This window comes from Uloborus diversus, chromosome 1 (genome assembly GCF_026930045.1).
Source record: "Uloborus diversus isolate 005 chromosome 1, Udiv.v.3.1, whole genome shotgun sequence".
Taxonomy (NCBI): domain Eukaryota; kingdom Metazoa; phylum Arthropoda; class Arachnida; order Araneae; family Uloboridae; genus Uloborus; species Uloborus diversus.
In genome coordinates this window covers 24,754,849-24,899,027 of record NC_072731.1, presented here as the reverse complement: position 1 = coordinate 24,899,027, position 144,179 = coordinate 24,754,849, and the positions used below count along the sequence as shown (strand labels likewise).

At 35.2% G+C, this 144,179-nt stretch overlaps 1 protein-coding gene across 1 annotated transcript; it reads right to left on the bottom strand.

Annotated features, from left to right (window-relative positions):
- Positions 1-28,197: 28,197 nt before the first annotated feature.
- On the bottom strand, positions 28,198-128,599 carry LOC129228435 (transmembrane protein 132E-like). The gene is made up of 11 exons (XM_054863119.1): positions 128,470-128,599; positions 83,569-84,043; positions 82,464-82,862; positions 55,063-55,221; positions 41,872-42,073; positions 40,299-40,442; positions 37,781-37,983; positions 36,582-36,675; positions 33,273-33,503; positions 32,815-33,006; positions 28,198-30,837 (listed from the first exon to the last, which is right to left on the bottom strand). Exons 1-11 carry the CDS (start codon positions 128,516-128,518, stop codon positions 29,590-29,592), a joined length of 3,396 nt encoding a protein of 1,131 aa, XP_054719094.1. The 5' UTR covers positions 128,519-128,599; the 3' UTR covers positions 28,198-29,589.
- Positions 128,600-144,179: the final 15,580 nt, after the last annotated feature.

Below are 144,179 nucleotides of genomic sequence, written 5' to 3'. Positions count from 1 at the left end.
TTTTAGGCTAATCAGTGAATCTCTTCGTCCCCAAAACCTATCAATGAGACTGATAACTGCTTTTAGTTGCAATAATTCAATTCTATTTATGATTTACTGTACATAAGAAAACTAGGGAAAGATCATCTCCCCATTTTGTGTGATTTTATTCTTAGTATTGTGTATTCAAGATTAGAGGTGAATCATAAACGCACTTAATCGCATTGATAATTTGGTTCTCTCTAAAAGTTAAAGGAGATGTGTAACTTTTTCGATAAATAAAAAGCTACATTGCAAAAATTATTTTAAAATTACACATACATACATCTTTGTTTAACCAGATACATAATTATAGAAGTTTATGATGTTTTCCAGTTTTTTCTGCTGTTTTGTGCCCATTCATTTCCCTGCAAGTGATTCGTGTAATTCTATGAAAAGAAATTTTCATTGCAAATTTGGACCTAAAAGCCATTAACCCAGTACTAAACCTATCAATCCTCATATATATAATAGCGAATAATTAAGTAATGCTCATCAACAATGAAACTTGCACCACGGCATGATAATTTGATTTTTAGAAATGTTAATGTTTGTCATGCAGGGAAATGCTTTATTTTGACAAGGCTGAACTGGATTCGGTCACTTAACTGCTTTACTGGTTAGACTCATTTTAGGAGAGTGAAGAAACAAAAAAGCAGTCTTTTATTAAGGCTATCCTCTAGATTTTAGGGTTCCTCCACTGGAGTTGGGGTTAAAATTTCAACTATCAAAATATCACCAAACAGGCAATTGCTTCATTAAAATGTAGAAGAGTAGAAGCAATTTTCACCCGTCATACCTTGATGGGCGACTTTCTGGTATGAAAATAATCACTCATCCGTAATACAGTAGAACCTTGATTTAACGATTGTCAAGGGACTGGAAAATGTTATCATTAAAACAAGGACATCATTAAATCAAGGAGCATAGACATTCAACAAATTGAAGAAACTTTGTATCGTTAACTCGAAGTTATACTGTAAGTTGAACATTTATACACATAAATGTTTATATTTTATTATAGTACCCTTTGCTGTGCTTTCTTTCTGTGTACTAGAAGAGGGAGTGGAATCATGTTTCAATGTTTATGATATATGTATATTGCCAACTTTCTAATGTTTAATGTTGCTGCAATTATGTACCAAAATGTGCCTGCTTTGTTACATGTTACCAAATTATTATAATTAAAGTTTAAATCATTAGCATCTTGTAGTAAGTTACAGCCCTAAGCCAGGGCTGAGGCAGAAATACTTAGAATACACCACCAGCTCAGTTAGTCCATCTGAGGACTGCAATTTCGTGCTTTTTAACACTCATCAGCCCAGAATAGGAATCACATGAACTGGAGGCGAAAAACCTCTTAGGGAGCCAAGAGAGCCAAACAAACTGTGTGCTAATTGTACATTAGCTACCAGTTTGTTTGGTTCTCATGTGATTCCTATTCCGGGCTGATGAGTGCTAAAAAGCACGAAACTGCAGTCCTCGGATGCAATAACTGAGCTGGTGGTGTATTTTAAGCATTAGCATCTTGTTCACCATTGTAGTTAGTCATTTGGTTTTGTTACGAAATGTGAGACACTAGCAAAATATCAGTTGCCTGTGGTGAACAGAGAAGTTTTTTGTTAAAGTAGTTATTTTGCAAATATGCAAAGAGTATTTATATGCACTGTTCCTTTTTTGAATTATTTATATTTTGTATTTGTACATAAAAATGAATAATAAAATTGTTGGAACCACATAAAGGCTATCTAACTTAGTTATGTTGAAATGTGCTGTGAACAGGTAATATTTGTTAAATTTTGCCACTATTGCTAATTTGTATTACTTTTGTAGATTTATATCAATTTTTGATGAATGTTTAATTGCGTTAGGCAAATCAGCAATTTTTATTTCATTTAACACATTTCTGCTTCTTAACACTGTGACTGCCCTGGCTATTACATGTGATAGCGAGTCATGTTTCTGTTGGGGCACTGCCTATCAGATATGATAACCAGTCATGTTTGATAGCGTGTCAGCCCCAAACGTAACACCATGGAGCGTTATTTCTTTGTTGACCAGTGTGACTTGAGTGATGCAATGCGGCTGCTTCACATTTTAGTTGTCGGTAACAACACAAATTAATATTTCAATCTGAGTCACAAACCTATTTTAAATATATCAAAAATTAAAAGAAAAAAAATAATAATAATGAACCAAGCTGTTTTGTGGTTGTTTATAAATTTAAAAAAGGCTAATGCTATTAAACATTTTTATTGGAAGTACACCTAAACTAGATATTACTAAACAAACACACAAAATTAAATAAAAATCCTTATATTTTTTTCTATCTCTAAAGGAATCTATAAAAATAAAACAAAGAATATGTGTGTACATATAACTTAACTGATACACTGCCATGTGTCTAAATGTGTGTATGTCCTTATACAAATCCACAGTTTGTGTCGGATCTCGACCAAATTTTGCAGGGAGGTACTTTGCACCCAAGAAGGAACATAGGGGTGTTTTCAAAAGCTAAAAAAGTACCAAACGGTTCAAATTTTAATTTTAGGTCCTCAAAATGGCATTAAATTGATCTTTCTACCAGAAATAGTTATTCAATCAGTTTGAATTTAGCGCCATTCAAAAGCCCGCGAAAAATACCCATAGAGTTCATTCACTTCCTTTGAGTTTAAAAAAAAATCTAAAATAACCAGGAAAAAATTTTAAAACATTTTTAAGTCTAATGGAACAGAAATTTTGTGTTGGGAATTTCATCGTATGCGCGCTCTCATTTTAAATTAGCGTGAAAACAATTCAGAAGGTTGCCATGTTTTTTTTCTCGACGGGAAATTTTGCAGTTTTTTTTTCTCTAATTAAAGCCTGATTGTTGAACACGTGTCACTTGACATAACTTTTATTTTTGAGGTAGACCGTGCAAAGCCGGGCTACGCAGCTAGTACATTACAAAAAAACGGGATTGGATTGAATTCTGTTGAAAACTTTTCCAAAGAATTTCTTCTATAAAATCATCTGTAGAATACTATAGAAAAATTTTTTGAAGAACTTTCTCATAGAAAATGTATACATTTTTATACTGCCGTGGCTAGGTAAAGCAGAAACTTGTTTTGAGTTCCATACTAACAATAGGAAAATTGCTAGAATTTGACGTTTTTTTCCTGCTTGATTTTAGCGGAAACCAAATAAGCAAACTTGTACAATAAGGCTAAAGTACAATAGATGACAAAAATGAAAAAAAAAAGACAATTTGCAGATATTGCTCTTTGCCTTCCCACGGCAGTATAGAACTCTATAATAATGCTATAATTGAACTAAATATTCATCTTTTGATAATGGCAATGGTCAGGGCCTGATTACTGAATAGGCCAACTAGGCCTTGGCCTAGAACCGCCCAATTTTTAGGGGCCCCCAAATGGCTTTTTTTTTAACCAATAGCTAAAACTTTTCTCCAATGGCTAAAATTGTAAGGGTTGACTACACAGGGTCCCCGAAAAAGCATATAGCCTAGGGCCCCCTGATATCTTAATCAGGCCCTGATAATGGTGTCACCTTTGTTTCACTCCTATTTTTAGAATGCAACAATCGTTTGTAGACGGAAAATAAACTTAAATATACTTTGCTTTCAATTGGGACAATATTTCAATCAAATGGAATATTTTCTACTACAGATCAGCATTAACATACTACCATGCCTAACAGAGAAACAATGCTGAAAATTTTCGGACAGCTTTTAAGGGCGTTTTGTAGTTGAAAATAAAATGATCACCTGCCAGCTGCAGAAAAACTATTAAATCATGAAAAAAAGAAACTCAACTTAGTGTGCGATAATATGTTAGAGCAACATTAGCAAATTTAATATTTTGGTGTTCACATTTTCATGAAACAGAAGGACATCTGATTTAACCTAGTGTTGCCCTAAACTAAGATGAATTTTAGAACTTCAGCAACACAAAGTTATGCTTTGCACATAAAAGGTTTCAATACATAATATTTTTTCGAACACTCCACTAAATAAAGGCACATTTGGTAATATTAACAAGACCAAAAACTCACTTTTGTTTTTTTGAAGATGTCTTACTCTTGCCCTGAGGCGACGATATATATCGATTTTTTTTTCCCGAGACATTCATATATATATATATTTTTTTCCCACTTTAGACTGTTTGTCTCATGAAAAATAAAAGTTAGGGGAGAAAATTATGTTCACTAAAGGTTGCTGCGAAACTCATAAGAAATCTGGGGTTGAGGGGTGTGTAGATAGGTCGTTGTTTTGTTCTTAAATTCCCTCAAGTTTATATCAAATATCTTAGTTGTAACCAGTACAGTGGCGAATCCAGGAGGCTGCTATGAGGCTGCAGCCGCCCCCAGACCAGAACTAAATTCTTTCTTAATGTAAAATAATATTAATAAAAAAGATATAATTTCCTATATTTATCATTTTATTCGTTTTCACTCAGGTTGATATACGAATTTGCTATAGTAACGAGATGTTAATTTTCCGAAATTTTCCTTTAGAACTTCGGAAATTTTGCCCTACCTGCGCCAAAAATTTATTTATTTCATCTCTAAGAGAAGAAAGAGAGTAAACAAATTGCAGGCCTCAATGCTACTTGTTTTTTCCTCTCCCCCTCTCTCTCTTTAATTGTTTCTCACTTTTTTTAACTTATTAGTTAACAATTTTTCAGGTTTTCTTTCTTATATTTAGTTTATACTACCTGTGCATCTTCGAAGAGCTTTTTTTTTTTTTTGTTTTGCATAATTAACGAAAATTAAAGTTTGTGCCTTCAAATTGCTTAGCAATGGTCTCTAAAATGCATGATATTTTTCTTTTTTTTTCTTTTAATATACACTGACATTTAAACCAATGAATGCTAAATTTTAGATACTTACAAGTGTGACTCAGAGCACCTCACTTATTAACACCTTTTGATAAACAAAAATTACAACAAAAAAGTGTAAAGAAATGCCTTCGTTTGCATCAATGAACTTTGGTGATGTCAAAGATACATAAATTTTTAATGATATCAGCCGCCCCCAGAACAAAATCCTGGATTCCTCCCTGAATCAGTAACACTGTAAAATCAATTTCAAGTCATCCCTTTTGTCTGTTGATTGTCATTCCTAGTCGTTTTAGCTGCAGTAAAAATTATTCAAAAGTAGGTTGATTTTTTACTTTTCTCTCGATTACATTGTCAAAACGAAAATCCCCAAATATTGCGGATCAAGTTGAGTTGCCGAAGAATGAAGATGTATGAAGGTGTAAAAACAATTTCTATTATTTTTTTAATAATTAACTTTTATTTAATCTGATACTCGTGTTAATTAGAAATTGGGTTTCATACATGAAAATTAGCTTTAATTTTAATGTTTCAGGATAAAATAGGATTGTTTCTATATATCGAAATTTCTATATATCGAATTTTTTTCCGGCAGTTTGCTACTTCGATATATGGAGGTCCGACTGTTTTCTTTTATTTTAATTTTATTGAAGTTAAAAAAAAAAAAATATTCAGAAATCACCAAAGATAATCTGAAATCAAGATTTTGGAATGTCAGTTTCAAAAGTTTTCCTGGAGACGGCACCCAAACCATTCCTCCTGCTAACATTTCCAACTTTGAACTAAACCTCCCCTTCCTCTATCATCGCCAAAGACTGTCTGAAATTGAGTTTTTAAAACTACAGTTTCGACAAAATAACGGAGGCATGTTTCTCTGAAACACACACACCTTCCCTTTCGATATGAAAATGGCCGATACAATCGCGTTTCAAGGTTTCAATTTCAAAACATAACCGAATTCTATCGAAATTGTAGAACCCCTCCCCGCCCCGCAGCCTTTACCAGAGGCTTGTTTCTACTGACAGCTCAAGGTTTAATGTTCAAAAAGAGGGGGGGGGGTAGCTCCCCCGACATTTTTTTCAAATTGAAGCGTTAGAAATACAATTTTATGCCATCTAAATATTTTTCGCGAGAACTCGCCCCAGAAAGTTTTACGTATGTAATTGTAGGGATGAGTTCAGGAACTCTCCCTCCTCGCCCCGTAGAAATTAGTTTTTTAAACGAAATTTTCGACGATGCTACTAATGATGCTGGGGAACGCTGAGAGTCGGGAGAGCTGTCCTGAAATTGAGGTCCTAAAGCACAACTTTTATCGATTTTTTTTTTAAATGCAGGGCAATTGATGACTCTAGCGAGGAAACATTTCGAAACTGAAAACCAAAAAAACGTAGGACATCTTTTATGACGTCCGAATATAGATGGGGTTTAACCGTTCTTCCCCAGAAAGGTTTCGAAATTGAAAACTTAAATACGCAATTGGAAACCATCTCTGATGACATTACGAAAAGAAAAAGGGTTCGGTTACTCTCTTCCGTAGTTGTTTCGATATTAAAGTCGTACACTCTCAGAAATGGACTTTCAAATTTGACGAAATTTTCTTCGTTTTTGACGAAACCACTTCCAGGGATATGCTCCGAGCGAACATTTCGTCAAACTGAAGAAACTGCTTTTGTTAGTGGTTTGAGGATGCGAATTTCGTCAAATGTAACGAAATATTTCTTTATTCTAGTTTCGTCAAATTAACAATCATTTTCGTAGTTTTGAGAGCATTAGTTTCGTCAAATTAATTTCGTCATATATGAGGACGTTAATTTCGTAAATTTTTAAGAAAATTTATTTCCTTTTTTTTTTTCCTTTGAGCACATTAGTTTTTTTTTTTTTTTTTTTTTTTTGAGAATACAGTCGAACCTCGTTAATTCGAACACGCTTAAAACAAATAACTGCTGAAATGAACTTTTTTGCAATCCTTGTCTTATTGTTGATTGTTTTTTGGATAAAGCGAACCATGTTTTATAATAATCGATTTTAATAGTCCCTTTAAGTTCGTTATAACGAGGTTCGACTGTATTTTATCAGATTTGTGTGCGTGTGATCAAATCCTAACTTCAGAATCTTACCACCGTAGTTTCCCACTTTATTGCGTATAGTCACTTTCACAGGCCCGTCATTTACGGGGTCAGGGGGTCAATTGACCCCCCCCCCTCCCGTCTTGATTTTTGAACATTCATGTTTGTACACATGACTGGCCGTTGTTTTAGTTGGTTTTCTGTAATATTTTTATTGAGTACAGACTCTTTGTCATATTTGGAAAAAAATTGAAACAACGGGCCTGCAGCCCCCCCCCCCCCAATCAAAAAAAAAAAAAAAAAAGACAAGTAATTGTTAAAAGAAGAGGCACAAAAAATATGTCAAGCAAATTTTTATTTATGTAAAAATGCAAACAAACAACTTCTTAAAAAAAGGTAAAACAAATCATTGCAGATTAAACCCCCATGGTATCTAATTAAACCCCCCATAATGGGGGTTTTCCTTCAAAAAATCTAATTTTTGTCGGATATTTTCCAAATTTGGCACAGAGGTTCGTTATTGGAGGCTCGGGAATTCACACAAGGTCGTTTATGTCCCTCTATGTGGGGGGCAGGGGGGGCAGACAACCCCGCGTGGGAGGTTCTCCGTATTAAAAAAAAAAGTTTTTGTCCGATCTTTTTAAAATTTGCCACAGAGGTTCTTAGATGCTCAAGAATCACGCAGGGTAGTTTTCACTACTTTATAAGGGGGGGGGGGAGGGGGGTTCCTTGAAAAAATCCAATTTTGTCGGATCTTTCCAAAATTTGGCAAACAGGTTCTTTGATACACGGGGATTCACGCAGGGTAGTTTTCGACCCTCTATGGGGGGGGGGGGCGCAGCCCCTATGGTAGCTTTCCTACAAAAAATCCAGTTTTTGTTGGATCTTTCCGAATTTGGCACAGAGTTTCGTTATTTGATGCTCAGGAATTCTCATAGAGTGGTTTTCTTTCCGCTATGGGGGGCAACCCCCATACGGGGGGGTCTTATAAAAAACCAGTTTTTATCATATCTTTTCCAAATTTGGAACAGAGGTCCTCTGGTGCTCGGGAATTCACACATGGTAGTTTTCAACCCTCCATGATGGGGGGGGGAGCAACCCCGCATTGGGGTTCTCCTTATATAAAAAAAGTTTTTGTCTGATCTTTTCTAAATTTGCCATAGAGGTTCTTTGATGCTCAGTAATTCACGGAGGTTAGCTTTCGTCACTGTATGGGTGGGTAGGGGCAACCCCGAGAGGGGTTTTCCTTGAAAAAAAAAATCTTTTTTGTCGGATCTTTCCAAAATTTGGCATAGAGTTTCGTTCATTGATGCTCAGGAATTCTCATAGGGAAGTTTTCGCCCCGCTATGGGGGACAACCACCAAATGAGGGGTTTTCTTATAAAAAAACCAGTTTTATCATGTCTTTTCCAAAATTGTCACAGATGTCCTTTGACGCTCGGGAATTTCCGTTTTCGTCCCGCTATGGAGTGGGAAACCACGTGTGTGTGCGGGGGGGGGGGGGGTCTTATAAGAACCCAGTTTTTGTCTGATCTGTTCTAAATTTGGAACATTTGTCTTTTGATGCTTGGGAATTCTCATAGTGTAGTTTTCGTCCCGCTATGTGTGGCAAACCCCATATAGGAGTTTTCCTTATAAAAATCCAGTTTTCGTCGGATCTTTTCCAGATCCGGCCCAGATGTCCTTTGATGCTGGAAATCCACATAGGATAGTTTTCCACGGGGTAGTATTCATATGGGGTACTACCCCATGTGATTAAAGAACCTATGTGCCAAATTAGAAAAAGATCTGACAAAAGCCTAGATTTTTGTAGGGAAAACTCCCCTAATCTGGGAGGGGTGCCCCTAAAGCAGAAAGAATATTTCAAACTGTTTGAACTACATCGCTACATTGCGATGTAAGGATGGCGATGCATAACGATGTAGAAATTTCTACATAGCCCTGTAATACTGGGATTATAAAAGTGCTACTTCCTCAGCAGACATTGGGTTCTGGAAAAATAAATCATGTGTCACTTTTATGCACAGTTAGATCGATATACGCTCGGGAGAAAATTGCTGAGAAGTTTTTTCTTCATTGCATCGCATGAAAAAATTCCAGAAAAAAAAAAAAAAAGATTTTTATCCAACTTATACCACAAATTTCAAAGAAAAAGTACAATAAAATGGACAACTTTAAGTCAGTATATATTTGTTCTAAAATTAGATACAGAAAATAAAATTAGATAATCTTAAGAAAAAGCTTACCTTTTTCTTTTTCCAATCAATTATTTGTTTTATTAATTTTGCTTGTATGTAGAATGTTTATTTGTCCAAATTTATGTTTAATACAGGAACTTTATTATTGCATGCATTTCATACTTTGAAAACAATTCTCTGCCAAAATTGCAAAAGGTACTTGAAAATATAAATCCTTGAAAAATGCAGATGTGCAATAAATCTTTTGGTAAAATTAATTTAGTGTAATGGTTGTTAAATAATTATAAAATATACCTTTGCTTTTTACCCCTAAGTTTTTATTTTTATTTCCGAACATGTGTAACGTGAAATCAATGTATAATACATGAACATTTAGAATATTGTTATAATTATGAAAAAGTCTTCGTCTGTCCTTGTTCTGATTATCTCCGTGATGTTGGATCCATCCTAAAAAAGTTTTAAAAAGAGAATATATACATAATAAGTAAGTTCATGGGTGTATGCCCTCATGCACATGGATCTTTTTTCTATTTCGAGGAAAGTTTTACGATTAAATTCAGCAGTTTATTTCTGAAATAAAACATGTTTTCACGATTTCTTTCAAAATCTGAGTTTTTTTTTCTTAAGTTAAAAAGCTACGATTCGCTTGTGACTTTGAAAAGCATCTGATTTAATTTTCATATTTTTCAAAATATATGATTATTTCGATGCTGACAGCTTTTTTTCAAGCAGATTGCAAGAATGAGTTATTTTTACAGCGTATGAAAAAAAAAAATTTTTAGGCAGCCAGACTCTCAGTTAGTTTCTGAAATTAATTTCTGAATAATATTCTAGAATTAGAGTTTCTTCAATTTATCGAGAATCAGCATTATTTAGCCATTAAACGAGTTAATTCTTTTGCACATCAAGTCGTGAATTTTCATTTTTTTGAGCTATAAAAAAATCAAGGGTGCGAAAATTGTTGATCTGTGATTTTTTTAAATTTATTTTTTATTTTAACCGACAGCCAAAATACACCTTTTTTTTTCGATTTTCGTGTTACGTTTTCTTTACGAATGTTTTCCGAAGTACTCCCCCCCCCTACCCAAATTAATTCCAATAAAGTACTTATGAATTAAGTAGTACTGAAACTGGTGATTATGATCTTATTTGCACTTTTTTCAGAGATTTTATACGTTATCAATAAACAACATTTACTTACCGAGCTTTACCTCCTTAAACCACTATCAAATTAGAGTCAAAAACCCAGGGCTCCAACACTCGAAGCCACGCTCCATTTCATAAGTTAACTAGTAATTACATAAAGCTATCTTCTAGCTGATGGATAGGGATTTAGTAGAAAAAAAAAAAGATTTTTCTGCTATACTGGGGGTAGAGTACTTACAAAATGGGGCGTAGCTTAAGGGCGTGTGTACTTCGGATTTTTTTAACTCAGCTGGTAATGATTTTAAGAGGGAATGCTTGCCAAGTAAAGTTGTTAATTGATAGTATAGTGCCTTAAAATCTTTAAAAAATATTCGAACAAAACCATAAAATCGTCAGAATCAATCACTAGTACAAAAATATTCAAACGTAGCTCTACTAGTTTGGGACGGAGACGAAGGGAGTATCACCTTTTAACTAAGCATATTTGATTTTTAAAATATGCAAATTTCACGCAGTAAATAAAAAAAACGCCAAGGGAGAAGAGTTGCCAAAGATAGGGGAAACCCAATAACAAAGTGCATTTTCTTGTTTGTTTGTGTCTTGAGAACTAATTGACCGATATCAATAGATTTTTTTTTCAAAGGTATATAATGAAAATAGGGACTAGTGTGGTGAGCAAAGTTTGCTACATATATAAAGCTTATCATATATTTTCATTATCCTTTCAATTTTTCAATTGAAGTTCGGTTAAATTTTCAGACATTTTACTTTATATCCAGCAAAATCACAACTCCAACTAAAAGATTTGGATTTATTGGAAGTTTATCAATAAAATGCTTCTTAGTCGGATTTAATGTAGACCGGGATTTCTCACTTTTTGTTGACAATATCTTGAGGCGGCAAATATGGCAATAAAATTAATGCTGCATTTATTTTAGCTGTAGAAAATATGTGTAATGGAAAAATTCATAATTATGACAAATCATGTAACACAAATTGACATAGAAAAACTAATAAATTTAGTAAATGAAGTTGGAAAATAAACAACAAAATATGCTTATTATTGTTATTACAATTTTCAAACATGCTATACTATCTTTTCTTTTTAAATCGAGGTTAAACATTAAAACTCTACCTTCAATAATTTATTTTAATTTGCGGAAATATTGAAAAAATATTGAAAATATTCTGCTGAAATATCAAGCACAAAGATAGAGTTCTTTATGGAAATTAATATTTTCTCTATCTTAAAATGATTTTCTCAAATTGATATTGACTTTACTTCATGTTTTATGCAAGTAAAAAAAAATGGCTGCACAAATAATGAACATAAAGCACTAAATGCTAGAAACATCTGCCGCAGGGAAAGAGATTATATACAGTGGCTCCCAAAAGTGTTCGTACACTTTGAAATTTTTTAGTAAAACCAAAATAACTGAAAACTGAATTCGAATATAAAGTCCAACATTTTTTCACATCATTCCTATGTAGTTCTAAATATAACAGATTGGTTTTTTACAAAATATTGACGGATCTTCTTTTTGAAATGGGTCAGAAAACGAAGAGACAGAGAAATAACACGCCACAAAAGTCATCGTACACTTAAATATTTTCGAATAAATTCATGATTAAAATTATCATATGCCGTTTTATTAATATTTTTGCATTGTGTTGACCCTTATAAGTCATTTGGCTTTAATTTTTGGTTTATTTATTCCATAATATATTGCTTATTACTGTAAAATGGCTGGTATTCGTAAAAAACCGCAAACGCGATTCAAAATTTGAATTTTTTTTTCCCACAGTAGTGGTAAATTGGTTTCAAATGTCCCTAAATTAGTTAATTTATTTGTTTGTATAGTAAAGTGCTTGATAAAATGCTTTAAAGAAAGGAATCGGACCGAAAACAAGGTAAGAAAAGGTCAACCGGCAAAGTTGACAAAACGTGATCGTAGATTTAAAGTTAAAAAATTTATGAAAAATACACATTTCAGTTATGTAAAAGTTTCTGCAGAGTTAAATGAAACATTTTACATTTAATTTTCACCTAAAATTGTTCGCCAAGTTCTTTGATTAGCTGGATTAAATGGGACCTCTTCCCGCAGAAATTTTCTTGGTCGTGCGAAAAACAGAAAGCTTACGATTTTCGTCCCAAAATCAATGATAAATAAGCTAAAAACAGTCTAGAATCAAGTCTTACTTAGAGATAAAAATTAATTTAACATTTTTGGTTACATTGTTGTGTAAATGTAAGTAGAAGAAAAAATTAGGAACTTAATCTTAAGAACTTAGTTGGATCAGTTAATCAGGACGGTAAAGGTGTTTTAGTGTGAGGGTGCATATCAGCATCAGGACTTGGTAGTTTGTAATTTTTTGATGAAATAATGTATCATGCTCTTCCTTTAAATATTTTAAAAACCAATTTTGAACTCTTAGCCAAAAATTTGGTTATTGGAAACAACTTTGTTTTTTATCAAAATAACGATAAGAAGCACACGGATTTCAACGTTTGCGTCTAGTGCCTCGAAAATCGTCCTAAAATTTAGAAAATACCCCTTCAATCTCCAGATTGTAACTTGATGTAACGTATTTAGAGATATCTGGAGGCTAGATTACGAAAATAGGGCTTTAAAACGAAAATAGAGCTAGAAATAGTAATACTCGAAGTGTGATATAACACTTACTCAGAAATTACGCTAAAAAAAGAAAGAAAAAGAATGAAATCTATTCCCAGATGTTTAAAAGGTGTTATGAATACTGTATGATATTCTACTAATTAATAACTTAATCAAAAGTTAGATTAGTCAATAATATATAGACATTTTATAAAGTGTACGAAGACTTTTGTGAGATAAAATTTCCGGCACTTTTCGGTTTTTGATTTTTAAAAAATTAAGTTTTAACATTTTTTAAAAACTTTTCATGCAGTTTTGTTAAAAATTGATCATAGATCTTATAATTAAATACCTGTTCCGAAATATTAATTCTAACCAATGATTTGGGGCCTATTTCGTTGAAAGTCGTAGGTGTACGAAGACTTTTGGGAGCCACTGTAAACAACATGGGGCAAGCTGGTAAGCATATTGGGGGATTGGTATATAGTATTTGTTTAAGAAAATAAAAATGCAGAATGAAACAAGTTTGAACTATTAAACTAAAAAATACACTTCGTTTAGAATTATTTTTGTAAAATTCATGGAGAAGAATGAAAACACATAACCATGTAATATATTCAACGTTGAAATTAAAAGCTTCAAAGTTCTATGCCTTTTATAAAAGCGCTGTATTTATCATCTGTGTTAGTTAAGCTACGGTGGAGGGGGGGTTTTTTTTTTGTAAGTTTAAATTCGTACAAACACGTTCGTACACGTTCGCTTTTGTAAACAAATGTCAACGAACCAACATTTTCTTTTACAAAAAAAAAAAAAAAAAAAACGCTAGCTAAGCCTAACGTGGAGGTGACTCAAATTAACACACACAGAATTCTAAACCTAATCGAACCGTTCGTTTTCAATTTTAATGTGTTTTAAATACAACTATAAACACAACACTGAACAAAAATGTAACAATACATAAAAGAAGGCACATTGCACATACAAATTTCAATAAATACTAACCTTTTTTTATGAATCCTTTAGAATAATTGAGGTAAGATAATTTAACGAGCAAGTACAAGATTGAAACGAAAACTCCCAGAATGCACTGCAATGTGACGAAATCGGGACGAAATAATTTCGTGAAAAATTTAAGATTTCTGGTTTTGTCAAATATCACGTGATTCGGTGATGAAAGGATCGTCGAAAATAACGAAATAGTGCTCGAGGATTGCCGAATCGTCAAAATTGAGCGTTTCATTTTTGACAGTGTAAAAACAAAATTTTGGACAATGTTAATAATGTTGGAGAAGAGCTGAAATCGGGGGCGCTCTCAAGAAAAAATTTCAAAATTGAGGTCCTAAAAACAAAATTTTAAACGATTTTCAGTAAGGCAGGAGGAAGCCTGAAATTAGGATCACTCTCTAGGTAAGTTTCCGAATTTAAGTTCCCAAAAACAAAGTTTTAGACTATCTAATACGATGTGAAGGTGGGGCATTATATAGAGATCTTTCCCCTTATAAAAAAATTCGAAATGAAAACTCTATGCATTTGTAGGACCTCTAATACTGGGTGACTGGATGGGGTTTAGAAATCTCCTCCGGAAATGGTTTGAAATTTTTTGACCATCTTCAAAATGGAACAAGCGGGGGGAGGGGGTTCGAGGGCACTCTTGTACAAATGTTTAGAGTTGAGGTCCAATAAACGAATTTGTTTGCTCTCTTCGGTGGTATTTGGGAGAGACTTAGTGTTTAGGACCCTCCCCAGAAATTTTCGATATTTAGGTCCTAAATGCGCAGTTGAAGATCATCTATGATATGACGTGGGAAGGGATGTGGTTCGTTGAGTCTCACTCGGAAACTTTTTGAAATTGATGTTTCATAAAAAAAGTCTAGATAATCTTTGACGATGATAGTGGAAGCGAGTTCATGGAATCTCTGAAATTTTTCTATTCAAGTTATAAAAATGCAATTTTAAGCTACCTTTGGTGACGTAAAAAGATGAGGATAGACTTAGAAAACTTCTCCCTCCCCCTATTTTGCTTTGTCCATAATATTTTTTTCATTTTTAAAAATATGTTGTAAAACATTCTGACCCACTTTTTCTTTTCCAAAAATATTTAACTGTTTTAGTTTTTCCATAATGGAATTCTCAAATTAACCTTTCAAATTTTTGTCTGTTTGAAAAACAAACGCTTTTAGCCCCGCAAAAAAAAAAAAAAAAAAAAAAAAAACTTTGGACGCTTTGGCTTGAAGAGATATTCAGCAGTGATATCTTATACAGTTCTTTCCTTTTTATTTAAATTTAAGTATCCGTGCTCTTGAATTTCTTAATGCACTTTTGTTTTCCATTCATTTTTTTTTCTTTTGATAAATTTAGAACTGCTAGAGGTTCTCTGCCTTACAATGTTCTGAATCACTCTTTCTCTGTATATTTTAATTTTTCTTCCATTTAAAACAAACTTCGGGGCATCCCATGCATTTTTATCCACTTCGTTTTGATCTTCGTGGTGAAATATTGAATAAAAATATTCATAAAATTAATTTGTTGGAAGCAAACCCCGACGTAAAAATACATAAAATTGTGTAGAATAAATTATTTATTACCAACTTGCATGCAATGCATGTGTGTGTAGAGAAATAAAGCAGTCTATTGTGAATATTTTGTGCGAAATAGGATGTCTAATTTTTCTTTTCGTTAGATATTGGTATGTATGCGTGCTCGTGTTTTGTCATTCGGTGAGAGTTGAAGTTTTGTTCGGTAAATTGATAATTTCCCCTCTCGAAAAATTTTTAACTTTGAGCGCCCCTGATGATTGGCAGTTATAAACAAGTATGAATTAATGAATTATTAATTGCGAAACACATACTTAGTGACGTAATTTAAAGACATCAAGAGAAAAATACTTTCAGTAACAAGTTTTATAACTGAACCTTTTCTAGGTCATGGTTTTTATTAGTTTTCCTGTGCGTGATGACTTTCTTCCAGTATTTTTTTTTTTTTTTTTTTTCAATTTTGCAAAAGCTAGGGGTACTCAACGTCCCTCGAACCTATGCGCTTTCGTTTTTTTTAACCCCACTGCGCGTGCGCGACGCAAAGGAGGGTAATGTGTTCATCAGTCTATTTATGTATGTCCGTTTCTATGTGGCGATCTACAGGCTAAACGCCTTGGCCAATTTTGGTAATTCTTACGTCAATCGATTTGTCTTAACCTTGGGAGTGTCACTAAACACATGACAGTAAAAGTACCATTTCAAAAACCAGTTGCCATTTTGTCAGTTTGAGATCGGCGCACGCTGGGTGTCGCACGCTACCTGCGTGCGACAAATGCAGGTAGTTTTCACTGCTTGAATTTTTTGTGTACTAAGTCTACTAATTGGGGTCTTAGTAGCCGAGTGGTCTAAGCGATTGCTTCTCCCACTTGAGGCGGTGGGTCAAGACGCCTTTGCTCCGGATGTACTTTCCCCTCTTTCTGATGTCAATTCTTTCATGTGTTCTCTATATGTAATCTGTACTGTAATAAAAAATATATTGTGCGTAACGAAGGCAAGACACTCAGATTGTAGTCCTCATCAAAATAAACCCTTGCAATAAGCACCAAAAAAAAAAAAAAGAAAGTCTACCAATTCGATTTTCATCTAACATATGTTACATTTGTTTTTGTCTTGATTCAATGGACTTATACTGTTAAAACTACAGGTTACGTTTGGCACCTTTCAGGGGTGAAACGCTTGTTCACCAGCGGCACCCGATAGAGAGCCGGAATTGCACCCTTAGCAAGGGTGAAAAACTGGCTCCCTTCACCCAACGTGCACCGTAGGTGAAAGATGGTACCCTAGGTGAGAAAAATGGCACCTTTATTGCTTCCTATAGAGATCCCCCCCCCCATGTTGTGTGCGTTTTTGAATAAAATTGTGTTTTATTTATTTTGATTTTTATATACGAAAGCATTTGATCACATTTCAACTTTCGAACATAGTTTAGAAGTGTTCATGACTTTAATTTGTCTGTTCATGCACTAACTTTCTTATATTCACACTTGGATTGCTCAGTAATTGATATGTTGTTGACAGCTTTAACTGCATGATCCGTACTGAAAATAAACAGGAAAAGTATTTATCAGTCATTTGCCAGAACAACCAGAAATATTAGGTAACATTAGATTAGAATCATGGGGAAATAAAAGCGTTTCATAAACCTTTAAAATTTTAATCGAGCGTAACATATCAATACTTATTATAAGATTCGATATTTGAGTATCCTTATGCGTACAAGATAAATACTAATTTAAAAGCCCTTCTTTCCAATGTCACGTTTTCCGTCACATTAAAAATAAAAACGAGTATATAACTACATTCCCTTCATGCAATAACAGCCTAAGAAAGATACGTTAACCAAAACACGATGTGAAACTCATGAGTCAAACACTGAGTGAGAGAGATTTCTTTTCAGGAAGTTTTTTTTTTTTTTTTTTTGCCCCGCCTTTGCTGCTTTCTTCGTCACCACTAACCACTACGTAGATATTTCATTGAGAAGAAAAAGACATTGGTATATGGATTGCTCACGTCGATGCATTTTTATTCCGGAATTAGCTATTCAATTATCAGCTGTTTTAAACGTTTTTATTTTTAATGTTGTTGTTGTTCAAGATAGTACCGATAGATAGTTTTAGGTAACAGTTTTGCAGGATATAAATAGCAAGATATTAAATATTTCTATTCTATTCAAGAGTCACAACTGACTTCAACTGTATTTATGTCGAGGACTGCATACTAAGTGCCTTGCCTCCATTATTTTATATACCGATAGATGGCAGCACCATCACCGGATCGAACAGTTAGTGAGAATTTTGAACTAGTCCAGGAGCTAATAGCTACCTAGTACTAGCACCCCCAGAGGTATCGTTTCACTTGGAGGACATTGAGAGCACGAGCATATTTAACGTCGCCCAGTCCCCATTAATGACGACGGTGGGTCTTCGACCAGCGAGGATCGAAACCGAGGCCCTCCGGTCCCGAGTCCAATGCCTTACCGATCAGGCTACCACGGCCCATATTAAATATTTAATAAGGTAAACGGAACAATAAGCAGTTGCCAACATACTTTAAACACTTTAAATATGTTCGAAAGCTCTAAGAGCTGCAATATGATCAAATGCCTTTACTTACGCGAGATTTCGAAGATTTATACACGAAATTTTCAGTTTTGTACTTCATTCAATGTGAAAGTAAATTTCGTTGCAACTTCCTTCGTTCGCCATTCAAACTGAAGTTGTCGTTGGACGATAAGTCAGAGCGCATGCGCAATGAGTCGCTTTCCTATTGAATGGTCTTTTAGCACTCTTGTTAACGTCGTTCACTCACTGAGGATTCAAAAGCACCTTGACGACACTTCCTAGCCTATGTTGCACCCTGAGGCACTGTTTTTTCACCCTAGGGTGAAATTCTTTACCCCTGTGGCACTCCTGGTTTTAACAGTGTAGTTTCGCGACGTGTAGTGTCTTGAGAGGCTTTTTACTTTCTTCTATATCTAATATATAGAAGAAAGTATTGGATTCGTGCAAATTTTCGAATTTCGAATTTTGACGGATTCGAACATTTTGAGGTGTGCTGAGTCCATTTCGACTATTTTTGGAAAATGTCTGTATGTGTGTATGTGAGTGTGTATGTATGTGTGTGTGTATGTGTGTCACGTCTGTGTGTGACCAGTTTTTTGTGGCCGCTCTACAGCAAAAACTACCGCATGAAATCGAACGAAATTTGATACACATATTGCCCCTATGTGAACTTGTGCCCATTGGTTTTTGGCGCGAATTCCTCCAAGGGGGGTGGAGCAATGGGACGTTTTTTGAGTTTTGCGTGACTGCTATTCCCCAGGAAATAATTGGCGGAATCAGACAAAATTTGGTCCATATGTTGTCCCTAACAGGTACAGATCCTGATTCAATTTTGGTGTCAATAGCTCAAACGGGGGTTGAGCTATAGAACGTTTTTTGCCGTCAATTGTGACTGCTGTATCTCAATAAATAATGAACGTAATCAAACAAAAATTTATCGAAAAGTAGCCCTTAGAGGGTATAAGAAATGATTCTATTTTGGTGTCAACAGCTAAAAAGGGGGTGGCGCAATCGAACGTTCTTTTTTTCCATTGTGAGTGCCATATCTCAAGAAGTAATGCTACGTTCTGGATGAAATTTGGAATAAATATGAATCCATATGTAAACAGGCGTTGGTTTAATTTTGGCGCCAATCGCTCCATGGGGGGGGCTGATTTTTTTTTATTTGTGTGAATAAAAATAGCTTTTTAATTGCAACAATAAGAAAGATAAATCGTAACAGACTGTCGTCTGCGTTCAGCTCGTGCTTTTAATTGCATGGAAATGATCCGAAATATTATCTCAATGATTTAAAATTTTTAACTGTTGCCATCTTGTGTCTGTTAACAGATAAATGTTTGTAATTATTTTAAGCAAGGCTTTTAAAATAATTTTCAATTTTCATTCTTTGCTTTGCTTTTGAGATAAATCAGGAATTGGGATGGTCATCAAGTTTTTGCATGTGTAATTTTGTTTTCGTTGGGAATATTGCTTCCTCGTTAAGCATGGGGAGGGATCAGAATTATAAGAAAGATATAGAAGAAAGTTTCGTGATGGCCACAACATACTAGTTATTTTTGCGAGAAAGATTTGATTGACGACTTTCCGATAACGTGTCATCATTAGTTATATAGGCTGTTTATAAAGCTGTGCTGTGGTTGATTTAAGTTCGCGCATTTTTGCCGAAGGCCAAGCACATGTTGCTTTAAGCCGAGTTAGGTCCCTAGAGGGACTAATTATCAGTAGTTTAGACCACCGCAAATTACTTAATAAACCTCACGATACAAACAAACTCTCTCAATAATGACAAGGTTGCGAAATGTACCGTCTTATAATCATAATAAAATGAAAATTAACTAAAAAGGGTGATCAATGAAAATTAACTAAAAAGGGTAAAATAAAAAAATATTAAATAAAAACAAAAATCCCGACTGCGCAAAAACCAAAAAAACTAAAAAGAAAAATGTATAAGCCCAGTAGTTTAGAATGTTATTAAGTACTACTGAATAACCACACCGTTGAAATAGTTTTATATATATAACCGTATATATATATATATATATATACACAGATAAGATAAATCATAAATTCAAAAGTAGAATAGAAGGATCAACAGTCGGGACCCATTTAAATTTTATGGGGTTCCTTGATTGAATCAGAAAGGAATGGGCCCCGACTGTTGATCCTTCTATTCTGCTTTTGAATTTATGATTTGTCTTATCTGTGTACGGTTATAAAACTATTTCAACGGTGTGTTTGCGTCTTCGAACCTGTGCGCCCTTCGGGAACAGTTTGACGCCCTCTTGGAGGAACCAGTCCGCTCCTGGGCAAAGCTATATTTTTGACATTTATTGTGCAAATCAAAGATATTAAAAATTATCTGCTTTAACCAGAAAATGAACTCGACTCAATCATTACGCCCCTTCCCTTCCTCCAATCGCTTTTTTTTTTTCTGCCTAACGGGCTGATTGCAATCTGTTCTAGTTGAACATTTCTTCTTCATATATACTAGCACGCCACATTGTTTTTTTTTTTCCTCCAAACTAGCTGTTTAATTTATTTTTTCACTGTAATGTGCGCCCTTTTCGGCTTGCGCCTCTAGGCCAGGGCCTAGGGTGGCCTATTGGGTAATAAGGGCTTAGCGAAGAGTGCCTGAATCTCTCTAACTTCTTAACATCACATATGCTTTTATAGAGCTACAATGCCCACTTAAATGTGGGATGGTCAGTTTTTATACCCTGCAGTTCCGTAAAAAAAAAACATCGCAAAAGCCTGTTGGTTGATTTTTGATAGTGTTGAATTTATTAATTTTTTCTAATTCCACCGGGTATGCCAATCAACATTTATTTACGTTCCTGGTTTTCATGTACCAATCATGTCTTACTATATCGTTGATTCTCTGCGGTGGTGGCAAATAAAAGTCCCCTGTTGACTGTCCGCTTCATTCAAATTTTGCCTTTAATTTTTATATCGCTTGACATTGAAAGACAATCATAGTATTTCTGCTGACGTTCTCCTTGCAATCTATCGTCAAAGAGATCTTTTTAAGTGTTTGCCATAAAGCAATGGGATTTAAATGTATAAAAAATGTATAAACTAAGGTTAGTTTCTAAGGTATGTCGCCGTCTATTAGACAGAGTTCTTTATATGCTGCTTGATAGGTTGGCAGGATGTTCTATCGACTTTGTAAATATGTAGGACCACGAAAATGTTCCAAATGAATTCTTATGTGACCGAATTCAGATTAGCTATTAAAATGAATATTGCAAATTCTACTAAGAGGTGATTCGTTCTCAATCGCAGGATGCTTTTTAACGTGTTGTACTCGTTTTCCTCGGGAAACTTGCTTGTTTAAAAAGGCTCCTTTTTTTTTTGCAATTTCTTTCTGATGGGATATTTGTGTTTAATATTGATTTGTGTAGGGTATATATTTGTTTATTATATAATTTTAAAATGCTTAAATACGGTCATCATGGGGCATAGTTCCGCAAATAATTTTTATTTATTTTTTCCTCTTCTTTCTTATTCTCTGTTATTTGTTCGTTGCAGTTTTAACTTTTAACTTTGAAAGTACGGTAATTGTGTGCAATTACTACTAAATGTACTTAATTGAATGCATGCAAAAATACAATTTTCAAAAACACGGATTATCATAGTCTATCTACGCTACTTGAATTCAAATAATAATTTTCCCGAAGCGATACGCAGTTATATTTCATTTAATTAAATTGTGCTCAACTCGGGAATCGAACCCAGGTCCACGTCGTGGATGGGAACTAGTAATCTGGAAATGTAGCATTTAGATGAAGTTTTGTTGTTTAAGTTCCACTATGTAGTTTTTTTTTTTTTTTTTGCCTGAAAAAACGTAATTTTACACAAAAACTTTAAATGTGAAGTCGGTCCTTAAAGAAATATGAATAAATTCAAATCACAAACAATTTGCAACTATATAAGAACGAAAATTTTGTTGTCTTAATAAATATTAAAAACGGCCGTCGCCATGGAGATCTATCTAAACTAGTATGTTGTGGCCATCACGAAACTTTCTTCTATATCTTTCGTATAATTATGATCCCTCCCCAGGCTTGACGAGGTAGCAACATTCCCAGCAAAAACGAAATTACACACGCCAAAACTTAACGACCATCCCAATTCCCGATTTATCTCAAAAGCAAAGGAAAGAATAAAAATTGATAATTATTTTAAAAGCCTTGCTTTTAAAATTGCTTAAAAACTTTCCCAGGACAAACAGTGGCATCAGCCTTCCCCCCTCCCCCCGTTAATATTATGAAAGCGACTGTAAATGCCAACCTCACCGGATTTTAGATTACTTCAAATTAATCTGTTTATTAGTTTTTTGATTCGTTAAGTGCTGCTGTTATAGTAATATGATGTACAAAATGAAATTATGTGCTCTAATATTAAATTCTGTGCACAAAGTTAATCACATCAGTGTTCAGAGGAAGTGCATAGCCTGAAAATTGGCACCCCCTGGTCTAATCAGTGGTACACTTGGTCCTAGCCGTACGTCCATGAAGTTTTCTAACGTGAGCGATAGTGCGGTTTTTGAGATTTTTTGGACTTAGTTTCTTCTAAAAAATGCAACAAGAAAATATATTATCAACTAAAGGCCAGTCATTTGGTTGGTAAGCATTCCGCCGGCCCGGACCAAATCCATTCACGGGACGATTGTGACCCGCAGGGAGTAGGTTAGATACCACTATTACGTTCTATGCTAGCGTGTGTTACTTCAATCTTTAGAAATAACTAAAATAATTTAGCATATGTCACTTCCTCCCAGATAAAAATTTGTACGCTGATTGTTAATATACTTCTCTAACTGATAAATAAAGTCAGCTGGCAGTAAGTAACGGGAAAACTTGTCAGCTGGTGCATTCTAGTAGGCGATAGATGCTCCCGCTTAACTCCTGCGTCATAACTGAATCGATTATTTCAGAAAGGGCGTAAGTCCTACGGAAATCCATTGGACTTACGCACTTTCTGAAGTAATCGATTCAACTTTCAATGTACCAGCTGACCATTTTTCCACCGGGGGTACAGCCAGCTGACTTATGTATTTATTCATAGTTGCATATAAACTGTCATCAGGCAAATTCTTAGCTGAGAGAAAATAATTGAATTTTTTAATTTTTTTTACATGTTCGACCTACCAGCTGACTCATAACCCACCGCGTTACGTCAGCTGACTTTGTATTTTCCTTCGAGATAATCTTAACTATAATTTACAAAGTTTCAGCCGGGAGGAAATGATTGACTTTTTAATTTTTTTTACATGATTGGGAGGCCACTGCCGCCCATCCCATCCCAGACACTCAGCTGACTTTCACGAGGCGTTTTGATACCATTCCCTTAATCCTCTCACCAATCATCGTTCGAGAGGAAATGATTGACCAAATTTATACGTGGCTCCCGGACTATTACGTCGCAAAGGTACTGCAGAGAAGTTATACTGGATCATGTTCGCTTTTTATGAGGGCTGTAGGCTAGACTTTCTCTTTATGGACGAAAATGTACGGCCAAACAGGAACATTGAAGTATCAGACGCACTGCAAAATGAAAACATTCTCCGCATGCAGCTTACTCTCCCGATTTAATTCCAATGGAACATGGTTGAAATGCTTTTGGCAGACGCCTTGCGCAAAGAACCGTCCCTCCTAGAACAGTACACGAACTCAAATCCGCCTTGAGAGAGGAGTGGGAAAATATCCCTCAAGCAGACCTCGATAGTTTAGTGGGGAGTATGGAAAACAGATCCAAAATGTGCATTAGTGTCCGTGGTAATCACACATCATACTAAGGTACTCATGTCTCCAGCATTCTGACCTAGATCAATTTTTGGGAGTTGTTTGAAAATCATCTAAGCAGGATTTTTTTTTTTTAATTTTTAAGTTTTTACTTAATCGATGCAGTAACATCTGTACTATTTTGCACTTATAATAAAGGCATATCCTCCCTACTAACTATGCACTTAGTTTTGTTTCTTTAATCATTGTCTATTCTTAACTATTCCAAAAAAAAGTAATTGTTCCTTAGCAATTGTCAAGCTGTGTGCATTGCGCAGTTTAGCATCATAGACATCAGACATGTCACTGGAGAAGAAAACGTCGTGGCCGATAAGTTATCGCGAATCCAAGATATCAGTGCAAACCCTCTCCAGTTCGAAGCCTTGTCCCAGGCTCAAGAAACAGACGTAGAGCTGCGAAGCCTGTTACATAAAACCGACCTATAACTGAAATTGAAAACGGTATCAATCTCACCTACGCTGAACCTGTGGTGCGATGCCTTTAGAAAAGCAGTCTTCAACGCTCTCCATAACCTATCCCATCCAGGTATCCGTGCCACGAAACGACTGGTCCTGGATCATTATGTGTGGCCTTCTGCGGTCACAAGATGTGGTTGCTTGGTCACGTTCTTGCGTGGATTGCCAAAAATCCAAAAGTAAACAAACATACACACAGCTCCATGCAGCTGTTCACTACACCTGCACGCAGGTTTGATCATGTCCATGTCGACTTGGTTGGACCATTACCCCCTCGGAAATTTTCTCTTACCTTTTGACTTGTGTGGACTGGTACACCAGATGGCCCGAGGCCATCCCTGTAGCAGACATGTTAGCGGAGACAGTGGCACAAGCCTTTGTGTACCACTGGATTTTCTGTTTCAGAATGCCGTCCACCATCACCACAGATCAAGGCAGACAGTTTGAGTCAGCGCTCATTGCTGACTGAAGTATGTGAGTTTCACTCACGAAATTGCTTGGATTCAAGCAAATCAGGACGACCCCTACCATCCGCCTAGCAATGGAATGGTCGAAAGATTTCACCGCTCGCTGAAACAGAGTCTACGATTCTTCAACTACCCGCAGAGTACCTTGATCTATCCACGGTGTCTACGGAGGGGCTATCAGATTTTCCAACGTCTCCGTACTACCATGCAGTCCATCTCACCAACCGCAGCATCTGCCCACAGTGAGTCTAAACCTTTAGTGCACCCCGACCTGTCTCACTGCACCCATGTTTTTGTTCAGTATGGTGGTGTCAAGAAGCCCCTCCAAGCCCCCTATGATGGACCTTTCCACATAATCAGTTATACTCCAAAGCACTTTACGATGTTAGTTCATAACAACAAACCGAGCACAATTAGTGTAGACCGCTTAAAAGCATGCTACTCTGCTGTCTCAGACAGAGACCATTCCATCAGTACTCCACAGACTTCAACTGCTCCTGCTGGCACTACAGAAGATCAGGGAACAGTCACCAACCAACTCCCGGACACTGAGAACAGAACCAGATCTTCCCCCACATTCACTCACTCCGGCAGAAGGGTACGATTTAATATCCGATACCTGTGACCTTTGGCGGGGGGGGGGGGAGATATACTGTGGAGGTTCCCGAAAAATCACCCAGAATAATGACTTTCACTTCCACTTCGTCTCATAGCTCGAGTCACAACTATATATGTTGGCGTGACGAAACGTGCTCATGTAAATCGATCGTTTTGTATAATCATGAAACTATGCATGTAACTTCTTTAATCAACATTAAATCTTCTTGTTTTATTTGTTCCAATTGAATGGCTTCAATTTCAAAGAAATAAGACACATGCAACCATTGAATACTTTGTACAATTTTAATGATTATAATTACAAATACTTTGGAGACAATCTTTGGACACTTTACCGAATATTTTTAAAATATTGGCAACATGAAATGAAAAATTTGGTTACGTTCATCACTTTTTTTGACAAGTCATAAGGCGAGGGGAATATATTATCTAACATAATCTAGCACACTTTCATCAGTGTTGCTTGTCTACACAACAACTTCGGAGATTATGTTACACATTGCATGCAGACAATAACACCTTTATGAAAATTAAAATAAACATTCTTCCAAAGGAATTCAGAATCCTTTCTACAAAAATACTTAACTGATAGAATTTTATATCGCGTAACATTTTGAAAGTGCATTAATAAACTATACTAATAATCTTAACAGTAAGTAGGGCTAAAATCTGTCATTTGTTGTATGATCAAGTTTAATATCAGCTATAAGCCTTGATGAGTTTTTATAAATACAAACTAACTCATTGCCACCAGTTTTGTATCAAAGCGAACAAACTGCGAAGAATTAAGTATTTCCTTATAAAAAGAAATTTGTAAGTTCAAAAAAAAAAAAAAAATCTTACATTTCTCCCTGCATTAACCGCAGCGATTTAAAAATTTTAGACCACTTCGCGTACGTGTTATAAAAAGTCGAAATATTTGTGTCAGGAATCTAGAAATTGCATAAAATAATGAAGATAAGGGAAAAAGAAATGAAATAAGTAAAATTTTTGATATCTATAACTCTAATTTTAACTAATTTTAATGAAATATGTTGATGTTATTTTTTTCGATTTTATAACATTTTAGACATTTTTAATTTTTAAACTACTGTTACTAGTATCTAGTGTCGTTTTCATTTAAGTAACTGGTTATAAAAAAAAATACAGTGAAATTTCGTTACAATGAATGTCCATAAAACGAAACATCCGTTCCAACGAAAATTCTTAATCCTTTTTCAATTTCTATTACATTACTTGAATTCTATTACAACGAAATCCTCGTTACAACGAACAAAATTTGAGGTCTTTGGAAATTCGTTGCAATGGGATTCCACTGTAATTCTTTCTTTTCTTTCTTTTTTTTTCAATGTTTCAAGTTTTGGCTATTTACAGCCTACTTAGTTCTACATCGACGATGTCTAATAGTTAAGATATTAACAGAAAATACGGTTAAACTTTGGGAAATATTCTAAAAAGATATTTATCCTATCATATTGGGAGTGAAAAAGGTGAACGAGGCAGTTCGTATTTACAAAAGCATATATTTCAGCGGGGTTCTCCAACACCCCGAAGAAAGGCAAAATTTTCATCTGCTAAAAAACAAAAAATAATCTGAAGCATATTCTTCTCCAATTCATCATACTTAATTTTGCAATATTTTCTCCAATTCTATATTTTTTATCGACAGCAATATCGAAAGATCAAGAAAAACAAAAATTAAATATTTTTAGATATCAATTAGAAATATAAATAAATAGCTTTTTTTTTATGACTTTAATTTTAGGTCAATGGATTTTATTCAAACATAATTACTTAAATGTTAGAAAAGGCTGAATTTTACAGTGCACATTTTTACTTTCTTCTATATCTAATATATAGAAGAAAGTATTGGATTCGTGCAAATTTTCGAATTTCGAAGGATTCGAACGTTTTGAGGTGTGCTGAGTCCATTTCGACCATTTTTGGAAAATGTCTGTCTGTCTGTATGTGTGTGTGTATGTGTGTGTGTGTGTGTGTATGTGTGTCACGTCTGTGTGTGACCAGTTTTTTGTGGCCGCTCTACAACAAAAACTACTATGTGAACTTGTGCCCATTAGTTTTTGGCGCGAATTCCTCCAAGGGGGGTGGAGCAATAGGACGTTTTTCGAGTTACGCGTGCTTGCTATTCCTCAGGAAGTAACTGGCGGAATCAAACAAAATTTGGTCCATATGTTGGTATTAACAGGAACAGGTGCTGATTCAATTTTGGTGTCAATAACTCAAACGGGGGTTGAGCTATAGAACGTTTTTTGTCGTCAATTGTGACTGCTGTATCTCAAGAAATAACGAATGGAATCAAACAAAAATTTTTTGACAAGTAGCCCTTAGTGGGTATAAGGGCTGATTTTATTTTGGTGTCAACAGCTAAAAAGGGGGTAGCGCAATCACCCGTTCTTTTTTTCCATTTTGAGTGCCCTATCTCAAGAAGTAATGCTACGTTCTGGTTGAAATTTGGAATATATGTGAATCCATATGTAAACAGGCTTTGGTTCAATTTTGACGCCGATCGCTCCAAGAGGTGATGATTTTTTTTTTTTTTTTTGCGAATAAAAATATTTTTATTAATGCAACAATAAGAAAGATGAATCGTAATAGATTGTCGTCTGCGTATTTCTCGTGATTTTAATTGTATGGAAATGATAGGAAATAATATCTCAATGATTTAAAATTTTTAACTGTTGCCATCTTATGTTTGTTAACAAATAAAATATTTGTAATTAATTCAAGCAAGGCTTTTAAAATAACTTTCAATTTTCGCTCTTTGCTTTGCTTTTGCAATAATTCAGACATTGGGATGGTCGTCAAGTTTTTGCATGTGTAATTTTGTTTTTGTTGGGAATATTGCTTCCTCGTCAAGCATGGGGAGGGATCAGGAAAAAAAGAAAAATATAGAAGAAAGTTTCGTGATGGCCACAACATACTAGTTATTAATGTCAAGAATTTAACAATACGTTTTAAAGATTTGCTTTAATCAGAAAATACGTTTAGAATTTGCTCTGGTTTTATTTAAGTGTTAAATACATAAATATTTTTGATTTATATTTCGTTTCCTGGATATCAAAATTAAACGCTTTTTCTGTAAAAATAGGGAATTGGAGATGCTTAAAACTAGAACTTAGAACCAAAATGTTTCGTTATATTTACCAGAATAATAAAAATATATCGTAAATCCGCAGTCGTACCTACATTATCACTTTTCTTCACATTTCAAAGATTGAAAATTAAACAATTTTAGAATAGTCAATGGTAACAATTAGCAATGCGTTTAAAGGCAATCCGTGAATTCAGTTTTTAAAATCTCGTTTATTTTTTAACATTACAGGTATTTTTTTGAAAACCAAATTAATTTACAAAACATGTTTAAAAACAAATGATGCGTATTTGTAAGAAGTACAAAAGCTGAAATTTCTATAGATATCTACAGAAATGTGTACACTGTAAAAAATATAATATATTTGAATACAATACAGTTCAAAAATGGAAATGATATATTTACAAGAAAGAAATCACTATTATGATTGATTTTGAAGTAATTAAATTAAAAAAATAATAAATAAAACTGAAGAAGAGAGCTAACCTAGTTTTAGAAAAAGTGAAAACCATAAGGTCAAATAAAACAGAACTATTGCTAGGTAACAACAGATGAACAGGCTCCAGAAATGCAAGCAATTTCAAGAGGATTAAAAACAGTTCCACACGAGAATTTTTTGCTTTTGATTTGTCCGTTACTTCAGTAATTTATCACTAAACTTCACTTTGAAAAGCTATAGTTACACAGAGTGCTTGTCAGTAACAAATCTTAAGTTGAAAGACATGTATGCAAAACAAACACGGTATAAACTGCGACCAAAACCGAACACATTTACGAGAGCAGCTCTATAATTGATTAGGAAAGTGTTAATTTAATAGGAAATAAGACAGTAGGTGAAAAAGAATCTTCCTGGAGCCATGGGATTGTGTAACTAAGCGTATGTTGGCGGATTATTAATGGACTAGATACTACAGACATATCTCAATCTTTAGTTTTTAAGTAAAATAAAACCACCCGAGAGGTATGTGCAACGACTCAACAGCAGGTTTTGCACATCTCTGAAGCATGAACATATACGTATGGCTCATGTAGACTAGAATTGTGGCAAGACTGAACTCTGCTGCAATTACTCCACCACGGATCGTGCTGCTGCACGAAACGAAATGCTGCCAGCATCGAGGGGAGAAGGTACAATACATGCTCTAAGGCAGAGCCTTTCATGCATTCGATTCTTTCAAATTTTCAAAGTATTCGATCAGTTGATCGTAGTTCATTCCTTGAGCCACCGTTTCCCATTCCGCGTCTCGAAATCTTCCCATCAGGTGCCTCTGGTGAGGTGGTATAGGAGGTGGGAAATTTCGGTGGGGTGGCACAGGTGGGGGCGGATGTGCCGGAAAGAGTTTCAAGGGGTTGCCCTGTGGTATGATGGGGGGAGGAACCGGGTTCGTGACGATTCTAACCCTCTTTTCTCTCGAGACGGTGGCACTTCCAGCGTTGTTAGGAGTAGTGGATGTAGCCTTCTCCAGCATGGCCAACTCTTCTTCCTTCATTTCTTGTGGATTGCTGGTGATCCTGATGCTGATTTCTGAGCCGGGGAAGGACAAGTTGCTGCCTCTGCAACCGCTGCCAATTTGCCTAGTGCCGTTATTCTTCTCTCGCCTTTGGACCTTGGTGATCGTGTCCAGTCCCTCCGACTGGTGGTTCCCGTTGAAGTCCGCCATCGGTACAAGAGTTTGGGAGCAACGAGTATTGACGGAATTCCTTTCTAGTGTTGCTCTTCCCAACCACACCCAGTCATGCGCGTGAGCCACCGAATCCCCCGTAGTAGTGACAGGCGGCACCTGCTTACGGCGGTACCGCACTGCGAACACGGAACAAGACACCAAGAACACCAATATCGCTAAGCAGAAGACACCGAGCAACGCGTACATTCCAATCTCCAAAGGCGTGAGATCTGAAGTGTGGACAAGGTTTTGCCTAGCTTGAACAGCTGGCTCATGATAATGGGATTTCCCGCGATGTGATATGGAATCCTGGTATAGAATGGAACTTACGTCGTTGGAGGTGATGAATGGTTCTCCGACGTCTGAAGAGGAGAAGGAATCTACATGGTCCGTTCTTTTTCTGACACCGTCCAGTAGGTTTTTGGAGTTCTTGACACGCACATCGTTCATAAGTGATTTTTCATTTGTAAAATCTACATCTATGAAAGCATACGCCATAGCAAGAGGTTGACTCCTTCGTTTCTGGCATCTTTCTGCCAGTTCTAGTGTCACATGCAATAAATCACCCTTTCCTTTAGCAATGGCAATCACCCTCGGATAATGAAGCCCTGCCATAGGTGCAAAAGCTACAACTTCACTGTCGAAAGTGTCCACGGACAAGTGATAATCCATGTCTGCTATGTCTGCCAAAGGGGAAGAAGTACCATCGGAAAAGTGGATTTTAATATTCAACAGTCCTTCCTGAAATGTACAATTGAAACATTTTACTTTTGTGAAAGAATTTAACAACCGGTATCTTTTAAAACAACTTAAAAATTTCATAACTGGATGTAAATGCATGTTATCAATGTCATAACTCAATATAAATGCTCTAAAAGTAGAAGTTTTAAAATATCGCACAAAAAGTTTAGTTCTTATATTTTCGGTCTGTTAAATTCTAGAGTGAATAATTTGTGTGCACACAATTGCAGGTTTTCGTTAACAATACCCTTAACCCTTTTAAGTGAGTAAAATTAACTTATATATGCACAAGTTTATGGTAACGTTCAATCAGTAGCAGGTAGTGGTGTACACTATATGTTTTGCATATATTTTCAGCAAAACGGTTCTAGCATCCACATTGCTTTGTGTAACAAAAAGTAAACCTTTGTCGTCTTATTGAGCTCACAAGAATCAGCTAATGTTCTTTTGTTTTCAATTTTTTGCTTATTATTTTTACATATTACACGCAGTCAGACAATTAATCTTTAATAATGGTGACCAACCTTTTTTTTTCCGAGGACCGCCTATCATATTGAGATTTTTCTCGCGGGCCAGAACGCATATAAAATTTCAAAATATTTAAAAAAAAATCTCTAAATAATGTGGGACACATAGAAAAGGAACAAAAATTACAAACCAAGAATCGTTGTTATGATTACTTGATGCTTATTTTATTAATGCGAAGTTTTGTATTTGTTTTTCAGAAACGAATTTCTGAGCATTTGGTTTCAAATTTGCACGCGACTAATCTTAGTTTTCGATTGACGAAATTGAAAGAAACAACGGAGCAGGCCAATAAGCTTCACGGATCGTATTTGGCCTACATGCTGTAGGTTGAACGCCACTTATCTATGAGAATAATTTCTGAAGGCTGTTCAACTCAATTGCACAATGCAGCACTATAGTTTGAAGATAAAGAGCAGTAACTGCATATTTTTCATTTTTCTTGCACTTTTGTCATTTACTGTACTTAAGCTTTGTTGTACAAGCTTGCTTATTTGGTTCCCGCCGAAAATAAAGCACAAAAAAAAAAAAAAAAAAAAGCGTCAAATTCTAATATTTCCCTATCGTTAGTATGGAATCCAAAACGAGTATTTTCAAATATCTTAAAAACATATTTCTGCAGATGATGCACTATATGTTCTCACGACAGAGCACTACTGCTTTAACAAATAAAACCGTGTACTAAGTAATGAAATTTTAGAAAATTGCTGAATATGGAACAACTATTGCAACAAGTCTACCGAAGTCTTTAGTACGTCTGTCTGTACAGACATTTCTTCAGAGCATAAGTCTATTCAGTACTGGATTAGTACCATCGATTTTGCCATATTGAGAGAAAACCATTACAGCTAATCTAATCTGTGTAGAATTTTAATTAATGGGGGACAACTTTAAATCTAATTTATTAAAATGTGTTCGCTTCTTTTATTCGGGGCTGACGTTTCCTCATTTTGACTGAAGAGGATCCTTAAGCAGTGTCACAATCATGTATATGTATTCCCATCTCACAATAAGCTTTCCCAGTCGGGCCTTTCTCGTGTTAGTTACTTTTTATTACAGTGATACCAAGAGTCTAAAGTTAAACATGATGCCTTTTTCACACACATGCGCTACGACTTGGACAAGGAAAAGAAACGGCTACAAGACAGAGAAAATATTCTTGTGGTTTTTTCAAATAACCAAGAAACGGGTTTTTCATAATGAAACATACTTTTAAAAAAAAATACACAAATTCACAAGAGGGCATAAATGTGTATAAAATTTCGTTCAATTTCATGCAGTAATTTTTGCTCTAGAGTGTCCAAAAAAAAAAAAAAAAAAAAAAAAAAAAAAAAAAAAAAAAAAACGGTCTCACACATACAGAATGCCTTCACCAATTCTAGTCAATTTGGCAAATTTTCAATATAGAAGGCAATAGGTTGCAATAGAAATATAAAATGAATAGTAATTAACCTGGTATTGCGAGGTGAGCTTATGGTTGATGGTGGTTTGTGCCACGAATCCACCGGGAAGGGTTTCGTCAGGGCTCACTGTCAATTGCAACCCAGCCACTACAGTAACTTCTAGATGGGTGATGGTCTCCTTGTCTGTCCCCACACGAACCTCTTTGGCACCACTTACCCTTCCAGTAATTGGTGACAACACCTAAAAGAGTAAACGCAATGAGAATATACTTACAGGCTTAATAGCAGAAGCAATTGATACAATCTCTGATTGGTATTTCCGTATTTAACACACAAAATAAATTTCTTTGAATGACCTCTAGACCATATTTTTAAAAAAACACCAAGTTATTTACAATAATTTTGAATGCCAATTGGACTCTGCACAAAAGTAAAAGCACTTTTTAACACAGAAGCAATCTTCTGCAATAACTATTTTCTTTATTTTGCTACGCTGCTACGCCTCACCTGTACTTCTGTGCGTCCACTCTGCATGCCCCTGACGATCGTCCCCCGGAGCGCTGCAATGCGCATGTCCGCCACCCGAAGAAACGGGGCTACCAGCTCCGTAACACGCAGTTCAGCTTTGCGACTCAAGAGGTAGGATTCCCGACCAGAATTGTGATCGACGCTGAAGAACCTGGTGTAGACTTCGATATGACCCTGCTGATACCGGAGCCGACAGACGATATCAAAGTCCTGGAAGAGAAATTAAGACCAGAAACTTAGTCTTTCTGTATGTGGTTCCGTTCTAACAGGAATCAGACTCGGCCAAAGCTGTTTGCAAGTAGCTTTGTATCGTATATTTGTTTGATAGCAGTCGGAACCATCGGAGGCAAAAACTTGCCTCCGATACTTGAAGATGCCGCCCTTTATCAACTACCTTCAAGTTTTTATACCGAGTGTTTCAACGAAAAAAACCCCGACGAAATAGGATGAATTTACCACGCCCAGAAGTTACTGCCCGGGGCACGAGACCCGCCTCGTCCATAAAACGACTATTTCTCGTCGAAACTCATATAAAACTCATCCATACTCATCTACATCTAAAGGTGATATCTATTCTACGACTAATAAACGTTATTTCTAGATGTTCTATTAAACGTCTATAATTGGACATCTATTAGTTATCCTTTACAGACATAAATTAGATCATCCACAAGGGTCGTCTACTAAACGTCGAATAGAAGTGTCCAGTAGAATCAACACAAACAGTGATGAGTGAGAGCGGATTGCGGTGGTGCTAATTGCTGCGAAAAGTAAATTAAAAATAGTTCATTAGTTCATAGAACAACGGTTAAAGGGCTAGAACTTCATTTTAAAAAAAAATAATGACAATGATGATATTTATAAATTAATTGACATGTTGAGCAGCACCGCTTTTTACTTCTGATATTTTAGCGTATGTTTTATAGCGCCATGATTTCGGTAAGCCTATTCATCTTCTTGATTTCTGTTTCAAAATGATGTATGGAAATAAGAATGTTGGATAAGCTTGCACACATGAAAAATTGAAAATAAGGTTTTAAGTTAAATAGTGTAATTGCAATAAGTACTAAAAAATTGGACTGGCAAATTAGACGAAAATGTATGAAAATGTTAAGGAAAATGTAATGTGTCGTATAAACATTACAATTAAGAGTCCAAAAAAAAAAAAAAAAAGGTGTGCTGCCTAGATCCGGCACTGATAAGTAGACCCTTGAATTACACCTATTCTACTGATGTCAAATAAAAGAATTTAAGATTCCTGAGTATGAAATATATCTTACAGAAGATCAATCAGCGTATATTTGTCCACTTTTGAAGAGGAACCCACACAACACAAACTTGTGGAGTAGACGTTGAAAAGTTGTCGAATCTAGTCCAAACACTCGTCTATAACTGATCTAAAAACCGTCCCTAACTCGTCGAAATGTCCCCTCAGAATAGTCGAAAGTCGTCTTATACACGTCGAAAAGACGACTACAATGGATGAAAAATGGTGGAATTAGATCAATGATAGACGATATCCATAGCGCTAGGTAACGTTACCTTCCTTTTATAAAAGGAAGTAAAAAAGGAAGTATTGTATTCGCGAAAAAATTTTCACCCAAAAATCGGCATTAATTTCCATTTTGCTCACCCCCAAATGAATGTTGAGTTTTTTTTTTCAACCCGACCACAAGTGGATATGTGCGTAGGAACGTACATACACCCGAAATATCCATTTTGACGATCCCCGAGTTAATTACAACGTGTTTTCTCGTGACGTCTGTATGTACGTATGTGTGTATGTATGTCGCATAACTCAAGAACGGAGTGTCCTAGAAAGTTGAAATTTGGTACGTAGACTCCTAGTGGGGTCTAGTTGTGCATTTTCCTTTTTGGTTGCATTCGGATGCTCCAAAGAGGGTCTTTTGCCCCTTTTTGGGGGGAAATCATTGTTAATTTCGATGTAAACTCAAGTTGTGTTAGAATTTGGCGGACACTTGACATATCGCCTTGATATATCGCCAGTCTTTTGGTTGCCGAATTTTGTCGCCAACTTGGCGATATTTTTAAAAAAAATTTAATTTTTTTTATTTGGTTTCAATTTGGCCACTGTTGGTGATATTTAGAGAGTAAATAATTGAATCATATTAAAACTGCCAATAATGAGAAAATGACATTAAATTGGAGTAAAAGTAAGTCATGTGATGCACACATCAGCTCGTTTCCTTTCAGGATATTCTCAATTTCAATATTAGTTCTTACTCTCCACTGATCACCCACCTTCAAAGGGCCAGTGATTCTACTGATGACCTTTAACTCAAAAATCAGTAGGTCTTCTTCATCGTTTTTATTCAGGATCCAGGTTTCGCATCCATGTGTCACAATCGGTTGTATGATTGCTTTATACAGTCTGTATTTCAATGATTTCGACAGCTCTTCACACATTAATTAGACTTTAAATGTGAAAAAAACTAACTTTTAGAAATGAATTAAAGTTGTAAATCATTACTATGATAAGTCTTCTCTAACTTCAAACGTAAAAATTTGAAAATTTATTTCAAAATTTGAAACACTTAAAAATCAAAGACAACGTTTCACTGGATTGTTTTTTTTTTTTTTTTTTTCATTTCTAATTTTAACTATAGCTGGAAATTCGCGCATTAAAAAAAAAAAGAAAGAAAGAATACTTAAATTACTTCATTTTCAAGCATTTTGCTTTGAGTTATTTAAACGTTACGTTTGTTTAAAAGTTTAAAAGCTATTTTTTATCTGTAGTAAATGTTCAGAACTATGCATCTCAGATTGTAGAACTTGAAAACGGTTTTCGTTCAAAACAAACGTATTCTGAGATTGAATTTCAAACATGGTTTGTGATCTACTACCGTGGCTACAAGTGCACATAAAACTTGCTAATTCCGAGAACTGGAGAACTATCTCCGAGAACTTTTAAAACTGGCTATAGCAATAAGTCAGAAAACTGACAGGCTTCCGTCTTCAAACCTCGACAAATATCTTCGTAAAGTAATTAAATCTATCACGAAAATATCGAATATCAAACGTTTCAGAGCCAATACCGTTATCTGGCAATAAACTCAATGACCCCAGCGTTGATTCAGTGATATCCAAAGCGATTCTTACTTTTTGAAACGCAGTTTATTTGTTAAAGTGCTCCTTTAAAACATTTTTAAAAAATCGAAAGCATTGCCTTATGAAAGTATTGATCGTTCCAGCTAGGTAGCAAACTGTACTTTAATACGTAGTTAGAAAGAACAGGGAACGCTAAGTGAGGAAATTGGTGTCGCTTACCTCCTTGTCGAACCATCGATCACTCTTCGTGCTAGAGGAACTGGCAAACGTATTTCTACGACTGTTTCTTCCTGTCTGAGTGGGCACTGGTTTCCTGGAAATAAATGATGCTTCTGCAATTTTCACAATTATAAAAGTAGGGAGGCTTTTAGTTCTCTTGTTTGATTTTTATTTGGAAGCATGATTTATAAAATCATCATCGTTAATAAAAATAAAAACTAATAACAATATAATGAAACCGGCAATACGATGAGTATTTTAAAGTACAAAATCAACAGCAAAAACAGCTCTCTGTATCTCCATATCGATATTTTTGGTAAACTTTTTCTTTTTTTTTTTTTTTTTTTTTTGAAGCATTGATGCTTGGTTCAAAACATCCCAATGCATTTTTTCGTTAATGTATCGATACTATCGATGCTTTTATTATTAACATCGATGTTTTGATAGCATTATCGCGTTCCTACTTTATACAAAGTTCGTAAAGGTGCTTGCCTACTGTTATGTTCCCAATGTTATGAAACTAGTTATCGTCATTTACATTCGATTTTCTTCCGACTGTAGGTAGATTGTTTGATCACGCCAATTGCCTTGTAATGTCAAAGGGAATCTCACTAAGCCACAAACCTGTTTTTTACAAACATCAGTTCAGAAATTTAATTGAAAATTGACATTTAATAACCTGAGTTTGGCCTTGGTTGATTATAGATGTCTTAACAATAGTTAGAGCTCATAATAAATCCATACAGTTGCTAGAAGCGTTCTTGTTATACTATGACATTTTACATGCAATAATTCTAATCCATTCCTCTTGCAAAGTCCGAGAAACTGTGGCGGGAGATCAAGTTCACTGAAGCAAGGCAATATTTCTAGTTTTCAGGAGAAAGAAAACCTTTTTGGAGTTACCGTTTTGGGTATAAGGAAATCCAACGGGAACTTACGAAAACAAAACGTCTGTCATGACACAAACTCCCTTTCAGGTAACAAAATAACATCAGCTACCCAGGTGGTGGAACGTTTCTGTTCATAAACGTTTTTAAATGGTTGGAAACGTTGTGACAGTTTTTTTATACGTGTAAACGTAACGTGTGCTACCTGGGTGCTCTAAGTTGTTACAGAGTTGTCATGCCCCTTGCAATGCGAACTCATTGATCTTGACCATTTGAGACTTACTGCTCTCTCGTCAAAAGAAAGTCTCTTACCCTCTCTGTAAGTGAGGTGTCCTCCATCCCTTAACCTGACTCAGTTTGGTGTCGGAAATACGGATGGTGAGAGGTAGTTCTGGCATCCAGACCAAGAAGTGGGTCTGACCGGTATACGATCCATACTTGACCAGCACAGAGGCGTTTTGTGAGCCACGGATCTCTGAACCGTCCAAGTACACCAGAGTACACGAGGGCGAAACCTATGATGAGAAAAGAAATAAAAGTTATGGTTACACCCATTGTTATTTTGTTTTCGTAGAAAATGGTTAGGTAATAACGTATATAACAATCGATGTAATAACGTATATAACAATCATTGTGACAATAATCTTACGATACAAAAATTCTCGGTTCGGTGATCTAGACGTTCAATGTATCCCCAAAGCTCCGCCAACGCATCACTGCGTATCCCACCTATCTATTAATTTAATATTTCATTCGAAATAGCAATAGACGACCTTTAGTGATCTTAATTAAAAATTATGATTTTGATTTGGTAATACAAAACAGAAAAATAACAATGTTTACACAATGATATGATTTTGTTAAAAGTTAAGGATCTAAACTCAAAACAATGGTAGTGCTTAATTATCAATGACGAAGACTTATGATTTAAGAACTTCAAAAAACTTTCAATAAATTAGAGGATTTTTTAGCCCCATTTGAAATAACAAAAATTTTAAGCTACATCAAAAATATCTGAACCTCCAAAGGGAGTTCGTTATACCTCCAAAGGGAGGGGGGGGGGGTTCGTTATATAGTCGGATCTCGATAACTCGAATATTCCTTTATCTCCAAGTTTTTATTGGGTCCGAAACTCTTGAGACTGCTGTGGAAACTTCCCATAGCTCGAACTACCAACAACTCGAACGTTTTAGCCGGTCCCTTGTGACTTCCGAGTTATCGAGAATCGACTGTACTATGATTGTTCGCTACCTTTTCCTCTTATTAATATTGCTTTTCCGACCTTTTCAAGTTCCTAAAATTTTTCCTTTGTTTATCGCACATCATGAAGAAGACCGACCATTTATTATTTCATTACGACTATTACTACCTCAATAGTACCTCATCAAGACTCTAATGAGGAGTTGAAAAATTTGTGATCAGAGAAGAAAATAGACCAATGGCTGCAATGACAATTTTACAGTTACTATCTAAATGTGCCCGACGCTGCACGGATAGTTGAATACATGTTAATACCAAGAAAGGATTAAAATGTAAACAAAAATACACAAACAAACCATTCTGAGCATTTTTATTTTTTTTCTTCCTCCATCTAAAAGAACACAAAATCAAGTTTGAAACATTTTGAATTTTACCAAACTGAAGGCAGTTCCGTTTTTAATGCCTTTTTAACCAAGATTATAAAACGGTGTTTAAATTTGCAATGCTTGCTCATTCCTTTTAAGTGTCAACTACTAGTGGCAACAGAGCTGGTGGTTTTACTTTAAACGTTTTGCACAGCACCGAATTCCTTCCGATCATTTTTTGGGTGAGTATTTAAATGCTCGACCCCAAAAAGTAATCCAAGAAATCCAATGAAATTCGCTATACCAATGAGTCCCTCTGGGAACTGGTGTGAATTAGTTTTTGGCATCAAACGCTCCAAGTAGATCGATCAATCGAAGGTTTTTTCCATTAAACGTGACAGCTCTGTTTCAAAACATAACGCATGGAAGACAAATTATAATACAGATCGATAGATCTCCCTGAAAGAACGTCATGATACGTTTTGGCGTGAATCATTTCAACGAAAACTGCAATCGAACTTAACATGTTTTTCTAGTTCGGCGTGACTGTTTTATAAGTTGTTAAAAAACACTCCCGTAAAGGGGTCAGCCTTCATTACCCTCAAAACATTTTTTCTTAATTTAAGTAAATTTTGTTTTTCTTTGAAACCTTTACATGCATACTTATTTCGCAATGAGAATCTCGCTAAATGTCAAAAAACTGACACCAGATTCGACATTTCATTTTTGTCGCCAATTTGGCGATGTATAACTGAGCGGTAGCCAATTTATGAAATTTCTTCAGTCTGCATTGAAACTAACATCGTTGTCACAAAAAAGTGTAAGGAAGTTTTTGGAACATTGGAATGAAACCAAAATATGAAGTAAACAGTTGGACTCCACAAAAACCCTACATAAGATATTTCAGCCTTTTACGATGTACCATTTTTGAGCTATGCAAGATGTGTAAATACGCACAAGTAAATATGTATCTATGAAATTCATATCCATGTTAAATAACAAGTGATTTCCAAAAAAGTTAAAAAGCTTTTATATTTTACCCCATTTGTGTGTAGTTTTGTTCTTAACGAATTTTCTCAAAGACTGCAATCATAGATTTTTTTATTATTTTTTTTTTTTTTTGTACAAAAAACTGCCATTGAGGTCGAATGGTTCACGAAATGGTAATAATTTCTCAAAATACACACAACGGAACTGAGTCGCGATTTATAAAAGCTGTTGCATGAAATGTTAATGTAATTCTGCTGAAATGCCAGGATGCTCACCTTGAGTATGGATTCATCAGCTGAATGACACGAAGACTGGAAAGTGACGTCACCCACTTTTCCCGCTTGGCTGACGACAAACACCTTCATGGGCAGGGACACCTGCTTGCCATTGAGGACAGCTGTGTTCAAAAGCTGACTAGACTGTGGATTAGAATGATGATTGATTTCATCAATTTACTAAAACCAGCAGATTAAAACTTTTTTTAAAACATTATCATTAAAAAAAAAAAGAAAAAGAAAAATTCCTCGCGTTTCTTTTTATTTTCATAAGCCATGACAATTAACTCACGGGCGGATCCAGTTCCTGGTTTTGGAAGAAATCACTATCAGAAAGGAGAAGTTCAAAAGTATTGTATTCGGACACAAATAGAGATTCTGGGCAATTTTTTAAGTTCCCAAACCGTAATTTTAGGCCATCCTTGGTCACTTTATAAGTGACCCCCCAAAGTCATGAACCACATGATTCCCAAAACAAAGCAAGTTTCAGCTGTATCAGGAATTCTAATTGTTTATACTGCTTATATAATCCCAAATTAACCTAAATGTCGACAAATTTCGACATAAGATTGATACTGTAGTGAAATTTAACTACATTCTGCTAGTGATGAGTCTGTAACTATTGCATTTCAAATTTGGCTGCATTTCGATGACACTAATAACATCAGTGACAAGGATGAGTGGTGTTGATCATCCCATTGCAAAAAGACTGTAAGTAATCCAATATGCACACTAAAATGCGAAGGTTCTGGAATTACAGGAGTTTTACGATCACGCGATTGAGTTGATAATTGCATAAGTTAAAAAGTTCGAGAATTACAAATCCTGACACTCTTGCATATTGCTAATATTACCAATTGGTATGTTTTGTTTTTTGGGAACATGAAATAGTTAGAATAACGTGCTAACTGAGACAAATCTGGTTGTGGTAATACGTGTAGCTATCGAAATCAGTAAGGAAATGAAACATAAGCTCACGTTGCGTGTAAACTGATAGAATAAAACTGTAAATTTTCGTCATTCAATAAATCAGAAGCTCGCCGAACGATACGAATAAGGCCTCATGGAAAGCATTAAATCAAACATCGGCTTCTGGTTTTACTTCTCTGGCGAAATAGACGTTGTCTATTATCTATGAAGCCTTTAAGCGCGTAAAAGTTCATCAAGAAACTTGATTACATTATGAGAAATTGTTTCGACTTAAAGTGTTGGTACTTAACGTAAATAAGTTTATCTCATAGACTAATAATAAGCGACTAATAATCTAATAGACTTATAAACCATTTTTATTAGTCTATGGTTTATCTTGGTTGACGCCTTTTTTCCTTTAAATCAGTTCATGTCCACCTGAAAACAAACTTAGTTGCAATACTACTGGTTAAAGCTCCTATAAAAACAATTCATATGTGTTTCGTAGTAATCCAATGGTAACGCAAGGTGTACTGAATTTGCGATTTTCAAAGTCGACAAGTATTTAACAGAACTGGATAACGTACAACCCCGACACTGTGATTGGTTTGCGATAATGCGTAAGTATCCTTGTTACTTGACGGATTGTACCACAAAAGCTCACCTTGGCGATTGGCAAAACGGCTTGCACATCATCCTTATGAATGTCCAGCCTCGAGGTAATCTTGGTATTGTCGTCGTCGAAGTCGTACTGTTCTGCCATGCTGGCATCCAACATGTATCTCAACTGCCATGTGATACGACCATTGTCGTTGTAAGATGCACCTTCCTCCACTTCGAAGAGCCACGTAAACACTTCCTGAGCACTGAAAAAAAAAAAAAAAAAAAAAAAAACAGCGAAAATATTAGTTTAGACTGACCAACCTTCATAGCCGATTCCATGTAATAGTATTATTTTGTTTGCAAGCACCAGAAGTTTATAACCAATAGGGTTCGAGAGATGACAATTTTTGGCCGATGTCGATTGCTGGCCGATTGTTCAAAGACGACCGATGGCAGATTATATTTTGTTTCAAATGGTCGCACAAGAACCGCCAGGTTTCAAACATTTTTTAAGAAAAAAAAATATTCATATCAGTACGTTGAAGAAACCGATGGCAAATAATTTTAAAAAAATAATAATGAATAGATAAATATATATGATAGCTAGAAAAGAGCCTCTGACGCATTTATATTTGATTTTTTTGATGAAAATATCATCGAAAATCACAGCAAAGTATAGAAAAATACATGGGCTGCAGAAATATGTTTCTAGCAGAAGAAAAGAGAAAGAGAGAGGGATTTAAAGGATTGTAATGAAAAGTCACATCAGTACACTAGTAGCTTAAAGTTCAAAGGTAAAAACGGAAGTAAAACAAAACTTTATCAAAAGATTCATTGTATTTCAACAAATAAAAATATAAAGATAGAAATATGAAACATAACTATCGAAAAATATAACTTTAAATTTTTTATTGCACTTTTATTAAATTTTAAATTATTATGAGTAAAAAATAGATGAATAAAAGTTATGGTTTTCCCCCTTTTTTCGGAAAAACATCGCCGATATATCGGTATTTAGATGTTTTTCGACGCCGATTGACCAATTTTTTCTCCAAGTTAGCATCGACCGTCGATACCAATGGCTAAATTTCTGAACCATTGGCGTCGATGCATCGGTCGAGGTTTAATAATCAACTGAAGTAATATTTCAATAATTAAATTTAGAAGACTGAGCAGTGAAAAAAAATTTGAAATTCATCAGTAGAAATAAAGATTAAACTGGAATGTGTTCTGAACGGAAATTCTACAGCTAGTTAAAATGTTGCAACTATTAGTCATTGTTTTATCATTAATATTTTTTAAATTTTTACTTATGTACATTTTGTTTCTTCATACTTTTATAACTTTTCATTTTGAGATAAGGTATTATCTGAAGGCAGGCACGTCATTTCAAACTTTTCCGGGGGGGGGGCGACGGAGGTCAAAGGGTATGTATTTAATGCAGATCATATCGAAAGAGAGCAATAATCACGCCCACAAAAAAAGAAATACATTGATGTCTTAAAGTTAGGGTTGATCAGTTGCTCCCTCCTGACTCCCTACCTAAATGACGGACAGGCCTGGAGGGCTAAAAATAACTGCCCGTTTTACTTTTGGAAAACAGGTGAAAAAAAAACACCCTCTCTCCCAAGGACACATGTCGCTTCAAAACTCATTACCTAAAAAACAATTCCTAATAAAAGAATAAACGTAACCAACCTGTGTCTGATTACAAAAAGAAAGAAAAAAGGCTCATAATTTAGATTAAGTTGAACCAATGGTGGTACTATCAGTATCGTTTTTATATTATTCATGTAGCATTAAAAAATGAATGGAGAATTTATTCTTTGGTTAGGATTTTTTAAGAAACGAACAAGTGAGTGAGGGTGGCATTTGTTGCCTTCTGGACTCTCTGCAGCATTGTTTTTTACAGAACGATTTCATAAAATTGTGAAAGCCGTGTAGTGATTTCGAATAACTTTAAAAATTTTTACTCTCAATGGAAAAGATTTTGAGGATGCCCTTTGTATTTTGTAAAAATAATAAAAATATATGCAGTACGTTCAAGAAACAGAAAATGTAAGGGGCGGCAAATTTATAAAAAACTATTCCGTTGCATGAAAAAAGGGGTTTTGGAAAGGTCAATATTTTTTTCTTTCATTGCAGATTTTTTGCCTTACATATTTTGATTTTTCTATGTTATTCATTCTCTCTCTTTCTTACCACTATTTGTATTTTGTATAGAATTTCTGTAGAAGTGCGGGTTTGTTTTTTAGTCTACATGGAATAAATATATACAAAATTCAAGCAACGTAGTTATAATAGTCCAAAAACAACATACTAATTGATTAAAAATGACAACTTTTTATCATAGCATGAGGTAAAACACAGTCAAAAATCACTGAAAATTCCAGAAACGCATTTTGGAAAAACACGGACCCCCTTCCCTTTTTTTTAGACAGATAGTGTTGTAGCAAAGAAAATAGTTTAATTTCTTCGCTTTGAAGAAGTGATTCTCTGTCATAGGCAGGATCTGATTGACGCACGGTCCTGCCGGTTCGTGGATCTGCGCACTACAAGTTTAGGCGTACCAAAAATAGCATAAGTTTCTTTCCTTCTTTCCAGGGGTGCAGATCCCCCCCAAGCTCAATGGCGCAAATTCCCCCCCAAAAATTTTCTCGCTTTCGAATCGGGTTAAATATAACAGTTTTTAGAGTGTTTAATTTCTAGTCAAATTCATCGGGGGGGGGGGGGGGGGTGACGCTAACAAATAGCATTTGAACTGAAATATTGTTGGATTGTTGACCTGCCTTGCCGTCCTAAATTTTACAACGTGCACCTTGAGTAAACAAGTTTTGGGTACCCCTGATTTTTTCTACACCTTAATTTTTTTTTCAATTGTATGAACAATTACAGGAAGAGTGGATTCAACTTTCTGGCTTGGGATGGAGTCATTACTAGATGTATACAAAATGAATCTATAAAATATGAATCTTATTTTATTGTCACTTAGATAGGGGTTCCTGGGGTTTCTCCTCCGGAAAATTTTCCAAATTGTAGTTTTAAAACCAGTTTTAGACGATCTCTGATGATGTTTGGGGAATAAAAGGTTTGGTTGTGCCCTTCCCGGTAATTTTTCAATATTGAAACTTTAAAGCGCAATTGTTGATAGTCTAACGTTGTGTGAAAGAAGGCTTTTCCTTTGTTTTCAAAATTGTAGTTCTAAAAACGCAGTTTTAGACTATCTGTGGTAATGTTAGGGAAAGAAGAGATCCTGGGGCTTGCCCCAGGAAAATTTTCAAAATTAAAGTCTTAAAAACGCTATCCATGGTTGGGGGAAAAGCAGTTTTCTGAAACTGAAGCTCTAAAATCGCAATTGTAGCCGACCTTTGTGGCGTTAAGAAAACGAGTTTTCGGAAGCTGTCCCGAAATTTACTCGAAATTGAAGCCCTGAAAACCAAATTTAACACGCATTTTTAATAATGTTGATGAGAGTAGAGGATGGGGGGAGAGGGACACTCTATTTAAATTTTCGAATTTCTAGCTTTAAAAACGCAGTTTTGATAGAACTGGATAATGTTAGTGGAAGGTGAATTTCGGTGCCATTCCCCCGGCAATTGTTTGAAATTGATACTTCAAAAACGCAATTCTAGGCTCGTCTTTGATCATGTTAAAGAAAGAGGGAGGAATCAGGGGCACTTTCCTATAAATTTTTCAAAATTGCAGTTCAACAAACGCAGTTTTAGATGACTCTTGATGATAAAGAGGGTGTTATTCTGGCGCTACAGTGGGGAGGGGGGCGCTCTCTTGGAAGTTTTCCAAAATTGAAGTTGCATATCCAAAAAAAAAGATGGATCAGACACACCGTGAGATACGTTTCGGAAATCCTCAAAAATGGATTCAGCTATTCAGTGCACATCGAAAATCAGAACTCGAGAATTTTCATGAATCAAATATCCTTCTATGCATATCAAATATAGAAGAAAGTAAATATGATTTACGAAACATAATTTAAACACCTTAAGAACAGACTGTTCTACCTCCATCAGCGAAAACCAGCATCACTGAAAGTTTTAATAAAAATCATCTAATAGTAAATTGAAACAATCAGTTTAAAAATGGTAGAGAAGATGGGAGTAAAGTGAAATGAGAGAGAGAGAGAAATTCTTCACAAGCTTAAGCTCGTTAATGAAGAAAATATATTAATTGTCAATTGGACGGATAAAAAATATGTTATTCGCAAACTTCAAAACTAGTTCTTAACGATTGTCGAGGTGCAAATGAATCAATGGAAGACTAAAGCATACTGGTCAGAATTATTACAAACAATAAAACATTTTTGACCCCTCTCCCTCTCATCATTTTTACACACGCATTCATCATGCAGAATTGTGCTACTTCCAGAAAATTTATAAAAAAATGAAAAGAAATCAAATCGTCTGATCCAGCTTTGAAACGGACACCATGCCGTCTGTGATGTTCCCTTCATTGAAAAAGCGACGCGGTCATTAAATTTTGGAAAGAGTATCAGAGCCGTCGCTAGGTCAAAAAAAAAAAAAAAAAAAAAAACTGGGGAGGGGGGGGGGGTACGCTTTTGGCGGCCCGTTCATTGTTTCAAACGCATGTTCCAATATGCAGAGGGAGAGAAAGAAGATTTGGCTTCAGCAGGGATAGTCATATTACTAGACCTTAGTACCAGTAATATAAATTTAATCGTAAGGAGTATTTATAGTATTACTAGTATTACCTTAGTACTAGTAATATAAATTCAATCAGAATTAGGAGGTGTCGGAGGGCTACTTTCTTACATTATTTCGAAATTGAAGACATAAAAACGCAGTTTTAGACTATATTTTAAGTTTGGGAGGAAGGGGGAGAGGAGGTCCAAGTTAGCCTCTCCCGATAATTTTTCCAAATTTAAGTTCTCAATACAATCGTACGTTATATTTAATTACGTTCAGAAGAGGGGGTCTGGGGCTCACCCCCGGGAATTTTCAAGATTATGATTTGAAAAACACAGTTTTAAACGACCTACGGAGGCAGAGACTCGAGGTCATCGTTCTATAATTTTTCAAAATGCAAACTTCAAGCACGCATTCCCAATTGTGAATTATATGTGATTCTGACACGTAAAGGGGAGTCCGGGGGCTCTCCCCCGGGAAAGATCTGAAAATTGCGGTTTGAAAAATGCAGTTTTAGATGATCTGTGGTGATATTATGGGGAAGAGAGATGCGCCCCCTCCCCCAATTTTTTTTTTTAATTTTGAAGCCTTAAAAACGCGATTGTAGACTTCTTTTTGTTAAAATTTAGTGCACCACCAGTTTCTTGAAAGTCAAGCTCCGAAAACGTAAGCCAACCTTCGATGAAAGGGGGAAGGGGGAATTTTAAAGGGGCTCGAGACCAGAAATGTTTCGTAATTGAAGCACTAAAAGCGAGATTTAAGACAGTTTTCGATGATGTTGGCGAGAGAGAAATAGAGAGGGGGGGGGGGGGGGCATTCTCTCGAAAAAATTTCGATCTGTTGAAACCGCAATTTTAGAAGATTTTCGGTAATATTAATGGGTGAAGAGATTCGGAGTCCTCCCCTGACAAATTTTCAAAATTAAATCAATTAACGCAATCGTAGACAATTTTAAATACTGTTAGAGGAGTAGAAGGTTTTGGAGGTCTCCCCGAAAACTTTTCTGAATTGAAGCCTTAACAATGAAAATTTTGAGGATCTTCAGTAATATTTGGGGAACGACAGTTTTTGGACACCCCAAGGAGTTTTTTTTTAATTAAAGTCCAAAAGACGAAATTTATTCGACCTTAAATGATGATTAATGATTAATTGAGAGGACGTTTCTCGGATCTTACGTTGGGAGCACTCTCACAGCTTTTCGAAATTGCAGTCCTAAATACTTAGGTATAGGTCATCTTTAATGACGTTAGGGTAAAGGATGGGGTTTGAGAACGTTTTCCCGGGATTTTTTCAAAACCTAAGTTTTAAAAACTCACTTCCAGGCCAGCTTTGGGGACGTAAAAAGAAGGCTTTGGAGTTCCCCACTCTTCCTTTCAGTTTGGCTACGTGCCTCCTATCTTCATTGTAAATTTCAATAATTGATAAACATATTGTGGTGATATTTTTTTCCAATTTTCCTTTGCCAAACACGATTATTTGCTTGGATTTTCCATAATAAAACTTTCAATTTCCCCCTTAATATTTTTGTTTTCTTGCAATACTAGCATTTGCGGCCTTAGAAAAAGGACTTTTATTATTTTGAACGGATGTGGTAATTATCTGTGATACCTTAGGTCTCTATTCCACTTCATTTTATTTTAAATATGCCACCTGCATCTCTTGATCAAACTTTGATTTACTTACGATTTTTACATTTAAACATTTAGAGCTTTTGGTGTGAGTATTCATTATAATACATTGAATCTCTCTTTGCAGTTAACTGATTTTTTTCCTCTATCTATTTCAAATTTATTTCGGCGACCAATACATATTTCTCCGATTTAGCAATGATTTTCAGGACAACATTTTTCATCAAAAAAAAAAAAATGTATATATATACATATGGGAATGTTTCGACGACCCCTATCCTATGGGCTGTCCTATTTATTTATGTATTTTTATTTATATATTTTTTTAAACTGCAGAAACATGAAGCATGGTTTTGTATAACCATGGCCGCCGAGAGACAAGGCGTGCAACATGTTAGTTTGGTCACCTGTCCTCCCTCCCGTTATTCAAATTTTACTCTATGCACAATGTTTTTATTTCGAGCTGAGCCCATAGTTTCCGACTTGCCAGACTCTGCGGCCTAGTGAAGAGTGTACTGTACTGAATACTTTTTTTTGTGTTAATAAAAATGTTTGAAGTATACATTTCCGCGGCTCTTACTTACTCTTGATAAAAGAGAGTCATGGATGTTCCTCAATTGTATTTTAAGATTACATTTTCTATTGAAATTTGACAGAAAAAATACTTTTATCACTATTATTTCACTTGTTCATTTATAATTACTATTTTATTTTTTTAAAACAACGAATAGTTTTCCTTTTTCTTCGTTAGTTGCTGCATCGCTAAAATGAAATTGGCGGCCACACTTCTGAAAAATGGGGAAGGGGGGGGGGGGGCTTGCTACGGTGACGGCCCTGAAAAGTACGCGGAAGAAGTATAATTAATGCTTCTAATTCTTGTTGAATGAGTCTAAATATTTTTTCTTTCCAAAATTCAAAAATTTCATGTTCTGAATAAAAAAAACTTTCTGAGAAAAAAATCCCCCCCAAAAATTTTCATGGCGCAACTTGCGCCATAATCCCCCCCTGTGGGCACCCCTGCTTCTTTCTTCCCTTTTTTATTAGTTATTTTCTCTTTCAGCACAGCTCACATTATAACAATTTTAGTGCATAATATCTAGGTAAGAATGTTTGATTAATTTTCTGGAACATAACTACTTTCAATATGTACGAATTTTCTTTTAAAGATGGCGCCAATTCTTACCAGGGCCTGGGCATCACTTTGGTTTGATCGGGCCTTGGTAACACCAAAACACGTGTTTACAGTTTTAAACAGGGCTGCAAAGTCGAAGAGTCGGACTGATTTTGGTTTAAAGGGGTCGGTTATTTTCCCTCTAAGTCCGTAACTCTTTCAGTGCTTACGGAGTCGGACTGATTTTGGGGTAAAGGAGTCGGAGTCGGGATCGGCCATTTTCCCTCCAAGTCTGCGACTCCTTCAGTGCTTATGGAATCGGATTGATTTTGGAGTAAAGAGGTCGGAGTAGGTCATTTTCCCTCTGAGTGGCAGCCCTGGTTTGAGTAGTAATTTATGTTGCTTTAAAGACGCTATTTTCTTTCACGCTAACATCTAATGGGTGTATGACACTTTTCTTTTGTCATAAAGATAGATCTCATGTGCTAAATAAGTTAATTCGATCCTGACACTATTTCAGTTTCAACTATGAAACTGCCATGCACTGGATCATAAACTACGAAAGAAAAAAAAAAGAAAAATTCACGACCACAGCTTATGTCGGAGAAGCATTGTGCACAAATCAAGCTCCTTGCCGCTTTCCTTTCGTCGGAATGAAACGCTTGCGCCTCCACACCCTTCGGTCGCCTCTTAATTCGAACAACGCTGCTCTTTCAGTGGCGTGTGCTGGGAAAGCACAGCGAGAGCTTAAAAATGCGATTCGGAGAGGCTGGAAGAATTCCGTAAGCTCCAACAAAGTCACGTTCTGTCTTTTGGAACTGTCGTTCCAGGCGAAGAAGGGCGATCCTTGACACGAAGCGGTAATCGCCATCTTCTCAGCGGGCGGGCGCGCTTCGGAAGCTGCAACCGCATCAAATGCTTCGACATAATTATGCTGTTGCGCAACAGGAGTAAATTGAATGTTCATAACGTTGAATAAATTTCATAGGAATTATTGATGGAGACCTGCCTGAAGGCAAAGTTCCTCCTTCCACGAAGGAAAAATCATTCGTTTGATTAATTTTTACCATTTGTGAGACCTCTACACTCACCCCTTTTAGAAAATGCACAAATCATTTTCTGTTCGGGGCCAGGTTATTCAACTAATTTTTCACATATTCTGACATTGTTGAATTATACTTTCACAGTTTCACCCAGGGACGTATTTAGACTTTACGGGGCCGCAAGCTATTTCAGGTATGGGGCCACTTCTGTAGTTTGAACAAATAAGGGAAAATGCATTTTTCCTTTAATGTATACAGCAGTACTTTTATTTTGTTGATGTGTTTTCCCTGATGTCCTGTTTCGATTGACCTTGAGAGGAGGAAAGGTATCAAGAGAGTAACCCAGCACTCCCCTTTAAGTGGAGTATAGAAAATCCCCAATTGTATGGGTTCCGCGGGTTTCTCCTCCGGAGGAAAGTTTGAAAAATAGATACAAAATTCTGCATTTTGAATCCTTATAAGATGTAGTTGGAAATGCAAAAAATATCAGGAGAGAAATGGGAAACAAAGATTTTTTAAAGTTATATACTCTTACGAAAATTTATATAATACACAGCAAAAATTGTTTTTGATTCGAAAAATCAGTGACAGCAGTTGACAGAGAGGAAGGGTGCGGGAGGAGAAAAGACAATGCATTGTTACTTGCTCTCATTGGCTTTCGGTACAATTAATTTTTAATCGTCCCTCCAACCCACCGACAAATACAACAATGAATTAAATATAAAATGATCAATTGTAAAAAATGCTTTAAAGGAAATAGTGTACAGTTTTAGAAATAAGGTAACAAGAGAGTAACATACTGCCCATTTGAAATATTCATAATTTATGCACTTGATAAGAAATAAAATTGGAGCTCACTTTGCTCAGGATTTTCAAAAGACTTATCTACTTATTTTCACGGACTCTAGAACAATTAAAATCATTTAAAGCACTTCATTTGTACTTTCCAGTCTCTGATATTTTAGTACTTGATTATAAATTTTTACAGTCCTCGTCTAACTTTTTAAGAAATACCTATTTGAAATTTAAAAGAAACGAGCTGATGTGTGCGTCACATGACTTCCTTTTACTTCAATTTTAATGTCATTTTCTCATTATTGGCAGTTTTAATGTGATTCAATAGTTTACTCTCTAAATATCACCACCAGTGGCCAAATTGAAAAAAGAAAAAAATCGCTAAATTTGTCGTCAACTTGGCGACCAAAAGACTGGAGATATATCGCCAAGTGTCCACCTAATTATAACACCACTTGAATATACATCGAAATTAAAAATGATTCCCCCCCCCCCCAAGAAGGGGCAATGGATCCCTTTAGAAACACCCGAATGCAACCAAACGGGGAGGTGCAGAACTAGATTCCACTAGGAGTCTATGTACCAAATTTTAACTTTCTATGACATGCCGTTCTTGGGTTATGCGACATACATACGCACATACATACATACATACATACGTACACACGGACGTCACGATAAGAGTCGTTGTAATTAACTCGGGGAATGTCAAAATGGATATTTCGGGTGTTTATACGTTCTTAGGCACTTATTCGCGTGTTGTCGGGTTGAAAAAAAACTCAACATTTATTCGGGGTGAGCAAATTGGAAATTAAGGCCGAATTTCGAGTGAAAATGTTTTCGCGAATACAATACTTCCTTTTTTTGTAAAAGGAAGTAAAAAGAAACCATATACAGTCCTGTTTGTGAAAATTGCAGCACCACGAAGGATTTACGTGAGTGAGCTGAAAATTGCAGGAAATGTAAAGTACGGCATGATATGCAAATGATTAGAATTGCAGACCGGTAGCGCATGCGTATGCTGAGCAGTCCCCTATGAACGGTAAAATTAACCGAATATAAATAGACAGCTGTAGCGAGGCGTGTATGATTATCGTTGGTTATGTGCTGCAGTAAACGTTAACTGAATCTTTACTATGCCTCTTCGACGAAAGAAAGCGAAATTTGAGCAAATTTCGGAGTTTGAACGGGGCAGAATCGTCGGTCTTCGTGAAGCTGGATTGTCTTATCGTGCAGTAGCCGCTTGTGTGCAGCGTAACAGCAGCACAATCATGCGTGTTTGGAAGCAGTGGACGTATGAGAGTCAGACAGCTCGGAAATCCGGGAGGGGATCCCGAAATGTGACACCTGGTGCGTATGGCACTGAAGAACCGCACAGCTTCTTCTAGACAATTGGCAGCACAGTAGTCAACAGCTACATGTGTTTCATTGCGTGCTTCATCAATTCGGAGACATCTGCTGTAGCGTGGGCTGCGCGCAAGGATTCCTTCATACAGGACTTCGCTCACGCAAAACCATCGCGGCCTGCGGCTACAATGAACCAATGTGCATAGGAGCTGGCGTGCTGATTGGCAGCAGGTTGTCTTTTCTGACGAATCCCGCTTCAATTTGTGGCACCATGATGACCGAATTCGTGTCAGGCGCTATGCCGATGAACGGCACATTCCGGAGTGCGGTATCGAACGCCACAATGGACGAACACCCGGAGTTATGTTCTGGGGTATCATAGCATATCGTGGACGATCACAATTGCTACGAATTGTGGGCAATTTGAACAGTACCCGATACATGAACGAAGTTTTACAGCCCCAGGCTATTCCTTTCCTGCAAGTATGCATTACAACAGGATAATGCCCTTCCACATGTCACCAGGACTGTCAAATCCTACCTTGATTCGCAGCAGGTACAGCTTCTTCCTTGGCCTGCATATTCCCCGGATATGTCACCGATTGAACATGTGTGGGATTTCGTTGGGCGACGTCTCGCTCGTGATCCTCGTCCCGTTGCTTCGACAGACGAACTTTGTTTGCGCATACAAACAATATGGAATACTCTTCCGCAAGCAGATATTCAAACCTTGTTTCACTCCATGCCGAGTCGTGTAGCAGCCCCTTTTGCGGCGCGTGGTGGCCACACAAAATCCTAATTTCTATCTCTTTTTATTGTTTGTTTAGTTTGAAAATGTAATGATTTATTTGTACCATTACCACTCAACTGTATATTAAATTTCATTCAACTACGATGATTCCTTCATGGTGTTGCAATTTTCACAAACAGGAGTTTATTTCCCATGACAATGTCTTTGCTTCAGTTGCAAGTGGGGCAGAAAACCAAAAGGAATAGAAATTGTGTATTTTTTTTCGTACTAAACAGATTGACAAAATGTAAAAGAAGTAAACTAAAAGCAAGCAATCCTCATACTATATATAATAGCGAAGGATCGAGTAACGCTCCTGATGTCTTCAACAATAAAACTTGATAATTTGATAATATTCTTGGGTAATGTTTGACATGCTGGGAGATGCTTTATTTTGACGAGGCTGAACTGGATCCGTTATCTTAACTGTTTTACTGGTACGACTCATTTTAGGAGAATGAAGAAACGAAAAAGTAGTCAACAATGAACGCTATCTACTGGAGTTTAGGGTTAATCCACTGGAGTTAGGGTTAAAATTTCAACTATCAAAATATCACCAAACAGGCAATTGCTTCGTTCAAATGTAGAAGCAATTTTCACTCGTCATATTTTGAAAGGCGATTTTCTGTAACAAAAGAATTTCTAAAATACTGCATTCAGAACTAAATAGTGTAACGGCACCCAGTAACAGACAAAGGTCCAGTAACAGACAGTCGAAAGTTTGGATTTGAATAATAAGAGTTTTAGGCGGGTGAAACTGATGTTGCTGCGACCCATGAATACGGTGCAACCATCTGCTGTCATCAGGGTGAATTTTATGAGCCAGTTGGTATTGACAAGGCAGTGGTGGAAGGTTATGAAAATCTACCACGATGTCTGCCGGTGTTTCATGTTCATTTCAGTTTATTAAGGTTTTAGTTCTAAAAAAAAGAACGTTTGCACATTTTGAAGAGAAAAGGGGAATTATGTCCATTACTCATCCTTTCCACATCCTATCTGTTGCTGGGTACCATCAGAATTTTCGGTATGTGTTACTGGGGGAACCTTTTTTCGGAATTGAGCTAAGAAAAACAGAAATAACTAATTCAGAGGATCCAGAAGCAGCCAAAAAATAAGTGAGATGTAGTTGCATAAGAGAAAAATAGTTTTAAAAGTCTAACATTAAAAGGCTCGGAAAATTGAGCTAACCTGGGAGCGATGTCTTAAGCATGTATGTTACTAGTGCCGTTACCTTAAATAGCAAGATATGAAACACGAGTCACAAAATTTTGTAATATGTTTCAGCAACGTGAGAATTTTACATTTTTGGTGCAGGATGTAGCAAGGAACTGAATTTGACATATATTGGCATTCCTTCTCCCTAGTCCTTCCTATTTGTGGTTTGTAGCCACTTTTCCAAATTTTTCAAGTCATAGAAAATGAAATTTTTTCTTTCAAGTATTTTTTTTAAACGAATTACGCTTATTTCCGGGAGTTGACAAAGCGGGGCCGTAAGCTATAGCTAGTTTAGCTTGTACGTAAATCCAGGCCTGATTTCACCCACATTTTCTATTTATTTATCTGTACTTTTTTACACATAATTTCTTTGGTGAACCTTACTTTTTATTTTTCTTCTTTTCTTTGTTTAATTGTACACTTTCCCTTTCCTTACTTGTGCTTACCCGCACTTTTTCTTTAATTTCATTAACAAAAAAAAAAAAAAAAAAAAAAAGAAGGCCGGCACGTAACATTCCATTTAAAATAGTACTGAAAGTGATAATGAACAAAAGTTTGCAACTTAAACTGTCACCTGCGGGACAAAGTTGTGTCTTTTCGTGGAATCGGCCATTAGAGATGGATTGGTTCCATAGATTCAAAAACTGCATAATAAATCTAACCTGGGTTCGACACTGTTCGGGGGCTTGGTGGTGGTGTCTTTGACGAAGGCCGTGACCGTGGCAACCGTCTGTCTAGGGTTCAGTTCCACAGTGATGCTCCACAGAGAAGAAGGTGATACCTGCGCGCCGAGAATCCTCAACCCATTCTTGACTCGGGCCCTGGGAAAAGAAGAAAATGATGTTGTGGAATGTTCACTGCAAAATAATATTTTTTCAATATGACCCGGATTTTACGTTTTTAAAGACTGGGTTAAAAAACGTAAAATACAGAAAATGAATAGAAAGCAAAAATCGAATAGAAAAAAACTAAAAGAACTAAAGATAACTAACTCTTTTAAGTTATAATATCTATAATTTAGGAAAAGAGCACTACACACCATTTTATATCATTTTAACACATTCGAATCCGGGTGTTTGGGTTGAAAATAGTCCGTAATATCACGTAATATAATCAGGCGAAAGGGTAGCATTTCTGTTTTCATAGATTTACTTTAACAGAGTGGATTAGCTTGAAAAACGTACAAAAGGAAACACGTATTGCTAATTTTAGAACATTTTTTTTCTTTTTTTCCTTCGCAGAGAAAATGTAAAATGCGGGAAATTCAAAAATTGAGACTTAGTATAACTGTGAAATTAGCATCATCAGTATGCGGAAAAACTGGGACCCGAGGAAGAAAACGTAAAAAGAGGGGAAATAGTACAGTAAAATTAGACCAAAAAATGGCAAACCCAAACATAAAAAATAAATAAATAAATAAATAAATAAATAAAATAAACCTGTTGCAAATTGTTTGTTACCCTACCAGAAAGAAGGGGTAAAAAGTCCCAGCATTTTGCGTGTCAGGTTGGGGTGAAAGGGGGGGGGGGAGGACGAAATAATCCTCTTTTAAAAAATAATAATTTCTATTACTTAAAAAAATTACTCAAAAATTGCAGAAACCACTCTATAATAGTAACATAAAAAACTATGATAGACAAAAATGCTAATTCCCCGGGGTGCACAGGTGGGGTGGGAGGAGGAGGGTCCGTGGCGAGGATTGCGTCATCGGAATTTTTAAGGCAGTTTTTTCAAAGAATGATTCTTTCTTTTTTGAGGGCTTTTATTCTGGATGAAGCCTTCAAAATGGCGCACCCCTCAAGTGTTACACCCCTCTCCAACTTGAGGGGTGAGCCTTCACTTTGGGGGAGGGGAAGGACCCTGTAATTTGCATTCTAAAATCAGCGATTGTAGTAAAATTCACGAAAAAATTTCAGATTTTAAACTTTTCCGAAGTGCAAAATGCCACAAATGATATAGTAATGGCAGAAGGCTCATTCTAAAATGATTCAAGCGAGCTCAGCAACCAATTTAGTTCTGACTGGAGTTATTTAACTGTTTAGAGCACTGCAGTGATATCGAAAACTAAATCCCTGTGCAGCCAGCAGCCAAAAAAAAAAAAAAAAAAAGCCTGTTACGAGTCCAGCCACTTCAAGAAATTCTTTAATACCGACACAGTTCTTGAGAAAACACAGGAGATTTATTTACAACTATGCACAAGAAATATCCTTAGCAACTGCTAAATTAACCATAGCAATTAGGCAAATATCAATTATCACCGTAACCTCAACGGTCCCACACATATTCACATCAAAATACGCAAAAACACAGCGCAAAGGCTAATACACACTTCCAGCGGAACGCTTAAAACGAGACTCCACAGTTAGAAAACAAACAGACTCTCCCATTCAGAAAACGCCCGGCGTTTTATACCAAGGGAAGAAATATCTAGAAAATCCTACAAAGTTCTACAAATTTGTCATATTTTCTTTTTATTCCATCAACAAATCTTATCGTTCAGAAATGGGGGAACCGTATACTTTATTCAAATCTAAGGGGGTTGTATATTCATTACAAGAAACTATTTACAGGTTAAGTTCTTACAATAATTTTAGATGAAGAATAGTGGAATAAACGCCAAATTTAGCCAGATTACAACAAATTAAGCATAAAAATAATTACTATTTACAGAATTTGTAACAAGCCTAAATTGGCTGAAGTTTGCCTCCTTCTTCTTAATCAATTTGCTTCAGTTTTTCTACAATCTTTTGCCATCACCGTAATGGGGGATAAACCGAATTCGCTAATAGTGAGACGGGCATTCTGCACCCTCTGAGTCGGTGGGGGTTCTCGTTTAAAGACCAAGCTTTCCTACTCTCTCTTACGCAGCCGGTTATGTGAATTATGCTAAATATGTGCACATATGCTTGCAACACTCTCTGAAACTTTTGAGTACATTATGCGATAAAAAAAAGTTTGAGAAAGGTGTTACATCAGGCTGCCCAACGATCCAACGCAATGGACCTGTAGTAATTCAACGATAGAACAAGTTGTAATGAGGAGCAATGAGCAATACAACAGTAGAATGCTAAATATTTACACCCTTTTGTCTCCCATTTTGGAGATCACCAATCCGTTTCTAAAAAGACACCAGAAGTTTCTTTCCTCTCTACGGGTATTGACTTAAGTTGGTAGTGGTATTGCTAGCTAATACTGGTCGGCCGCTGATAATAAGGCGAGTTGGGATAAGGTCTTTAACGTTGGGGTAGTAAAATAAAAGAATATAGAGAAAAAAAAAATTGTGCAATTTCTTTGTAAGGGAAGTATGCAGTTAAGTCTCTCGCTTCTGTAACGAGAGTAGTTAGGGGAGACTGGATACTTTATCCCCATTTTTGTTTTCAATTTTTTTTCTCGGTTACAAATTATCAGTTTTTTTTTTCAAAAAAAGTACGTGAAGAAAGATAATTTTTTCCTCTATCTGACAGTATTTTTTTAAACAGATAAACATATTTAACAGATAAACAGATAGTTTTGGTAAAATATTTTTTTCCAATAACTTTATGAAAGGATGTTGTATCCCCACATCAAGGGATACATGATCCGTTCATGGGGAATACTTGATCCCACTGAGAAAATACTTAAACTTATCGTTAGATGAGCTTTATTTATAGATTTTAGTTTTCTACATAATGTTTCTAAAAATAACATTAATTCTAACTTTTTTTATTAAATTATAATAAAGTTAACACAAAATAACATTGTTTTAAATTCCACTAGGACATTCGTAAAAAAAACACAACTTAAATGAACTTATGACGGTTTTGATCAGTAACGTTTTCTCTAATACAGTTGTAAACAATATATTTCATAAAAAAAAGAAAAAAAATAAGTAGCGTAATGAAACTCAAACTACAATAAATAAAAAAAGAAAAAGGACGACATGCACAAAAATCAACTTTTTTGCTTCTTTAGTAAAATTAAGACTTGTATAAATTGAATTACATTTTTGGCTATGAGATCATGTATTCCCAGGGATAAGTATCCCCAATCTCCCCTACTATCTGCAAAGATGTGTAAACTCAAACCATCTTTTACACCGAATGGTATGTACAAGTTGCTAAAAACTTCCAGCGCGAGTTAAGCACTGATCCTCCATCAGTATTCGATGAATCTGGTTTCATAAGGAGAAAAATCCTGTATCGTTAAAGTGTTATTACCTGAAGCAAAAGATCCATCCACCATCAAAAAAAACAGCTGGTGTCATATCTTATAGATGGAAGATACCTTCTCCATCACTCTTTTTTTCGGTAATGATCTACAAGCTTCTAGGAAATATGCCAGCAATGCAGTGTATATGTCACTTGTAAATATCGGAAAGCTTGTGTCATTTTTGATGGCTATAAAGAAGGAGAAAGCACAACAGAAACATCTGCGTCCTGTTAAACAGCCAAGCCTTCTGCTCTAGAATGCTTTCTGTGCTTCATATCTTGTGCTTGCTCTGAGGAGTTATTGGATATAGTGATTGTTTGAAAAAATGTTTGAAAGTAGACTGAAGTGCTCAACTATAGGCTCAAACTGTGTTAGGCATAGCTGCAACAATAACGATTTTGCAGAGGAACTACATACCAAAAAAGATCTTGATAACAAAGTTATCAAGAGTTATGATTTTTTGTTACAAACATAGGAAGAGAAATCATTTGAAAACTCCAGTTTCTGACGGAGAATTGTATCTCTATCTGATGACGCATTAGAGGCATGCATGGATATATAACGGAAACTAAATACTGCGAAAACGCAGTATAGGGGAAAAAACAGTTATAGTATAAGGGGTATTATAATATAGTATAAGGGAAAAAAACAGTTCAGCTTAATTTTTCTGACCATTTCATAAAATGTGCCACCAAAGCGGAAGGGGGGGGGGGGGGTGTAATCTTTAAGTATATTATTTTGCTTCGGGAGGTGAGAAACTATTCTTGTGGGATGATCAGTTCTGATTTAATGCATTTTAGATTTGCATGATATAATGCTTCGACTTGAAATAGAGAGGGGGGTTGGGGGTATTATTTTATTGGGGGAAGGGGGCTGTAGCTTTGGGAGGAGGTGCGCCATCGCTCTTGAAGGATGAACACACTTGATTTCTAATAAATAAATACAATAATAATATAATACAATGCAAATGACTTTAAAAGCTATTTTAAATCAGGCGAAGGAATTGGAATAAGTAAATATACTGAAATTTCTTTACATCGCAGTTTTTTTTTTAAAGAAAATTACTACAAACAAATGAATATGCATTAAATAGTTTTATCGTTTAATTATCATTTACCCTCGAGAAATAAATGACCAAATGAAATAATCTGAAATCAAGCCCTTCCAATACCTTTTTTTGAAGAAAAATCTAATCCTTCAGGCGCATCAACAGATTAGAATTTTTCATTCATACTGTCGCGCGGGACATGAAAGACTTTTAATGTAAAAAAAAAAAAAGAAAAAAAAAGAAAACCTTGCTTGAAATAACTTTTCCCAAAAAAGATGAGAATGGCAAAGAACGCCCTTTTTGAAAATTTCCTAAAGCTACAGGTCTTATTTTCCTCATGTGTAGAAAAACCAATGAGCAATTCCTTGTTAGGTGTATCAAAAAAAGGAAGTTTTTGACCTCACCATTTTCGATTTTTATAAAATTGGCGTAAAAGAGCCAATTTTTAGATTGCTATTTTGAAAATGGTTCAGAATATAAGCCTGTAAAAATACTCAAAATGTGCGAAAAAAAAAAAGGAAAAGTGCTCTTTTAAACAACTGTATAACTTCTCTCCTAGTTTTAGTAGAATAATAATTCAAAAAACCGTTGTAAATCAAAGGAATAGAGCTTTCTACTGTATATAATATGACTTTGAAATTTCTCATTTACGGATATTATGTAAACATTTCTGTTTTTTTTTTTTTTTTTTTCCAGTGCCTTGCTATGCGGTGCCAGTAGAACATTTTTGGTACTAGGTAAAAATAGTGTTGGGCCAGTAAAATATATCTTTTTCAGAAAATTTAAAGGGTTTAAGTGTTTAGAGACATTTAAGGTCAAAAATCACGCTGAGTGACCGTGAAACTTTAATCTGTCGTGAGAAAATCAAGTAATATATCAATAGAAGGCTCTATTATTTAGTTTATACAATGGTTTTTGAATTTTTTCTACTCTATTTAGGAGAGAAGTTACAGTCATTTGAACAAACACACTTATCATATTTTTCCGCACTTTTTGAGTTTTTTTACACGCTTACATTTTAAACAATTTTCAAATATAAATTTAAAAATTGGTAGGATTACTTATCTTGTCATGTGTGTCCTTCATGCTAAATGTTATTAAAATCGGAAATAGTCATGTCAAGAAGGTGATTGATTTGACATGGAATTGCTCCAATGTCTTCTATACCTGAACTCAAGACAGTTTTTACAAAAGTACGAGAGAAAAAAGCGATAGGAAGAGAAAACACGGAACAAAAATCACCTTCTGATAAAAAATTATCTCCTAACTTTCTCCTTCATCACTAGTTAATTGATTTTCAGATAAGCACACTGAATAAACCTTTCTGAAAATTTTATTCCGAAAGTGATAAAACAGTCCTTTGTATGGATTTTCAAATATTTGCTGTTTCAAATTCAGGTAAATTATATTCATTTTAATTTCATAATGACTATTGTTGATTTACCTTTTTTTATAAAACAGTTTTTCTGGTTAACTTTTTTTTTTACAACTAACTTCAACTTTGCAATTGTTATGGAAAATTAGAGACATTATCATTAATGATTCAAACTCAAATGCCTCTATCACCGAAAATATTCTTCTTTTGTAATAAGTTTCATGAAATTAAATCTTTTTGATCACTTTTGTTGGTCTTAGCTTTCATAATTGAAGTTTCTATTTTGAAAAGTACTTTATTGGATGCAAAAAAGAAAAAAAGAAAAAACAAATGCTAAAACACAGACACACATAAAACTTATATCGTGAGCATACAGTCGGTACTGAAATATCTTCTGATACCCTATTACAATTCTAGTGAAAAGATTATTTAATGGATATTAAAGTTTTTTTTTTCTTGTTAATCTTCTAGGAAAAGAAGAAAAACTGGAAAATTCAAAGAAAGTTTCACGATTTTAGAAAAAATCCAGTGCGTTGAATATTTTCAAATGCTGAAATTACAGTGTTTAGCACTGGTGTACAAGAATAATTTTGGCTATCAATGTGAAGGTCATCTCAGCTTCAGTGAGAGGACAACGACCTGCTGCTCGCTTATGGCTATGGACATGTTTAGAATCGATAAACTTCTCAAAATATCGATTATCCTGATAAAATAAAATTATCTAGAAACTCTCTCAATGCACCAAGTATGGTTTAAAATAACGAAAATGAAATCTACAAAGGGTCCTAAGGAAATCAAAGATATATATTATAAAGTACAGTACGGGGGAAAAATATGGAATAACAGAAAGATAAATTGTTCAGCGATCGGCTCATTTATATTTTATTCACAAAGACACGACACATTGAGGAAGTACCATTCGAATTTTATTCTTACTGTCCGCCGTTCCTCGCCTAGGATCAATACCTGGACTCCAGAGATTGTCCTGGAATCGCCTGGCGCCGAGCCAAGGACATCGTGGAACATTTCAAAGTCGAACGCAGAACACGTTTAGGTTCTTTTTTTTACAGGAATTCGAAAACTTTTTACAACTAATCGTTATGCATTTGTTCTGCTTTGATTAGCGGTTTTTTCATTCGGAATTCGATAGACGTGTCTTATTATACGAAATTATTAACGGAACTATGGAATGAATTTCGAACTGCAAAAAAAAGAGAAAACAGGAAAAGTATATTTGATAAATCGAAATCAGTTTCGGAATTAACTAATCGTTATAAGTCCCAGTGTAACGTAAATCGAATTAGTTTTAAAATACAGGTGTACCCCCCTAAGATCAAAGACGCACCCTCCCTAAATATAGCTAAGCCCCCCTCAAAACCAAAAAATACCCCTTAAAACACCCCCCCCCCAAAAAAAAAAAAATTTCAATGGCTCAGTCTGCGCCATGACCCTACCTAGGTGGGCACCCCTAAAACGATTGAACATTTGATTCATTACAGAAGGGGGTGAACTGAGCGGTCAGGGGTCCCCCCCTAAGAGCAAGGGCGCATACTCCTAAATAACGAGATGACCCCCTCCCCTCAAATGAGAAAAATACCCCTTGAAACACCCCCCTAAAAATTTCAATGGCGCAGCCTGCGTTATGACCCCCACCCCCTAGGTGGGCACCCTTACTGAACTCTGATTGGTTTCACCAAATCGCAGTCTCAGTAAAAGTTTGTGGACAATTTCGCTAATTTTACTTCTCACTTGAAAGAGACATTCAAAAACTTGAGCAGTTTGACGTACACTGCACTGTCATGCGAGTTATCCTGTGTTGCATTCAAGTTTCTATCGTTTCTCTAGAGTCGTGCCGAATAAATATATATATATATATATATATATATATATATATATATATATATATATATATATATATATATATATATATATATATATATATATATATATATATATATATATATATATATATATATATATATTGCAGATTGCTCAGCTAGTTCATCCAACATAATCTACAAGGTACCACTCACATTTATAATATTAACTTCACGGTGACGAAGATATCGGCAGGTACTTTCTACAGGTTAGAGAGCATAAATAATGTCAGGTTTTTCATTGCTTTCTTCTTCAGCAGTGGTTCCCAACTTTTTCACGTCGCGATCCCTTTTTCGGCAACTAAACAACTTGCGACCCCCTATATGTACTCCTCCATACTCCATGTGTGTGTGTGTGTGCGTGTATGAGGAAACATATTTTACATAATAACTCAAGGAGCTTGAGTTAATTTATTCTGGTAAAACACAATGATAGTAGAAATAAAAAATAATATAGTCACTACAATGTTAAAAATGCATTTCGACACTTTGAAAAGTCTTGCGTCTTAACAGTGGCGAATGCAGGATTTAGTGTTCGGAGGAGCCGAGGTTATGAAAATCGATAGTCTTGTTGTCACCAACTTTAATTGACTTGAATGAAGGCCTTTTATTTTAACACGGCTGTTGCGAGGTCAAAAACTTGAGAGGTGGACGTTTGATAGTCACTCAATATTTTTCAAAGCAAGAGAGAGGCAAAGAAGTCCAGAATTTTGCTTGGAATGGGGGGGGGGGAGGTCATTACCAGAGCCGGATCTATGGAGGGGGGGGGTGGATGTCTTTTCATCCATAAGCTCTTTTCTTTTGCATTGAAAAAGGCGTTCCTTGTAATGTCAAAACACGTGTCCGCAATAATCTGCAATTTGCTTTTAGACGTCGTTGTTTCTTACTTTACTGTTCGCCATTGTTTAGTTTTTTTTTCCGCCCTCGAACATGCGGGACTTCCGGTTTTTTTTTTTTTCTTGCGCCCTCGAACCTGTGCGTCTTCGGCGTTTTGCACAAACCTGGACTCTCAAAAGGCTTTGGGAGTCCAGGTTGACGTCCTCTAGGGGGATCTAGTCCACCCCTGGTTGCTGCCGACAAAAAAAATAGGCTTATTCTAAAAAACGAACAAAAATGAAGTAATTTTAATAGGAAAAAATTCAGAATGTTGAGGGAAAATATAAATTTCTTTTGAAAAGAGCCTTAAAAAAGTTCTATAGTTGCAGATTATTCATCAGTTAATGACGTCCCACCCTTTCCTATTTCTCTCATTTTCCCCTCCTCCTTTTTTTTTCTTTTTCCCAGACGAAGAAAAAATAAGAAAATCTTCAAAATGATGCGCTTTAGAAGCCCCCTCTCCTACCCAAAACCATTCAAGAGTGTCTCAAATCTCGTTTCCATGGCTTCTATTTCGCCAAATTCCAGGGGAGAACTACCAAACATAAACTTCTACATAAACTACCAAACATAAACAACTACCAAACATAGCCTTCTAACATCGATAATCGTTTAAGACAGTTTTTTTTTTTTTTATTTTTTTTTTTATTTTTAGAACTACAATTCTAAAAAATTGCCGAGCCACAAACGTTACTAAATATGGTCTACAGTCGCGTTTTTAATACTTCAATTTCGGAAAATTTCCGGACAAAGCCATTGAACCACTTTTCTCTAATGCCATCCAATTCGTCAAAAATTGGATTTTTAAAACAAATGATCGATGCGCTTAAGCACACAGTCCCCTTAAAATAGAGTGAGCTGATGCTCCCATGTAAAGTCTGAAAGTGAAAAAACTACAATCTCGAATTACTTAAAATGCTCGAAAATTAACGTTGAGAACTTTAAATTTCACCCCCTAGTATCACTGAATATTGCTTAAAAACTTCGTCTTTTAGGACTTCTATTACCAAATGTTTTTTGGGGAGAACCTCAGAGCACCTCCTTCCCTAACATCATCAAAATTTGTCGGTAACTGCGTTTTAGAAATTTAATTTTGAAAAATTGGGGGCGGGGTGGTCGATTTCACTCTAATTTTCAAAAACCTCGATCGGAAATAGCATCTAAGTCCCTTCCCTTACCCTAACGTCAATAAATATGACCTATAATAGCGTTTTTACGACTTCAGTTTCTAAAAATTTCCTCGGAAGTCCAGGAAAAATTCTGCCCCGTAACAGCACTAGAGACATTCTAAACCTTTTTTCTTAGGAATACAATTTCAAAAATTTCCCGGTTCCCCCCCCCCCCCCCTATCAGATAGGGAAAACTTTAAGTATGCCCTCCTAAAATTATTTTCTGGTTGCGCCATTGACAGGTGATTTTTTTTTTTTTTTTTTTTTGTTATTTTTTAGCAATAAAAATGATTTGGGCACGGAAACAACTTACAGACATTTACAATTGATTTTATTGCGGTATGTAATTGCTTCAAATGTGCCAAACCCTCTTGAACTTGAAAAGCAAATGAAGAAACCTGTTGCTCTTTTTGCAAAAGTGTAGTAGCAAAGGTTCACAACCAACTTGTAACAAAACTTTAAAAATATGCTTTTTTGATTATATTAGATTTTAACTTATTGTACTTTTTAACTTTTTGAACATGTTTCAACTCATTTAATATCTGCATTCTTTTTTTATTATTTGTAAAGGAATAAGGGTTACACAAAAAATAAACAAATGTTTATTAACTTATAGTTTGCGTTCTTTTATCGACCTGTAGCTTACCGGTCGGTTGATCACATGAAAAATAATGACGTCAGCTCCAATGCTTTAGGAGCTGTCATATGATCAACCGACTGGTAGCTACCGGTCGCGGTCGGCGAACGTTGCCATATACAGGGGTGTCCCTCGTATAACACGGTTAATTCGTTCCGTGTAGTATCGAAACCGTATTATACGAGATTTTTTTAAAATAACATTTTTACTTATTTTTAATACTAATTATGTGCATGAGAAAAACTAGGTTAAGATGCATCGTGTTATATCAAAACCGTGTTATACGAGACTTACAAATACTGTAAATCAAGGGATGTATACCTTGTTATATCGAAACCACGTTTCATAAAAACAAAGTTAAAACTTATTAGAGTTATCAGCCATTAACAGAATGTATTAAACAAAAATGAAATTCCATCTTTTTAAAACATAAGGTTCGAGTTATATCAAAGCCATTAAGTATTAAATTCAAGTTTCGTACCGTGTAATATCGAAACCGTGTTATAAAAATCGCAAAATTGGTACTGTGTAATATCGAAATCGTGTTGTAGAAGTACCATGTTATACGAGGGACGCCTGTAAATAATTAAAACGCATTGCAATTCACCTTAACAACACTAATTGCAACATACTGACCAAATTTTCGATCAAATCGGTTAAATAATAATAATAGATACGAGCATTTATGAGAGCGGACTGACGCCATCTTTGATGGCGTTACCCTAGAAAATGTAACATCTGGTCCTCCAAAGCTCAAAATACTTTCTAGGACACCTACTAAACTTTTTTGATAAAACGTTCTCCATGCTCAAACTTTCTACAGAAGTGTTGAGCATTTATGAAATAGGTATACCAGCCACCATCTTTGCTGACGTCATAGCAGGAAAATGTACCACGTGGAGGTTGTCCAATCAAGTCCAAAATACTTTCTAGGGCACCAATTAGACATGTTTGAAAAAAATCTCCTTGGTCAAATTTTCCTACACATGTGCTGTCAGTTCCTGGACTATGGGGTGAAAACTAGAAGATAAAAAGTAAAGCACCTGCGTCTGAATACTGAATTCTTTTTTCGGAAAAAAGGGAAGGGGTATTTAATTGCAATTTGTGTTATGGTGTATCTCCGTTTTAACAAAAAGAATTTTTCATACTGACATGCTTAGTGTAAAGTGAATTTTTAATCAAACCTTTTCGTACTTTACAGTTTATTAAAACACTAAAATACAACTTGATAGAAAAAGTTAAATCAAGATGAATGTGTGAGGGAGGGTGGCATTTTGAAGTTTTGTCCCAAATCGGAAACTTTCTAAATCCGACACTGGTCATTACTAGCATATGAGCAATTAGATTAAGAGAATTGCGTTGTAAAAGCGGAGAAAGAGAGTTAACAATATGGACCTATAGTCGTAAATTTAACATACGCGAAGGTCAAAATCCGGAAAATGCTCGACATTGAAGTATTAAAATTGCAGTATACGCGAAATCTGGTGACGTTAAGAATAGGAGGAGGAGAGGTTCAGAGATTTTATGAACGGTTGAAGTTCGACGGCTCGGCCTCTGAAATTTCTTGAAATTGAGGTCCTTAAGATGAAGTTTTAGACAATATTTCTCCCCCTAGGGGAGGGGAGGAAAATTCTCCGATTTTTCAAAAACAAAAATGAAATGCCCTAAAAAAGCGCAGTTGTAGACCATCTTTCTTGAAGTTAAGAGAAGAAAAGGCGTTTGGGCTACCTTTCCGGGAAATTTTTTGAATTTGAGGTTCTAAAAACGCATTTACAGGCCATCTTTGTAAATATTATAGGAAGAAGGTTTGGAGCCTCTCTTTCGCAGTTTTTTCAGAATTGAAGTTCATAAAAATAAATTTTAGAAGAGTTTTAATGACATGGAAGAAGAAAGGATTGGGGGTACTTCCACGGAAATTTTTTGAAATATAAGTCCAAGAAACAGAATAGTAGGTTATCTTTGACAACTAAAAGAAATGTTCGGAGACCGTCACCTGGATTTTTTTTTTTTATTTAACTAAAGGCATAAAAGCGCAAAATTTATACGATGTTTAATGAAGTGAAGGGGGACAGTAGGCACTTCCCTGGAATTGTTTTCAAAATCGACATCCTAAAAACCCATTTCCTGACCATTTTTGATGAAATTAAGAGACGGAATGGAGTTCGGTGCTCTTCCCCGGGGGGGAATATTTCCAAAATTAAGTCCTAAAACGCAATTATAGAACATTTTTCAGGATAAAGGAAAAATAAAGAAAATCTCTCAAAGAAATTATTCCGAATTGAAGTTCCAAAAACAAAATTTTAGACGATTTTAGATGATGTTAGAGGGAGAAAAATTCGGTACTCTTTCGCGGAAATGTACTGTCCCTAAAACAAAATTTAAGACAATCTTCGAGGACGTTGGCGATCAGCTACTCTAGTATGGGGGGGGGGGGGGTTCAGTCAACAGTTTTTCTCCTGGATTCGTCCTGCGCTTAAGTATTGATGCTACTCCAAAATGATGCTATTTTTCCCAATGTATTTTCATTTTTAAACTATTAATTTAGGGATAATGTCGCGACCCCCTAAGAAATTCTTCGCGACCCACATGTTGGGCACTTTTAGAAAGTTAAACGATTTTGAGTGAATTCCTTAAGCTTACAAAAGCGTTTCAACAAGGCATTCAGGCTACTCCTGCAGGTTTTGCAATCTGAAATACACATTCTCAATTTTTTTCTGAAGCGGAATTTTTTCTGGATTTCAAATATAAGTGATGGTTTTCGAAAACGTTTAAGATTTTTTCGCACTTTATTTTGAATTTTTATTGTATTCTTAAATGGTAAATCCACCGCTCATCACTGTAAAAAAAGGTTACCAATAAGGTTACACGAATTCTGAAGTTTGTAGCATCATTGTTTTAAAAACTCAAATTGTTCGAGGAACCTTTCACTAAGGTTTCAGTAGAATTCAACGCGCATGCGTAAAGATGAGAATCGGTGCACAGCAGGTAAACTCTTATTAGCGAAACGAAACCCCATCTTGGTGGCCGCGAGGCAAAAGTTCTTGCTCTGCGACCTGTCTAAGATTCGCGTTAAGGGTTCAGGCCCCACTCAGGTCATTTTCTCTTTTAGTGCAACAAAAATGTCTTGTTTGTACATTAAAACAAATAAATCACTGTTGTACATTGGTTGTTAAAAAGCATGAACTTGATAAATCGTTCAAGAAAGTCAGATGAAAGCTTAAATTTTGCTAATGTGTAACCTTTCAAGCAATTTCTCTGTAAGCAGACAGAAAATTCTGGTGTAACCTTACGCAGAAATGAGTGAGACTTTACGCTATACAGTGAAACCTGTGTAAGTTGACCACTCGCGGTGCAGCGCTTTGGCGGTCAACTTATAAAGGGCGGTAATATTTTTTTTTTTTTTGTCATTTCTTGCAGCATGTATTCTTTTTTTGGGGAATTCACCCTTACTCTTTCTGTTCAACTCACTTTCAGTGTTTAACATTATTGAAAGTAAAACAATAATTAAAAATACTATTCAAATAATTTTGTTATTTTTTCCTTGTTTTTAACTATATTAGAGACTGTAGGTTTAGAAATTCCACATATGCCAACTAATTTTCTCTGTTTTTCACCATTTTCAATTAATTTTAATATTTCATACTTTTTATTAATCTCAAGTTCAACTAAGTTTCGTTTTCAAGCCTTTTTTGTACAACTTATAGCACCAAGAGCAATAAGCACGACTCTCCCAGTTCATAAAGGCAAAATTAAAATGTCCTATCTCTTAATCCCTTGCACCAGAAACATGTAACTTTACTTATTAGCAGGCCCAGATCTGTTTACCCGCAGTGCAAGGGGCTAACGGCCCTAGAAATTGAAGAAAAAATAGAAAAAAACTAGCACTAAGACTTATGTACTTTACAAATAGACACTGCTGGCCACTAGGGAGGGGCTCTACATATTTTGTTGAGGGAGGGGGGGGGCAAAATATATATATAGCCGGGTCAGCTCTTTTTGCATAGGCGGATTTAGGCTGTAAATTCTGGGGGTGCAACAATACCGGGGGTCGGGGGGAGGGGAAGGGATGCCAATTACGGTTAAGGCTACTCTTTTGACGGCAAAGGCGACTAGGGCGACTATTTTAGTCAAAATATGTGAAAAAAAGACAATTATGCATCCAATTGTGAAAAAACGACGACCATCTAAGTAAATTCGACTGAAATTTGTAAAAACGGTTTTTCCCCCAGGAAAAAAAAGGTTAAAAAAATGAAAATTTGCTTCACCAGGAGAAAAAAGTACCGCGTTTAATTTTTTAAAACAATCGTTTAAAAAGTGGAAAAATGAAATGTTTAAAAAGTGAGGAAATGAAAGGCTACTAAAGCAACTATTTTTAGCAGCGGAACTCAGTGGTAGCCGTGGGGGTATTCCTTAGGACAAACATGGGCTCTTCGGGGGCCCTTCTTTGGAAAATTTTGAAAAATTACAGTAAAAATGCTGGTTTTTAGTTCATTTCAGAACAATTTTATAGCACTGTTTACTGGAATGAGATGTATAAGGACTTCAAACAGTTTATATAGTAAAATCTCGTTAATACTAAAACAACGAAATTTCCATTTCAACGAAATGAGTTTTTGGTCCCAATTTAATTGCTGTTACGTCGATGGGATTCTATTACAACGAAATTCCCTTACAACGAACAAAATTTTTAGTCCCTTGAAGTGCGTTATAACGGGATTTCACTATATTTGTTTTGAGGAAGTATGTTACAATAGTCATAATTTTTGACTTTATTACCCATGGTTGTTTTCATCTTTCTTTTTTAAATGGTTAAAAATACTTCTTAATACGTAGCACAATTTCTCTTACACTGGCCGAATCATGGCCGAATGGTGTGGTGACCGAATCAAACAATAAACTGCATATTACTGTACTATTTTTGGGTTTGCTTTCAAGTAAATTAACTTGCATTGTAAAATATTATAAGTTAAAATACAAACTTCCTGACGATTTTTTTTTTTTTTTTTGATAAAATATATTCCATTTAAATTTATTCTGAAAATATCCAACCAAAAATTTTGGGGGTGCGGCGCACCCCCTGGCACCCCCGTAAATCCGCCTATGTCTTTTTGCACAATTCCTATGTTGCCATAACATATTGCAACTGAAAGAAAAGATTTTGAACTTTTTTACTGACACCTATTTTAATTGAACAGAATACAAAAAGCTATCTCAAATAGAACAACAAATGAAAAACAAGTTTGGAGAATAAAGAGCAACATGAGCTTTATGCTGCTGTTTAGTTAGTAAAATGCTAGTCTGTCATCAAAACATTAAAAACATTCTTAGAAAGCTATCAAATAATAAAAATAATAATAATAATAAATAAATAATAAAATAAAGTAATTTTCTGAAGAAAGTTTTAAAAAATAAACCAAGTGGTCAACTTACAAAGGGCTTTTTACAATACTCCAAACCAAATTTGCGTTACATTAGTGGTCAACATAGACAGGTGGTCAACTTACAAGGGTGGTCAACTTTACAGGTTTTACTGTAGTTACATTACCATGGTGTAACCTTCCACCAAGCGATGTGTAACTTTAGTTAAGTTACTCCAGTTAACTTTAGTTAAGTTACTCCAGTTAAGTCCTTTACTTTCAGTTAAGTTACTCCAGAGCAATTGAGGCAGCTAAACTGCCACCGATTTTATGGGATAGTAAGGTTACAGAATTTTTTTTAGTGTGTGGATGATACACAAAGTTTTTCATGCTCTTCTAGCTATTTTCCGAGGAAGATGATTCAAATTTCAGATGATGCTTTTGAAAATGTTAATGTTCGTTTTAAGAGCGGCAAAATTTAAAAATCATTTTCAAGGAAAATCTCTGCGGGGGTTAGTAATCTTGAAGAATTTTACATTTAATCCAGCGAGATTCGGGATCGGGATTGGAAACCCAAAACCCGCTATCATCCACATCGCTTTTAATGTCCCAAAAAGATGGTCAAATGAAAGACTGATCAACTAAACGACACACATCTCACTTTTCTTTCTTTTTTTTTTGGGGGGGGGGGGCAACTCCAACAGCTCCAAGAGCGGAATATTGTTTCATTTCATTCTTTCTTTTTTAATTTATCCTGTGGCAACACACTAAACGCTCTGTAACCACTGAACATTCCAAGCCGTTTCCTCCTTCCTGTGAGACGAGAAAAAAAGACGGGCAGTCAAAACGTCTCTCCGTGTTGGCAGATGTTGTCCACATGTCAGATTTTACAATCTCTGTCATTCCCCATGTCGCCGGAAAAATGAGACGAGCTGTCATAGTTTTAAAAAGGAACAGGTGTCGGAGCGTTTCTCTAATTTTCAAACAGTGCTTCAAACACTCTGCCTTGTCTTCAAAAGTTAGGCCCATTTCTGTAAACTAATTCCTTTATTTAAAAATATTAATGTATCTTCTTCAGAGCCATCCGATCCAAACACGCTGGATTTTTTTAAATGTAAAATGAGTATACTGCCGTGTGGAGCTAAAGCGCAGTAACTGCAAATTTTTCATTCATCATTTTTAGTGCATTTTTTCAATCATTGTACACTGCTCAAAACAGTTAGGGGAGCAATCACACAAAAGTGAAGGAACCGTTGTGAGGTAGCCTTGCGAAGGCATAAAATGGTGTAAACACGTGTATTAAGATACAATACAGCTAAAAAGAAGCAGAAAACATTTGACTGAGAACTTGACTCATCTAGAACAGTGAAGCGAAATGAAATCATTCCTCTCCAACATCGCCTGCTACAGTTCTTTGTGTTTGCCCGAATTCCTGCCCCCCGATAAAACGTCAAGGGTGTCCGGGTGTCGTGGCATTTCCCAACTACACACACACACACAAAAAAAAAAGGTTGAATTTTACCGCTCACACAGTGAAACGAGCTGATGTGTGCATCACATGACTTCCTTTTACACCAATTTAATGCTATTTCCCTATTATTGCAATTTTAATGGGATTCTCTCTCTAACTCTTTAAGTATCACTAGCAATGGCCACATTGAAAGCAGATTAAAAAAAAAAAAAATCGCCAAATTTTTCGCCAAGTTGGCGACAAAACTTGGCAACCAAAAGACTGGCGATATATCGCCAAGTGACCGCCAAATTATAACACCACTTGAGTTTGCATCGAAATTAACAATGATTTCCCCCCAAAAAGGTGCAAAAGACCCCTTTAGAAACACCCGAATGCAACCAAAATAGGAGGTGCACAACTAGACCCCACTACGAGTCTATGTACCAAATTTCAACTTTCTAGGACATACCATTTTTGAGTTATGCGAGATACATACGCACATACGCACATACGCACATACACACATACGCACATACATACAGACGTCACGAGAAAAGTCGTTGTAATTACCTCGGTGATGGTCAAAATGGATATTTCGCGTGTCTATACATTCTTAGGCACTTTTCCGCATGTGGTCGAATCGAAAAAAAAACTCAACATTCATTTGGGGGTGAGCAAAATGGAAATTAAGGGCGATTTTTGAGTGAAAATTTTTTCGCGAATACAATACTTCCTTTTTTGTAAAAGGAAGTAAAAAATGGGCTTCTGTTCAATCACGATTTCTGCACTTGTATCCTTTTTCTGCTTTTCGACGACAGAAACGTAGATTTGCTTTCTAAGTTTACATTTTATTCTCATGTTTTCTGAAAACCTAAAAACGTGGAGACTTCATTGGAAATTAGTTTCCGGAATAATATTTTTCTCAATTTTGCTAAAGCCATGCGCTCTCCTAATTTTTTTGAGCAGTGTACTTTCGCTTTATTGTACAAGTTTGCTTTATCTTTCCAAGGCAGTATAGGTCTTGAAATTATTTTCTTTGGGTTTTAGGCGGGTAATTATAAATTTCTTATCTCTAGCTTCCAGAAACTAAAGTAACATGTCGATTTCTTAATGAAATAAAGCCACACAATGCCTATATTGAGAAACTAATTCACATCTAGTTTTATTCCTTGATTTAAGTTGCGGACAAAATGACCGGTTCCAATTCCAACTCCGAAAAGTATTCAACTACCGCAGGGGCGGCAAATAGGGGGGTCAAGAGGGGGCGGTCGCACCCCCAAATTTTTTGAGCAGAATGATAGAAAATGGGTGAATTCAATTTATGTAAGTCGGAAATCAATGTTCATTGTTCATTAAAGGAAATCTCGCTGGTTCTCAGCAACTATTTGATGAAACTCGACACATTCTCAGACTAGAAAAAGGGGTTTTCGTTATTTGGATGATGACTTAGAAATTCATAAAGTATTTTCGGCTTTTTCAGAACATAGAAAACTGATAGAGAACCATGGTTAATTTTAACTGAAGAAGACATTGCCTCATATAGGCTAAATATTTCACACTTGTGTGCCCAGTGTAACGATATTACATCCAATATGAGAGTCTCGTGAAAAGTGGTGTGGCTGCATGGTTTTCACAAGAAAATTCCTTGATATTTTACATTCACTTTTACGCTAATTTTTTAAGTGAATATTTGTTTAATGAGTGTTCATCTCTTTCTTCTGCTAGAAACACGTTTCAGCTGCTCAATATATTATAATGCTTTCATAGAAACTTCTTAAAAATGCATGTGATTATTGAATAAAAAAAGACATATCTACCAACTCTATAATTATGCAATCGCGAAGTGACACAAGATAATCTTTAAGAGTTAAATGATAAAAACATTTCCCTATAACTTCAAAGTAGTGATTTGACGACTGGAAGAATAATTGCAAAACGATTCTTTCGATGGTGAAAAAGCTCATGCCTTTTAGCATGTATGACTTCGTTTGAATTTTTATCCAATTTGTTTGCATCGGGAAAAGATTTTTGAAAAATGCTTTACTCTGTCAAAATCTATATCTTCAATCCGCTACTCGACTATTCAAACCACAGTTCAATTTAAAATTGAAACTGAAAATAGATTTTTATAGATGTATATTTCAATCAATCGTGAAATTTTTCAAACAAATTCTTCCTCCGAGCCAATTTTAAAACGGCGCAAAGAAAAAAAAAAAAAATTCACATGATGATGTGAAGTCAAACATTGATTTTTGAATATTTTGTATGAAGTAATAGATTCAGTTTCGAATGAAATTAACACAAGATTTGATGATAATCATTTTTCTGTATGGATGGCTGGGATTATGGTTTTTTGGATTGGATTTGGAAACGAAATATAAAATGTTTCAACTGTGAGTAAAATTTTTAGCATGAGGCAAGAAAAATTACAAGCAATATACCGACAGAATGGTTTTCACATTCAGAGACTGCAGTATCGTCTTTGTTATGGACTCATAAGTCTAGAATAGTGAATAACAGAGCTGGAAGCAGATGCCATCTCATTGAAGCTGAAAGCGCCTAGATTATTCAATGATGAAAAGTTTAAGCCCCTCACAGTTTTTGAAGTAGCCTGGGTGATTTTGAAGAGCAAGATGAAAAAAGTATTTTCATACATAACTTTGTGTTACTTCAATTATTTTTTAACTATTACAATCAGCTCAGCAAGTAGAGAAAGATTTTTTTTATGTCTCAGGAGGTTAGAGAAATATTTTCGAAGCACAAAGGGGGAAAAAATACCTTTTCTAATTAGCTGAATTGGCAAAACAGCACGACATTGGGCACTGATAGATTAGTAGCACGATTCCCTGCTCTTCCGAATTCCAAAAATCATGCATTATAACTTTTCCAAAAGGTGTAAAAACTTTAGTAGCGAGATGTTTTGTATGATAATTTTTTAGTCAATGAATCAAAATTTTAATTGTTTCTAAACACTAATTTTATTCATACTAAACCGATTTTATGACAACTTCTTGTTAGCTAATGTGTGTTTGGTTTCGCTTTGGGGTTATACATATTTAAGAAACTCGACCCCCCAAATAAAATGGTGAAATGCCGCCCCTGAACTACCGGCTCCGTCCGATTGCTTTAAAATCAGTCCGACTCCGAAGCTCTGCTAAAAACATTTTCTTTGTGAAACATAATTGTCCACTCTTGGAACTAAAACAATTAAAGAAGACTGTTGTTCAGAAATTAGACTCATTCATTGCAAACTTCTGAGAAACTTAAAAACTCACAATGTTGAAGAGCGATTCCATTCCTCTTTTTATTTTGAAGTATTGTGTTCCGTATAAATAAATTGTGTTGTTGAGATTGAATTAACTCGCGCATTTACAGGATATTTTCTCATTTATACTATACCTCTCATTTAAATTCCATCGTACTCTAAAATGCAGCTCGTCCACACTCAGTGATCTAGAGCTTGTTTTCGAAAACTGAACTCCTACAAGAATCACCCATTGCCGGCTTCGCTGTACTAAAGGCACCATTCAGTTAGTCTAAAATAAAAGCTTTATAAACTTGAAACAATTTAATTTCATAACTGATAAGGTAAATTTTTTTAATTTTTTTTTCAAAAAAAGTAAATTTTAATGAGTAAAACTTTTTTGTTTACACTACTGAAGTGTTCTCCACTTTCGAGTGTTCATTTTAGAAACTAGCTGTGTCAGATGCTAACACACAAAAAATGGCAATTTCATAATTATATTTTTCGTTTTCTCCAACTCATTATGCACATCGCAAACTAGTTCACTCTAGATCACTGGAAACCTTATCCTCATACATATATAATAGCCAAAATCACTGATCGAGTAACGCTCAGGTGTCACCAACTAGGAGACTCGCGCCATAGCATGCGTTAAGGCATTACTACATTGTTGAAGCACCAAAAATTCACTAAGTTATTTATATTTTGATAATATTTTTTCGAAATGTTCGACATGCAGGGAAATGTTTTATTTTGACAAGGCTGAATTGAATCTGGAAACTTAACTGGTTTACTGGTAAGACTCATTTCAGGGGGATGAAGAAACGAAAAAGTGGCCAAACAGTGAACGCTATATCTACTGGAGTTTAGGGTTCAGTCACTCACGGACGGATACACTGAAATCCTGAAACGCAAGTGTAGGCCATCTTTGATGATGTTAAAAAAAGAATGAGGTTCGAATCTCCCTCACTTTTCCAAATTTTAAGTTTCAAAAAGGCAATTTTAGAAGATCTAAGGTGATGTTAGGAAAAAAAGTTTGGGGGCCTCTCCCAGGGAATTTAAAAAAAATTTAAGTCTTAAAGACGTGATATTAGATATCTCCGGTAGTGTTGGAGAAATAATGGGTTCAATGGCTTTCCTCCGGTAACTTTTCGAAACTGAAGTTCCAAGAAGCAGAATTAAAAAAAAAAAAAATCGATGATGTTAGAGGAGAGGATTTCGAAATATTCCCCCGGAATCATTATGAAATTGAAAACGTAAAATGGAAATTTACCTCTTTCAACAAAAAAAAGTTCGGGGTCTTCCTTAGGCTAAATTTCCATATCTTAATTGTTTTAGATAAAATGCTGAGGCAGCGCCCCCCCCCTTCCCCCTGCCACCCCTCAAACATGAACAAACTAGGTACGTAGTAAAAGGTAGTTTAAAAATCAATCGTCCCCTCCTTGAAACATTTCTGGATCCGCCCTTGCATCCACTGGAATTAGGGTTAAAATTTCAAGTATCAAAGAATCAAACAGGCAACTGCTTCGTTGAAATGTAGAAGCAATTTTCACCCGTCATAAATTGACGGGCGATTTTCTAGTAACTTGAATAGTCCTTTATCTCGAAGTTTTCATTGGGCCCTAAACTCTTAAGAAGACTGTGGGAACTTCCCGCAACTCGAACATCCAATGGCTCGAAGGTTTTTCCGGTTTCTTCCTATCGCGAGTTGACTACTTCTTTAAAAATTTATAAAATAGCAATGGGAAACAAATGAAGAGGTTACTTCTGCATCTTACACTCTTCAGCCGGTGCTCTACTAGAAAATTACACAATAAAAATTTTGATCACGGAAAAAATTATAACATGGAATGTAGCTATTATGTATCCACTATAATATTAGAATCTGTTCGCGTCCGTCCAAGGGCGCCCATATGCAAAATTGTAAGGGGGAGGCTCAGATATTTTCCCCATGGGTTAGGAGGATATTTTCTCCATGGAAACCGATTTCAGGACAGATTAGAGTCATTAAAATATTTCATTTTTAATAACTTATTCATTAATGGCTGGAGAATAAATGTTTTTACATTTTTGCAAAGAAAAAAGTATCAAAAGCAAGGAACTCTCATTTAAAGGGGGGGGGGGGAGCTCGAGCCCCCCCCTTGCCCCCCTATATGGGCGCCCTTGCGTCCGTCTGTCTGTCTGAAGATAGATATTCTCGAGAACTGCTGCGAATCGAGAGTCGAACAAGATACCAATCAATTCGAAAATTTCCAAAGAAAACAATAGGACCAATCTCGTAACTGTGCGACTTTAATTAGCGGAGATATTTATTAAAATGTTAATTAACATAATGTTATTCAGGAATTTTTATTTCTTTCCTGTTGCCATTTCGCATATGAGTGAGAAAGTAAAATTCTAATAATTGTTTTAAAAGAGATTTTTTTGGCTGCTGTCCATATCTTAAAACAATGTTTCCATCTAGAATTTCATTTTAAATTAGTTTAAAATTGGTTGCTCTATTCGGACATAGCCTTTATTTTATCGTCTGTCCTTTTTTATTATTTACACTAGCTGCGTGCCCGGCGTTGCACGGGATACTTAAAAAATGAAAGAGATGTATGATTGATGTTTTTGTATTACTCTGACATCAGTTTCTAAAGCGCTAAGGAATAAATAAAAAAGCGTAATGCAAGGTTTGCAAAACACCAGTAGAGCATATTTTTGGCAAAAATCTCTCTAACGTTAATCATAGTTATCAATGATACAACTTATAAGTATTTTCAATTAGCACAAAAGATGAATATATATGCATTATCAAATATAATCTATGCTCACTTTAAATTGAATTAAATCTGATAGACTATATCTGAAATATTTTTGTACAATTACAATCGACTTTTTACATAAAATGGCACATACTTTTTGGTTGATTACGTGAAACTAAAGCACCAAGACTTAATAAATACCAATAAGCATAAATTTAATACTAAGTCATCATATTCTAACTAAGCTTTAGTTAAAATCCTTAAAAACAATCTTTTTTGTTCAACTCTGTTTCACTTAAAGAAATCCAAACAATCTTAATTTAACACGTTCTTTGAACAATACAAACTGTATATTCAGTAAATTACCGCCCATTAGCCAGAGCTAAAGCAAAAATACGTGTAATACACCGCCAGCTCAGTCATTTCCAGCCGAGGACTGCAGTTTCGTGCTTATTTGCACTTATCAGCCCGGCATAGGAAAGTGACTGAGCTGGAGATGGAAAACCTCTTAAGGAAGCCAAGAGTGCGAAACAAACTGGTAGCTAATATAGAATTAGCAGACCAGACGAGTGACCGAAGCAATGGTTCGGTTCAACTCGAAGATTGATCGCGAGGCAAGGTATATTCAGTAAATTAACGCCCATTAGCCAGGGCTAAAGCAAAAAAACGTGTAATACACCGCCAGCTCATTCATTTCCAGCCGAAGACTGCAGTTTCGTGCTTATTTGCACTCATCAGCCCAGCATAGGAAAGTGACTGAGCTGGAGATGGAAAACCTCTTAAGGAAGCCAAAAAGTGCGAAACAAACTGGTAGCTAATATAGAATTAGCAGACCAGACGAGTGACCGAAGCAATGGTTCGGTTCAACTCGAAGATTGACCGCGAGGCAAGGTATATTCAGTAAATTACCGCCCATTAGCCAGGGCTAAAGCAAAAATACGTGTAATACACCGCCAGCTCAGCTATTTTCAGCCGAGGACTGCAGTTTCGTGCTCATTTGCACTCATCAGCCCGGCATAGGAAAGTGACTGAGCTGGAGATGGAAAACCTCTTAAGGAAGCCAAGAGTGCGAAACAAACTGGTAGCTAATATGGAATATAATATATACAACTTTCATATATGCTGAAAAGAGTTAAGAACGTTGAATGTAAAAAATAAAAAAAAGGACAGACGATAAAATAAAGGCTATGTCCGAATAGAACAACCAATTTTAAACTAATTGAAAATGAAATTCTAGATGGAAATGTTGTTTTAAGATTTGGACAGCAGCCAAAAAAATCTCTTTTAAAACAATTATTAGAAGTTTACTTGCTCACCCATATGCAAAATGGCAACAGGAAAGAAATAAAAATTCCCGAATAACGTTATGTTAACTAACGTTTTAATCAATATCTCCGCTAATTAAAGTCGCACAATTACGAGATTGGTCCTATTGTTTTCTTTGTAAAATTTCAAATTGATCGGTATCTCGTTCGACTCTCGATTCGCAGCGGTTCTCGAGAAGATCGATCTTCAGACAGACAGACAGACGGACGCGAACAGATTTTAATATTATAGTAGATTCAACGTTCTTAACTCTTTTCAGCATATGAAAGTTGTTTCTTTAGTTATGTTTATTAATTGTAGTGTAAGTTAGTTTATCATTCACCGGCCTTATATTTTGGTACATTTAGGATGTGCGACTAATTATGTTTATTTTGTTGGACTTTTTCCCGTCACATGGGTGAGTTTCCGAATTGTAATAAATCTCTTTTTCTTTCCTGTTTCTATTTTTCAAATACTGTTTGTATGGTTAAAAGAACATGTTAAATTAAGATTGTTTGGATTTCTTTTTTTAAAGATTTTAACTAAAGCTTAATTGGAATCTGATGACTTGGTATTCGCAACTCCAACGCGCAAATATGCTACCTTGTGGTGATTTACAAAATTAAAGAAAAAGGTAAAACAATGCGTTCCACGTGTGTCTGTTGGTAAACATAGGCAGTTTGTTATGAGTATTTATTAACGCATTCGATGCGTCTTAGATTGCTTTCAGCTACAGAAATTGTTTTACCCCTTAATAATATTCTCGAACTTCTCAAAATAATGTTAGTTTTCCTTATTTCCTTCTAAAAAGTGAGTTAGTTAAATGGTGAAAGCGTAAACACAAGAAAACTCTGGATTAACAAACTTGAAACACGTTATACCAGATAAAAATTTTTATTGTTTTGTGTGAATTTGTAAGAATATGTGGTTTTTGTTTTCTTTTTTAATCTTAAATTAATTTAACTAACCATATTTTACAGCAACATTTAGTTGGAATGGACAGTATGCAAAATATTTTCTTGAACATATTATCGTAGAACGAAATGAATAACCGAGTAAGAATTTACTTTATTGCTTACATTTTCAACTGGTAAGCTGAAAGGATTCGCCAAATTTGTTTAGGGTTATAGTTTTAGTATTGTGCGAGCGAAGAACCCTTGGCGAGATTTCGCATGTCATTTAAACCATATTTATTTTTTTTTTTTATTATGAGTGGAATAAAATTGTAGAAAGATTACAGAATTCGATCAGTAAAAATAAATAATGTTAGATCAATTGAAAAGAAAACTACCACGATATATCCGTGAGAATTTGTTGATGATTTGCATAGCATGACATAATTAAATCATAACTCAGAAATTAGAAACATACGAAACAGGAAAAATTTTAAATTAACCGATTCGGCAATTTGAGAAAAATAACTCAGCTACAAATGCAAAACCATTAGTGCTAGCCAAGCAAGGCAAAGAAGTATCATCTTCTTTTGATAATAATTCGTAATGTCATCTAATTAAATTATCTAGCATTAATTGTCATTCGTGTCAGGCCACAATTATTATTTAGTTTTATCAAGAATTGATAAATATCAAATTCAGCATAGTGGAAATGGCTGCTTAGAACTACGAACTAAGTAATTTGCATTAGTTTTTGACGTTAAGTAATGCTTCTTGAACTCTCCTTTCTTTCTACGTGAGCCAAAATATCCACAAGACTTTGAAAATTAATTTAAAAGAATAAAGCGAAAAAATCATGCATACGAACAAAATTTACTAGGCTTATGAGCATTTTCTATGCTACGGCATGCGTTTGTTTTACCTTTTTCATCCGCCATTAGACTGGCTGCAGTGCCCCCTATAGTTTGTTGGAGATGCGAATGCTTTTTGGTATTTATTAAGTCTTGATACTTTAGTTTCACGTAATTAACCAAGCAATATGTGTCATTTTATGTAAAAAGCTGATTGTTATTGCTTATAAATATTTCAGATATAGTCTTTCAGATGTAATTCAGTTTAACGTGAACACAGATTATAGTTGATAATGCATATTTTTTCATCTTTTGTGCTAATTGAAAATACTCATAACTTGTATCATTGATAACTATTATTAACGTTAATAAGATTTTTGCCAAAAATATGTTTTACTGGTGTTTTGAAAACCTTGTATCACGCGCATTTATTTATTCCTTAACGCGTTAGAAACTGATGTCAGAGTACTAAATAAAAATCAACTGAACATCTCTTTGATTTTTTAGGTACCCCGTGCAACACCGGACACGCAGCTAGTGAATAATCTATTATTTGTGTTCACAAATACTAAACAAAGTGTTCTTAAACCCTGGCGTCAATCCGCTTGATTTTATTTAATGCACTTGGAAAAGACACACTGTTTCCAACTGTTCGACATTAAGTTCGACGAATACGGAGTCACGTTGGTGACTAAAAAATACCTTTGCGACCATTTCTTTCAGAACGAGGGCCTTTTAGAAGCGATATTACACTGAATTTTCTTAAAACTCTGAGAAATCATTTGTCATGCGCCTATAAACTTATTCTGGATCCTAAGATTCTACAACTTTTGGTCGGTCTCTGTATGAATATATGTTACTGAGAAAGTACGAAGTATGGTAAATATCGACATTAGCCAGTGAATATCAACATTCACATAGCAAAGACATCGACGGAAAAACGACTATTTCCGGTGAATCACCGGCGAAAATTGACATTCACCAATTTCGGTTTTTCACGACAACATTATATACATATGATTAAACCTAGAATCACCACTCACCGAATGACAAACACATACGGCGGGTAGACAGGATTGGGTTGCAAATAGACAGGAACATAAACTTTTGATCTTGGATAGACTGGACCCTGTGGTACTAGTATCCGGACCACGTCGTCACTTTTGACCTCTTCATAGCTACCGTGGCTTCCCGAAAGAGGGACATCGTCCAGGTAGAGACTAGGCAGTCCGGCCGGCACTGATACAGGCAGCGCAGCGGTGTCCGTGCAGTCGAACGCACCGCCCCGGAGCACGGCATATTCCACCCTGACCCAGGTACGTTGAGTCTTAGGGCTCTTCCAGGCTGGGGACTCAAGAGGAGGCCACCACCCCACGGGAAGGGTCGCTTGTGCCAGGCACACACCGCCTACGGGGCTGCACGAGGCCATCAAGTGCTGGTCCCTTCAATCAAAATAATGACATAATCAGTTATTTTGTTGAAAAATAAAATACATTTATAAAAACTATCAAGTATTTAAAACCAAATACTTTGCTCTGTAAATGTTAAAATAAGCGCAACGTCAATAATTGCAAATAAAAACGTTACAATAAGCAGACCGGTTTCGAGAGCAATCGCCCTCTTCGGCAGTGCATACTCGAGGAATGAAAAACCTTCAAATAGTGCTGAAAAACCGATCAAGTTTCAGCATTTGCTGTGCATCGATTGGACGTAGAGATATTAGAATATGCAAATTTAAACCCCATTTAGTACAATAAAATAATTTATTCAGTTTAATTTCGTTTAGTTAAAAGGATATTTTACAATACCAATATTTGATAAGGTGTTGCATTGTCAATTCCTTATGACATGAGTTGTAAAACGTTCTTCTAGAATATACTCAGCAGACACACCCAGAACCCCTGTATAACTTGTTGTGTGGGAGAAATGATGTTCTTTTTGAAAAATTAGCAATGAAAATTCTGATTATTCTGAAATAAATTGTTTCTGCAGTTTTTTATTACAACATAATCAACTTAAATTAACTGATACATGAAATTAGAGGTAGAAATTTATGCTTAAAAAGTTCATTGTAATAAAATTTTAGAAAATTCAAAGACTGTCATTAGTCATCCTCTTAAGTTTGAGAGAAAGTTACGCTCTTCTTACCTGTTGTGGACGTAAAGAACGATACAGATTGAGTCATCAACACCTGCCGATATCTTCCCATCCCCTCCAGCGCCAGCATCAGTCGGTCCCGCATTCCTCCTCTTGTCCGAGGTCATGTGAAAGAGTACCCTCAGCACCGGCCGATCCCTCCTCACCTCCCTCGTCACCAATCTGGCCGACACCACATCCTCCTCCTGTCGGAGAACTGCTTCGATGCGTGCATCGCCAGAGGTAGTGCTGACATTGGATGGTCTGATGGTGGGCTGATGTACCGCCTGCTTCACGACGAAGGGTCCGAACTCGGCACGCAAGGTGACCGGTCCCCCGACAACACCCGGCTGAAGAAGGGTGAATCGGTGCTGCTCGTCGTCATTGTCTTCTGTCGCACCGGTGCGGTCTTCGGAAGGATGCGTCCGTAGGAAGAAACCACTGACGTCACGACCGTCCAAGCTTACGTCTACATTTGCGTGAATAACTAAGGAAGAAGAGAGGAACAAGGATGAGAGACAACCAAATACTTACAGTAGAAAGTCAAAAATCCAGGAGCAATCCCATGAAGTTTCAATAAACTGCAGGGCAATTGCAAAGCAACAGATATATTTTGTTTATTTAAATAATTGTATACCATGAATAAAGAAATGATGATAAATGCATATGTAATAGAGGTGGAATATTTTATTTACCATACAAAATGGTACGGACACGGGAAGTCAGAAGGAAAAAATAAATGCAGTTCGACAATAAAAATTTTTAAAATCGCAAAAAAAAAAAAAAAAATCTTAGCAGGTAGGAAAATAATTTCAAAGCTCTCTCTCTCTCGGCCGAAAATCAGTGATTTTTTTCTTTATGAGTTTAAGTCAGTTTTTCCTTATTAAATGAATTCAACTTTGTTTAATTACCGTATAATAATTCCGCACAGAATACACACAGTACTATAAATATTTCTGGTTCTGCCTTTATGTTCAGTAAATAATGAGTTGATTTTTGTTAAAGAAAAAAAATATAATTACATATTGTAGCCTTATGTACGGTATTGTACGCTATGTACATACATATTGCATAACCCCTTTATTTTATTAAATGGCATACTATTCTCCTAAAAGGTACTTCCTTGGTTATTTTCAAAAATCCGAAAAACTTGAAAATCCGAACTACTTATGGTCCCCATTAGTGTGAATTTTTAACGCTCTACCGTATTTGCAGTTCATTGCAAGTTTAGTCCAGCTGAAGACTCTTGGTGCTTGACCTTGGACAAATCCCTCAAAATCGGTTGAAACCAAGATAAGCATGGGTTGCTTTAATAGAGAATGGGAGAAATGAGTATTATTTTCCCTCGTGAAACTTCATTGCTTGTTTACTACAGGAAATTTATTTCAATAAAAAACTGACGCCTAATTCCCAGGTAAGGAGCCCGTTGTGGAAGTCTAAATTTGCTTCTCTTGTTTACTGCTGCCCTCCTCATTTCCTACGAATTCGATGTTTTTGACTCTCCTACAGAGCAACATGAATGCCAAGCCACACAATAAATACAAGTTAAAGAAGTAACATGTGATTAGATCAGCGGTTCCCAACCTTTTTCCCTTGCGAACCCCTTGTAAAATGCGAAAGAAGTTGGCGAACCCCTTGTGATGTAAGTAGTAAGTAACAAGCAAAAAAGAAATAGAGAGAGAGGGAGAGAGAGAGAGAGAGAGAACAAAAATAAAAAGCCACCCATACAATAAATTTTGGGAGAAATGTTTCTGTTGGATGTTTCTGATTAATTCATCACAAAATCGAAAACATAGAAGTAAAATATAGAAACACATTTCGACAAACTAATATGATAGCTAGAAAATGAATGCAAAACAAATTCAACAAAGAACAAACCCTGTGATTATTCTTTGTTAAGTTTCAGTCAACTAATAAAAAAGTCTTAGCGGGATAGTTGTGGAATAAAAGAGCTCAGAGCTTGACTCACATGTCTGACAAATTCAGTCTGACTTTAGGTTCAGCATTTAATTTTCTTATGTATTTCTCCGTGTGTGTGTTGAGATCACTTTTAGGATTGAAACATTTGTCCAAAAGGGGATATACAATTTAAAAAGACTTTTTCGGACGCAACAGAACACTTATTTGTAACACTGAATCAGAGGTCAATTAAAAGATTATTTTTAAAAATACCTTTTAGAAAACTCTCAGTTTAACAACTAGCAGTTTCGTGGGAATAAACATCGCGCATTAATCATGTGACTACGATTTCAGATACTCAGTTTGCGATTTCAAGTTTGAGTGTTGAAGAATGGGGTGGTTTCCTTCAGTCAAAAGTACAATTTTTAAGCATTGAAATGGATAGAATGAGCACAAAAAAAAAAAAAAAAAAAAAATACATGGACCCAGAAAATACTTTTATTTTCCCAAAAGTTATTGTTTAAATAATTTTTTAAAATGTCCGATTCTTCAAACAAGGCGTGGCCTTTATGACGTCACAAATAATGCAATTTGGCGCATCTTTCTACTACGTTTCCACGTTATGATAATCAAGCAGCGAATTAAAATTGCGCTCTACGCTTGCTGTCAACCATATCGTTGCCAATACACGTGAGTAAAGATGCGAATTTAATATTTTGTTCTGAGAATGGTAACATTGAATGGCATTTCATCATTTGTGATGTCATACGACAGAAGTGTAAACAATGAAAGCGCACCGATTTAAGTATTTTTTAAAAAATATAAATAAATTATTAAAAAAATGGTCAGATCTTATGTTTTTAAGCATGCTCTTTCAGAAAAAAGTACTTTTAAAATTTTGGAAACGACCCCATTGTCTTGTTCTTATGCTAACTAAAATGCATTACATAAAATGTTAATGCCGACTAAAATGCATTGTTAGTTTCTATTTTATTTTTTGAAAACTCATAGAAACGCCTATAATTAACTCTAAGTATTACATTTTTATTCTTTCATTTTCATCTACGTTGTAACCAAAAGTTGAACTTCTTCGCCACTCGATGAGAATAGTAAAATCCTGTGCCTTGCTAGAGACAAATGAATAAACGATGAACAAAAAGCGCTTGAATTAAAATTCTACCTTCACAATATTTTTTTTTTTTTTGCGAACCCCCTTAATGTACCCCTAGGGGTTCGCGAACCACCGGTAGGGAAACTATGGATTAGATTGTTCTTATTCGTTAGGCTGATGGAAAGTTTCAAAACGCTAAATAGTAAATACATATATTCCTGGCATTTCAGTGTTACTCACTATTTTACATAATGAGGAATTAGCACAAAACAAAAAGAGAAAACAAGATTTAAATATTGGTTTTTTTGAAATGCTTGTATAAATCACGATGTTTTGAGAACAAATGTGTGAAGACTCTAGAAATAAGAATAAATAGTATAGAACGTAGACATTTCAAGAATTATTCGTTTACTACACAATTACACAAAATAAATAACAATTAGAGTAAATGAATATTGAATTGCTGTCCCATATGGAGGAGGGGGGGGGCAAGTGCGGGTTCAAGCCCCCTACCCCTCCCCCAGAAATTAGACCTTCCATGCTTTTAGTACTTTTTTCTTTGCAAAAATGTAAAAAACATTTCTTCTCCAGCCGTTAATGAATAAGTTATTAAAATGTCAAAATTTAATAATTCTAATCTGTACTAAAATCTTTTCCATCGGGAAAATATCCTGCAAAATCAGAACGAAAATATCTGAGCCCCCCCCCCCCTTAACATTTGGCGTATGGGCGCCCATGATTGCTGTTGAACTATGATGTCGTAGCTCATGGAAAAAACTAATTCTCACGATGTTAAAACTTAGAAATTTCACTTTCTGTGAAAATGTCATTAATCTTTACCAGCCCATTACTGGTTGGGTGCTCATAACTAGTCCTTTGCCCTATACAGAACAAAGCACATCTATCTTGTCACTTCACATCATCAAGTATTCTTCTGCATTGACGTCCCCGTCTGTACGAAATACGGAAGGTGGCTTTGTTACAAAATTGTTTAAATGACGATCTGAGTACTTTGTAGAGATATAAATCATGGTACGGTTTCATCATCATACGTTTTATGGAATAAATAATAGTAGAAGCAAACGACAGTTCTCAAGATTTCCGTACCAGCTAACAAACAAAACTTTCTTCCAGTCACAGTGTCATGCTGTTCTCCCCATATCTCCTGTCAGTACGCTAATTTTAGGATCATAATGATTGTTGACACAAGCTTCCTACTGTTCCTTAAAGTTTCACATCTGGTTAAGAAAACGTGAGCCACTGATGATCCTTTATCTTCAAATGCTGCTTTTTCTTCAAACAGAAGTATTTGTTCTGACAAATACTCATTTTCTGAGAAATATCAAGCTCCCCAAAAGTGAACTCGTTTAATTTTTATTTACTTAAACTTATTTTACTTAATACTAATCATTACTGATTTTACTTAAATTTCGTTAAGAACAAGCGGGTTACATAAATGTTGTGTTAATTACAGCATACAGTTTTTTTCCTTCATTTCCTAAATAGATCATTTTATTTTATTTTATTTTATTTTTTGCGAGGAAGGAATTTCTATTAAATCCAAAACGAATGCAAATTACTTATGCAAATTTATAATTCAATACGATATTCTTTGCCTATATAAAGCCCACAGGCTCTGCAAAAATTGTTTCTGGGGACTGTAGATATTTAGAAAATAAATAAGGGTTCGTTATTGGTTACGAACATTTAGACTATGTGTGAATATTTTCTTCAAATTAATGGCCTACAGCAGGATTGCACGATATATTATGCTAACGTGATGATTTTAGGATCATTGTTTTTAAAATCGACTTTCTGTCCTTCTAAAGTATTCAAAAGCTTTTTATTTAATTATTTCTTGGTCTTCATTTGTCAATTCCGTAACTAGCTGAACTTCCGTTCTTCGAAATGGATGTTATTGCGCCAACACTCAACAAATGTCACAGAAAAACACGTACATACATCTCATCGGGCTTATTTCAATTTTTTTATTTAAAAAACATTTGTTGAATCAATTTTACTTTATGGCTCACTTTGGTTTTTAGCAATATTTTGCTATGTAATCTTCTTTTATGTTTTCAGTTTTATCTTTTGCCCAAAAAAAACTTTGACTAGAAAGTTTGCTGAAAACATAATGTACAGTTCTACAATGTAAAAATTGTGGGTCAAATAAATTCAAAATGAATTATTTGAAGATACATTGTAAGAAAAAATACAGAAACGTGAAAACATAGAGAAAGAGAAATTGTAATGGATTTTTTTCATGAATTAAATAATGATAATTAAGCACTTATTTTGCTTTCAATGGTAATTAAACACTTGTTTTTTTATTCCCATGAAAATCAAAATGATATTGCAAACCTTTATCAATAACAAAGAGGCACCTCGAGATAATTGTCCCAAATACTCTTCGTACACTAAAGTAAATATAAAATTAAAAAAAAAAAAAAAACTATAACGGCACTCTGTTGACCATTTATTCAAACGCATCATACACATTTAATCTTCTGTATTTTTTTCTCACCACGGCGCACATTCATTTGACACTTCAGCTTTATTTTCTCAGAGGTAGCCGGCGACCCCCGTTCACAGTAACAAAAAAATAAAACATGAAAAAAAAAAAAAAAACTGTAATAAAAGAAGAAATGTCCATCCATTGTAGAAACCTGCGGAGCTAAAATATTAAAAAAGACCCGAATAAAAGATTCCACGTAACACCTTTGTGGAATAACCATGCCGTATTCTTAGCGAGAGAGAGACCGAAAAATCAATTGGTGACGTCACTTTTTGAGTCATTAATCTTGGAAGCCATGCATTCCCCGTGCAATAATAATTTAAGAGTTCACAGCTCAGGAGACCACCGGCCTGAATCACCAGTGCTGCCTCGAGCGGCGAGATGCCGAAGTAATGGCTCGCTGTTAAATGGTTCGATTTAAAAATGATAGGTAGTGGAATAGATAGATCTGATTTTTTCTCTCGCGATTTACACATTTAAAATTGAATTCCATACCAGCATTTCTGAGTTTGTTTCAAAGAATCAGCTCTGATGAGCTTAACAACGATTAGAAGTAGTATTTTTTAATACAAGCGTGCTCAGAGCTTTGGAATTGGGAGTACCACTGTACCGGAGCGATTATACTGAGAAGATGGGGATCCCAGTTTATACCCCTGACCGCGAACGTATGTGCTCCTTGTTTTTTGTTTTTAATCAACAATTTACAAATCATAGTACCAGTCGCCACAAGTGGCGATAACGTGTTTTATAATTTGTAAAGCATAAAATCGCGGTACGACCATACATTTCCAATTCTATCTTTGACAGGGGTGGACTGAACCGCCGGCCCATTAGCCTGCGGGCAGGTGCGCCCTCCCGCCTGTGCGTCTTAATTTTTTTTTTTTTTTTTTTTTTGCTCCTATGAACAGCGCCTTCGGTTTATTTTATTTATTTTGTTTTCGTTTATTTATTCATTTATTTATTTATTTTATTAATTTATTTATTTTGCGCCCTAAAGTCTGTGCGTCTAATTTCTTTGCGCCCTCAAAACAATACGCCCTTTGGGATTCAAGGTTGGCACATCCTGGTGGACCCAGCCCGCCCCTAAACCTTGCTGTAATCCTCATCTGCGCCAGTAGTCGACCTCACCATGTGGACACTATTTGAGCCCTTCTCTTGAGTCTGTAATAAGCGTTATCTTGAGGTACAAATAATTTTGTTTTTTGTCTTTCATTTCAGATTGAATATTTGATATTTGCAATTAAAGCAACAAAATCAATGATTCCTGACGTTTTTAGATCTACTCCTTCTTAAAAATGGTCCGTTTTTTTTAATTACGATTTATTTATTTATTTATGTTTAGTAAAGGGTTCGTTTTTTGCGCTAAGGAAATTCTGCAATAACAAATTTCCTGAAAAATATTCTTGTTAGGCAACAAAAATTTTCTCGCAAAAATATATATATATATATATATGTATGTATATATATATATATATCCTAAATAAAAATGTGAAGAAAAAAGTACCGTTTTAGCAAGCCAAAACAACAATTGGGAACGCCCTATCATGACGTCTAAATGAAGGAAGTTTTTTTTTCCCCTGATCGGAATGATTGTAGAAAAAAAAATGTGTCACTTTGAATTTACAAAATTGTACAAAAAAAAAAAAAAAAATCTATTGCATATTTTTGAAAAAAATAAAAAATCTGAAGAGGGTGAAATGGTTTGCCTACTACATACTAAAATTTTAGAAAGAAATTTCTCATACTTTTGGCGGGATGGGTTTAGAAAAAAGTTAAACCCGGGAAAAAACGCAAAATAAAGGTTTTTTCATAAATTCATAAAAAGTTCAAAAATCGGTCATCATTCAAAATTTTTTCGGTCGTCATATTTGAAATTAAATTCCCTACACTATAGTGCAAAAAATATTTTCTTGGAGCGATTGGTTGGGGGTCTGTGACGAATTGAACATAAAAAAGGACTAAAAATCACATGAAACATTTAATTAAGAAAAAAACTAATTAGAAATTTAGAATTTCGGCTTTGAGGTGCACGCTCCCAGGTACGTTGGATTTTTGTGCTAAGTTTCAGAGTTGTAGGTGCTATGAGGGCTTCTAACCATCGAGTACAAAAAAAGAAAGAAAAAACAAACAAACACTGTCTGCTTCATATATATATATATATATATATATATATATATATATATATATATATATATATATATATATATATATATATATATATATATATATATATATATATATATATATATATATTAGTGGCACCCGCACGGCTTTGCACGTAGAAGAAAATTAAAAGGTCTTTTGGTTCGCCTGTATATTTACAAATAATGTGTGATGAATTTCTTGCCAATTGGCTTGCCCATGTTACGGTTCCACGTTATGATGACTTTGTAATTTACTCGTCCATCTTATAATAATTTTGCTCGGGAAAATGTTCTTAAAATTGGAATAGAAAAAGAACACAATCGAACTTTCGAAAAATCGCTTCCAGGTGCACATCCCCATGCTACAAACTAATTCTGTGCCAAATTTCATGAAAATCGGCCGAACGGTCTAGGCGCTATTCGCGTCACAGAGATCCTGACAGACAGAGATCCGAATAGAGAGATACCCAGACAGAGAGACTTTTAGCTTTATTATTAGTAAAGATAAAGATAGATAGCGAATAGATTCATTTTTTGCCCTACGTGTTTGTTAAAAAAATGGCTACCAAAAGTGAAAAAATGGCTACCATTTTTTGTGACTTTGGTAGCTAGTGGCTAACATTCAGAATTCCTAGCCTAAAGCTTTACAGCGTGGAGTGAAAACGCGTTTAAAGGCATGATTTAATATAAAAATTGAATCCCTACATTTCAGGGAAACAAGAATTCCTGCTTCCGAAAATAAATTTGGAACTTGGTTAAAATAGCTAGATGTGTTCTATTAAACAGATTTGGTTTATTTATTTGGTAAAAATCAGAAACAACTCCTCTGCTCTTTTAATACTAAGGCCTTCATACGGATCAACTTTCGAATGAGCGGTTATTATTGAGTGTAACCAGGTAGAAAACTGATCGAATCGCCTATGATCCGTCACACGACAATCGACTGCACCTGGTGTGCCTTAATGGTTGCCAAAAATTAGACACGTATGAACTATAACTGCAAAAACATTACTCATAAAATATGGTACAGTAAAACCTGTAAAGTTGACCACCCTAGTAAGTTGACCACCTGTCTAAGTTGACCGCTATTTTCAGGAACAGAATTAGATCTAATTCAAATAATTCAACCTCTATAAGTTGACCACCTGTTTAAGATGACCACTAAAGTAGTGCACCGCAAGTGGTCAACTTACACAGGTTTCATTGTATATGTATTGGAACGAAATTGCTTTGGGCTTACTGTATGACTAGATGAGCAACTAGCTATCATTGGATGTGTGTGCGTGTGAAAGAGAGAGAGAGAGGTTTTTTCCACTAAGAAATCTCGGGTGATTCAAAGAGATGGAGGAAAAAATGAAATAAAAGTATTAAAAGAAATAGCAAATTATCGAAATTAATTAGAGTGGATTAGTAGGAACTAAATTTTGTTTAAAACATTTTCCTTTCCTCCGCCTTAAAACAATAAGCCATGTTGAAAACCTTTTCTTGCAGAATAAAGCACTTCGCAGCGTGCCTCAGTATTGAGGAAATAGGAGAACCGCGTAATAATTGAGAGCTCATAAAGAGTATGAACCAAGTAAATATGGTCCTGAAAAAAAGAGACACAAAAAGTGGGGTTTTGCTAATGGGCGAGTGTATGCGGGCAATTTCATTTGCTAAGAGAATGCCGGGGCAGCGCGCTTGGATGTTTAATGGACAGTCATTAGGACGTCGGTCGCCATCGATCGTTCAGCCGTGGGGAAATCGAGCAAACGCACCGTTTTTGGAACCAATCTTCCCGAAATCGTTATTGCAAGAAAGCGCCAAGTATAAACTACAATGAAGCTGTGCTTGAACACTAGATTATCGAGCACTGAATAGAACGGGGGTTCCCAAACTGGGCGCTGCGGCATTCTGAGGTGCCGTATGAGGAGGCGAGGGGTGCCGTGAGGGTCCGGGGCGTCCCGAACTTAAATTTTTGGGAGGGCAGAAATTCGCAATTTGTCGAATGAAACTCTAAATTTTGCCGAATGGAACACCAAATTTCACCGAAAGATGATAATTTTGCCAAATGGAACTCCAATTCACTGATTGATGATAATTTCGCCGAATGGTCAGACAAAATTTGCCGAACAAGAAAATTTTCGGAAGGACACTGACCTCCCATCGGGGAGCCCCTGCATACAGTGGCTCCCAAAAGTGTTCGTACACTTTGAAATTTTTTAGTAAAACCATAATAACTCGAAACTGAATTCGAATATAAAGTCCAATATTTTTTCACATCATTCCTACGTCATTCTAAATACAACCCATTGTTTTTTTTTTCAAAATATTGACGGATCTTCTTTTTGAAATGGGTCAGAAAACGAAGAGACGTAGAAATAACACGCCACAAAAGTCATCGTACACTCAAGTATTTTCGAATAAATTCACGATTAAAATTATCATATGCCGTTTTATTAATATTTTTGCATTGTGTTGACCCTTATAAGTCATTTGACTTTAATTTTTTGTTTATTTATTCCTTAATATATTGCTTATTACTGTAAAATGGCTGGGTATTCGTAAAAAACCGCAAACGCCATTCAAAATTTGATTTTTTTTCCCCCACAGTAGTGGTAAATTGGTTTGAAATGTCCCTAAATTAGTTAATTTATTTGTTTGTATAGTAAGTGCTTGATAAAATACTTTAAAGAAAGGAATCGGACCGAAAACAAGGTAAGAAAAGTTCAACCGGCAAAGTTGGCAAAACGTGATCGTAGATTTAAAGTTAAAAAATTTATGAAAAATACACATTTGAGTACTGTAAAAGTTTCTGAAGAGTTAAAGAAAACATTTTACATTTAATTTTCACCTAAAATTGTTCGCGAAGGTCTCTGATTAGCTGGATTAAATGGGACCTCTTCCCGCAGAAATTTTCTTGGTCGTGCGAAAAACAGAAAGCTTACGCTTTTCCTCTCAAAATCAATGATAAATAAGCTAAAAACGTTTTAGAATCACGTCTTACTTACAGATAAAAATTAGATCAACATTTTTGGTTAAATAGTTGTTTAACTGTAAGTAGAAGAAAAAATTAGACACTTAATCTTTAGAACTTAGTTAGATCAGTTAATCAGGACGGTGGAGGTGTTTTAGTGTGAGGGTGCATATCAGCATCAGGACTTGGTAGTTTGTAATTTTTTGATGAAATAATGAATCATGCTGTTCCTTTAAATATTTTAAAAACCAATTTTGAACTCTTAGCCAAAAATTTGGTTATTGGAAACAACTTTTTTTTTTTTATCAAGATAACGACAAGAAGCACACGGTTTTCAACGTTTGCGTCTAGTTCCTCGAAAATTGTCCTAATGTTTAGAAAATACCCCCTCAATCTCCAGTTTTTAACTTAATGTAACGTTATTAGAGATATCTGGAGGCTAGATTACGAAAATAGGACTTTAAAACGAAAATACAGCTAGAAACATAAGACTCGAAGTGTGGTAGAACACTTACTCAGAAATTACGCTAAAAAAAGAAAGAAAAAGAATGAAATCTATCCCCAGACGTTTAAAAGGTATTATGAATACTGAATGATATTCTACTAATTAATAACTTAATCAAAAGTTAGATTATTCAATAATATATAGACATTTTACAAAGTGTACGAAGACTTTTGTGAGATAAAATTTCCAGCACTTTTCGGTTTTTGATTTTTAAAAAATTAAGTTTTAATATTTTTTAAAAACTTTTCATGCAGTTTTGTTAAAAATTGATCATAGATCTTATAATTAAATACCTATTCCGAAATATTAATTCTAACCAATGATTTGAGGCCTATTTCGTTGAAAGTCGTAGGTGTACGAAAACTTTTGGGAGCCACTGTATATTGATACCTACCATTTTACCTAAAACTCGGGATTTCATTCGGGAAGTTGAAAATTTCCCTCCCTCCCAAAAATTTAAGTTCGCGGTTTCTTCCTATTTAAGTTGCTTTTTGCTGAACCTCTAATTGATGTTAGGCGAAGATCTCAGACCTGTACAGTACATAACCAGTATTGATATAGGTCGAGCAAAGTATCAGTTTGAAAGCGAAATCTTTATTAATAATAAAGCTGAAAGTCTCCCTGTCCGGAGGATGTCTGGAAGCGATTTTTCAAAAATTCGATTTTGTTCTTTTTATATTTCAATTTTGAGAACATTTTCCGGAGCAAAATTTTCATAAGATGGACGAATAAATTACGAAATTATCATGACGTGGAATGGGAGAGCGAATGAACATAGCCAATTGGCGAGAAATTCGTCATCCATTATTTGTAAATATACAGGCGAACCGAATGACTTTTTAATTTCAACTACGGGGAAAGCCGTGCGGGCACCACTAGTTACAAATAAAACAGACCATTAAAACTGCTTTATTCAAATTTGCATGATTCAATAAAATGAGTTATACGTTACTTCTGATCAGAGGCGCCCTGATGGGCAATCACGAGTGTGACCTCCATTGTGACCTCCCAAAAATTTTCCTTATTTGGAAAAATTTTGCTGACGATTCAGCAAATTTGGAGACCATTGAAAATGGATTTTTCCCCCTTTCATTTTTTTAAAATTATTATTTTTAAGGATGCTGTAAGTTCCTTTTCATTAGATGTTATACATGTTATATGTGTGAATTGTGCGTGCTCCTGTTTTATCATTCGATGTATAATAATTCAGAATTTCATTCGGCAAACAGAGAATTTTCCCCCACCCAAAAAATTTTAGTTTGGGGCGTCTCTGCTTCTGATCGAATATTCAACGCATTCAGTTGCTCTTAAAAGTGTCAGAATAGGGACAAAATTTATGAAAGTGTTGGTTGAATGATATTCCCTATTCAGACCATCAATGATATGCATCATTAATATTTTTTCTCTTCAAAAGAGACGTTGCTTTGAAAATCGAAGGCGAGAAATCGATATTTTGAAAATGATCTTTAACGTTAGCTGCAACTGAAACTGTAAGAAGAAAATGGCGATTCGAATCACGTCTGAAAACCAAGGTCGCAGGTAATTACCAGGTGCAAAACTGGAAACTCACTCAAAGGTAGTTAATCATATGATAAATGCAATCTTCGACTGTTTCATGTAATAAAACTTATAAATGTTGCAAAATTTGTATTCAATTAAAGAAACACGGGTTTTTATCAACTGACGCACATTTTCTTATTTGTTTAATAATTGGAGGTGCATAACTAATGATCGTACAAAGTTAAACTTGTGTCCGGCGAAGATTCATCAAAATTTCTATCAAAACAATTCCAAGATGTGATAGAATGAGTTTACAGATGGATGTTTAACAGTTCGATTTTCATACTGAACTGGCAGAATTCAATGAATAGACTTACTACAGATTCTGGGTCCAACTCTGGACATATTTAAGAAATTACGATGAACTCTTTACTACTGGATTTTCATTTTTGAAGTGAAACTTTAAATGCGAGGGCTTTGAAATTCTGATCCACAACCCCTTTGTGTGACGGAAGGGACGCCCTTGTGTTTCAATGGTTGCCAAAAACAATGAAAAATAATAATTATTATAAATTTAAAATACTTCTACTTTTTAATTGTAGTTAAAAACAATTCGCAACTCCAATAAACTATAGGGACGCTGCAGCCACCGTATAATGGCGGATGAAAAAGGTAAAACAAAGACATGCAGTGACTTAAAACTTGCTTTGACGCTTAGTGAATGGCAGTAATTTTTCATCGTGTTTGTGGGATGTTTTCTTTTCTATTCTTCTGAAATTATATTACATCATAAACTGTCTGAAGCCTGTAATTTACCCCAAGGAAAACACGTGGAATGGAATGTTTTACCTTTTTCTTTAGTATGTATTGTTAATCACCGCAAGGTAGCGTATTCGGGCTCTGGAGTTGCGAATGAAAAACAATAGAAGTTATAAACTTAGTTTTAATAGTTTTTAGTGATAAATTTAACAAATTAATTTCAAAGCTGAGCCTAAATAACAGAATGGGGGGGGGGAAACTAAGCACTTTTCATAATGCACTCAAAAGGACAAAATAACTTTTCTGGGCCCGAAAGGACAATATTTAAGTATTCCTGTAGTTTTCAATTATTCCAAGAAAATGACTCCTCAAACGAGGAAAAGTGCGTCTCAAGTCAGGAAGAAAATTTCTTATCATTATCTAAATTTATCATAAATTTGAGTGTTGGAACATGCATATTTTTCTGGGAAAGTTTGGCTTGAAATGACTTGAGACAAACTTTTCCTCTTTTGTGGAGTCATTTTCTTGGAAGAATTGAAAACTGCAGGAATGCTTAAATATGGTCCTTTCGGGCCCAGAAAAGTTATTTTGTCTTTTTGAGTGCATTATAAAAAGTGCTTGGTATTTTTTTTTTTTTTTAATTCAGTTATTTTATTCTTTTCAGTGTAAATGTATTTCAGAAATAGAATAATATTACCATCACGAAATTTCACCTCTTTTTTCATATAAATGCTTCATACTAAATGAAAAAAAAAACTATATATACGTGTCTAAAACTTTAAGCATTTGGCCCTAAAAATTAATCCTTGTTCCCTTCTAGGATTTGCTTGCGTGCTGATTTAATTAGAACCATTCAAATATTAAAGGTTTGCGAAACTAATTCACATTTCACAACATACTAGTTACTCGTGTTAAAGATCCTTAATGTGTGTCTTTAATTAACTCCGTTTTCCATTATTGGCATAGATGAGGATAAAAATAATAAGAAGCAATGCTTGTGGATAAATTTCATGCTTGCTCCAGAGAAGTCTTGATTCAAAATTTTTATTATGATTACTATTAATATTTCTGTTGTAGGGCAATAAAATTTGTAACTGCGGTGGTACAGGGTTTTATATTTAAGCATTTAATTCGGAAATTACATAAAATTTACTGTTTTCCATCCTAACCGAAATAATAATTTTGGTCTGGAATTGAATTTTTCCACTGATTTAGAGAAATTGATATGAGAAGACAAAGTATCCACCAATTACCCCATTATTCATACAAGCTTTATGAGAAAAAATTAAGTAGTTTAATCACTGCTTTCAACGAACGACTAAATTATGTTTTCGAGTGCAGGCTTTATCGAGGAAGAACGTTTTCCGTACAAATGTAATCTTCCCAAACAAAATGGCTCTCAGAAATCCGATAGCCTCATTCTCAACATGGAAAATATCTTTCATCGCGCAAAAAATGATTAAAAGAAGCCCTTGTTTATATATTTTTAGAGCCTCTACATCCTATCTGCCACTCCATCCGACGATGCATCAACAAGGGTTATATATGATCTGGTTATTCGCTTTTCTACAATACCAACTTAAAGAACTTGCGACTTTTTTATTTATTTATTTATTTATTTTTTTAATGCATACAACGAAGTTAACCGTTGCAGCAATTATAGTGATTATGATGTTATCCTTCCTCTAAAAATTAAACATTATTATGCATAAAGGATTTTCTATTTAGAACTTCTGAATACTGAGGACTAAGTTAATACAGTAGACCCTCGATTTACGCGGGGGCTACGTTCCACGGAAATGCCACGTAAATTGAGACCTAATACTAGTGTTAAAATAGGGGTTTGGTGCCGTAGATAGCGAAATACTTCATTCTAGTGATGACTAATTGTACAATAAGTTTAATGTGTACTTATATCGACTTTTATGCACAACATGTATAAAGAAAACTTAAATTAATTTCGTGTCCTGTTTATAAAGAGGAGCTGGCTATGATAGTCTTTTGGCAGTGGCAGTCATTAAGAATTTTTCTCTGTAATTCTTTACAGAGCATTTAACGCATCCATGACCACTTGCATAATTTCCATAATAGAATCTCCCTTCACTAACAAATCAGAAAGATTATTTCTATTGTCTAGGAATGGCTCAAAATTTTCAATGTGAACGTTTTTGGTTGTGCGTCACCAACGCCGGTATCCTCGTTGGTTTTGGTCTCCTTTGTCACTCCTAAAAGCTCTTCTTCCGGTGAGTTCTGAACTGTGTGAGTTTGATAACTTTACTTCTGGAAAGAGCTCTGCAACCAATCGGATAAAATTTCTGAACTCCGCACTGTGCTTCGAATCGCTTTATAAGGCATTTCTTTCTTTAAAATTTTCAAAGGAAGAACATTATGAAGAAGAACCGAAAAAAAGTAAGCGCAGAAGAGAAGGCATGTAATGTAAAGACATCAGTAACAAAACCTCGTTAAATACAACGTTGTGATAATTTGATCATCGCTCAACTGTTGGTCGTACATATTTTCAATGCAAACTTAAATATCATTAAAAGTGTGGCTGAGTAGTGACTCTTGAAAAAGCAATAATTGTGCATGTGAAAAAACAGGTTGTGGCAAATACAGTCCTGCCCATGTGAGCATCTGACGGGAAAAAAAGAAACATTAAAGAGATATTTATTAGCGCGGATTCGAATTGGCGCCATTCTGATTAACAGCCCGACACCACAACAAACCTAGCAACCTAGCAATGGCGCCTTCCTTTTCGAAAGTTATTCATTGAAGGAATGCGTAGTAAAAAACAGCAAAAAAGCTTTTTGCCAAAAAAATAATAATAATAATAATAATAAGATCATGTTTCTATGTTTTGTCATTACCCAGCATGATACGGTTTAAAATTTTTTGTAAAGCATGGAATTTGATTAAAGAATGACGAAGATCTCACGTAGCGATTGAAACAAACATTCTAGAGAAGTAATAAATTAGATTGAAAATAAGTGTTTTTATCTTTGAATATTGAACTCTTTCACACGGAAGGTTGCTTTAACCGTTACGGCTTAAATGCCCGCACATGTTTCTTTTTAAATCGAACACTTAAAATTCAAAACCAAAACCAGTTGAACTGAGTCCGTTTTTTAAGTGTAATTTTTCGAACGTAGACAAAATGTATTTTTTTTTCAGCAGAAAGCAGAGGAGTAGAAAATGATTTCTTGCTAATGAAGTTGATAATAATTTTAATGCTTTATATCGTATTTGCGCGAATAAAAAAATAAAGGTTTACTGGGTACCCGTAGGGGGGGTACCCAGGTAAAGGTTTACTGGGGTACTCGTAGCTTTAATTTGGCGTAGTATTTTTTCATTTGTACAAAAGGTTGAACACTGCTATTAGAAACATCTACATTTCACCATACAATGAAAATGTTTTTCTGTACAAAAATGACTTCCTTTAGGTAAATCTAATACTTTTTTTATGCTTATATTATGCTGAGTGATCTGAATGTAGTCAGAGCTTTAAAAAAAGGAAGAACACCCTTCGATTAACAGTCAACTTATCTTAATGATAACTGTAGCTTGCATAACGGAGTCGAAACACCAAGTGGCATTCCCACTTCATTTATTTTTTTTACGTGTGTATGTTATGAGTACATGTAATGCGTAATACTAATATAAATTTGATATTATGTCGAAGAGCCCAAGCTTGCCCGAAGTTCATATTGTTTATATCCGAAAGCTCTACTGAAAAAAACTTATCAATTTAACCAAACAACTAATTCCAGTGCTTTTAAGCTTTATTAAAATATGAACACACACACACAGGTTTTTTTTTTTTTTTTGGCCGAAAGCGGCGTAAAAAATTGGAAAACTGCATTAGAACTTTGCAAAAAAAAAAAAAAAAAAATGCATAAGAACTACAGGCTGCATCAAGGTTTTCAAACAGCAAGGGGCGTTTTCGAAAAATTGATTTTTCGACCGTAAGTCTATTTTTCATCATTAGCCAGCCTGATAAGTTTTAAAATGAGAAGGGAACAATATATAAGATAAGATATTGAAGAGAAATGTTTTTATTTTTGAAAATTTTTACAATTCGTTACCGCAGGCAGCTTGAACCGTTATGACTTAGATGGCAGCACATGTTCATCATTTAACAGCACGGTTAAAATACAAAATAAATTGAGCTATGCTCTATTTTAAGCGTAGATTTTCGAATGTAGTAAAAATGTGATAAGCTTTTTTTTTTTTTTTTTTTGCAAAAAGTAGAAAAAATATATATTTTACCCTTCAAATTGAGGTAGTATTTTTTTTATTTGTACAAAGAGCCAAAAACTCATTAGAAGAATATGTATTTCAATATACGATTTATTATTTTTTTCTGAACAAAAAACAATTCTATTATAGTCTGAAATCTTAAACCTGTTACTTATATTTTCGCTTACATTATGCTTTAATTTTCTTACCAGAGCCAAAGCTTAAAAAAAAAACCCGTACAATTCAGAAGCAATTTAGCACAAAGTCGCATCAAGTTTTCATAACAGCAAGTAGCATTTCCTTCTCATTTATTCTATTCCCTCATATTTGTTATTCACTTCATTAAGTGTTCATGCAATGCGCGATATTTCTCTAATTTTTTTGATGCAGATTGTCCGGACGTGGGCCCGAACGCTCATTCTCCTGGTTACGAGGAGAACGCTCTGCCAATCAAGCTATTCAGCTCTGTCGGTCACAGTGCAAGTTAAAGTTATAAGTTTAACCGAAAACCTCATTCTGGTTCTTTAAAACTGGTTTTTCGGCTGAAAAAAACAATTTTTAGACCGTGGGTCTATTTTTCGTCAGTAGCCAGCACCATAAGCTTTAAAATAAAGTGTAAATCAAAGAAATCGATCAAGAATTGAGGAAAATCTGGCGTATAAACCAAAAACAGGCTACAGAAATAATATATAAGGATAATTGAGACCGGTCCAACGTGCCACATGGTCGAACGTACCCCACCTTCCCCTACATAGACTCATAAACACATTACCCTCCTTTGCGACGCGCACGCACAGTCGGGTAAAAAAAAAAAGAGAACTAATTCTTTGGGGGGGGGGGGGGCACGTATTTTTAAAAACAAGTTCCAAAAAATCAGTTCCGCTCTGTAAGATTATATTTAAACACAGAGGCATTCAAAGAACATATTACGAAACAACGCTACTACAATTACCAGTAAAATAGATGATTCACAAACAATTGATATTCATTATCTTTAGAAACAAGGCAAAAATATCTTAGCCGGTAACAATCTCCAAATTATTCTGAGAATAATAACACTTGACCTTCTAACAAGGGCTCAAATGACGACGAACTCATTAAAATATTGTCTGCCTTTCATCTTTGTCGTTTTGGCAGCAGCTGCGAAAGCTGAACCGAATATGCGTCCAAAAGTTTCTTCGCAACTAAGTAGTTTTAAAGGAATATCTTAATATTTTTGTTCTTGATGTTCAGAAAAGTTTTAAATTACATTAAATTGGTTTTACATCAATGAAAATTTTCGAGAAAAATATTCTTTTTATTTCCAAAAGCGAAAATGAGTTAGCTTTCCAACTAATGAATAACTTTGTGGTTTTACCACAGATCTCAAAAGAAAAGTATTCCCCCTCGCTTTTGCAGTTATTACTTTTAATGGATTACTAACCGGCTACCCGGGGTTGCCCGGGGCTTTCTTAATACCACATATGTCTTCTTAGATAATAATCATATGGACCAACCACCTTGTCTAGCGGTCAGAGAAGTCTGACTGCAGATAGGGAGGTCCTAGATTCGAATCCAGGCTCGGGCATAGATGAATTTTCTCTCTCTCGGAAAAGAATCATGGAATGCCTCCCTATAAAGAAGCGTGAGCATAGTAAAAATAATGAAAGTCAAGGGCTTTAAGCAGGCGAAAAATACATGCAAAATTAACTGCTTACAGGGGTGCCCAACTGGGGGGGGGGGGGGTATGGCGCATTTTTTGGACGGGAGAGTTTTAAGTGATATTTTTCTCCTTTTCAGGAGGGTTCCTAATTGGGGCGTAGTTTTTGGATTTGGGGTGGAGGTGCACCCTTGCTCTTAGTGGGGTAGACCCCTCCCCCTGCTTTTTAGCAATGTCTTATAGTAACAATAGTTCGTCGTACACAAATAAAGAATTCAGTCATTGTTATCAATAGGCGTGACCATTCCGTCTCACGGACTTTCTGGCGAAAACCCCCTATGTGATCTCCTGAGTATCAAAGGACCTCTGTGCCAAAATTTACAAAGATCCGACGTAAACTTTGGATCTGTATAAGGAACGTATACACAGCACAATTTCATGCGTCTATTATATATATATATATATATATATATATATGTATGTATGTGTGTGTGTAGTTATACAATTTTTTGCGGTTAGGGAGACATTAAGAACAAAAAAGGGGGCCACTGTGATGAAAAGTGAAAGAAAACATTACAACATTAAATTGCACACACTTGCAGGGAACTGCAGATATGTTTCGGGGTTACAAGAAAACCCTTTATCAATGCAAAAGAAGGGCGCTTAAGGACAAAAAAAAAAAAAAGAAAGAAAAAACATCCGATAAAAGCTCATGTGCGAGAAAAACTTTTGGTTATCTCCCTTGCCTGGTCCTTGAAGGTGTTCGCCGCATTAAAAATGCACTAGCTATGTTTGACAATCATGTCCTCAACAATTTATATTTTCTTCAACTTTAACAAATCAAACTTATTGTCCTTCTTCGCAATACAATGATCTGACAAGTTGATTCATGTCAATACTATTCGCCCTGCAACCTCATAAAATCAGGGAATCCCAAACTTTTCCGATTCGCGGCACTATTTGAAGAATTACAACTTTCTCATGGCACCCTAGTCTATCCTATTAAGTATAACCCCGATTTAATGATTGTCAAGGGACTGGAAAAAGCTCTTGTTAAATCAAGGATTTCGGAAAATCGAAAGTAATTAGTAATGTTATGTTATACATAAATTATAAATATTGCTGAAAAGTTACAGAAAATTACGAAAATTAACCACAAAATTCACCTAAAACGTGTCGTATAAAATATTATTTTATTACGCTGTTTTTTTTTTTTTTTTTTTTTTTTTTTGAGAAATCGCGAATTGTTTATAATCCTCACTTTGACCAAAATTGCATAGATTGCATCCTTTTAAAGATCTATGCAAAATTGACGTTGCTCTGATTTTTTAGATTACCATGATAACGGTTGCATTTGATATTTGTTTAGAGAGCGAAATTTTTGTTGTCATAGTTACAAATAGTCTGTGGTTTGAATTTATTCATTTTTTTTCAGGGCTTGACTTAAGTACATTTTTTTCACAGAGAGTTTTTTTGCGTAAAATTAGTTTTTTTTTTTTTCAACATTCAATGCAGTCAAATCTGGACCAATGAAATGTATCATTAAATTGATTCAATCGTTAAATCGAAGCTATATTGTGCATAATTTACTAATAGATGCCATGGAGACTTCGTGGCAACCCTTGTCTCTCCCTACGGTACTCCAAGGTGCTGAGGCATCCACCTTGGGAACCCCTGTTATAAACTATTCGATAACATTTGGCTAAGATCAAAATTTCTTCCATAATGTAAGCAGCAAAATTATAACATCTTTCTTAGTCCTTACAAAGTCATAATTAGGGCTTGAAGGGTTTTCGCTACACTAATCCAAGCAATTACTCGTCATAATCTTGTAACCATATTGAAAAGTATCAATCATTTAAAGTTAGCAAGAAAGGATAAAACGTAACAAGCTACGAACTGTACTGCAGAGTTTAGAGTTACAAGAAATCTTTCTTTAATTCGTATAAATAGAGCTATTTTACGAAAACTGCGGCATTGTTTAGTTTCCTGATTTTTTTTTTTTTTTTTACTAGAGAAGCAATAAAATGTGATACAATCGTCTTTTAGTTTCACGGCAAATCAATATGTCGGAAAATCATCTGCTTCGTGGAATCTATAAACGAAATCAAATGAAATGAAACAGGAACAAAGTACTTTCGTGTTTCTTTAATACGTTTACTTTGAAGTACTTGTAGGAGTACCGCAACGATGACATATTCTGAAATCGAATTTTCTTCTCGCCGGGGCAACCCCAGATAGGAAGATTCTATACTCTCCCTAAGGACAAGCAGCTTGTCCACTTTTTTGTCTTCCTTCTCAGAAGATCGATATTCTGAAGATGACAGAAGATACTGTTGCCAAAAAAGAAAGAAGTAATATCTTCTCTTCCTTTGCGTTGCCAAAGCGTAGAGGGTAATGCGTTTTATATTTTTTTCCGCTGTCGAGTGTCAAAGGAGTTGACTCTTATCTTCATTTGGAAGAAGGCAAAGTCATAAGCTAAGTTCAAAAAAAAAAAAAAAAAAAAAAGAAAAAAGAAAAGAAAGAAAGAAAAGAAAAAAGCGTCGTTATGCATTTTAAGTGGACATTTCGCAGAACATTTCCTCTAATCAAAAGAAAATATCGCAACTTAACCGAAAATAGTATACGCAGAATAAATACAAAAAAAAAGAGAGATTCTTTTAAAACTCAAGATATTCAAGGTGTTGTTCTGGTAAAGTGACGTTGTGTTTAAAGAGTAGTCTACGTACAAGCAAATTGTTTGGAAAGTTTTTGCCAAATTTGGATTTTTATTGTAATAACTAGAAGCGATCTTTGCGACATTGAAGCAGTTATCCTCATAAACTTTATCTATGGCGCTATGTCCTTTTTTTTTTTTTTTTGAAATAAGGATTTAAGTACCATCTTACTCAACATTTTATACTCTGTTCAGAGGTATGCAACACTTTGATTTTGATAAACAGATTTTCATTTTGAAAGCCCAAAAATGACAATTCAGTAATACAAATCATCATAAAAGAAAAACTTGAAACTCATCTTCTGACGAATTTTGTTCTAGAGAGTTATTGCTCTTTACCTCCCTTGTACGTATCTGCCTTTTTAATAACTGAAATTTTAGCAGATAAATATATTTAGAGCTCCGAAAGGCTATTTAGAGCTATATTAGCAATTGGAACATCGAATTTGATAGTTATATCTATAGTATGTCTTTTTTTAAAATTATTATCGGTCCCAGTTGAATGATGAGATACGACGGAAATTGATTCTTTTGTACTAGGAAAAATAACTAGTGATGGGCATCCAACCAGTAATAGTCATTTATTGGAAATATCAAGTTTGTTATCAATATTGCAGAAATAGTATCGGTGAATTTTCAAAACAGCATCTTTCAAGATGATTCCCATCACATTTTTATCCAAACATAAGTTTTATGTACACTAACACCAAGATTTAGTTTCAAGTATTGAAATCTATTAATTTATTTTTATGCTTTCAATTTAGAACGTATTAGAAAGAAATAATTACTTGATCATTTAATATGTTTGGATACTTTAAACCAAGGGTCCTCAATCTTATGCCCCCAGGCACCCTTGCGAAGGCCGATCGTTTTGCATGTGCTCATCGATGTATGACTACGACAAAAAAAAAAAAAATCATTCAAAAGAAGAAAAAAATGTATGTGATCAGTTTAAATTTTTTTGCAATACAAAACTGAAATAAAATAATGGCATCTAACGCTGATCAAAGCACAAATCAAAATAAGATGTCTTTATTTCCTTTCGCGCCATGGAGAAATCCTGGAATTTAACGGAGAGAAGCATAAACGTATTTTTTGGAAAAGAGGAGCATGTAAAATAAAAACCGCGGTTCGGTTCTACCAACTTGTGTGCATATCTTTTTCGGACAATGAACACCAAACAGGAAAATAACGGCTCACAGATGCGCACATAGACGACAGCTTACAAGCAGAAGTATCATCATGCCTAATAATTACACTAATTATGAAGCAACAACAGCCAATGAAATGCAATGGTAAAAATCTTATTTGCTTTTGATACTTTAATTTTTTATAAAGTATTTCTATTCTTTGTAGATTTAGTTTGCATTGAGTTTTTATTTATTTAACACCAAGACTATAAAGAATAATTTCTATGCGCTAAATTATATTGTACAATTATTAATTAACCTTGAAAAAAAAATGGTTCCCGTCATCCAAACGGTATTCTAGAAGTTGCTTTCAGGTACAAAACGGTTGGGGACCTCTGATTGAAACCATCGAATATTTAACTTGAAGTATTCTTCAACTTGAACTTAAAAATGAGTAACCGTCCAAGAAAGTCAGACGAAAGCGTAATATTCGCTAATGTAACCTTTCAAACAATTTCTCTGTAAGCATACAGCAAATTCTGGTGTAACCTTACACTAAATTCGTGAAACGTTACGTTACTGTTGGTAACCTAACTATGGTGTAATCTCCCACAAACTTTATGCCAGTTATATCAGTTACGTAACTCCAGAGCGGTGGAGGCAGCTATGCTGCCACCAATTTTTCGGGGAGTAAGGTTCCACAAAACTTTTTACAGTGTATGTTTGAAAAAATGTTCGAAAAGAAAAAAAAAGCAATTTTCTCTGCATTTGAGTTTTTGATGGGTTTTTTCTTAAGGACCTGACATTACTGTTTCTTAACATATCGCAGTTTCATTGATGCATACTCATTCCATAGCTTTTTTTCTATCATATATAGGTATAGTTTTGCCATTAGTTAAAATACTTAAGATCCTTTCAAGCTTTTGTGCAGGTTACAAGTCAATTAAAAGTAAATATTTAAGTTATGGGCACATATGACGAATAATTGGCTCATATGACCGTAGCTAGCATGACCATTACTAGTTTTTAGTGTGACCTTAACTAAGCGGGTGTGATCATAACTGGTCAAACAAGTGTATTCCAACTTACGTCAAATATATATATAAATCATAGTAAAAATAATGAAACTTTCACAGCTATAATAGTGTAATTTCTAAGCTCTAACACAGTGAGAACTAGTTTTCCATGAACTTAAACTACAACATCAATCCAAATTAAAAAAAAAAAAAAAAAAGACTATGCCCATAACTAGTCATTTGCCCTATATCGGAAGTGATAACATTATCGTCAACAAATAATATAATTTTCAAATGCTGCCCTACTCCGCATATTTAAAAAGAAGGGCATTCATCACTTGGTTTCCAGATTTATAACTCATCATTCACTTTCTGTTGACTGTAACTGGAATGTTATAGGAACTTTTACAAAAAGAAGGAGTCGATGGAAATGACTCAAAAAATATTGCTCGCTTTAAGCAAGGTTTGCCCATTGAAAGCGAGTTGTACTCCACCAGACTCAACATTCACATCGTTTATCCGGATCTCCGGTTTATCGGGATCAAATTTGTACAGTTAAAAAAAAATATGCTAATTGACAGCAAGAAAGAAACTATTAGTTCCACGCCACTGCAGCTGAACTATAAATGATAAAGTGTTTGTGCGAAATGATCCTCTGTAGTTTTGTTACTAAGCATTGTTTTTTGTTGCGATAATAGATACAAGGTGTGATTCAGAAGTTTTAAGACTGATTTTTTTCCGAGAAGGGGAGCACGCGCGGACTGGTGCTGATGGGCTGAGGAAGTAGTGGGGGGTGTCAGTGAACGAACGGAAGCTGCAGCAGTTGACTTCGAAACACTGGAGAGTGCGCATTGCTTGCTGCGTGAGTGCGTGTCATTGACCTCGGTCGAAAAGATGGAGATACGAAAAAAGATTTTCACGCTGGAGTGATCCGCTGCTTGAGGGGTCAAGTCTGCCGCGTCCACCTGGCGATCAAAGGCGATTGGATTCTCCTCCCCGACAAAGCGCCCGCTCACACGTCGCTCGCCGACGACGAAGTTTTGGTCAAATTTAACGTGTCAACACTGGCGCAGCCACCCCACAGCCCCGACTTGACTTTTCCTCTTCTCCCGAATCAAGACAGGCCCTAAAAAGAAAGCGATTTCGCTCTATCGACGGGAAAAAAAAAACAGTCCAGCAGGATTCGACGAGAGCCTTTGACAGCATGCCGCTCGAGGACTTCCAGAAGGGCTTAGAACAATGGAAGACGTGCTGGCAGCGCTGTGTTAATGCTGAAGGATCATACTTTGAAGATTTTTAGTACGCTGTACAAACGTCCAATAAATTTGTAGTTCTGAGATCAGTTTTAAAACTTCTGAATCATACCTTGTAAGTATGATTATTACGAATGTACACATATTACCAGGAGTATCCGGATTTTCGTTTATCTGGATTACCTTTGATCCCAGTTAGTCGGGCTAAATGAAGTTCAACTGTAGCTCCAACCAAGTAAATCTGATATTCTCGTTATATCCCAGTTCTCGTTAAATCAGGGCTCGTTACAAGCGGGTTAGAATGAAATATAATCTTCGGCTCCAGTCAGATCCAGAAAGTCAGCATCCAATATTAATAATCTTCTCCTTGCAGATGGCAAATGAAAATGATTATCACGAGCTATAGCTGGGTCACTTTTACATCTGCCGAAATGAAGGGTTTCCTTTCCAACGCGGTGTAATAAATGAATGGTTTTGCGTGAGCTGTTCCTTTTCGCTGCTTTTATTTATTTATTATCCCCCCCCCTCTCTCTCAGGCTTTTTCTCTGACAAAGAAAACGGCCTCTGGGCCCTTTTGTCGAAAATGCGACACTGACCGCATATTAAAGAGGAGGGAATGATGAAGAGTGCAAGGAAATTGGCTCCTTTTAAATGAATGAACATTCCCCAATTCGTCAACCCTAAAGGTTTATCTCCATGGTTTAATTGAGCGAAAATAATAATTTTACAGCGAAAAGGCTTAATTTCTCGAACCGATAAGGGTTTTTCCTTTCTCTCTCTTTCTCTCTTTTGTGAAAATATATAAATAAATAAATGAAATGAAATAAATAATAATGATAATAATAATGTAAAAATAAATAAATAACTCTAACATCATCCAAGATCGTTGCGTAAAATCACGTTTTTGTTCGTTCAGTATCGGAAATCTGCGGGTGGAAATTTCCTTAACCTCGCCTCAAAGGGGCGATCGCCCCCGCCGCCCCTCCCTCGATCAAACCCGACGAACACAGACGAACTTCAAACGCAAGAACTTTGAAGTACCGCGATGTCTGATTGTTTACAACCACAATCATAATCTCGGTAACACATCGAAGTTGTTCCCAGCATAGATTAGAAATTGTTCGCATCGTAAGAGCGATATTAATCTTGCGAAAATAAATATTGATTCCACTTGAAGAGCCCCTTGTGTTGGCTACCACGTTTACCATCCGGATAAGTGAGCATAATTCAGCGGCGATAAGGCCGTCCAAGGATAATTTTCCCACATTTCTCTCCCCCTGTCGCATATTTACTACTCACCCAGTTGTTAGTACAATTAGTTTATAGAATTTAAAGCAATCATCGCAGGGCAGCAGTGGGATAGGACAGTTTCGCTTTGATAAATATGCATACACCTTATTATGTATTGGGTAATAGAATAAACAATATCAATCCAAAAATTAAAAATTCGTTAGAACTCAACTATCTGAATCGATTGGAACCGGACGTCATTCGGATAATCAAAAATTCGGATAATTGGATTTTTTCCGAAAAAAAGGTGTATTTTAATTAATTGATAAATGTATATTGACGACGGAAGAAAAAAATATTTTCATAGAAAGAGAGCTTTTAAATAATCAAATGAAAAGGCAAACACTGTTACTTGTTAAGCGTACTTACAAGTGATGTACATATCACAGCGTACTTTAAATGGAAGTCATTGCTTGCTGAATATTTCTGTTTAAGTAAACTGACTAATTTCGCGAAGCGAATAGCACGTAGAATGATTATTTTGCGAATCGGAATTCTGAAAGCGATTCGGATAGTTCGGACGATTGGAATTCCACTGTATTTAAAATTGTGAGGAGAAATAAATCAAAAGCCCTAATAACCCAAAGAAAAATTACAATGACTTCACTTAGTAAATCAATAAGGGAAAACGAAAGAAATGACTGAAAATGGGATCTGATGACTGGGAGAAAAGTACAAATGATAAAATGATCTAATCAAAAGGATAATTGTAAACATCAAAGGAGACTACGGAAAAAAATTCTATAACTAAAGGAAGGATATTAATCAAGGGCGTGCACGGGGGGGGGGGGAGAAGCGACACCTGTTAGCCCAGGCCCGAGTCTGAAGGGGGCCCGAGATTTTTAAAATGATGGGTGAAATATGTATAGGGACGTAGGGGTAAACAATATAGAGGGGTCCCATAAAAGTTATTTGTGACGGGCCCCAAAATGTCTGTGCACGCCGTTGATTCTAATAACAAGAAAGAAAATTCTAAAGCAATTAAAGAAAAAGGGAGGAAGACGTAAAATCTTCTATATTATGGAAAAACTAACGACAAAGAGAAAATGTCTACTGATAAAATTAAAGGTAAAATCTTAATGATAATCAGTCCAAAATGCTAGATAAACATACGAGTGTGATGTATTACATTTATGAACTGGCTTTTGTTTATCATGGAGGTTATTAAAAATAGTGGAAAGCAAATTTACGATAAAAATTAGAACTACTTTCCTAATTAAAGGATAATAATTGTGATTAAAGGAAAAGTTGATTGCCGGTAAGTTTACATTAAAAAAAAAAAAGTCCTAAAGTGAATCAATGCATTGCATAAAATTGAGGTTATTCGCACATTGCTGCGTCCTATGAATAGTTCTGAATCACTGCCTCAAATTAACTAACACTTTTTAGTAGCATTACAGCGTTAAATGCGTTAAAATTACAAGAAGCATTCAAGGCAACGATTACGATAGCATGTGGGCATAAATACTTAAGGGAATAAAAGATTACGCTTGCTAATTGATAAAAATACAATTAATCGAATATGAGCTGAATACAGTGAAGTCATTAATCTATGATTCGTACTCTTTCATTTTTCCTTCAGCAAAATAAGTTTTACTAAATTCAATACTATGTACATTGGTTCTATATTCCAGTTCTCCAAGATTCTTTGCATGAGTTCATTTCCCCTCCCTTCTCTTGTCCGCTGTAGCAAACTAAATGGGTTCAGCATACGAGGCTGAGGGAAATTGAGAATAAATACGGAATGCGGATGAAACAATTGAGTGTTCTTCCAGAAAGGATTTTTCTGAAAATAGCTCCTAATAAACGTCAATAACCATCTGTGACAACTGTTGGCAGCAAGGAGGAGGGAAAACAGGGGACTTTTGCCCACCCCAGGAAATTCTGAAACGTATTGCCCAAATTGGAGAGCGACGGAATTCGTGGATGATAATTCCATAGAAATGCAGGGCCGCAGAGAGCCAAGGTGGCCCCTTGTCAGTTATGTTGCCGGGCCTCCTCCCCCCCCCCAAAAAAAAGAAGAAAAAGAAAAGAAAAGAGAAAAAAAGGGGAAAAAAGAAAAAAAATCAAAACTGCTTACTATACAGCAGTTTCTATTTTTAGTGTCACAGCAGTAAAACCAAAAGAGTAAATTTAACTTGATCTTTACGCTTTCTCTTATTCGGAGTCCCCTCCCCCTTTCTTTTTTCTTTCTTTTCTTTTCTTTCTTTTTTTTGCGATAGTATCGCCGGGCCACCCAAGGCCCGGGCCCCTAGTTTCCGACTAGGCTGACATGGCCTCTCGTCATTCTGGTTCTTTCTTTACTTACTTCTATAAAGAAATTGAATTGAAGGAATCAATTTAATTAACTCAATTTGAATGTGCCAAAAAAAAAAAAAAAGAAAAACTGCTTTTACGAACTGAATAACACTAATTTTGGGCTAATTCAATCCTAAATATCTCTCTTTTAAAAAGTTAACTTTATACAAGTTGATAGTTTCACCGAATTCTAGTATTCTACCAATACACTAGTTATCGTCATAAGAAACTCCGTAGCTTTTTTTAACGACTTATTATTCTTCAAAGTTTACTGATTCATCAAACGAATAGTGATGTATATCTTGATTTAAAATATAATATTGAAAAAAAAAAAATAAATAAAACATTTTTCAGAATGCATTTTAATTTCAAATATCATCGCAAATGTTTACATTTATGCATTTTATAATTTATGCATTTCATTATTCATGCATTTTCTGTAATATGCTACAGCATCGTTTTTTGTCACTGTATCATATAACATCTTTACATGTTTTCCAACGAGTCGCAGTGGCGGAGTTACACTTTCTGGCTGCCCGGGGATTCTCGTTTTGCCGCCCTTTTTGAAGGGAAATAATTGACACATTAAAGAGTCAAAAGTATTTTGAATTATTATTAAGATTTTAATAATAATAAAGAATTAGTTAATATAGTGCAGTAGTACAAGCAATTATTATTCTAATTGTGAATATTGTTTTATAAAAAATGAACATAAAATGCATTCTGGCTTAATGAAAATTTTGTGGTCAATGACCAATCAAAGCAATTTTTGAAACAGGGAATGATATATGCGGTGGTTTCCTCGGAACTTACTTAAAATGAAGTGGTAGCTCCATCACATAACGAAAGGATTTGAAATTTATTGTTTCCTCCGTAATTTACCTTAACAGCAAAAAGAGAAAAAAACGAGCTGATGTGTGCATCACATGACTTCCTTTTACTCCAATTTAATGTCATTTCCCCATTATTCGCTATTTTAATGTGATTCAATATTTATTCTCTAAATATCACCAACAATGGCCAAATTGAAACCAAAAAAAAAAAAACTCCGCCAAATTTGTCGCCAAGTTGGCGACAAAACTTGGCGACCAAAAGACTGGCGATATATCGCCAAGTGTCCGACAAATTATAACGCCACTTGAGTTTACATCGAAATTAACAATGATTTCCCCCCAAAAAGGTGCAAAAGACCCCCTTAGGAACATCCGAAAGCAACCAAAAGGGGAGGTGCACAACTAGACCCCACTACGAGTCTATGTACCAAATTTCAACTTTCTAGGACATACCATTTTTGAGTTATGCGAGATACATACGCACATACGCACATACGCACATACACACATACGCACATACATACAGACGTCACGAGAAAAGTCGTTGTAATTACCTCGGTGATGGTCAAAATGGATATTTCGCGTGTCTATACATTCTTAGGCACTTTTCCGCATGTGGTCGAATCGAAAAAAAAACTCAACATTCATTTGGGGGTGAGCAAAATGGAAATTAAGGGCGATTTTTGAGTGAAAATTTTTTCGCGAATACAATACTTCCTTTTTTGTAAAAGGAAGTAAAAACGGTGGAAAACAATTTGCGGCCCACCACATGAATTTTCTGCAAGAATTTTTTTTTTCATCATTAACCGTTTTCCTGTTATAAATTTTGAAAACAAAGTCTATTTAGGGACACCTTTATTTTGATCTAGTTGTATAAGTAGTAAATTCAGGTTTTTGGTTTGTGTTTACGCTAGAAATATCTCTAGTTCTCTCAAGAGTGGAAGGGAATTCAAAGGATAAGACTAGAATGCACCAATAGGAAGCCCTCTTTGGACCAAAGAAATTTTAATTAGACGTTCTCTCAAAACCAAAGAAGATAGGGTAGTTGAACGTCTTCTCAAGACCATAGAGGATAACTCAGTCAGAAACAACAAATCTTAGACTGGTGCTTCCAAAGAGGGTTAAATTCAAGATCCACATCTAGATTTACGACGTCTTTTAAGCATAGCAGTCTCGCTGAGCCTTACATATTGGAAAAATTCCGTTATAAAATTATTGACTGCTTTACTGCAAATCGTATAAGATCAACCACTATTTCATTTCATATATTCTTTAAGCTTTGAGGCAGCGTTTAATAACAGTTTTCCCAGATGACTCTCAATGCGAGTAACCAATATATATTTTAGTACCAGGTGCAAGTTAATTTTGATTCGAATCTTTTTTCCCCAGCACTTTTCCTCTCTGCGAGTATCTTAAACGATTCAAATCTGCATCCTGTCAGTTTTATCCACCAGAGCGTCCTTGCGACTGTCCGGTCAAAGCTGGTATTTATGGGGGACAGGGCGTAGAAGTACCCTTTGGAGACACATCTATTTTAACAAGGTTTATCACTAAGGTGAGAAATAAAAATTCTTTTAAGACTTACTATAGTAGGAACATACCTAACCTGGCAGCATTGTGAAGGCTACGCAGATCCTTATCACAACATTGGACGCTGCCAGGTTAGATTTGTGCCAACTATAGTCATAGTACAAGAGCCCAGGGCCGCCAGACCTTACTTATTTTCTGAGTAACTAATTGTGTGGGATAGAATAGAGTTAGTAAGCACTTTGAACATGCGCATGTCTGCTAGATTGGGCCAGTTTACAGGTATCAGGGGTTTAAATGTACGCAAAAAAAAAAAAAAAGAAAAAAGAATATTACCTATTTTCTGAGAGCTGATTTTTATGTATGTTTTACAGAACATTATCGATAATTCATAAAAAATACTGCCAGACACTTCACGGGGGCCGAAGTTGCTGCCAGACGCTCAAAAGTTCGCAAACATAGCGTATGTTTGCCTATTTCATGTCAAGTGAATTAATGCTCCCCACCCGACCATCTCCGATTTGGATGAAATTTCATAGAAGTAGACATGCCTTTGAAGTCAACATATGCAAATTTCCAACTTCAGAGATTCAAATTCTGAGGAGCTAGAATTCCTTAAATGAAGGGTTACAAAGTGGCGGAGCAGTGAAACGAATTGCCATGTCTAGTAGTAGGAGAGTCCAGGGCCGCCAGACCTTAATTATTTTTACTTCCTTTTACAAAAAAGGAAGTATTGTATTCGCGAAAAAATTTTCACTCAAAAATCGCCCTTAATTTCCATTTTGCTCACCCCCAAATGAATGTTGAGTTTTTTTTTCGATTCGACCACATGCGGAAAAGTGCCTAAGAATGTATAGACACGCGAAATATCCATTTTGACCATCACCGAGGTAATTACAACGACTTTTCTCGTGACGTCTGTATGTATGTGCGTATGTGTGTATGTGCGTATGTGCGTATGTGCGTATGTGCGTATGTATCTCGCATAACTCAAAAATGGTATGTCCTAGAAAGTTGCAATTTGGTACATAGACTCGTAGTGGGGTCTAGTTGTGCACCTCCCCTTTTGGTTGCTTTCGGATGTTCCTAAGGGGGTCTTTTGCACCTTTTTGGGGGGAAATCATTGTTAATATCAATGCAAACTTAAGTGGTGTTACAATTTGGCGGACACTTGGCGATATATCGCCAGTTTTTTGGTCGCCAAGTTTTGTCGCCAACTTGGCGGAAAATTTGGCGATTTTTTTTATCTGGTTTTAATTTGGCCATCGTTTTTAATATTTAGAGATTAAACTATTGAATCACATTAAAATTGCCAATAATGGGAAAATGACATTAAAATGGAGTAAAAGGAAGTCATGTGAGGCACACATCAGCTCGTTTGAGTAACTAATCCTGAGTGATAGAGTTTGAATATACGCATGCCTGTTAGCTTGAGCCGGGGCCAGTTTTCAGGTATTATGTTGAATGTGCTCAAAAAAAAAAAAAAAAAAAAAAAAAAAAAAAGGACTTATTTTTTGAAAGCTGATTTTTGTGTATGTTTTACAGAACATTGTCAATAATTAATAAAAAAAAATACTGCCAGACACTTTCCTTGGACAGAAGTTGCTGCAAGATGCCACAAAGCTCGCAAATATAGCGTGTCTATTCCATGTCAAGTAAACTAATGCCCTCCTACGATTACGAGACATGACAATTCGTTTCATAGCTCCGCCATTTTGGAACTCTTCATTTAAAGGATTCTGGATTTTCAGAATTTGGATCTCGGAAGTTGGAAATATGCATATGTTGATTTCAAAGGCATGTCTACACCTCTATAAAATTTCATTCAATTCGGAGATAGTCGGGCGGGGGGGGGGGGAGCATTAATTCACTTGGAATAGAATAGGTAAACATACGCTATTTTTGCGAACTTTTGAGGATCTGGCAGCAACTTCGGCTCACTGGAAGTGTCTGGTAGTATTTTTTTTTTTTATGAATTACCAATGTAAAACATACGTAAAAATCAGCTCTCAGAAAATAAGGAAAGTTCTAATTTTTTTGGGCACATTCAACCCCTGCTAGCAAGCATGCGCATATTCAAAGTGCATACTAACTCTATTCTATCTCCTACAATTAGTTAGAAAATAAGTATGATCTGGCGGGCCTGAACTCTCCGACTATCAGATTTCTTTCTTCACTTTTTCTCCACCAATTTTACCAGTATTGTTAAAAACTGTTTATTATTGCGCATCAACCCTGCGAATTGAAAGCAGGTTCATTTATGGGCATGACCAAATTAGAAAAAGGAGCATGGGTAACGGCCCCTGAACCCAAGTCTGTGTTCAAAGCTTTTTAAAAATACTTTTCAAAACCTTTATTTCCAATTTTCAAGACATTTTGAAACAAAATTTTTTTTAAATGGCACCACTTTGAAGACCGCTTTTTTCACCTTTTCAATTGAAAACGTCCGATTTAGAGTGAGTGAGTTGATACGAAGGGCTGGCGGCAAGAACGTGATAACTTTTGAAAAAATGAATAATGATTTTTTTTCTTCTAAATGTTGCTTTGATGATTGAAATAAACATGATAATGGATTATGTCACTGTCAGAAAAACTTGTCTGGTTTTAGCATTGCAGAATATAGAATGTATAATATCTGTAAAAAAATTTGTAGAATTTTTTTCAAAAGTTGGAAATTGGCCTACCGGAAAAAAAAAAACCTCATGTGCCATATCACATTCTTGCCCCGAGCCCTTCATACGTTTCGTTCATTGTAAACTATAGTTCAATTATGGACAGAAACAAGATGATGTGTGCATCACATGACTTCCTTTTACTCCAATTAAATGTCATTTCCCCATTACTGGCAATTTTAATGTGATTCATATGTCACACACACATATGAAACACATGTTCATATGAGACACATTAAATCATATATAATGTGATTTAATGTGTTTCTCTAAATATCACCAACAGTGGCCAAATTAAAACCAAATTTAACATTAAAAAAAAATCGCCCCCAAAAAAAAAAAAAAAAAAAAAAACAACTTGGAGACCAAAAGACTGGTGATATATCGCCAAGTGTCAGCCAAATTATAACACCACTTGAGTTTACATCGAAATTAACAATGATTCTCCACCCCCCCAAAAAAGGGGCAAAAGAGCACTTTAGAAGCACTCGAACGCAACCAAAAGGGAGAGGTGCACAACTAAACCCCACTAGGAGTCTACGTAACAAATTTTAACTTTCTAAGACTTACCGTTCTTGAGTTATGCGACATACATCCGCACATACACACATATATACATACGTACATACAGACGTCATGACAAAATTCGTTGTAATTTACTCGGGAATCGTCAAAATGGATATTTTGCGTGTCTATACGTTCTTAGGCACTTATCCACGTGTGATCGAGTCGAAAAAAAAAAAAAAAAACCCTCAATATTCATTCGGGGGTAAGTAAAATGGAAATTAAGGTCGATTTTTGAGTGAAAATTTTTTCGCGTATTCAATACTTCCTTTTTTGCAAAAGAAAGTAAAACGAGCTGATGTGTGCCTCACATGACTTCCTTTTACTCCATTTTAATGTCATTTTCCCATTATTGGCAATTTTAATGTGATTCAATAGTTTAATCTCTAAATATTAAAAACGATGGCCAAATTAAAACCAGATAAAAAAAAATCGCCAAATTTTCCGCCAAGTTGGCGACAAAACTTGGCGACCAAAAGACTGGCGATATATCGCCAAGTGTCCGCCAAATTGTAACACCACTTAAGTTTGCATTGATATTAACAATGATTTCCCCCCAAAAAGGTGCAAAAGACCCCCTTAGGAACATCCGAAAGCAACCAAAAGGGGAGGTGCACAACTAGACCCCACTACGAGTCTATGTACCAAATTTCAACTTTCTAGGACATACCATTTTTGAGTTATGCGAGATACATACGCACATACGCACATACGCACATACACACATACGCACATACATACAGACGTCACGAGAAAAGTCGTTGTAATTACCTCGGTGATGGTCAAAATGGATATTTCGCGTGTCTATACATTCTTAGGCACTTTTCCGCATGTGGTCGAATCGAAAAAAAAAACTCAACATTCATTTGGGGGTGAGCAAAATGGAAATTAAGGGCGATTTTTGAGTGAAAATTTTTTCGCGAATACAATACTTCCTTTTTTGTAAAAGGAAGTAAAAACATAGTCCCCTGACTTTACACAACCACCTTCCTCAGTCTGTAGCTTCAGACGAAGGAAAAGAAAAAACAAACAATAGTGCTGAGGTGTCAACAACAAAAAAAAAAAAAAAAAACACATGTTTTGTGTTAGAGTAATTTTATTATCATAGTCGTACTAAAACCTTACAATTCGAAGACCCTTTTTTTTTTTTTTTGCTTCCAGTAATAGATTAAAAGCATGATTTCCTTTTTTGGAAAATGCTTTAAATTTTTTTGCATCAAAAGTGAAATTGTCGCCTTTCAAAAAGTGCCGCCCGGGGCGGACCGCCCCCCCCCCCCCCGCCCCTCCCTAGCTACGCCACTGCTGCTAGGGGTACTACTATAAAACTGAACCAATTAGTAGACAATCGTAATTTCTTATAAACATACATAACATATTGAGTAAGACTGAAAATAAGATGAAAAGCTGACATTGTTACAAAAACAAAGAAGTATAATAAGGCCGTGCGGTCAAATTTGGTAGGCCTTATTAGCCGCTGACTTCATTCGGATGGCGTCGATGATGGTAGAGCATAAGGCTCTTTTGATCAGTCTCAATAGGATTATGCTTAAAATTTAAATATAGCCAGATAGGAAGTACGCCCAAAGGCTTTCCTATTGGCTCACTTCAGATCGCGGGTTAGGCCCACATCATCTAAGAAAAGTATTTTTAATAATTAATTTCATTATTAAGTGGCAAAGTAAGTTACAGTGACAATAATTAACCAAGAATGGAAAAACTTAAGAGATTGTGATGTAACTTCATCTGTAGCAGTGAAATTTCTAATTAAGGAGTATATGAGAGGCTAGAGGCGCGCTCATTGGACGAACATTCAATCCGCCGCTAAGTCACGCCTAAGAATGAAAAATGTGAACAGAAATCAGTTGAAAATAAATTTCAACTAATTTCTAAGTTCATTCAGCAGTTTTTATAAGGTTTCAGTAAGTACGTCAAAAACATTATAACTCATTTTTGTTGTTACAGGTGGTTCCTGTAGTTTAATTTTACACGATTTTGTTTTTTCTTCAAATTTGTGAACTTCATTATTTTTATTTCTTAGATTTCCATTTTTTTTTTAAGTCGAGTAGAAATAGTCGCTTTGCGGCAATCAGAAATTTTATGTTGGCCGGCACAAGCCAAACAATTTGGCGGGCGGGCACAACTAAATGAAGAGTGATTATATTGTTGGCAGTTCGAACACTGAATCAATTCTTTTTTCCTCAGTGGTTCAAGTGAAATTTTAAGATTTCCTAATTTCTCAAGAGTACAGATTCTTGAGTTTTCCTCATTATCTTGAAGATAAATTAGAAACAGCGGCAATTTGGTCTTAATTTGACCGACTTTATGCAGCTGCGTCATGTGCTGGGGATTGAACCCTTCAGTTTCAATAGTTTCGTGGAGCAATTCGAGATCTGTGCTGACAGGCAGACCCCGAATCACAACTTTGATTTGTTTTTCATGTGAGAGTCTCAATGAGTTGTTTCCAATGAAATTTTCATCAAGATAGTTTTTTAGTTTTTTATGGGCATCGAAATTCGGTAAAATGCACATAATTTTGTCATTTTTAATTTTCCCGGTTACAGTTAAACCGGCAACTTCAAAATAAAGCTTTAAATGACTAGCAAAGTCATTATTCCGTCGACTCAAATTGAGGGAACTTTTTTCTTCTTCATTTTATGACTTTTCACCGTTTTAAATTCAGTTTCATCATTAGATTATGCAGATTTAGTCACCAGGAACAAGCTTCATTGTCAGTCTCAATCTGGCTAATTGAGTCGTTTGGTGAAACAACATCTTTATGAAGCTCAGAACCAGATTTTTTTTGTTTTATTGTGTTCTCATCATCAATAGTATCATGAACAACAGTTTTATGAATGAAAACACTATTAGCAGTAGGTTTTTTGTTCTTTTTCTTCCTGCTTTTATTTGCTCGCTTCTCATTGGTCGATGAGAGCTCAGTTTCAATTTCGTTAATTACCGTTAAATTTTGGTCAGATTCATTTTAATTTCAATTTTACACATACTAATGCTGTTATTAACATCAAACAACTGAGTATTTGTTTCAGAATCACATAGTTAGCCGCTGACATCGTGCATAAAGATATACACAAAAGTACTACATTATTCAGGCATATACATTATTCAGGCACGACGCAAGACTCCCCTTATAGACCAAGAGCTGACCCCCGAAAACGCGATTTATCTCTTTTATGGCTTGTGTCCGGTTAAAATAATAAAAAAAATGCAATTCAAAACTTTGGCTCGAATCCCCCCCACTAATTTTGGGTCACACGGCTGCGTGGGTGGATGAAAGGTCAAAAAAACGAAAAATATCAAAGTGATGAGTTAAATGGCTAAAAACTATATAATAGCATTAAATTAATAAGAAAACACCCGTAGCGAATTCCCCCCCCCCCAGCTATGTTGGGGCGAACGTGGTGCCCCCCAGGGGTAAAGTATCGATTATTAAACTTAAAAAAAATGATCACTTTCGTGGGGGGGGGGGGGAATTTTACAGGGTATTAGTTTCATTATTTTGATTGCCAAAAAAAATTCCCCCCCCCCAGTAACTATGGGTCAATTTGTCAAAAAAAATTTTTTTTGTTCCTCTTTATTTGGTTCAAGTCGAGTATCATTCGAACTTACGCATGACTGTTTAAGTTGCAAAAACCCCCCCCCCCCCCAAAGTTTGAACGTTTTTTCATTAAAAAAAAACTCGTAGCAATCCCCCCCCCACACCAATGGAGGGGGTTGCTACGCGGTGCGCAGTTTTACAACGTGGTGCCCCCCCCCCCACGGGTGAATTGTCGATTGATTAAATTAAAAATAAATGATCACTTTCGTGGAGGGAATTTTACAGAGTATACATTTAATTGCAAAACAAAATATCTCCTCCCCAGCAATTATAAGTCTACTAGCTGCATTGCCAGGCGTTGCACGGTCTACCTCAAAAATGTACGTGTATTCGGCGTTCCAAGCATTTTATACAATTATATAAATTTTCTCGCTTTCATTACATTTCTTATTGCTGCTCCACTCCTATTAGTCAAAGCGCAATGTTATATAGCCTATAGCCTTCTCAATAAATGGACTATTCAACACAAAATGAATTTTTCAGTTCGAACTCGTCGTCCCTGTAGACCAAGAGCTGAGCCCCCAAAACACGGTTTATCTGTTTTATGGCGGGTGGCCGGTTAAAATAATAAAAAAATGTGATTAAAAATTTTGGCTCTAATCCCCCCCCCCCTTCCGCCCACTATTTTCGGGTCACACGCTGCATGGGTGGATGAAAGGTCAAAATAAAAGAAAAATATTAACATAAGTGAAATGGCTAAAAATTATATAATAACATTAAATTAATTAAAAAAAACCACGTAGCAAATCTCCCCTCCAGCTATGTTGGGGCGAATGTGGGACCCCCCCCCCCCAGAAGTGAATATCGATCGTTAAAATTAAAAAAAAAATCACTTTCGTGGGGTTGGGGAACTTTACAGGGTATTTGTTTCATTATTTTGATTTCCAAAAAATCTCCCCCCCCCCCCAGTAACTATGGGTAAATTTGTCAAAAAAAAAAAGTTTTTTGTTTCTCTTTATTTGGTCCGAGTCCAGTACTATTCGAACTTTCCCATGACCTCTTAAATTGTAAAAAACAATTGCAATTACTTATTCGGTAAAAAAAAACACGTAGAAAATCCCCCCCCCCAGCTATGTTAGGGCGAACTTGTTGCCCCCCAGGAGTGAATTATCGATTGATGAAATAAAAAAAAAAGATTACTTTCGTAGAGAGGAGGGATTTTCTCAGAGTTTACATTTGATTGTAGCAGGAAAAAAACTCCCCCCCCCAAAAAAAAAATGTTTTTAATTTAAATTAGAAATTTTGAAATATTTTTCAAAATGAAAGGAAGCAATTCAGCGTCCGTACATCTGCTTCTACCATTGTGTGCTCAGCATGAAAAGAATGAAGGGGAAAGTATACGCCTGTTATGATTTCTTCTTGCTGTTTCGAGGGCAGTTTCGTCAGTGATCAACTGTAGCCAACACAGTGAAGCAGGGTTGGCCGGATTGGACCCGATTGGGTTGGACCCAATGGGTTTTTTTGAAAAAACCCATTTAAAAAAACCCATTATTTAGCCCACTTTTGGGTTTTTTTTTTAATTTTTTGAGAAGTTTTTTTAAAAAGTAATTAATTTAAATACTTTTACAATTTAAACTTCTATTTTGTTTGTTCTTCACCACAGATAATGGACATAAAAAATGAATTTTGAACTTTAATAGTATTTCTTAACTCTTAACGGCATTAAAAATACTTCAAAGATTTAAAAAATATATATTTAACTTTTATCTTTAACTGGTCAATAAATAACTCAAATTATCTTGACTAAGTCCTGTTACATCTGGTTTTCTCAATATTTGTAGATTGTACAGAGGAAACTACTCTAGCTAAAAGGCTTTCATGTGAATTATTTTCTGCAACCCGACACGTCACAAATTTCGAATTAACAAGTTATATTTTTTTTAGAAATTAACAGGTTTTACAAATGGTCGGACAGAAAACAGAATAGGATGTACAGTATTTTCATTATCTTACAAAAAAAGTTTAATATTTCTTAATCTGTACACAGAAATAGAAAAACAGGCAACATAAAATTCAAAGAAATATCTTGATTAAGCTGGAATTCAGTAAATAGGGATTTAAACTACTTGAGGTTCTACAGTAGTTTTGCATAAAAAAAAGGAATACAATAAAGTAAAATGCAAAAAAAAAAAAAAAGTAATTAAAAACGAACAATAGATTTTATCACTCAAGAAGTAATTTTGCCTTAACTGTTGGTAATCATGGAAACTAAAAAATCTGAAACTTCACCATTCTTGGGTTTTGTCGTCTTTCATACTCTTCTTCAGAAAATGCTGAATTTTAACTAGTTTTCCAGCTTTTTTTACCCCAAGACAATTCTTGTGCTTTGTTCATATACTTTGCTACAATATGCTACAAGTACCCTACATTTTCCCTAAAAAAATGAGAAAAAAAACCCACATTTCTTTTAAAAAACCCAGCTTTAGTTGGTTTTTTTGGGTTTTATTTAAAAAAACCCAAAAAACCCTGGGTCCATGGGCTTTTTTGAAAAAACCCGGGTTTTTGCCAACCCTGCAGTGAAGTCGTTATAGCTGTTGGTTTTTCTTTTCGGAGCACGCTGTACCGCATCCTTAAACTGAAAACGTAAAAAAAATCCTTTTTTCAAAAACATATTTTGATGTTTTTATATTATGAGTGTTTTAAAGGGTAATTTTAAGTGTAGCCAGCCACCAGATAAAAGATAATGTTTTGACAGAAACTTTATTTGAAGGAATAAAAGTTTCAAAGATTCAAAAACACTGAAAACTGAAATTCCGTGATTTAGATTTTTCCGAGTTCTTAACAGAAGCAGATTTATATCATCGAGATTGCAGGAACATTTTTATCAAACTAAATAGACACTATCACAACCAATATGCTGAAGGTAAATAAATCTATATGAATTTCCAAATTATTATTTTAAAAATTCATTTAATGCATCGGATTAACGCATTAACATTTACAAGTAAAAAAGTCGTTATTGCAATTTTAACATAAAATCACTTTTGTTTGTGAAATAAACTCATAATTACTGGGGTAGGGGGAGATTTTTTTTTTTTTTTTTTGCAATTAAAACAATTAAATGTATACTCTAGAGATAATATACTAAATTATCTTTTATCTGGTGGCTGGCTACACTTAAAATTACCCTTTAAAACACTCATAATATAAAAACATCAAAATATATTTTTGAAAAAAGGATTTTTTTTACGTTTTCAGTTTAAGGATGCGGTACAGCGTGCTCCGAAAAGAAAAACAAACAGCTATAACGACTTCACTGTGTTGGCTACAGTTGATCACTGACGAAACTGCCCTCGAAACAGCAAGAAGAAATCATCACAGGCGTATACTTTCCCCTTCATTCTTTTCATGCTGAGCACACAATGGTAGAAGCAGATGTACGGACGCTGAATTGCTTCCTTTCATTTTGAAAAATATTTCAAAATTTCTAATTTAAATTAAAAACATTTTTTTTTTTGGGGGGGGGGGGGATTTTTTTTCCTGCTACAATCAAATGTAAACTCTGAGAAAATCCCTCCTCTCTACGAAAGTAATCTTTTTTTTTTATTTAATCAATCGATAATTCACTCCTGGGGGGCAACAAGTTCGCCCTAACAAGCTGGGGGGGGGGGATTTTCTACGTGTTTTTTTTTTACCGAATAAATAATTGCAATTGTTTTTTACAATTTAAGAGGTCATGGGAAAGTTCGAATAGTACTGGACTCGGACCAAATAAAGAGAAACAAAAAACTTTTTTTTTGACAAATTTACCCATAGTTACTGGGGGGGGGGGAGATTTTTTGGAAATCAAAATAATGAAACAAATACCCTGTAAAGTTCCCCAACCCCAAGAAAGTGATTTTTTTTTTTTAATTTTAACGATCGATATTCACTTCTGGGGGGGGGGGGTCCCACATTCGCCCCAACATAGCTGGAGGGGAGATTTGCTACGTGGTTTTTTTTAATTAATTTAATGTTATTATATAATTTTTAGCCATTTCACTTATGTTAATATTTTTCTTTTATTTTGACCTTTCATCCACCCATGCAGGAGCTGAACTTGACATATTTTAGCATTCCTTCCCCCTACCCCCCTCTCGTTTGTTGTTTGTAGCCACACTTTTAGGTTTTCAAGCACTAGAAAATGAAATTTATTTTTTCAAGTACTTTTTTTTTTTTATGGAATGAATCCTGCAATTTTCCGGGAATTGGGGGCCCTAACAAAGCGGGGGACCTAAGCTATAGTTTGCTTAGTTTATACGTAAATCCGGCTCTGTATGTAAACAAACCTCATTTTCCCATACATATAATTAAATTTAGTTTTGCTTTTGTTTTAATAAAACACTAGGGATATCTTAAGTTATAATTTTAGACTCAACTGAAACTATGTTTTTCACAACATAATTCAAAATATAGTTCATGATTTTGATAACTTTTCAAACACTGATTTCGACTGCCTTTTAAAGCAATCAAGATTTCTCATCTATTTCACTGTGGATATTTATTTCTACGTGACTGGTAGCTAGAGTGATACCTGCTGATCTTTAGACGGAAAAATGATTTTCAAAATTCATGCCTCTGACAACAAGTATTATGGTCTGCTTTTTCCGCCAGGGGCGCAAAAACTTATTTATTTTTGAAATTTATTTTTATTTATTTATTTACTTATTTAATGGATATTTCTTACGGATACATTACTCCTTTTACTCTAGTGATTTTTTTTTTTTTTTTTTTTTTTGTACGTTTTCCTGAAGCATTACATGACTTTAAACGCGTAGATACGGTAATTATGAATTATTATTCTTCATATCTAGCTTTTTCCTATACTGAGGTTTTTTTTTTTTTTTTTTTTTGTAGCAAAGATGATTAAATGTAGTCCTTTAGAACACGTTTTTTATTTTCAGTTTATCAGCTTCATTTTGTCAATGTCAACTATTTATTTTAAAATAGCTTTTTTTTTTTTTAATGCAACTTTTTTTTTTCTGCAAGTATATTTTATTCAATACTAGTGGCACCCGCACGGCTTTGCCCGTAGTAAAAAAACGAAAAGATCATTTGGTTCGCCTGATGATGAAATTCTCGCCAATTTGCTATGTTCTTGCCAATTTCCTATGATTTCCATGTTACGGTTCCACGCTATGATCATTTGGTAATTTACTCGTCCAACGTTGTGATAATTCGCTCAGTGAAAATTTCTTAAAATTGGAATAAAAAAAGAACAAAATCGAATTTTCGAAAAATCGCTTCGAGGTGCACACCCCCATGCTTTAATTCTGTGCCAAATTTCGTGAAAATCAGCCGAACAGTCTAGGCACTATGCGCGTCACAGAGATCCTGACAGACAGAGAGAGTTCCGGACAGAGAGACTTTCAGCTTTATTATTAGTAAAGATTACAATTGTGCGCAGTTCTCTCATAGGTAATTTATTTTAAGAAAATCACTTCATGTATTACATGTGTAAATTTTTAAATAATTGCGCATTATGAGTGTTCTTTTAACATGTGAATAAAAAATTCCGAAAACATTGAACACATTTTATTCAAAACCATTACTTTTTGAAAAACGGAGTAATCAAGAAAAGAGCATAAAAATTCGGGGGAGGGGGGAAATGTACGCTTCAAATAAATAAATTTATAAAATAAATAAATAATAACAATAATAATAATTTTATTTGTCAGCCGCTGATTTATTTATTTATTTATGTTTTTCAATTTATTTACAATTTTTGTATTCTAAAATTAATTTATAACCGATATTTTTGATCGAATGGAACATGAGTGAAAAAAAAAAATGTATTAATTTTCCTCGCAATTTCAGATGCAGTTCTAGTCATGTGCATTTATTAAAAAGTATAAACACCCAAGGGCGCTCATATGCAAAATTTTAAGGGGAGGCTCAGACATTTTCCCCGTGATTTAGCAGAATATTTTCCCCATAGAAACTGATTTCAGTACAGATCAGAAATATTAAAATTTGACACTTTTAATAAATTATTCATAATGGCTGGAGAAGAAATGTTTTTACATTTTTGCAAAGAAAAAAGTACAGAAAGCAAGAAAGTTCTAAATTCTAAGGGGGGGTTGAGCCCCCCCTTAGCTCATGTAGGGGCGCTCATGTAGGGGGGGGCTTGAGCCCCCCCCTACATGAGCGCCCTTGTAAACACCATAAGAGATGATTAAAACGACGAGGTATAGCTCAAGACAGTCACACTAAAAAAATAACAAAAAATTGAACTTTTTTTTTATTTTACGAAGTTTTCAGGAATAAAGTATAAATTTCAAAAAAAGAATTAAATTTAAAGACATCAAAAGAAAAATTAAAAAATTTTTACATATTAATGGATCAAACTGTGGGTCATATTTAAGAATCTAGGGAAATGTTACGATAATAATGAATATGAAACGTAAGATCACTTATGGTAATTTCATCTTTTGAAATCATAGTAAATTAAATGTATGAATAAAATATTGTATTTTATTCCTACGAGTGGTACTGTTTCCTCCCTTTCAATACCTATTTTATTAGTAGCCCGTTTGATACAAATTTTCATTTTTCCATTATTTGTCCCGGTCCCAATTATTTTCCGAAAAAGGTTCTGCTGTATATCTTGCTTCCGTTATTTCCACGGTGCACGGCAGTAAAAACAACACAAACCTCGTTTGAGTTATCCAAGAAGCACACAACCCATCAATCCCACATCCCCCATTCACAGAAACAGATGACTGGAGTGGTTCGGAAAGAAATAAAACTGCCCTCACCTGCCAAGCTGATGCAGAAAATCAGCAGGAAAAACATCCGAGAGGACATGCCGGTGATTTTTCTAGTTTTTTGTTTTCAAACAGGGTGGCAGACGCAAGGAAAACCGCACCATTTTAAAAGAACGGCCGCCGTAGCGGGCCATAGTGGAGACTGTCATGGCGGCCTCCGCCTTGTTTTCTTTCGGAATCGTCTGCTGACAGTCTTCCCGGCATGCGCTGCGAGACGATCTGTATTCATCCGCGGAGCCTGCTTCTGCGGCAATGGCTTCCGGTGTTCGGCCGGTGGGGCAGGGGTAGGAGTGGGGGCCCCTTTGTGTCCCGTTAATTGAATTAGTTACGGTTGGGGATACTGAAAAGTCCGCTCTCTTTGTTTGTGAATTTAGAAGAAAAGAAGATTTGGTTTCGGAAAAAAATAATGAAGGAAAACAAATTGTGTTTAAATATTTATTAAACTTTCTTTTATGGAACAAGATAAAAAAAAAATCTTCCGAAAATGAAAAAAAAAAAAAAAATCGCGTGGGGAAAAAAACCTCTCTTGGTGGGAAGGTGCGCGCACACATAAACACGCACACTACAAAACGGAAAGAAAAACATGCTTGTGCTTATAGAAGCGCCAAAGAAATTTTACTCCTAATATTCTTTTTTTTTAATGAATATTTAATGTTTGTTTTATTTTTATTCATAACAAATCTGATCAATGCAGAGTGCACTGACGCGAAAAGCACGAAAGTCGAATCTGCAATTTTTATCAAATTAGAGTACGGTCACCAGGTGGATCTTTGTCTTATATTTCACCTAAACACAATGCTTTATGTTCATTTGTCAATTGGAACTACTTTTTAAATTTTTTTGAAAAAGTTGAATCCGAATCAAGTACAGGGAGGTGCAAAACTTTAAACGGGAATATTTCATATTGAACTCAGCTCTGCAGATACGACCAAGGGCGCCATATAGGGGCGAGGGACAAGTGGGGGCTCAAGGCCCCCCACCCTTCCCTTTGAAATTAGAACTTCCTTGCTTTTAGTACTTTTTTCTTTGCAAAAAATGTAACAAAATTTCTTTTATAGCAATTAATGAATAAGTTATTAAAAATGTGAAATTTTAATAACTCTAATCTGAACTGAAATCGGTTTCTATGAGGAAAATATCCTGCTAAACCATGGGGAAAATATCTGAGTCCTCCCTTAAAATTTTGCATATGGCGCCCTTGGATACGACTTTTGCGATTAGCACGGCAGTAGGGTTGACTGAGGTAATGGCAGTCACCTAACGAAAAATGAATATAAAACTTTACTTTCTTTTTTAATTTGACACGCAATCATGCAAAATTGCTTGCATATAGTATATTTTACCTATTGCAGACTGAAATCGAGCCTTAACTTACCTATCGTAAAAATAAAAAAATATTGCATAAATCAGCTTTGACCGGTATAACACATACCCTGGGTAATGGCGGTCAGTAATATCATTTACTACTTAATGGCTGCAAAATAAGAAATACATGAGGATTTTCAATGCACACGATTTACTAAATGATGGATTAAAAATAAGAATCTTGCCAAAGCAGCAGAAATTTAAATATTTTAATGTTTATTTTTCTTTTAAAAAATAGTCGATATCTTTAAAATAATAAGATGCAAATTTATTCTAGCTATGAAATGGAAATTTCTCTTTCGATGTTATACACTTAAAATAAATTTTGTGCAATAAGATATGCAAATGCTTTCTTAACTAAATATTTACATTTACCTAAAATTTTAGAGCAATAAAAAATGAATTAAATAAAAATTGTTTCCCCTTCAATTTTTAAAATTCCACTCAAAACTTCGGTCAGTGTGGTGTAAAAGCGGAATAAAAGGAATAAATAATTCGGAAAAAAAGTAAGCACACCCACCTTATTTTTTTTCCGAATTTTTCGAGTTCTCTTTTACTTTTAACCCTGAGTACCAGGCTTAGAGTAATCGACGTTTACGTAATCGTAATCGACGTAATCGACTACATTTTTATGCGTTCGTAAATATAATTGTATAATAAAAAAATGAAAATACCTGTAATCATAGTCGTAGCCAAAAATAGTTAGATGTAATCGAAATCGTAAACAATCAATTTATTATCGTAATTTCACCTTGTAATCAGGATTACAAATAAATAAAATCTTCGATTCTTTGTACCCAAAATTGAAATTTAAAGGCGGAAAATGCTTGGACATCCATTCATAGTTCAGGTTTGAGTCTTCGTCTAGACACTATAGTCTCCGCCTAAATCCTGAATAATTCCTGCAACGATGTCGCAAGGACAACGTTAAAAGTTTTGAAAGACAACAAATTTCCTTCTATCGGTTGGAGACGAAATAACGTCCCCTAAATTTGATGATGACTGGAACCTGGAATTGTCAAACTGATCAAGAGAAAAAACCGAAGACTTACTTTTCAACATAATCCCCATCAGTATTTATGCATTTGTCCCAACGGGTTACTAGTTTTTTTATATCGAATGCGAATAAGTCTAGGTGTCGGACATGGGCGCTTCACTACCACCATGTGCAAAATTTGAAGGGGGGGGGAGGCGGGGGCTCAGATATTTTCCCCAGGGTTTAGTAGGATATTTTCCCCATGGAAATCGATTTCAGTACAGATCAGAGTTATTAAAATTTCGCATTTTTAATACCTTATTCCTTAATGGATGGAAAAGAAATGTTTTTACATTCTTGGAAAGAAAGATGTACTAAAAGCAAAGAAGTTTTAATTTCTAGGGGGAGTTCGAGTCCCCACTTGCTCTCCCCTCCCATATGGGCGCCCCATGGTGCCAGAGCTGATTTTCCAAATTTCTTCACTACCACATAATATCTCCTTCAGCGGACCAAACAAATGGAAATCAGAAAGGGCTATAAAAGGGATGAAGCAACACCTCCCAGCCCATTTTAATAACGGTTTCATGGGTTAATTGATCAACGTTAGGACATACGCTGTCTTGTTGGAGAATCACGGCTCTCCTCTAAGTATGCAGGGTTGCGGAGTCGGAGGTAAAATGGCCGGTTCCGACTCGAACTCTAGGAATTTCATAGACCTCGACTCCAACTTCAACACGTTTGCCCCAAAACCATTCCGACTCTGAAGCATTGGCTGTAAGCATTGGCAGAGTTAGGGGCTTTGAGCGAAAATGAAAGACTCCGACTCTTGAAATTTTAAACCTTCGACTCTTACTCCTTTACCCCAAAATCAGTTCGATTCCGACTCTTTGACCTCTAACTCCGCAGTCCTGTGAGTATGAACTGTACCAACACTAACTTGAACATATTCTGCAGTCATTTCCACTGTGACGCGGCGGTCTACACAAATAATGTCATCAACCTGAGTTTGAAGTGAGAATTCTTCTCTTTTCTTTATTTCTAGTGAACCACTTCAAATTTCTAGTGATCCAAAAATTTCATATTTTTAAACATTTTGTAGAGATTTCAAAATGAAATAACCATGTGTTTAGCTTTTTTCTTGTGGCAATCTCTGAAGATATTCATGGATCACACTAGATGGTAAATTTAGAACAAAGATACAGTGGCTTCCAAAAGTGTTCGTACACCTTAAAATTTGTTAGTAAAACCAAAATAACGCAAAACTGAATTCGAATATGAAGTTCAATTTTTTTCACACCATTCCTACGCCATTCTGAATAAAACCCAGTAGTTTTTTTCAAAATATTGCCAGAATTTATTTTTGAAATTTGTCAAAAATATGAACACATAGAGAAAAAAATACGCCACAAAAGTCATCGTACAATGAAAAATTTTCCAACAAATTCATGATTAAAACTATGATATATCGTTTTTTTAAATTATTTTTGCATTGTGATGATACTGTAAAGTCAATTGGCTTTCATTTTTCGTTTATTTATTCCCTAATATTCTGCTTATTATTTTTAAATGACAGGTATGCGTAAAAAACAAACACGATTCGAAATTTGATTTTTTCCCCTCACAGTAGCCGTAAATTGGTTTGAAATGTCTCTAAATTAGTTAATTTATATCATTCTATAGTGAAGTGCAAGATAAAATGTTTTAAAGACAGGAATCGGATCGAAAACAAGGCAAGAAAAGGTCCACCGGCAAAGTTAACAAAGCGTGATCGGAGATTTACAGTTAAAAAAATTATTAAAAATACACATTTGAGTGCTGAAAAGTTTCTGCAGAACTGAATGAAACATTTTACGCTTAATTTTCACCTAAAATTGTTCGCCAAGTTTTCTGATTAGCAAGATTAAATGGTACTTTTTCCAGCAGAAATTTTCTTGTTTGTACGAAAAACAGAAAGCTTACGCTTTCCGTCGTATAATCAATAATAAATAAGCTCAAAACGTTTTGGAACAACATCTTACTTATAGATGAAAATAAATTCAACATTTTTGGGTTAAATTGTTGTAGAATTGAAAATAGAAGAAAACATTAGGAACTTGATCTTAAGAACTTAGTTGGACCAGTTAATCAGGACAGTGAAGATGTTGTTGTGTGAGGGTGCATATCAGCATCAGGACTTGGAAGTTTGGAATTTTTTGATGAATTAATGAATCATGCTGTTCATTTAAATATTTTAAAAAGCAATTTAAACTATTAGCCCAAAAATTTGGTAATCGGAAACAACTTTGTTTTTTATCAAGATAACGATAAAAAGCACGTGTTTGCATTTGGTGCATCAAAAATTGTTCTTAAGCTTAGAAATATTTCCTCAATATTTGCGATTTTCTATGAATGAACAACTTTGTCAGGTGGTCCATTAGTGAAAACATCTAGCGATCCAATGATAGCAACCATTTTAAATATTCTTATAAGTGTTACTGCTGTGACGAATCATGATGAAACATGAAATATGGGGAATTATACTTGAAAAAGCACTGTTTTAAGTAATGTTCACGTTCAATTTATTAGTGATATTCAAAGCATGTTATAACTAAATGAAAATCTCAATAATTAGTAAGATAATGGTAAAAATCTTATCTGACCGATTAACAATATGATGAAGTAATTTTACCTTCTTGATGACTCTGCAGTAGACTGTTTTCAGACAAAGGAAAGTACTAAAACTGATTACGTGTCTGCACAAACTCTTTTACGGGAAATATCTTCGCGGTCTAGTCAGGGAATCGGTCCATTGCCGGCAACCTTCCCCTATATTTTATAATTACTGTTTCGAATGCATTCTCTATTAACCGTGTAATCACGTCGCTGACGAAGTTTATAACTTGAATACGTTAGGGCCTGTAAATTACACATTTTTGAGTTTCACTCAATATATATATATATATATATATATATATATATATATATATATATATATATATATATATATATATATATATATATATATATATATATATATATATATATATATATATATATCCATCAGATAGTGTACAATCATATAATCATTCTAACACAGGTATACTAAGATAAATAAATACCTTTGTACATAAAAGGTAAAAAGAAGGAATAACTACGTCAAATTGCAGATTATTGCAGACACATGTTTCAGCGTTACAGGGAACGCCCTTTCAATGCAAAAGAAATGAGCTTATGGAAGAAAAGACATACATCAGTTCATCTCTTTTGCATTGAAAAAGGCGTTCCCTGTCAAGTCAAAACACGTGTCTGCAGTAGTCTGCAATTTGTGCTATTTGACGTTGTTATTTCTTCTTTCAACAGATAGGCTAGCTTGCTTGCACAGCACGCTACGTACACATATATGGTAAAATCGTGTATACTTTATGCATTATTTATTTTTCTGTTTCTCTTTTGGTTTCCTTGCTTTCTAAAGTATTTCTTTTTCAATCATTTAAGCTTTTGATCAAATACTTCAATAAACTACGCTTCGTGGCGAAAATTTCCCTCTGAATTCAAATATGACCACCATTTTCTCCAACACTCACTCCTTTTTGGAGATGTTTCTCAATGTTTCACAGTTTTATACAGTATTGTTATTCATTTTTATTTGTAGGGTAAGTAATTTAATTCTAATGAAATATTAATACTCAATACCTGATCAATTAATCTAGTGGTCTGTTCATTTTTGGACAGCCCTCACTTCATGGAATATTGTTGATTGTAGTTACGATTTACTGCCCCACGAGTAACAACGATTACATTACTCCTTTATATGAATTGGCACGAATTTGATTTTGAAAAATTTTTGATACCCCAACTTTTTTTAGTTAAACGACATTGAGCGCACTTCTTAAAAAATCGAGAAAAAGTTAAAATAGATTCTAAGGAAATGACATGGAAAATGCAACGAATTCCGTGTTTTTCTAAAGGTTAATTAAGTGTAACAGATGCTCGAGTTTAGTTCAATTCTTTCCAAAAAAAATTTTTAACTAAACTGACTTGTCTACTCTAGTCATAAGCAGTTAATCCAACCGTATCATTTTAAAAACCACACTTTCTGCAAGAAGTTTGTGCTGCGTTAGTTGTCGGACAAAGTGATTTATATTTTACTTCTGACACAGAATATGTGCATAGCAGTTTTTTGGCAAGCTAACAGGAAAGCAACCTGTTATCAGTCCAAGCGACTTTTAATCTGACATGAAAATCCAAGAACCGGTGCTTATTTACCAGCAATCCTCTTAACCCGATAATTAACTTTTATCAATCATCCGAACAAGAGCTTTGTTGTGTATTCGGGACCGTAACTGAAAACGAATTCTGCTGCCATTTGTTATCTGGGCGTGGCTCGATTGGAAAAATGGATAGATTGATAAGGGGAAGGAACAAAATGGAATATACCAACTAGAGAAACAAGAGACCAGGCGGTCCGAAATCGATACAGTTGGCCAGTCGATCTAAAAGTTGAGATTAGGTAACGTCATGGTGTTCTTTTGAAGGGAGGGAGTTTCTATAGAAACACTTGATTTGTGATTGCGGAGTTATGACTTTTGGAGTCGTCAAGCTGTGGAACTATTTTCTTTTAAGAACATTAATTTAGCCAAAATAAGTAATAGCGAAAAATGAATTTCATTTTAATAGAAAACAAATCGGTTTCCTAGGGAAAAAAAACATTGTAATCAATAACATTTAATTTCCATCTTGATACGAGACGTCAACATCATCTGCAATGCTGAACATTTAGTGCGAATAAGAGGAGGGGGTTTGGAGTCAAAACTTCGCGACCAAAACTTCATGATAGGTCATGACCACCATGGCGCTCCCCTTGTACCCCCCATCAGGCCTGCGCCAAGCCTGATCGGCGCCGTCGTGCCAATGTCTTTTGAGCACCTTTATGCAGTAATGTTAAAGCGAAATATAGTTAACCTGAGGTGAGGCTTTGTAGACAAATGTGAATTGTAAAAAATTTGATTGGCATTTTTTTATAAAAGGAAAAAACAGTCTTTACATTTTTAATTTTGAAACAGTGTACGTTTTTACTTCAAATCTCGTAGTTATTTCGAGTCAGGGTGGATGTAAGGGAGGGCAATCGAAATTGACTGTTGAAATATGACTTTTTCTTTTGGAACCGTTGCATTGAGCTCTGCTAAAAAAGAGATGTCCAGTTTCAGTTAATCAAAGTATTTTACCCCAACAATTAAAAAAATAATAATAAAACAAATCTTGGAACTTGATTGAAATAATTATTGCTTATTTTAATCTAATAAGTACTCCAGAAAAAAATGGGAAACTACTATTACGCTGCTTAAATTTCTAATACTTGATATACTGGTACAGAAAGCAAGATGTCTATTTCTGGACTTCGTATTGATCAATGTTTAATTTGTTTCTGAAGAAAATAATTCAAAATGCAGAAAATTGTTAACCCACTTTACCGAGATAGTGGGCTTACACAACAAATCAATAATTTTTCACACATAGGGATGGCGCGGCCCTGCCCACCACTGACAAAATTAATGTTAAACCGACGTGGAAAACACACTACTTCCCTTCACGTCTATTAATTAACCAATGCTTTTAATGACTAGAAAAAAACGGATGTGCTGAAAACCAGGGCTGCGAAGTGAAGCAAAAATGACCGACTCCAACTCCAGAGAGGTGGATGTGGGAAAATGACCAACACTGACTCCAATTCCAACTCTTTGCATTTTAAGCCTTTGACTCCTGACTCCGACTCCTTTACTCCAAAATCTGTTCGACTCCGACTCCGACGCCACAGCCCCGCTGAAAGCCCTGCCAGTCAATATCATTTGGAAAGTGAATAAACGTACCGAAATGTGAGCGAAATTTTTTTCGTGATTACAATGCTTCATTCATACTCTTACTTCATCCAAAGAAGCAAAAAGTAAGGTCAACACCCTGGTAGTGGCCAATGGCCAGTGCTTCAGTTGTGGCTACTTAATGATTAAACTGTGGGTCTACAATATTAATTGCACCTCTTGAAACTCAATGAGTGTCCAACTCTTCCTAAATCGTCCCAATTTTTAAAAATGCCAGAATTTCAATTTTTTAATTTTTTATCCATTTTTTTTCCAAACCGCAAAATTGATCCATTAGTGGTTACTCCAAAATCTGAAAATTTCAGAGTGGCCATCTGACGTTCTCCTATCCGAAGAATTTATATTTCTAACTTTAAATTCAAATAACTGATGAACAAAATTGATTCAATATTATAGTTACATTAATTACCAACAAAAAATCACATTATTACTGTTCATTTCTTTCTTCAAAGTACATAGGTAAACTTGAAGTGGCCACTACTGAAGCACTGACCACTACTGGTGTCTTACCTCAAGCGATTTGTTTCACGAATTTTTATTAAATCATTAAAAAACATCTTCCGCTAGCTTTCATTTTAAACTTTGAACCTTAACTACAAGACTTTCTCTTGAAAGGAGTAAAACGAATGAGTTTTCGATGTCAATGGCATTAAACTGTAACATCTGGTAAGAAACTCCATCCGCACCTTCTAATCATAAACAGATACCAAAGAGAATTTTAAAGCGCGAAAGGAGTTATTTCAACTACTAAAATATCAGAAGGGTTAGTCGGAGGAGCAGGCTTACGAAACAACGATCGATTTCCGATATGCTCGGACGGTGATTCTTTGGAAGTCCGGGGTCATAAAATTTCGAACGAAATGGGATGTCTTCGGGAGAGCTCGCGGAGTCATTTCCTCTTCGCCGATGTGCGTGATTGAAATGCCGTCGTTTAATCGCTTTGATGGAGTACATAAAGAACGGAGGAGAGACAGACTCTGTTTGTGGAACTCGCTGAATCTTTGAAAGAATGTTACACTGCCTCTGTGAAAAATAGTTCGATTGAGGAATGAGTGATTTATTTTAAAGCTGGTCGGAAAGTTCTCTTCATTGCAAACCTGAGGCGAACAACCTTACGGTATTTATAAAAAGTATGTAATGTATCGAGTTATTACTACAAGAAAAAGTATTGGATAAAAGGAGAAGTAATGCTGCTAAAAATATTACTATTAATGTTTTTTTTTTAATAACTATTTTTGTTTCCTCCCAGTCATTTCTTCTTTTCTTTTCTTTTCTTTTTTTCTTTTATAAGTTAAACTTCTTACGACAGAACTTATTTAGTAATGAGTAAAATTTACATAAATCTAATAGGAAGGAATTAAGGAAGATTTTCTGCCTTTTCCTACTTTTGTCATTTTAATAATCTTGAAAATCATAAAAGTTGAAATTAGTTGAAAGTTGTGAAATTACCAAAACATACATTTAAACTGTTCTAAACAACAGCCGAAATAAAAGATAACTGGTAGGGCCTGATTATTGAATATTCCAACTAGGCCATGGCCTAGGGCCCCCGCTCTTTAGGGGCCCCCAAATGGCCAAAATTGTTTTTATGAAATAGTTAAAATTGTAAGGTTTAACTACTTAGGGGCCCCCAAAAAAGCATTTAGCCTCGGACCTCCTGATACATTAATCGGGCCCTGATAACAAGACAACGTTAATGAGTACAAAGTTGGAGGAAATCGCAGACACATGTTTCTAGGTTACAAGATATCCCTTTTCAATGCAAAAGAAGTACTTTTGTGGATGAAAACACTCCCGAGAAATTTATATGATAACCTCTGTGAGGAAGTTACATATGAGAGAACAAAATTATAAAATATAGAACATATAAGTGCTTCGGAGTTTTAAGGAACACCTTTTTCAACACGAGAAAGTTTTAAACTTCGGGGCGCAATCACAGTCATAGTGAAAGCTTCGTGGGTACCTGATGCTTACGCACCAAAAAATAAGCTTACTGCTTTATGGAAAATTTTTCACTCATTTCACATTATTTACTTTTGTTGTCATGGGTATTATTCAACAAATAACGTGACGATGTAGAAGGGTTCTAAAGATTTGTTGATATCGAGTTCAAAATGGTATACAGAAGGGTTGGGGCGTTGCACTGATATGCCACAATAAATTTGGCAGTTTTCTCTATTTTCTCGATTTTGACTTTTGTCGGATATTTTTTCATTTCTTTGAAAAAAAGGGGGTTCTTGTAGCTCCAAAATACGTATAAACAAATTTCCCCAGACACATAAATTTTTAATTGTTTAAAGTTGTTGTTTACATGTTTTCTCTTTAACACAAAGGTAGGGGAATGTGGGGATAACTGAAATAGCGGGGAAAAGTGAAATGGTGAAATATTTACCATGTTTTTAGCACTACCTATCTGGTAATACTTTAGCTCAAGGGCACCCATATAGGGGGGGGACAAGGGGGCATCGAGCCCCCCCCCCCTTAGAAATTAGAACTTCCTTGCTTTTAGTACTTTTTCTTTGCAAAAATGTAAAAACATTTCTTCTCCAGCCATTAATGAATAAGTTATTAAAAATGTCACATTTTAATGACTCGAATCTGTCCTGAAATCTGCTTCCATGGGGAAAATATCCTGCTAAACCATGGTTAAAATATCTGAGCCCCCCCCTTACAGTTTTGCATATGGGCGCCCATGCTTTAGCTAAGTAGTAACACATGTAGGTGGCTATGATAATACAAGCAATTTTCAAAAATTGGTACTCAAATTGTAATACTTGTTTAAAGTCAAAAATTATTTTTTAGTTTGTAAAATGATTAAGTTTTTATCATTAACATTTTTAATATCAATTGAGATCTACTAATATTTGGAACTGTGCTTTGTTAATTAACATTAAGCTTATTTTTAGTTAAAATGTTTTGTCCAACTAGTCTAGTGCATGCGAGGCAAAGTGAAATAGTTCATTTCGTTTTCATTTTTATTCATTAATTCATTTTCAATCCTTCATTTAAAAATTCACTTATTTATTCTTTCATTCACCTATTTTCCTATTTATTCACAATTTTATTCACTCAGGTCTTCATTAATAAATGAATTCATTAACCAATTAATTTATTTTCATTCAATTATTGTTTCACTATCTATTCATTTATTGATTCATTATTTTAATTGCTCATTTATTGGTTAAAAATATTTTTAATAATCAGATGAACAAAATTTTCCTTAGAAAAATATTTTATTTTTCACTTTGCTCCGTGGAAAAATGAAGTGAAAATGTTCCACCTTTTTTTAGAACGTACAAATTTACTACGAAAAATAAAAAATGTTAAAATGTTAGTTTTATTATAAAATACAGTGTTCTCTCTTTATGTACTGTAATTTTCAAAACAATTTTTCAATTCGTTCATTTTGAAAACGGTAAATTATCTTATCTATTTCACTTTGCCACATTCTCTTACTTGTTTATATATTTATAACAGTAAAGCTTGACCACGGAGAGATAGCGAATGATCGTAAAGCGGAAACATTCTTTGTATCATTTGTAAAAGGTAGGATCATACAGAAAGCGCAGTGTAGTAAGATGAGCGATCTCGATGATCCTACTATTGCAAAATAATTACCAACAACCTATCACAAATCTGTACCTCAGAGTGCCACTAACCACACTAAGTCCACAAATTCCGATTTTTCGTTTATTAGTGCATTGTGTGTGGAATCCTTTTCCGCCTCAAGACTTATGAACTGCTAAAACAAGTACGAAAATGTTACAAATGATGTTTCTCTTCAAGGTCATCCGCCATGTCTCTGTAGTCAAGCTTTATTAAGGTATCTTAGAGTAAAGAGAGACATTTTTTAAATTCTCACACTTCCTATTTTACTGCGAACCAAAGCAGGGAAGACAGGTTTACAGAGATTATCGGTAGAAATCTCACCCAGAGACCGATTAAGACAAGCGCGGGGCTAGGCAATCAAAAGCACAAAGGCTTTGTTATTCATTTTTCGAAGGTCCCCGAGGCTATATCCCTTTGTTTCAGCTGCTAGAGGATTGGCGCCTTCCAGATTATTATTTGTTAGTTTACTATAAAATGCGCACTGTAACGACACATTCCAGTAGAAAATGACCTTTCGAAAAACAAGAGTAAATATTATTATTGAATGTGATCGATACATGGTGAAAACTAGTGCAAACTAATATTGTTAAGAAGAAAACAAAATGCTTAGTCTTGTTACTTTGTCCATTTTGTAGTTCATAATGAATGATATTAAACTGCTGACCCCCCCCCCCCCCCTCCCACACTTTCAAATAGAAAACATTAATTAGTTCATTTTATTACAGCAAATTAAAAGTGTGATTTCAGAACTGATGGTCATGTCGAAAAATAATTTGGAAAATTCTGAATACTAGGATAACTTGATTGCACGTCATCCAATTTGGAGACCCATTTTTGAAGAGGGGGCGTACAGACACAGTCACCACTTCGCTAAAGTCGCTGATCTCGTCGATAATTTAACATGGTGCAGTACGAGAAGCTCGCTAAATACACTACGCGACAAAAAAAGAATGAAACCCTTCAAAATGCTTCTGACACCACTTCTGCTGAGTCTTATGTAAAGTGACTGCCTGAATCCAAATATATGACCAATGTTTTCCTCCATCAGCTCCGCTTTTCAGAAATGGGGCCCCCATTTCTTTTTTTTTTTCTTTTTCAGTTTCATAGTCATTGTTCTTATTTGGAGGGGAAAGGAGCATCGTGTTAACCATTAGTGCACCTTTTTGGATCCGCGATTGGACTCCTGACTCTAATTGGTCGAACATCAAGCTACGCTAGAGTCTGAGGGGCTAAAGAGATGAAACGTTCGAAAGCATGAATATTTGTAGCAAATTCGGAAACTCGTATGGGCATTCCCTCTAAAGTATTTTAAAAAATCATGAAAAACGATCTTTTTTCCTAGGAGTTCGTTTTTCAAGTTTTTCACTTATTTTTGGCTGCAAACCTAGAGTACTCACTTATGAGCCCATGTCCGAAAAAAATTTCTCAACGTAATTTTTTTTTTTTTTTGAGCAATCACAATTGCTTATTGCTTTCATTTGACTGTTTTTGGCGTTCCTTTGATTTTTCCCACTAGCACCGTCCGCAGCATCACCGTCGACCGGGTCCTCACGATGCTGCACCTCTAGCGAAAACCGTCTCCAGGTTCTGTCAATATCCTACACTTACACGCATACATACACTCACCTACACACATATACATATATAACACACACATACATACACCTACACACATACACACACAAACACACACACACCTGACACTCACATACACACAACTACCGACACACACTCATGCCTGCACACAGACACAAACACATATGCCTACACACTCATACACACAACTACCCACACACTCATGCCTGCACACAGACACAAACACACATACTACACCCCACACACAAACACACACGCTTGCATGTACACACACACACTCGTGATTGCGAAAAACATAATTTGAATCCAAGATGACAAAATTCAAATTAATTTTTTATTTTTTTTTATTTTTTAAATCTTTCAAGCACCGCATATTGCCGACGAGTTGCACCGCAGATTTTCTGTAAAGAAATTTCTCGTATTATTTTTATTTATTCAAGTTACATTCAAAAATATAATTAAGATTAAAAATAAAATTAAGTTTGCTTATAATGTAGCAAGAATGACTATTTATATTTCAGGAGAAACACCACTCATATTATTTATCATTTCTTGATACAGTAATGATACATGGTCCATGGTGGCAGAAGCATTTTAAAGTTTTTTTTTTTTTTTTTTTGCCGCATGGTGATATTTTCAAGCGGACATTTCTGCTCGGCATGTCATTTCTGAAAAAAGTGTTCGGCGCGAATTGTCGACATTTGCATTTTAAATAAAAAGCTAATAATGAAATATGTAAACTTAATAGGTAGTTGCGTGTGTATGTGCTCAAAATTACTTGATAAAATAAAAACAATGGTTGGAAAACTGCAAATGTATTCAGAATGTTAAAAAAAAAAAAAAAAAAAAAAAAAAAACGGAAGTATTTTGTGGCAGAAAAAAGTAATGAAGTTCATGTTAAAAGAAGATAATTTTGCTAATGTCTATTCTTCCATCCATTCTGTCGAGAATTTTCCATTCTTTGACGGAAACGGTTTCTTTTCATTCAGAATCGAAATAAAGAGCGACGGATCTCCGCTATTCCTCCCCCTCACACTCGGGTCACGAAGAACGAAAGGGAAATGTTGTGCCTAATGAGCGAGACTTCGCTTAAAAAACGAAAAAAGAGAAGTAGTCTAGCAGCATGCGGAATAATGACTGGACAACCATTATTGGCGCCATTTTATGCACGGAATTCTAAACGGATGAAAATTCATTAAGAAGTGCAAGCAATTAGAAGAGTTCTAGTAAGGAAAGATACGTTAATGATAGGTTATCTCATGCCAATAAGCAATCGCGTTACTTGCACCATTTTTTCCCCCTTTTTTCTCTTTTCAGTTCTGTTTCTTTTAAGAGAGTAAAAAACTTTTATTGCTCACAACTGTCGTGGTCAAAAAAAAATAAATAAATAAATAAATAAAAAAAAATAAATAAATAAATAAATACTAATAATGTTGATAATTAAATACAAGTGTTGGCTACCACAAGGTAAGTTCCGTAACGGAAAAAGCGTTTAAAAAATACACCTAGACCTGGTTACAAGTAAATCGTACTCTTTTAATTAATTTTCAAGCTAATTGGATATGCAGGGTGTGTCACAATTCTCGATTGGGTTTGGGAAGGCTTATAAAAACAAACAAACATATTACCAATAGAACAACAACATTGACTTTACTGTAAAAATAAACTGTGCAAGTTATGTTTCCCATATGTTCGATATACGTGAACGCCAATTACTGGAGACTAGCAAAACTGAAGCACCACTAAATGGCATCCATCATTACTTCAAAAATCCAAAAAGGAATAAAAATATACTTCTACCCACTCAAAGTAAAAATTTTCAACTAAACAAAACTTTTAACAACCAAAATTTAAACTATATTTTAAGTCAGATTTTAATGGATTGATGCTCATGCTTCCCTTAAGCCAGAGAAGAAGCTTTTGCAACAAAAAATGGCTGATTTGAAGCAAGCCACATTTTTTTTCTTTTTCTTATGCACTGCTACCATTTAGTAGTATGAATTGAAGTTGTACTCTTTAAAGCAAATATACGTTCAGTTGTTATATAGTCTTCTACTTTTAGAAGATTGGATACAAATCTTATTTTAGGATTTTTTGTTGGAAGTGCCAATCACTGGTGACCTGCCAATTACTGGGGGTGTTACCCTAGGTTTGGATTTAAATAATAAGCCTTTTAGGTGGGTAGAACTGATGTTGGTGTGGCCCATGAACACGTGCAACCTCTATTGTTATCAGTAGAGTGAATTTTATGAACCAGTTGGTATTTATAAAGCAGTGGTGGAAGGTGTTATGAACAGCCA

Coding starts and splice junctions, on each gene's coding strand:
- LOC129228435 (XM_054863119.1), bottom strand. CDS start 128,518: ATGTCCTCTCGGATGTTTTTCCTGCTGATTTTCTGCATCAGCTTGGCA. Junction 36,676..37,780: donor ACACCTCACTTACAGAGAGG/GTAAGAGACTTT, acceptor ATTTATTTCCAG/GAAACCAGTGCCCACTCAGA. Junction 30,838..32,814: donor AGCTCACCTCGCAATACCAG/GTTAATTACTAT, acceptor TGTACATTTCAG/GAAGGACTGTTGAATATTAA.